This window comes from Labeo rohita, chromosome 16, assembly GCF_022985175.1.
Source record: "Labeo rohita strain BAU-BD-2019 chromosome 16, IGBB_LRoh.1.0, whole genome shotgun sequence".
NCBI classification, from domain to species: domain Eukaryota; kingdom Metazoa; phylum Chordata; class Actinopteri; order Cypriniformes; family Cyprinidae; genus Labeo; species Labeo rohita.
The window spans coordinates 23830837-23948218 of NC_066884.1; the positions used below are offsets into that span (position 1 = coordinate 23830837).

The 117382-nt window shown below is 34.4% G+C and overlaps 7 protein-coding genes and 1 long non-coding RNA gene across 10 annotated transcripts; 5 read left to right on the plus strand and 3 right to left on the minus strand.

Moving 5' to 3' along the window:
• The first annotated feature begins 767 nt into the window (after window positions 1-767).
• Window positions 768-3663, plus strand: atg12 (ATG12 autophagy related 12 homolog (S. cerevisiae)). The gene is made up of 4 exons (XM_051132134.1): window positions 768-898; window positions 1535-1671; window positions 3117-3179; window positions 3442-3663. The coding sequence occupies exons 1-4, from the start codon at window positions 796-798 to the stop codon at window positions 3499-3501; spliced, it is 363 nt and encodes a 120-aa protein (XP_050988091.1). The 5' UTR covers window positions 768-795; the 3' UTR covers window positions 3502-3663.
• A 182-nt stretch (window positions 3664-3845) lies between these two features.
• Window positions 3846-12840, plus strand: si:ch211-149k23.9 (germ cell-specific gene 1-like protein). Its single transcript, XM_051132132.1, has 7 exons — window positions 3846-4288; window positions 6205-6597; window positions 8010-8198; window positions 10484-10531; window positions 10688-10840; window positions 10950-11061; window positions 11861-12840. Exons 2-7 carry the CDS (start codon window positions 6402-6404, stop codon window positions 12231-12233), a joined length of 1071 nt encoding a protein of 356 aa, XP_050988089.1. The 5' UTR covers window positions 3846-4288; window positions 6205-6401; the 3' UTR covers window positions 12234-12840.
• A 3722-nt stretch (window positions 12841-16562) lies between these two features.
• Window positions 16563-21772, minus strand: rcvrn2 (recoverin 2). The gene is made up of 3 exons (XM_051132133.1): window positions 21101-21772; window positions 18242-18353; window positions 16563-17224 (listed from the first exon to the last, which is right to left on the minus strand). The coding sequence occupies exons 1-3, from the start codon at window positions 21479-21481 to the stop codon at window positions 17139-17141; spliced, it is 579 nt and encodes a 192-aa protein (XP_050988090.1). The 5' UTR covers window positions 21482-21772; the 3' UTR covers window positions 16563-17138.
• Window positions 21773-26868: 5096 nt separating this feature from the next.
• LOC127178797 (transmembrane protein 100-like) lies at window positions 26869-29769 on the plus strand. The gene is made up of 2 exons (XM_051131924.1): window positions 26869-27037; window positions 28546-29769. Exon 2 carries the CDS (start codon window positions 28730-28732, stop codon window positions 29162-29164), a length of 435 nt encoding a protein of 144 aa, XP_050987881.1. The 5' UTR covers window positions 26869-27037; window positions 28546-28729; the 3' UTR covers window positions 29165-29769.
• Window positions 29770-29960: 191 nt separating this feature from the next.
• si:dkey-85k15.4 (uncharacterized protein LOC100004563 homolog) lies at window positions 29961-49364 on the minus strand. The gene is made up of 4 exons (XM_051130562.1): window positions 49257-49364; window positions 32737-32772; window positions 32145-32629; window positions 29961-32040 (listed from the first exon to the last, which is right to left on the minus strand). The coding sequence occupies exons 2-4, from the start codon at window positions 32769-32771 to the stop codon at window positions 31529-31531; spliced, it is 1032 nt and encodes a 343-aa protein (XP_050986519.1). The 5' UTR covers window position 32772; window positions 49257-49364; the 3' UTR covers window positions 29961-31528.
• Window positions 49365-49558: 194 nt separating this feature from the next.
• On the plus strand, window positions 49559-61336 carry LOC127178439 (uncharacterized). The gene is made up of 2 exons (XM_051131318.1): window positions 49559-49628; window positions 58554-61336. The coding sequence occupies exon 2, from the start codon at window positions 58567-58569 to the stop codon at window positions 60643-60645; it is 2079 nt and encodes a 692-aa protein (XP_050987275.1). The 5' UTR covers window positions 49559-49628; window positions 58554-58566; the 3' UTR covers window positions 60646-61336.
• LOC127178440 (RIIa domain-containing protein 1-like) lies at window positions 53016-72063 on the minus strand. Of its 2 annotated transcripts, XM_051131321.1 has the most exons (5): window positions 71843-72063; window positions 71541-71723; window positions 71298-71374; window positions 71175-71221; window positions 70817-70938 (listed from the first exon to the last, which is right to left on the minus strand). In XM_051131321.1, the coding sequence occupies exons 2-5, from the start codon at window positions 71619-71621 to the stop codon at window positions 70874-70876; spliced, it is 270 nt and encodes an 89-aa protein (XP_050987278.1). In that variant the 5' UTR covers window positions 71622-71723; window positions 71843-72063; the 3' UTR covers window positions 70817-70873. The 2 variants fall into 2 exon arrangements, with proteins under 2 accessions (XP_050987277.1, XP_050987278.1); XM_051131320.1 differs by lacking the exons at window positions 70817-70938; window positions 71175-71221 and adding an exon at window positions 53016-53154.
• Window positions 72064-76634: 4571 nt separating this feature from the next.
• LOC127178441 (uncharacterized) lies at window positions 76635-86204 on the plus strand. 2 transcript variants are annotated; one of them, XR_007829394.1, is made up of 4 exons: window positions 76635-77025; window positions 79235-79332; window positions 84833-85034; window positions 86053-86204. It is a non-coding gene; the product is annotated as an uncharacterized LOC127178441 (long non-coding RNA). The 2 variants fall into 2 exon arrangements; XR_007829393.1 differs by lacking the exon at window positions 79235-79332 and having other exon boundaries at window positions 76654-77025; window positions 86053-86195.
• Window positions 86205-117382: the final 31178 nt, after the last annotated feature.

The window sequence follows — 117382 nt, forward strand, 5'->3', positions numbered from 1 at the left end:
TACTCAAAGAATGTTTTTTTACTGGATTAGAGAAGCCGTTTACATAAATGAGTCACTAAATCAATCTAATTTTATTTTTGCAGTGCCAAAATAAGTCGGTTAACAGTATTTAAACGGATCTACATTTGCTCCCTTGTAAACTTCCCAGATTTCAAAAGAAATAATTGGCCTTATTGTTGTATTTAGGGGGTTAAAAAGCTTTTGAGCTAAGAAGTATATCAAAGTAAATAGTGTACTAACATTTTAAGTGTAATAAATGCAAAGTAGATTTGTTAAATATCAGAAAGCATAAATATCTATTCAACACTTATCTGACCAAGACACAATAAGCTTTCCAGAACAAGTTTTTATCTTATGTAAACATTTTGATGAAAATGTTGCCACCCAGTGGTGTATCCTTAAAATAGTTTGGTCTTAAATTAAAACGAATTGAATTAAATAAACGGAATTAACTATACTATACAAATTTATTAAAAATAAACAATAAATAAATCTATAATAAATCTGTTATTTTTTTCGTTATTTTTTATGGTAGCCTGTTAATAAAATAAAACGTAATCGGACTTTTAATTTGAAAAATTAAGCTAATGTTATTTACTAAATTGAGTTAAAATTAATATAAGCTATATACATATACAATTAAAAAAAAAGATAAATCAATCTATCAAAAAAGTTTCTTTTTACGGTAGACTGTTTAAAATAAATAAAACACAATCAGCGACTTTTAATTTGAAAATCAGCTCGGCGGCTGTACGCCTGTGCTGTGTAGTGTTGCTGCTTGTTGTGTGTCGGAGAATGTCTGACAACGCAGAGTCTCCTACAGAAAATCAAAAAGATGAATCTTCGATACAACACACTGCCACTGAACACAGTGGGTCGTCGGATGAGAAGAAAAAGAGTATGGTTTTAGAATTACATACATGATTTGAGAAACGGTTATACATTAATTTCTAAACGCTGTTGCAGTGTTTATTTCGCGCAGCTTATTAGCAAGCTACTTCCGCGATTTCGCAAAGATTGACTGTTTTGCCAGCCAATGAAGTTGCGGTTTGTTTATCGGCAGCCAATGGCTGGCCAAGTAGGCAGTTGCTTTTTTTACCATGACAGGGATTGTTAGAGTTGTAGTTTTTCATTAGTTTAAAGAAAGTTAGGCGTAAACGCTAGTTTGATTACTTTAATGGTTTAAACTATTCTTATAGTGGGGCTTTTGGTAATATCTTATCACCTATTCAACCATAGGAATATTATTTCACATTTAATTGCTTCGGTGTAAACCTCTTTGTGGAGTCAGATACTTGTACATTTTTACTTAACTTCCTTTCAGTTTTCAACATTTCAGCATCAAACAATAATTAGCAGACCCTTGTGAGAAAGTCTGAATGTGCACTTGTAGCATACTTCAAATTTTAAAAAATATATTTAAAACTGTACTTACAGATAATATAATATGAATTAATTAAAAGGCCAATGTTTTGATGGTCTACAAATTGTCCAAATATGTTGTACTTGACTTTATTCTTATTGTATGTTTCAGTTGATGTGCTCTTGAAGGCGGTCGGGGATACGCCCATCATGAAGACCAAAAAATGGTCCGTGGAAAGAGGGAGGACAGTACAGTCACTCTCTCAGTTTATCGCACGCTTTCTCAAACTGGATGCTAGTGAACAACTGGTATGTTATTTATCTCCACTATGGCACCTCATTACATTAAATAGCAGTGTAAGGCCGGGTGGGTTGTGCCTCCTCTGCCAGACCAGACCAATGCTAGATCACAACCACTCATTTTAGCAGTATTATATGTGACCAAGGACCTCAAAGTATATGTGATCAGTCATAAGGGTCAAAGCTGAATAAATAAGGTTTCCATTGATGTATGGTTTGTTAGGATTGGGCAATATTTCACTGAGATACAACTATTTAAACTATTTATATGAAATCTGAAATCTGAGGGTGCAAAAACAAAATCAAAATATTGAGAAAATTTTTAGTTAATAGGTAGTATATATTATATACATAAATATAATGTATATGGGTCTAAGATGAGACATCTGTTTTGGTGTCTGCATATTAAATGCAAGTGCAAGTTTTTACTTTGTTTCAGATAACTTTTGTGAAAATAAAATGTCAAAATAAATAATAAGTTAAATAATATACCACTGTTATTCAGAGTAACACATATATTTACACTCTAAAAAATGCTGGGTAAAATATGGATGTTTTAAATGTTTAACCCAACCTTTGGGGTTGTTTTATTTAACTCAACTATTGTGTAAAAATGGCTATATAGCTGGTTTAAAATGAATCCAAAATAGGTTGTAAATCAAAAATCAGACACATAATTACTAGAGGCATCAGCAATAATCAAAAGGTGAACATTTATTAATAAGCGATTTAAAAATATATATTATTTAATTATTATTTATTCAACTTATTAATAAATGTTCATTTATTGAACATAATAATAAATGTCAGTTTCCAACCTGTTTTGTGTTCATTTTAAACAATAGTTGAGTTTAGTTAAAACTACCGTTAACATAACGTAAACATTTAACCCAACTGCTGGGTCTGTCCACATTTCACTCAGCGCTGGGTTGTTTTTAACCCAGTATTTTTTAGATTTTATGTAAAAATGAAATAACTTACTCATTCTGACCTTATATACAAAAGAAACTGTGATCATACTGCATTTTATTATATTATAAATTATTAAAAACTTCTTGCTGACAAATGGGTAAAACAGTTGTTTGTAGGATGGTGGCAAAGATTTAAAATTACAATTAATTAGTTTTTAAGAGCTGCAGTGTGATCCTCAAAAAGTCTTTTAATGATTCTTGTTCATGATAGTCACTATTTTTTGCACAGAAAAATAAAATTAAACAGGACACATTTTAATGTATTGAATTAAATAATTATTACACAAAATTAATGTTCATTATAATTGTATTTCATTTTGCAATAATTATAATATAAATACAATATTATATACATAATGTATGTATGTTTACATAAAAATGTGTATTTATGAACCTAAAGTAATATTATTCATGAAATCAAACTGAATTTTTCTTCGTATTGCTCTTCTGTACTGAATGCTTTATCTTTTGCTCTTCCATCAGTTCATTTATGTCAATCAGTCATTTGCTCCATCACCAGACCAAGAAGTGGGTGTGCTTTTTGAGGTATGAGGTTTTTTTGGTTTTGTTTTTTGTTTTTGCCAAATGCGTCTCAGCCCCATCTGGCTTTATAGGAAAATTGCAAGTTGACTAAAATCTTGTCAGACTGCCATATTTAGCAAGTATTCATCTTACAGTGTTTAAAGAAGGGTTATAATAGGTTATGCCATAATAATAGCATTTTAGTTTATTCCATTTCTACGAAGAAACAGTGCGTTTCCCACAGTGTGTAACTCAATAAACCTTGTTGTTCTTCTCTGTTTTACAGTGTTTTGGAAGTGATGGTAAACTAGTTCTCCATTACTGCAAGTCTCAGGCCTGGGGATGATCATGCAACTTTTCTTTTTCTCCCCCTTTCTCCCTTTGATTTATACACCTGTATACATACAGTATCAAAAACATCACTCACACATCATGATTGTTTTTATAACTTATTGATTTTTCATGTGTTGTTTTTTGTAAATAATAAAATGTAAATAATATTGTAAAACAATGCAATATCTCATTGGATATTTTTTTAAGTAGAGTGATTGGAAGGAATCGATGCAAATCATAACGCGTTTAGCAACAAATTCTGATGGATGTTTTTCATATTTAAGCTCATGTTGAAGTGATTTACAGGGACAAGTACAATATGTGATTCTCAGGAGTACAGAGTGATTACTTTTCACTGGAGGGGTGGGTAATGTCCCAGGAGAGAACAGGTCACATGTAAGGGGGGTGGTCGAGACACACAGGGGTGTGAAGAATAGGTGGGACAGAGAGATGTTTAAAAGGGCACGGTGGAGCAATGTAAAAGAAGACAGGATAGAAAGATGGGGACGGCGCTAACAGATGGACTGAAGAGGGATTATGGATGCTCTTGGTAGAGTGTGACACCAATTTCCAAGGAAAGGCAGGAAAAGGAGGAGATTTGGGCAGGCTTGTACCAAAAAAAGAGGAAAAGCAGAAATAATCGCAAAAGGATAAGGAGGGAAACTGCATGCTGAATCAAACAGACGAGGACCTTCTGTGGCTAACAACTGCACAGAAGGTGGAAAAAGATAAAAATTAATGGATCGAAATAGGGAGAAAGTATTACGGTGGACATGATGTAAGAAGATTAATGTGCACAGGTAAAAATCAGCTTTTTTTAAAAATCCAGAATATTTGTTGGACAAATTTAATAATGTAACACGTAAAAGGTATTGCTTTCAGATCATGATGCAGTTCAAACGGAAAACATTAAATAAACGGTAGATTCAAGATTTATTGCTTACAATTACAAAATGATTTTAAATTTAGGCTCTTGATTCCAGTTGATCTAACCCTTGTAAATTAATTTTTTGATGTAACCTACAGTAATCTATCCAGTTTTATTCAAATATATTAAACTGTATATTTGAGCTATTTTTAATTAAATGTTTATAAAACTCCATATTTTATGTAAAATGTAAAAATGTAAATGTAGCCTTGAAAGAGTTTAAAAAAAAAAAAAAAAAGCATGCACACCTACAAAGCCCAAACAGATTAAAACAGATTATTAGAGGATTACAAGTAAAGTTAGACTTAATGCAAGAGCTTAACTAATAATTTCATCACGTAACTTCAAACGTAATCCTTCTAATTCCCTCTTTTTCCTTTTCTCATTTTTAATCCTATTCAGGGCTGTACTGGATGATGCGTTAGAGAAAATAAATAATAGTTTCACATCATTTATTCAGCATTACATAAACATGTTTTTATCTCTAGATTATACAGTTTGGCTCATAAGTTTACACACCCCTTACAGAATATGCAAGATAATAATAATTTTAAAAAAAAAAAATAAGGGATAAAAAAAATATTGCATGTTATTTTATATTTTAGTACTGTCCTGAACAACATAACAGATGTTTGTCCTGAGCAGTTTGAGAAATATTGTCCAGGTCCTGCATATTATTTGGTTTTCTAGCATCTTCTGCACATCTAAACCTGTTCCAACAGTGACTATATGATTTTGACATCCAAAACTTTATGCATATGTAAATGTGATTGTAAACTTTTGACTTGGGTGGTGAAATTTATTGTGTTTTAGGAAACAAGTAAATATCATATGTAGCTTTTGAAGGGCAGTACCAAATACTAAATATTAAATATAGTGCTTAAAATATGATCTTTAAACAAACCAAGAAAATTTGCACATCATCCTATTCAAAAGTTTACATCCCCAGTTCTTAATGCACAATGTTTTGAGCATCAGTGAATGTTTTCATGTTTTGTAATAGTTGTATATAATTTCCTCAGTTGTTGTCAGTGTAAAAAGATGGAGCTCAAAATTATACAGTCGCTGTTGGAAAGTGTTTAAAATATGCAGAAGATGCTAGAAAACCGAAGAATGTGTAGGACCTGAAATATTTTTTAAAATAACTACATACAAACAACATAACATACAAAAAGTATGTCATCCATCATCCAGGTAATAACGCACATTAAGATAACTAAAAAACAACAATGCCTCTTAATATTTTCCCTATTGTTTTGTTATAATTTTTAAAAACTTGAATATTCAACAATGGGAATGTAAATCTGTGAGTGGAACTGAATATGACTGATGTGAGAAGAAGCAATAGTAAATAACCATAAGGCTTTTTAGTTCGATAACGTAAAGGAAGTTTTGGGTATTTATTAACCTCTGATTTGCCTATGGTTTTCAAAGCTGCATAAATCAAAAATATAAAGTACTCGGATAATATCTAATAAAGCAATTTAATGGGATTAAGTGATGAATTCTATTACAGCATAAGTAATCGACTTCATAAAATATATATACAACAAACAAACAAACAAAAAAACAAATATTAAAATAATAATCTATATAATGATATACTAGCACCAGGAAGCATTAATGCTAGTCTAGTGATAGTATGTGTTTATGTGGTTATATGTCTTTTAGAACTCTTAAAGGATATTTTAATTTTCTTTAAGTTGTTTTGGATAATAATCATCTGCCCAGAACAAAGTGTAATGTATAAGCTTGTGACATATGTTGTTCTTTCCTCTCTTACTAAAGGTTCTTCCCTGATCTGACCCTCTCCTTTAATAACTCCACATCTTCATTTATCCTACCATCTGTCACAGGGATCTCTTATTTATTTCTGCTTTATATAATTTTCTCATTTTCATTCTCATCCCCAAAGATTTCTTGTGCTTGGTTACTGATCCCTGTTTGCCCTTTATAAAACCTGCTCTGCCTTCCCTTTGGGTAGCATGTTGGACCACATGTCCAGGCGTTCTCGCTCCCTGCTCTCTCTTTTCCTGACCTCCCTTGCCCTCGCTTTATCTGTGCTGGCTTTCTGTACGTCTTACTGGTGTGAAGGAACGCACAAGGTGGTCAAACCTCTCTGCCTGTCACCTGTCAAGATGAAGAACTGTGGCCAGAACAACAGTGAACCTTACACTACAGGTACGATGTAGTCTTCTGGTTTTATGTTACCTGTGTGATAAATTACAATCAAGCTGATATTCAGACCAACGATTCAACGATCATGACTGCAAGTATGACATTAAAGGAATAGTTCACCTAATAATTAACATTTGCTGAGATTGCACTCACCCACATCTTGGATGGATTGAGGTCAGGGTCAGAAATGAACTTTTCCATTAATTAATTGATTTCAAGAGGTATTTTTTTATTTTTTACATTTGTGAGGGCAATTTATATAATGACCTTATTATTATAAAAACCATACTATGTTACTTTAATCAATATTTTAAACTGATGTTTAATAATAGTAGACTGTTTAAAATTGTATCTAAATTATACATGAAAAACAGGAGTTCATATAGGATTGCAATATTATGCCAAAAATCAGTATTGTAGATTATTGCTCTTTATATTGTAATAATGATTATTAATATCGATACAGAACACAATATTAAACATTTTTGTTTCGTTTTGGGCGCTTCACATTCCAGCTTCATAGACAAACATGCTGGTCTAATGGCGTTAGCCAGGTCTAGCGCGAGTTATGCAAAAACTCCTGTTATAATCACTGAAGGTACTACATTCATCTTTTATTTACATCGTACCTACTCTGTGTTGTTTACAATGACGGAATTCGCTAACGTGCACAATCAATAGCAGCTCCGGCCAGGGTTGCCATGTTTTTGCTGCTCAAAACTAGCCCAGAAGTGTTTCGAGGGGGTCCTCAGTAAAAAAGTCGCGTTCTGGGGGATAAAATACACATTTTTTTCAGGGTTCCCTTGGTAAATTCGTATTTCAGGGGCTAAATATGCCGTTATTGGCGTCGCTTCAACCCGCGAACATCAAAAACTACCTGCAGCAACAGTGTTAAAGTAGCCCAATTGGCAACACTGGCTCCGGCGTTTTGAGCGCTGACTAATCTAAGGACATCTGATTGGCTAATCCATTCCTAAGTTCAACAGAAACGCGTTTGATTGGTTATAAGGCTCAACGCTAAATAGCATTCGATGCAGTGTGAGCAGGTCTAACATGTTGTTTAATTTTGCAGGGGCATTTTGTGACTCTTTGTCTTGAATTTATGGGGCTTTTTTGTTCGTTTTGGTGGCATTTTTGCCACCACCCCTTGATAATTTCCATCCCTGCCTGAGGGGTGAGTAAATGTTCAAAAATTTTTAATTGTTGGGGGGTGAACTATTCCTTTATGGATTGGACAGCTTAAAATTTAAGTCTATATTGCCATTTGTTTTGGCTAATGATCTGCCAACAGAAATAGTTCCAAATGAGAGCCCAATTAACTTTTGCACATTTTAAGCAGTGCTACTAATGCTACAAACAGTGGTTCTCATTCAGGTTACTGTCAGGCTAATTAGTTGTCCTCTTTTTTTGTTCAGAAAGCCCCACCCCGGATCCACGGAACCCATTACCAACTTTATCATCAAAGCGAAGGGAGGAACTGGCCAGGATTCGACAAAGACAACTGGCCAATGCAGTGCACTACATTTGGGAGACGGGAGAAGACAAGTATACCTTCAGATATTTCCACACAGGATTTTGGGAGTCCTGTGAAAAACATGCTGATGGTAAGAAAACGTCCCATCAAGAGACATTAAAAAGAGTTCACCCAAAAATAAAAAATGTACTCACCCTGTTGTTGTTCCAACCTATAAACCACAAAAGGAAATGTTAGGCTGGACCTTCATGCTGCTCTTTCCCATGTAATGAAACTGAAAGTTGTCCATTTTCATTCCACAAAATTAATTGTCAAATTTGCTGAATCGGTCACACTAAACAGGAATTCTCAATTCTGGCTCCTGAGATTCACTTTTCTGCAGAGTTTAGCTTTACCCTTTAGCAAACTCACCTGCCTGTAACTTTCTAGTAATCCTGAAGATTTTGATTGCCTTGTTCAGGTGTATTTGATTAGCTGGAACGTGGAGCTTCGAGTCCAGAGTTGAGAACCCCTTCTTACTGATGTCAAAACTGGTGTGGCAAATCTTTAATGCGCTATATTTCAATATAAGCAAATGTGGACAAAATTTCAGAAATGCAACAGATGATTTAAAAACAATTTATTATTTGTCTTATCCTTTCACAAATCTATCAGAAGTCTTTAGAGGACTTATGGGCCATTCTACAGAATTGGTTCAAAGTCAAAGTTGGAAACATCTTGGAAAAAAAAATGTCTTTTTCCACAAATTTTGTATGTATGCAAATTGTATAATATCCAAGGTACACATTTCTATTAATTGTGCGGTTAATTCTCATATTGTATTTTCAGAAAGTTTTGAAATATCTGTCCTCTCATCAAATTTGTCACTACCAAAAAACAGTAATGTATAATTTCATAAGAAGGGGTTTTGCTTACAACTTCCTTGTAAATACATTTTTTTTCTATTTTATTACAATTTTTTTTCAGAGGTAAAGCAATAATAATTACAATTTTAATAATATTTCAAGTGTGATTTTAATAATATTTCAAGTGTGTTTTACCCGATTTCTGACATGCCTAAAACAATTTACCTCAAAAATCTACTCACACCTTGTAACTATGAGAGAGAGGGACACATGAATATTTCCTGATCATAAATGTATGGGGTGTTGTTAAAATTAGTCTCAGCCAATGGACTAAAACATGCACTGTTTCGGTAGTGACATGAAAAAGCAGGACACGTTTTTTTTACGTAAAGTTTCATAATTTACAAAGAAAATATAAAATAAATATACATATTTTTAAACTTCTTTAAAAAAAAAAAAAAAAAAGCAACAATGGATTTTTAAATGTTCAATATTGTTTTCAAAAGTTGAAATGTAAAGGTTAGGGCTCGGGACAGCCACCTCCCAGCTGAAAGTACCCAATAAATTATGACTTTATATGTATTAAACTTACTGATATTTTAAATATTATTGTGACTTTCAATAGATAATACAAGGATCTTTGTAAACATCTTAGATTTGAATTTTTAAATGCTTTTTAAATGTGTTTTTTTGGTTGTTGGGACATCAGTTTGCACAGTTTTGCAATTTTATAGTGCCTTTGACATTTTAATTGACAGTCCCTGCTTAACTTCACTTTTATTTCTTGGAAAAGAGCTGCATGAACACTCAGTCAAATTTATCCTTTTGTATTTCATAGAGGAAAAAAAGTCATAAATTTGAACCATGATGGTAAATGACACACATTTCATATTTGAGCAAACTATTACTATCAGTTTCATTAAATTGCAGTTTTTACGATCATTTTGGCTCTAATTTTAGAATCCTAATGCATTTTTAAAAACTTCAAGTTTGAACAATGTCGATAACCAAACAGTTAACGGTAGCCATTGATGTCAATCGTATTGTTTTTTACATTCTATGGAAGTCATTGGCTACCATCAACCAACAAAATATCTTCTTTTGTGCTGAAGAAACTCATACAGGTTTAGAACAAGTGAAGGATGAGTGAAAAATGTCAGAATTTACATTTTTGTGTGAACTACCCCTTTAAGAGTAATAAACGTTATTTATCATTTAAAGCAGTTTTTGTAAATTGATATTTAGATTATTGTACTGAAATGAATAAGACAGTAATCTCAGATGCAGTGTGTGAATTGCTTTTTAAAACAGGAATACTTCATGTTATGGTGGTAATGAACATGTAAAAGGTGATGAACAAATGAACTCCATCTTGGAGGTTTATGTGTATTGTATCTACACAACTGCTACCAAAGTAATTGTAAAAAAAAAAAAAAAAATGATAATCATAATAAATCATCAAAATCACACACCAATTTTAAAATGCTTCTGATCTGTCATATAATTATATTGTTGAGTGTGTCAGACATTGGATTTCATTGGAATTCTTGTTTATTCTGTTACCTTACAGGAGAACGATGTCGCCGGTTCTTGGATCTTACTCCTGGAGAGACTCATGGTGAGAGTGCAGTGTGTGTTTGTGAAATGATCTCTGCAGAATGATATAACCAATGATGTGTGTAGGTGTATCTCTACCTTCAAGTCTTTCTGTGTTTGTACAAGATGTGCTTATATAAGTGAACTGTGTGCATGTGTTCCTCTCTGCCTGCTGCAGGTGTTCTGTGGTTGTCAATGATTGCTGAGTTCATGTACATCAGTTTGTTGGGCATGGGCTTTCTACTCATGTGGGTGGAAGTGTTGTGTGCTCATAAAGAAATGCATGCACTCAAAATCAACGCTTTCGCAGCCATATGTACAGTGCTCTCAGGTAAGCCAGCTGTCCTTGGTTCTCTCTTGTGGCACATTTTGGTATTGCAGTCTTTGGTAATTATTGCTAATGTATAATATTTTGGCTTCCCCCTACTTTTTTCTTTCAGGGCTGTTAGGGATGGTGGCTCATATGATGTACACTACTGTATTTCAGCTAACTGTGATTGTCGGGCCCAAAGACTGGAGACCTCAGACGTGGGACTACGGCTGGTCATTTGCGTGAGTACACTTACATGTTAAAGGAGAAGTCCACTTCCAGAATAACAATTTACAAATAATGTACTCACCCCCTTGTCATCCAAGATGTTCATGTCTTTCTTTCTTCAGTCGTAAAGAAATTATGTTTTTTGAGGAAAACATTTCAGCATTTTTTTCCATATAATGAACTGATATGGTGCCCTGATTTTGAACTTCCAAAGATGCAGTTTAAATGTGGCTTCAAACGATCTCAAATGCGGTTATAAACGATCCCAGCCAAGGAAGAAGAGTCTTATCTAGCAAAATGATCGGTTATTTTCATAAAAATAGTAAAATGTATATACTTTTTAATGCCAAACCCTCTTCTTGTCTTACTCTGCCTGGACTGTTTTTGTTCCTGTTCATAACAGTTAGGGTATGTTAAAAAACTCCCATCTCATGTTCTCCCTCAACCTCGAAATTGTCCTAGATCGCTGTTTTACCTTTTTTGTTAAGGGTGTTTGATCTTCTATGCATGTTCACTTTTCAGTAGCAAAGACTGGGTCAGTACTTCTGCAGTGATGTAGGATGATTTCAAAATGATTTTTGAAGTTGAGGGAGAAAATACAATAGGAGTTTTTCGACATACCCTAACTGCCTTGAGTCAGAATACACACAATATATTTTCATCCAGTTTATGTATAGTAAAGTTTGGCTTGATTGTGATTAGATTAATAATAGAGTTTATTTATATAAGCTTTATAGATTATTATAGAAATGCTAATAAACACTAATTTTCCTTTCTTTTACATGCTCCTTTTAATCGGTTCTCAACTCCAAGGCTGGCATGGGTGTCTTTCAGCTGCTGCATGGGTGCTGCAGTTATGACCCTTAATTCTTACACAAAAACAGTCATTGAGTTGCGTCACCGCCAGAGGCTTCGATTAGAGGAAGCCCGCGCTACAAGCCACGCTCCGTCCTATGATGAAGTGGTTCCTGGAGGTGGGCTGTACTCTGTTAGTGGCCTATTACAGTGTCCAAATGGGATGATAGACTCTATGTGGGCATCTGATAGGAGCATGGGACTGGTGCAAGAGAGGGATGTGCCCACCCTGGTTTTGGTTGGAGGATGTGGACAGGATTCGTGTGAGGACTGCGAGAGAGAGATGGATGAGATGAAAGAGGCCATGAATGGAATAGATTCTCCTTGTTAAACATGGATGATGTGAGTTGAAGGGATAGTTCATGCAAAAATGAAAATTTTGTCATTGTTTAGTCACCATCATGTTATTTCAAACCTGTATGATGGAGCCCAGTGGATGGAGAAGAAAAAAATCTTAAAATATCCACAGAAGAAGCTCATACAGATTTGGAATGACCTGAGAGTGGGTAAATGATGAGTTTTCATTTTTGGGTGGAATTTCATTGTAATTAGTTTTTACAACAAAGGCCTTGTATGTTTTGTTTGCCTGATTAACTGACTGACTAGCAAAAACTGTCTATGCAAAATGTCTGTATAGATGATTTTTTCAGGTATGTCTGTGGCTGAAATTCAGTCAGTATGAGATACTGTACTGTGTGTAGACACACAGTAGGTGTGAGGATGTTATCATCTTCTGTGTGTGAGTAGATTTACAAGTGTGAGGATTCTGGGAAATGTCATTTATATATTGAAAGGTATGAGATTTTTGAGTGGATTACACTGAGATTACACTGAGACAAAGCCTGTGTTATTTTCTTGTTTTATTTTAACCAGAAAGGTTTTCTGTTACATTTCAGATTTCTGCTGTATCGTATAAAAAACTAATAAACAATCTAACAAGCAAGTAAATACTGAAATAAATTCAATACCATATATATATATTCGTACACACACACACACACACACACATACACACACATGTCTGGTTTATTATCTTTGTGGGGACTCTCCATAGGCACAATGGTTTGTATACTGTCCACACTGTATTTTCTATCCCTACCCCTAAACCTAACCCTTACAGAAAACTTTCTGCATTTTTACTTTCTCAAAAAATCTCATTCTGTATGATTTATAAGCTTTTGTACCCATGGGGACCACAAGCCGGTCCCCACAATGTCAAAAATTTCAGGTTTTACTATCCTTGTGGGGACATTTGGTCCCCACAATGTAGCAAGAACAAGTACACACACACACACACACGTTTGTTTTTGTGAATTGTGGGGACTACATAGACTTCTATAGTTTTTATACTGACCAAACAATACTGTTTATCCCCTCACCCAACCCTAAACCTACCCCTTACAGAAAACATGTTTGCATCGTTACATTTTCAGATAAACATCATTTACTATTTTTAATAATTTATTTACATTGTGGGGACCGCAGTATCCTTGTGGGGACATTTGGTCCCCACGATGTAGCAAAAACAAGTACACACACACACACTACCAGTAAGATTTTAAATGTTTTTTTTTTAAAGAAGTCTCTTCTACTCACCAAGTCAGCATTTATTTAATCAAAAGTACAGCATAAACAGTAAAATTTTAAAATATTTTTACTATTTAAAATAACTGTTTTTTATTTGAATGTATTTTAAAATGTAATTTATTGCTGTGATAAAAGCTAAATTTTTAGCATCACAACTCCAGTCTTCAGTGTCACATAATCCTTCAGAAATCAGTCTAATATTCTGATTTGCTGTTCGAGAAACATTTTTTGTTAGTAGTATCAATATTTAAAACAGTTGAGCAATTTTTTTTTCAAGATTCTTTAATGAAAGATCCACAGATCAGCATTTATCTGAAATAAAAAGCTTTTTGGGGGGAAAGAAATTACATATATTTAATACTTTTATTTAGCAAGGATGCTTTAAATTGATCAAAAGTGATGATAAAGACATTTATAATGTTACAAAAGATTTCTATTTCAGATAAATGCTGTTCTTCTGGACGTTCTATTCATCAAAGGAACCTGAAAAAAATTCTACTCAGCTGTTTTCAACACAATAATAAACGTTTTGTGAGCAACAAATCTGAATATTAGAATGATTTCTGAAGGATCATGTGACTGGAGTAATGATGTTAAAAAAATTCAGCTTTGAAATCACAGGAATAAATTACATTTTAAAATATATTCAGACAGAAAGCAGTTATTTTAAATAGTAAAAATGTTTCAGCATTTTACTGTTTTGTTGTACTTTGGAGCAAACAAATGCAGGCTTGGTAAGCAGAAGAGACTTCTTTTAAAACATTAAAAATCTTAGTGTTCAACTTTTGACTGGTAGTGTGTATACAATAATGTAAAACTGTAAAAAATATTTTATTAAAAAGCTGTTCACCTGGTATATTCGCCATTTAATCTTATATAATATCTCTAATACTTGTGAAAAAATGTCTGTTACCTTATCGGATGTACAGATTTGTTTAAAAACATTATTTTTTATCTTCTGTTCTTGCAAGATGTTCACATTAGGTAATAAACGTACCTGTAAAAATAACAGACTAAAACACATGAAATATCTACTAAATGTGGAGTTGTTGCAACCATAATATGATGTTATTATTTGTGTTATGGTTTTTACACACCTCTAAGATTGTTGGATAACACATTGGTCCAACTTTATGTTAGGTGTATTTACCTTTATCTTCACTTTGTACGTAAAAAAACACCTAGGTACAGTGTTACTTTTGTGTTCATATAGAATTGCAAAACAGTTTTGTTGCTGCTGAGGTGGGATGGGTGTGGTTAGGGTATAGTTCACCAAAAAATGAAAATGTCTGTCTGTCATTAATTACTCACCTTCATGTCATTCCAAACATGTAAGACCTTTGTTCATCTTTAGAACACAAATCTAAGAGCTTTCTGACCCTGCACAGACAGCAACGCAACTACCACAGCTATTTACTACCCAGAAAGGTAGTAAGGATATTGTTAAAATAGTCCATGTGACATCAGTGGTTCAACAATAATTTTATGAAGCTGCAAATATACTTTTTGTGTGCAAAACAAAAATAACATCTTTATTCAACAATTTTATCGATGTCCTTACTACCATTATAATGTAAGTTCATAGTTAAAGAAGTCTAATTCCAGAACAACAATTTACAGATAATTCACCCCGTTGTCATTCAAGATGTTCATGTCTTTCTTTCTTCAGTTGTAAAGAAATTTATCTCCATATAATGGACTGATATGGTGCCCCGAGTTTGAACTTCCAAAATGTAGTTTAAATGTGGCTTCAAACGATCCCAAATGCATTTGTAAACGATCCCAGCCGAGGAAGAAGGGTTTTATCTAGCGAAACGATCAGTTATTTTCATTAAAAAATACAATTTAAATACTTTTTAATCTCAAACACTCATCTTGTCTTGCTCTCCATGAACTCTGTGTATTCTGGCTCAAGACAGTTAGGGTATGTCGAAAAACTCTGAGCGTATTTTCTCCCTCAACTTCAAAAATCATTTCAAAATCATCTACATCACTGCAGAAGTACTGACCCAGTCTTTGCAAAGTGAACATGCAAAGAAGATCAAACACCCTTAACAAAAAAGGTAAAACATATAGGACGATTTTGCAGATGAGGGAGAACATGAGATGGGAGTTTTTCGACATACCCTAACTGTCATGAACCAGAAAAAACATAGTTCAGGGAGACAAGACGAGTGTTTGACATTAAAAAGTATATAAATTGTATTATTTTGATGAAAATAACTGATCGTTACGCTAGATAAGACCCTTCTTCCTCGGCTGTGATCATGTGAAGCCTCATTTAAACTATATTTTGGAAGTTCAAACTCGGGGCACCATATCAGTCCATTATATGGAGAAAAAACCTGAAATGTTTTCCTCAAAAAAAAAACACAATTTCTTTGTGACTAAAGAAAGAAAGACACAAACCTCTTGGATGACAAGGGGTTGAGTAAATTATCTCTAAATTGTTGTTTTGGAAGTGGACTTCTCCTTTAAAGACTTAATATAAAGTGGGTCCCTTACAATCACTGTTGTCCAATGTAATATTCCTAGTGTTCCTTCAATTTTCAGACACTGTAATTTAAGTTAATTATGACAAATATGGCAAAACAAAGGAAGAGATGACATATTAAAGAGATCCAAAATGAGAAATGGAGAGAGAAAGAGGCTACACTAGGAAGATGGAGATTTTGAAAGTCTTCTTTGCGATGTTGGACAGGCGATTATGTCAGTAATCCTAACTTGGACTAAGACAGCGAGGGAATTGACGGTTAGTAAACAGTGTTATGAAGATCTTTTAGAGATCCTTACCAAGTCTCTTCAACAAAATATTGCAAACGTACTCATATACAGACTCACATTTACCTGTGTGCTTAAAGTATATATCTGGCCCAACTTTGCCATGCACTGACACACACAAAGATAATCCAGGATTATGGGTAAATTTGCCACGGGCATGTTAAACCTCGGCCTCTAGTGGACCGCTTGAGATTAATGTGCTGCCCATTCCAGCGGTTCACTTGAACTCTTCACCTCACCTAATCAATTACACACAAATTCACACATACAGACACAGAATTAAAACTCTTAATAGCTTTACAGATTTGGTTTTATTCCACAATAGTTGACATCAAAAAACAAATTTGCATATTAGAAATGACAAACATTATTGTACTATCATCCAGGATGCTAAGTCTGAATGAAATTATCTTATTTGTTTCCCCACACAGCCTAGTGGCTTTGTCTGCCTTCATATGTATTTTTCTTATTTTACAAGAAAAATATGAATTATCTTGTTCTCACTTTAATTCATAAAGAAAAAAATGTTTGCTTACAGCTCAAGAGTATCATAATTTCATCTGCCAGAAACTTTTCCTCAGTCTACATACAGTATTTCACACATTTCAACATTATTATGTTCCCAGATGCGACACTTTGCTATCACTTTGCGCTATGCTCATTCTGTCTATCACGACTCACTTGAAACATATTGAAGTTAATGGGCTTTCAAATATTTACAGAATGATTTATGTTGCACTAATACAAGAAACAGGACTGATGTGCCCAGATTAAAAGGGTAAAAACAAACAAAATGGGAAAAAAGAAAATAAGGGGAAGCTTATTATATGACAGCAAAATATAGTGCACTATTGTTCTCGTTTTGTTATTACTTTTTGCCCTCATATTGAATAAGGTGGATCGCTTCTTCATTTTCAAGAATGCCTTGAATAAACTCACCCTCAGCCAATCGCTCTGAAAAAACAAACAAACAAACAGAAAGAGAGACAACACTCAGTGTTACTGAACAAATTTGCACATTAAATCTTTTAACAGCAGCCTTTTGAGATTACTTTACACTGGCATCATATTTGCTTTGTAATTATGGTGGGAAATTAAAAAATATATTCAAACATATATTTAAAAATTTATATTAAAACACACTAGAATCTTTTATCATGTGCCCACAGATGGCAGACATTATATATAAAACTACATTTTTAGCATCATTACTCCAGTCACATGATCCTTCAGAAATCATTCTAATATTCTGACTTGCTGCTCAAAAAACATTTATTACTATTATTATGTTGAAAACAGCTAAGTAAAATATTTCAGGTTTCTTTGATGAATAAAAAGTTCAGAAGAACAGCATTTATCTGAAATAGAAATCTTTTGTAACATTATAAATGTCTTTATCCTCACTTTTGATCAATTTAAAGCATCCATGCTAAATAAAAGTATTGATTTCTATCATTTCTTTCCCCAAAAAATGATGCTGACTCCAAGCTTTTGAATGGTATGGTGTATATTGTTACAAAAGCGTTTTATTTCAGATAAATGCTGATCTTTGGATCTTTATATTCATCAAAGAATCCTGAAAAAAATATTCAGCTGTTTCAAATTATGCTATTAATAATAACAATAATAAAAAATGTTTCTAGAACAGCAAATCAACATATTAGAGTGATTTCTGAAGGGTCATGTGACACTGAAGACTGGGGTCATGATGCTGAAAATTAAATAGCTTTGATCACAGAAATAAATTACATTTTAAAAGATATTCAAATAGAAAGCAGTTATTTAAAATAGTAAAAATATTTCACAATATTACTACTTTTGCTGTATTTTGGATCAAATAAATGCAGTCTTGGCGAGCAGAAGACACTTCTTAAAAAAAAAAATCAAAAAATCTTACTGTTCAAAATATTTTGACTGGTGGTATATATATATATATATATATATATTATATATATATAAACATGATATTACCATTATCTTTTTTATCAAAGAATGACCACAGTTTGTCTGCTCTCTTCTCAGGCGTGTTCTCATCTGCTGGAAGATTTTCCTGTTCATCCTTGGGAATCAGCTTAAAGATAGCCTGAGGATCAACAAGATGGAAGAAAAGAGGAGGTAAAGAGTGAGGAAAGAAATAGCACACTAATTCTAAGATAACACTATAATATTAGATAATAATATTATCTAAAATTATTATATTATATTATATTATATTTTCACATTGTGGCATTATTATTTATTTATTTATTTATTTATTTGTCTCAGTGAGGAAAACAGCTTTTAAATCATACAGAATGATCCTGCTAATCCTGCTAAAATAGCAGGAGGTTTTGTGTGAGGGGTAGCTTTAGTGGTAAGGTTAGGGTAAAGGGATAGAAAATACAGTCTGTACAGTATAAAACTTATTATGCCTATGGAACATCCCCATAAAACATGAAAACCAGTGTGTGTGTGTGATTATTTTATACTAATAATACAGTCTAGCAACCTTTTTTAATTCACCTCATCAATACAGCCAACCTGTTTTACCCAAACAGTATTAATTTTCAGACCGAATCTAGTTGGCAGTGAAACTCTCTGTGACAACCGCATTCATTAGTTTATTGGAGTGTCAAATGAATAACCATCTGCGCGTCTAATAATGCTTGTCTGGAGGTAATTATCATAGATTAGGAGCACTAATGCCAAGGGTCAAGGGTCATTATACATAGACTTTAGTTTTACCTGACCACAGCTGACCTGGATCTGAGTGGTCCAGTGAGCCGACGAGATGTTTATCTCTGACACGTAAGACACGTACGAATAATGCAGATTAGAGGTCGTGCCAAAGCTCCTGCCAAAACCAAACACTGCATGGCCTCAGTACAGCTCAGTCTGTAATGCTCTTTTGCATTCAGTCACTGACACGATAGCAGTGACATTTACACTTATAAACCAACAAACTAGTAATCACAAATCCTGAGTATAAGGTCAAATGCTAATGGTGTAGCGAGGATAACCGGTTTAAAAATACATCCACAAATGCCTAGTAAACAATGCATCAAAAAGGGAACGGTATAACTTTTCATCCTGATGCATGACTCTTTTCCTGCTCAGTAAAAAACAAGATTTTTTTCTTGTGTTTGTCTACCTGTGTATGTACTGTGTAATTTAAGCCGCATGTTTGCTGCGACTCCTGCAACCCACTTATCGAGCATTTTCCTAAAAAAAGTATCGTAAACTGTAATCCCCCCACCCACCTGTCTAACGGGTGTCTGCGTTTGAAAAAGCCTTTATTGTTCAAGCTAAACCATTTATCGGATGAATTATTCTGGGATTGGCCGATTGCATTAGCCATGCTCCAAGGCGACGGCTTGTTAGGTCAAAGATCATAAGACGTTTGGCTTCTTTCTTTTTACTAAGGCCTTGTGTGTCTGTTCAGTACTGCTGACTGAACAAAACTCAGAGAGAGAATAGCATAGATTCATTGATTGAATACAGATTATGTAATGCGTGAAATTTTGTCGTTATTTACTCAACCTTTATGAGTTTCTTTCTTACGTTGAACACAAAAGAAGATATTTTGAAGAGCCAAACTGTTGTTGGTCCCCATTGACTTCCATAGGGAAAGAAACACTGTGGAAGTCAATGGGGACCATCAGCTGTTCAAAATATCTTCTCTTATGTTCAAAATAAGAAAGAAACTTATAGAGGTTTGGAACGACATCAGGGTGAGTAAATGATGACAAATTTTTCATGTACTCATACTAATGTTTCAATGCATTAGTATGAGTACCATATCGGGGCAAGTTGGGGTGTATTTCAGTAACTATAAAGATTTGCATCAAATGTCCATTTACACAGATGTATGTTTTCAGTTTGGTTTCAAACATCTTAAATCAGAAAGATTTGGTCAGTTTTGTCTTCTAAAATGTAAAGATTAAACAAGTGACCACAATAAAACCACACTGGGATACATTCAGATTAGAATCAACTATATAATGAAGGCAATTTTTAGTCAAAATGTTGAACTGTGATTTCAGGTGTAGGGCAACATATGTTTTTAACTGATGATATTTTTTGTCATTTCATGCTGGTTAATGGCAGGTTCTATTGTGATAAGTTACCCCTGTTTGACAGCATATAGTGTGACAGCATATTTCACATATAGGGGCATGTTGTCACAAAAAGTCAATGTGCATTTAATAATCTTTTTTCTAGAATAGAAAAAAGGTACAAAATTGTAACTGGGGCAGTACAAAAGGTAGTAATATGTACTTTTAAAGTACACTACAAGGGGAAAAAATGTGTATGATGTCCAGGCAGAAAATTACCGGTACATTTTTGGTTAAATGGTTTTTGTCAAAATTGAGTTATTCACATATTCTTATTTTGTAACAACTTATTTACATTATGTGAGAGCTCTGTAAATGTATAGAATTCCTTAGAATTCCAAGGCGGCGAAATACAGACATTTTCTTCAACACTAGAACACAACACAATGTAATGTGTAATTCAAAACATTAGTAAAGCACCTGCAAAAATCAATACAAAAAAAATCCTTAATTTTAGCACTGTACATTGGGATATATTTTTACTGTTTTTTTTTTTTTTTTTTTAAGACTATACTAATATGTACTTTTAAACTACTAATATGTACAGTTCCTGCCTTTTAGGTGCCTTTTAGTTTTTATACCTCAAGGTATCACCCCAGTGACTGCTTTGTACCTTTTTTCTTTGAGTGTGGAGAATAACGGTGGAAGTGTCGAAATCGGTTCACTTAATGCTATGATTTTGAAGCCAACAGTGCCACAAATGCTATATATTTGTGAAGGTCGACTTTTGACCTACCTGACAGATTTCTGCCACTTCTGACTTGGTGATGTAGCCGTTCTTGTCGACATCGAAGAGCGAGAAGGCCCACTCCAGCTTCCGCTCCGTCTTTCCAGTTGATGTCATATGCAGAGCAATAATGTATTCCTTGAAATCCAACGTTCCATCGTCGTTCTGATCGAAGGAACGGAAGACGTGCTGGGCGTACGACGTGGCATCGCTTTCTGGGAAGAAGCGTTCGTAGATCTTTTTAAACTCGTCTGGTGTGATACGGCCAGAAGGACACTGCTTCTGGAAGTTCTCGTACCACTGTGACAGTTCATTCTCTGAGAATTTGGTATTGAGCTTGAGATCCTCCAGGATCTCCTTTGACATAGCACTGCTTTTGGCATTCCCCATTTTTGGCTGCTGGTGGAGAGCACAGACAGGGATTCAGAAGTGTTGTTCCTTTTCCAGTCAGAGATACACTATATTATGTAGCTGCTCTTGCTGAGACGCTCCCGGGGAACCTCTCTGTAGTTAGTGTCCCATAAAATCTTGGTTCTCCTTGTGAGAAATGATGGACTGATAGATGTTACACCCAAGTGTTGACAGAGGAAGAGCAGTGTCCGTTGTAATGAAGCTCTCAAATGTAAAGGGAAGAATGAGCGCTGATCGATGATGCTGGCTGGTGATGGGTGGGTGAGTGAGTGGGGGTGGGGCAGGTGAACTTAGGCTGTTACCTTTGAATGCAGGTTTAAGTCGTTAAAGAGGGATTTGACATGGCTGAGCCTCTGAGCCCCAAATCAACAGCTTGGGACTGTCCCCTTCCATAAATGATTACAATAATAATCCAGAACATAGAACATCTTACAAATGAATCGCACGATCTAGCTTTACGCAAATACCCAGTTCTCATTACATCTTCAGCTTGTTGATCATGTTATGTGACATATCAAGCATTATTTTGAATATTTATAACTTAATATGTAATAATTGTAACATTAGTGAATCTAGCTAACTAACGTGTTTATTTAATATTTTAGGTTTTGTTGAAATTGCAAAATGGACTTGAGATGATCAAGAAAACATTGCACAAAACAGTAAGGTTTTGCACTATATACTATTGCTATTTTATTTTTTATTTTTCCAGCAAAAAGTGTGTTTGTGAATTTATATACTGCATGGAGTTACATAGTAGTGTAATTTCCACCTATTGTTACAAATAGCATATTTTTAAAATGGTCAATTTATTAATGTCATAATGGTGTTTTTCCCCCAGTAACCTTTTAGCATAAATCCAGAGATCCTCTCTTTGAGTGGTCTTCTTGGTGGCCTACATTATCACACAGCTGACTGATATCACCAATTATTATAAGCATAACAGACATGCTTAAATGTATGAAAAGCGGAGTAAAGTCAATAACAATAAGTCCTGAAAATACAGTCATGTCCTCAACTGACAGTCTTAGGCCTCTTACTGAGACATCAGAGCATTTTGGCACAGAGAGCGGCATCCAGACAACCAAACTGACCTTTTGCGACATTTAAAATAAGGCCATGTTGTAGAGACGCTCTTATTTTTCCTCAGCTTGATATCTTGTGTCTTACTAAATTGTATAACTGATCAGTTAGGTTGTGTGGATGGCTAAATTAAAAAAGGTTTATTTTATTTATCTTCTGTTAAATTCATCTCACAAACTCAACACTCAGTGTCACTAAGTGTGAGACTGATGTCTGTATCAAGTTCATTGAGGTTAATTTGAGACACCTCTTGGTTTTTGTTTGATTTTATTTCAATTGCCTGTGGTAATCAGGGGATGGTTAAGCCTGGACCTGACATCTGCTGTACCCTCTTTTCCAGGAAGCTTCCCTCTTTTAATCTTATTGCTTTTCACCTCTCTACAACTTTTCATGCCACCTGTCGTTTATTAGGTCTATTGCCCCTCTCTCTCTCTGGTGCATGTTTTCTAATTTACTATATTATGCATCATTTTCAGTTCAGTGTCAAACTTAAGCAAACAAGACTTTATCTTACTTACTGAGTGGATATTGCCCATAATGGTTTTGTGTCTGGATTTTAGGCCTTAACTTTGACACTTACACATAAACTGTAGTGGGTACTCCAAAATTTATTCGGTTTGGTTCAGTGAATAATGGCAGTTACTAGTCTGAGAGCATTTAAAAGATCATAAAAACTTACATTTATGCAAACATCAAGTGAAAAACAGTAGCTGGCAGCCATTTGTAATGACGTGTAGGCAATGACATTTTTCTTGCTGGATTTAGGGCCAGATTTACTAAACAGGGTAAATTAGAGCGCAATTCCATAAAAGCGCAGAAGGGAGGGGGAAATTCAGCGGGTGATTGACTGACTGATTATTTCCATGATGACCAGTGCAATCTACCTACAGCAGATTCTAACTTTCAAATGAATGCTCTCATGTTCTGGTCTCCATATAAATCCATGTTGAAACGGTAAAAAAAAAAAGAAAAAAAAAAAAAGAAGGTTGACTGAATTAATTAATTTTAAACTTTTCAAGTGTAACTAATAAAAATGTGCGCAGGGTTAAGCTGCTTAAAGGAGAAGTCCACTTCCAGAACAACAATTTACAGATAATGTACTCACCCCCTTGTCATCCAAGATGTTCATGTCTTTCTTTCTTCAGTTGTAAAGAAATTGTGTTTTTTGAGGAAAACAGTTTTCTCCATATAATGGACTGCTATAGTGCCCCGATTTTTAACTTCCAAAATGCAGTTTAAATGCGGCTTCAGATGATCCCAAATGCGGTTGTAAACGAGCCCAGCCAAGGAAGAAGGGTCTTATCTAGCGAAACAATCGTTTATTTTCATTAAAAAAATACAATTGAAATACTTTTTAATTTCAAATGCTCATCCTGTCTTGCTCTCCCTGAACTGTGTATTCTGGCTCAAGACAGTTAGGGTATGTCGAAATGATGTTGATCGTATTTTCTTCCTCAACTTTTAAAATCATTTAAAAATCATCCTACATCGCTGCAGAAGTACTGACCCAGTCTTTGCAAAGTGAACATGCAAAGAAGATCAAACAGCCTCAACAAAAATGGTAAAACAGCGATATATGATGATTTTGAAGTTGAGGGAGAACATCAGACAGAAGTTTTTCGACATACCCTAACTGTCATGAACCGTAAAAAAACAGAGGTCGTGAAGAGCAAGACAAGATGAGTGTTTAACATTAAAAAGCATTACAACTGCATTTGGGATCGTTTGAAGCCATATTTAAACTGCGTTTTGGAAGTATAAACTCGGGGCACCATATCAGTCCATTATATGGAGAAAAATGCAGAAATGTTTTCCTCAAAAAACATAATTTCTTTACGACTGAAGAAAGAAAGACATGAACATCTTTGATGATAAGTGGGTGAGTACATTATCTGTAAATTGTTGTTCTGGAAGTGGACTTCTCCTTTAAGCTTAAAGGGAACCCCAGGCATTAAAACTTGTATGGCTTAATGTAACATGAATGATGTCTTTTACTGAAATATGTAGTAGAAAACCCATAAAATATTTATTATTTTAAAAAATCCACATTGTTTTATACATATTTTGGACTATGGGCCATCATTTCGATGACGTCAAATGGTTGCACTCGGTGAGCTACTGGTGCTACCTGTTACTATATTTACCCTAACACAACTCAGAATATAAAAAACTGATATGATGACCATAGCTACTGAAAGAGCTTACGTGTGGTGATGGATAAAAGCACAGGCTTAAACCAATTTTTTTTGGAATTAATCTAAACACCCACGTATATTGAGTGAAATCCGCATTAAGAAACTCCTTCATTGACCGTGGCTGCATTTACAACATACAGACATTTAAACTGTGCTGAGGACTCATCATCTGTTTAATAGAAAAAAGAGGTAAACAATCACATGGAGATGTTTCCCCTGTCCCTATAAATTTCTTCTCATTAGGTCACACATTCATACCTCAAGCTGCATTTGAAACTTTCCAAAACATTCACTTGATACAGGTCTGCCCTACCTTTAATCACCCTGCATTTATTTAACTCCCTTGGAGACACCAGACATACCTCACTCTTTCCTCTTTTAGCACAGGGATTTTCTCTGTGCTATTCCAGGAATTCCAAAAGCACATTTATTGGATTACCTGTCAGAGCTAATTACAATGCACCCACCTTGACAGCAAATTGTGACATGAGGTGTACAAGGATTGCTGGGACTAGCGTAGAGATTTAGCCTAGTTGTTGTTGTGGTTGTGTGAGTGTGGGTGTATGTCAGTGGAGTCAATCTGGGCAAATTGCAAATGACAACTTAAAATACAGTTTGTCAAAAAATACTTCTAAAAGTGGATAACATCAAACAGGCTGACTCGTCAGGCATTTGACACAACAATCGTGCAACAAGATTTGAAAGGAAACGCCCTCTTATGCAAGTGTTTACTGACGTCATGCTGTTTTCAAAAGTGTAATGGACATCTTATGCCTTTCAGGCTTGAACAGATCAACTTGTGCTTTGAATGAGTAGATCTTTAGGAATAACTAAACAGATTTTGCCAATAAAGAAATTAAACGAAACCTATTATGCCCTTTTTTACAATATGTAATATAAGTCTCAGGTGTCCCCAGAAAGTGTCCATGACGTTTCATCTTAAAATACCCCACAGATCATGTATTATATCATTTTGAAAATGGCTATTTTGAGTGGAAACAGAAATGCACTGTTTTCGTGCATGTCTCTTTAAATGCAAATAAGCTGCTGTTCCCTGCCCCCTTTTCTAGAATAGGGCTGTGCCTTTACAGCTGGGATCTCAAATACTCAGCCAAAAACATCTGTTTGGTTTTGATTATCATGTCTATGGCGCTGAAATCATCTGTTTTAAAACATATTAGTTTAAACTTCTGATATAGGGTTTTCTGAGCACACATAACCGATGCACATGCAGAGAAAGCAGTTGTCACACGGCATGTGAGTGGGTAAGTAGTCCTCTTTCATGTCTTATTGTGCCTAAACTGTCAAATACACACAAGTTTATGCTAAAAATGTACAGGATTTACAAAAACAAATCTGTGTGGCAGCTGTGTAATAAAGTTTAAAAAAATCAATAAATCAATTGCTCTCTTGTCTCCTCTAAGGTTGGGACTCTAGATAGTGTTCTGTGCTCATTTGTGCAGCCAAATGACAGAACGGTTAACATGTTCAGATTAACATGCAGATTAAGGGGCAGTGATATTAAAATAAGATCCCCTTTCTAAATCACAGGGGGGGAGCAAAATCTGATGCGTTATTTTTGTTTACAAGGTTGCAGAGAAAGGCTTACCAAAACAAAGTGGTTGGTAGATGCACTGGGGACCTAATTATAGCTTCTAAACATGGAAAAAGTCATGATACATCACCTTCATCTCTCAAAAGACTCAACTGGCATCCGATAATTCTTGAGCTTGGAAATGATTCTGAGAAACAACCAAGTAGCGATTCAACAAAATCAACCAAAATGAGGCATGTAGACAGGATAGCGATTGAAATGCCAAAAGGGCAGGGGAGACCAAAGAGGAAATTTCTTTCAAAAGAAAAACCAAACTTTCTGCTTAGAAAACAATACCTCTTTTAAAAATCCAGCCGATTCTTAAGAAAAGGCAACAGTGAGGGTGGGAGCAGGGGAAGGGAGGGAGTCTTAGATAAATACAAGTTAATGGGTCATAATGAAGTCTAATGACAGACATCGCTTTCCTTTGGGACACAAAGGGCGATGGAAACAAACAAATGATAAGGAAAATAGAAACAACAGTCCAACGGCTCTGTGGTGGGTACAGGCTGGTCTGCAAGTAGTGCTACACTATCTAAGTAGTTGCAGAGCACTGCGCTGGCATTCAACATGCTCTTGCATAAGAGAAAACATGTCTTTGGAGAACATTTTTCTTCATGTTTTGGAATGAAAACTTATTGGTCTGACAAGCAGGAAAAAAAGGTGAGAAATTCATGCATTTAACTAAATATTCATTTATGCAGTTTATATGATTTATACATTTGTGTGATTAACACATAGGCCTAGCTATATACAGATGAAGTCAAAAGTTTACATACACCTTGTAGAATCTGCAAAATGTTAATTATTTTAACAAAATAAAAGGGATCATACCAAATGCATGTTGTTTTTTATTTAGTACTGACCTGAATAAGATATCTCACATTAAGGATGTTTCCATATAGCCCATAAGAGAAAATAATAGTTAATAGTTAATACCCTGGTAAAATTTTACCACAGCTAAAAATTTTACATACACTTGATTCTTAATACTGTGTTGTTACCTGAATGATCCACAGCTGTTTTTTTTTTTTTTTTTTTTTAGATGGTTTAGATAGATGTTCATGAGTCCCTTGTTTGTCCTGAACTGTTAAACTGCCCACTAGAGAATTCTTCATGTCTCACAAATTCTCTGATTTTGAACCCTTTCCAACAAAGACTGTATGATTTTGAGATCCATCTTTTCACACTGAGGAAAACCGAGGGACTCATATGCAACTATTACAGAAGATTCAAACGCTCACTGATGCTTCAGAAAGAAACACAATGCATTGAAACCAGGGGGTTAAAACTTTTTGAATTTGAAGATCAGGGTACTCATTGAACTCATTTTGTCAGCAAAATAAGAAAAAAAGTACACATCTTCATTCTGTTCAAAAGTTTACACAGTCCCTCAGTTGTCCTCAATGTGAAAAGATGGATCTCAAAATCATACAGTCATTGGTAGAAAGGGTTCAAATACACAAAAATGCTAAAAAAAAAATACCCACAGAATTTGTGGGACCTGAAGGATTTTTCTGAAGAACAGCAGGCAGTTTAACTGTTCAGGACAAACAAGGGACTCATGAACTATCACTACACCAAAAAATCAAACAACACATTCAGGTAACAATACAGTATAAAAAAAAATCAAGTGTATGTAAACTTTTGAACAGGGTCATTTTTATAAATTCAGCTATTCTTGTGGACTATATGTAAATGTCTTTTATGTGAAATATCTTATTCAGGTCAGTACTAAATAAAAAAATAACTTGCATTCTGTATGATCCCTCTTATTTTGCTAAAATAATTAACATTTCACAGATTCTGCAAGAGGTATTTAACTTTTCAACTGAGGTAATTTTGATGGCACTTAAAAGAATAAAAGTCACACAGGTTTGGAATGACATGAGGGTGAGTAAATAATGACAGAATTTAAATTTTTGGGTGTGAGCTATCCCATATTAATGACCACAAAATTAATCAACTGTTCAAGATACTGATAGATAATAATAATTTTGACAATTAACAACATCAAAAAACATCATAATTATTTTTATCAACATCACCCATATTTTCTTTCATGGATACATGGTCTTTCTATAATTCCTAACACAATTTGTTATCACCACAGTGGCATTTAATATTCATAATGTGCTGATGTATATTCTGTGCTTTTGTATAACTGATAGGAGTATAGAAATGACTGACACATCCCTATGAGAAGAGATGAGAAGGACAGCTACTGAAGAAGCACAGCCTGGAAGGACAACTGCTTTCTAAAATCTTAATTTTGTTAAAATCAATATTTAAGGAGTTCAAAACAATTGTACATCAACAGGACAGACAGGCAGCTTACTTCTGTGAAGCTCATTAATGATGGCAACAACTGTGGACCCTTCAGCTGATTCGAACCCCACCCAAACAGTGAAATATGATCCAAAGTCTGAAACTGTGACTTTACCAAATGGATTGGTTTCTGTGGCAGGTGTCACAGTGGTGACGGGGGGAGCAGAGCTGTCCTGTGGCTCCTGTATGTTGGCCTTTGGGGTTTGGGGCACTCTGGTTGGTTTGAGTGTTGTGTTGGTGGGTTTGTGGGATCATCTGGAGTACAAGAACAGTGGTCTGTCACACCTTCTGGCCCTTGGATTGGTACTGCTACTCAGCAGTTTGGGTCTGATGGCTGTGACCTTCACCATCCGTTTCTTAATGAAAAAGAGAAGAATGAAGGCCAGGAGAGAGAGGGCAGAAGCAAATCTAGTGTTAGTTAATGAGTATGCAGACGTTATTTTAAAAAGAGTCACAGTGTAATAGAGCAGTGACGTGAACTCCCTCTCTACTTTTTGCCTGATCGTGGAGGAATATCACAGAAAATTCATTGGATTCAACGTGTTTGCTATTTCCTTTGTGTTTTCAGAACACAGAAGAGGCATATTTGCTTCTGCATTCATGTCTTTATTAAACTTATACTGATTATCTAACTTTCAATGAATATTATTCCAGAGGTTTTTAGCTTTTAAACTGATGCAGTGGCTCTAAATTGCATTTCTTTTTGAATATGTGTACTGTATCACTGTGTAATTTTTTCTAATCTGAGTGCATCTCTATTTTTGTAGCTATGTATTTTACTATATACAATATATACAATATACACATAAATGCTATTTTCTCCATTGCCATATACTATCATTTAGGGGAGAAAAACATGAACACCTGACAACAGAACCAATGACAATTGCATCTGCATAATTGAGGAAATATAAGTATAGGCTGTAAAAAATGGTTGAAGCTTGTGTGCTTAAGAAAACCCACTGCAGCTTGATATGTGCTCATTTCTTTGTTACTGAATGTGTTATCTGAAAACCAAAAAACAAAACAAAAATATATGGAAATATACTAATAAATACAATTTGATATATCAAATAATACATTTGTGTGAAAATATAATGCTTAATATTTTTTTTTTTTTTTTTAAATATATTGCAATATAGTCATGCTGCAATATACTCATACTGTATATACATATGCAAAATACATATATAGTAAATCAAGACAAAAACTGTAGCTTTATTGAAACACTCAATTAATATAACAGTTAGTGCTTGGGCATATATAATGCTGAACACATACTATCTCACTTTATTGTTTGCATATTTACACACTTGATAGATGAAAATATGTGTGCTTGTATATTAGAAAAATACCTGAAAATTTTACTAAAAACAAATATTAAAAGTTGGACAATTGGATATCTTGTTAACATCATGGCAACATGGTGGGTGAAACATTTATAACTTAATTGACTTAGTACTTTATGTAATGTGTACAAATACAAATACATAGATATATATCACAATGTATATTTTCCTCATAATATACTGAATGGACATGTTCCCATAAGATGTGATCTCTCTCTCTCTCTCTCTCTCTCTCTCTCTCTCTATATATATACATTTATGTTCAAATATATTTAACATATAGTATATTACATAGTACAGTATATTAATATAGGCTATATTAATTATGTATTAATAAATCATATTTTTGTCACATATGTTTCAATATATTAACACAACATTACATAGTAACACAAAATATCATTCAGCATATTTTCAATATATAATAAATGATTTCATAATCAAAATAAATAATTTATTAATACATTTGTTAATCTATATAAATATGTATTCTTTGCACGAGGGTGGGTAACTTATCAGTGCCTTTTTGATGGGTGGAACCCAAGGTGGATTTATTAAGTAATGATCGAGACCCAAATAGGCATTGCAGCCTTTTTCAAACCTGTTTAGCAATCTTATTCTACTAATCAATTTTACTGAAATCCATGTATGGTACAGTGTGCTATTTTAAATTATTTCGTTGTAACACTGGTTAAACTTACACTGAGTGTTCAAACATCATCTACTGAAATAAAAAAGAAAGAAAGAATTGTTCTGTGTAAAAAACGTAATGTCTGTCTCCATCTGCTGGTTACTTTTATTATTCTTTGTAAGTGATTTACTTGCTAAAAAGTTACTCTGTCTGTCTTGAAAATAATACTTGAAATAATCATCAACTTACTTAATCACTGTTCTTACTTTATCATGGTGATTGTGAAATTGCTTATTAATAGTAGTGTAAATGAATTATTACTGATTATAATAATATTGGCATTATTATGTTTTATGTATATGTTTTACTAATACTAATTATACTGATTTGAATATAATAACGGTGTAAGTTATTATAAGTAGCATGTTTGTCAGGAACACATATACTGTACAATGTGGAGAAAAACAGAAGAACATAATGCAAATGATTAAATGTTAAATGTTAAAAGGTGTCATTCGTATATATATATTCGCACATTAGTTTGTGCATTTAGGATAAAGACAGAAATTACCCGCTCTAAAAAACTGAAAAGATGATCAACTTAATTATGGTTGCTGGTGACAAAGCACAAATTGCAGTTATGCAGCAAAATTACAAAAGCACATTTGTCACCAAGTATTTGTCACCTACTTGTGTAATGTGCAGCCACTAGTGGACAATCACCAAACCACAAATAAAACCAAAATTTAAGTGTCATATACATTTCCAATATATGTATGTACAAGATATGTATTTGTTAAAAGTAAAATACAAATTAAAACTGTGAACAACTAAACATTTGTTTCTTCAGTAATAGCTGTCATATTCAGAATTACTGGGTGAGTTGCATAAAGCCTGTAGTTCTCCAACGTTCTCCCTCAAAGTATTTATGAGGACTGATGCACCCTGACTGTAGAGGAACTGATTCTCTGCAACATTTCCTGCCGCCTTCAACACATCTTCCATGACGTTTATCACAGGCTGCCAGAGGATGAAACGTTGTGTGTGTTTCTCCAGTACAGTGACTCTTCCAGTAAGAACACTCAGTAGGTTCACAGCTTTCCTGACCATTTCTTGAAATGCAGCTGTGACCTCTAGGTGCTGCTTCAACTCTTCAGTCTGCCTCTGAATTTTATTCAGCACCTTATCAGTCTCTTTAATCTCTCTCTCTATATTACAGATCGTTGATTGGTAATTAGACACCCTTTTTCTGTTCTTCATAACTTTGGAGTAATTTTCTTCAAGCTCGTTTTCAGCATCCCTGATAGCCTGTGAAGCATCCACTATTGTATTTACTCCATTAAAGAAAATTGCTGGACCTAAAGGAAAGCAAGAAATCACATCAGCCACAACAGATGATTAGTTGTCCTCTTTAGGATGATTTTAAATTTGTAGTAGTGATTAGAAGTACAGGATTTCTCACCAGCAATCCATCCAGCAATTGGTATCATTGAAACACCTACTCCTGCAACTGCTACCAATGCACCTGTCTCCTTCCTGTCTTCCTGTTTTCTTAATGCACGTTTTGTTGATTTTACATTGTTTTGGGCCTGCTTCAATGCTGCTTCAGAAGACTGTAATGATTCTTTAGCAGATTTCTTCTCAATATGTAATTTATCCTTGGCCATACATTTTTCCTTTTTTTGCTGCTCAACATTTCCCTTTTCTTTAATAAGTCGCTCCATCCGTTCATTGAAATATCTCAGTTTCGTTTTAATTCTTGTCTCTGATTTTTTCAGGTACCACTCAGCTTTCTTAATATGTCTCCTGATTTGTTTAGAATTGGAGCATATGTCAGTGGTGGGATCAGCTTGTGCATCCAAGAAAGACTTGCAGATGTTAGAGATGGAGACAATTCCCTCATTTAGAGGCTCAACAACTTCCTCCATGGACTGCACATCCTTAACACTGTGAAGATACAGTGTGAAAATATAGAGTAAGACAAATAATAATAAAAAATATGAAATAAATAAAAGCAATATGTTGTGAACAGAGACTAGTTAAAAAAAACTTACTCAGATAACTGGAACAGTCTCGTTTCAGCCGTCATACTGAAACAAAAAAGGAATAAAATGAATGATATTATGTGTCATTAAACAGTGCTGTTGACTTCTTTAGCAAAACATTTTGGAGTTATTGTAAGTATTACTGTTTAAAACAAATGCAAAGAAACCAAACCAAACAAAAAGTTGTATAACTGGTCTAGGTAATGCAATTGGTAAAGGATTAATTAGAAAAATTCACACAAAAGTGCCTTTTTCTCAATTTCAGCACACAATGGCCGTGCTTTTGTTTTGTGATTCTTTGTTAGTTCTACCTTGAGCTTTGTGTTGCTGTTTCCTTTCCCTCCCTGCCTTATTGTTCTCAACTTTTTTTTTGTTTGTTTGATGAAAGCCATGATGCTTTAAGCTTGAAGTCGACTTGTTGCTGTGACCATGTTGGAGATACTTGGTTGTAAACAGCAAATTATGCCAACTCTACCAAAGCTAAAATAATTGCCGCTGGAACGAATGACGGCTGTTAGTGACATTAACCCCTTCGGCCAAAGGCCTGAGTGACATTATCTCCTTCGGCCAAAGGCCTGAGCTGCATACTGGAAGACTTACCTGAAAGGGGTCAAAAATGCTGGACCCAGAGTAGAGCTCAAAGTCTTGAAATCAGAAAGGAGATTCCTTTAAGGGCATACGGCTTAGGAAGTGCCTAGGATAGTAACTAAGCCTGGCCTGTCACCCAGGGGCTACCGCTGGCTCTGCATGGGTTTGCTCAGGAACTGTCTCACAGAACATAGGTAGCAACACCCGGTTGGCGAGTTACAGAAGGCCCATCCAACAGATCAAGACGGATATGCTGACTCACTTTGATGAAAAATCTGACTCTCTTCATAGTAGTTTGAGCAGCATTCAGAACTCTTTAAGTACTTTGGGAGATCAAGTTAATTTGTTAGAGCAGCGTGTTGGCGCTAATGAGGACAACGTGCAAGTGTGTGTTACTCAGATTCAACAACTGGAGAAGGATAACTCTTACTTGATCCACAAAGTGGACGATCTGGAGAATTGAAGCCGGCGTAATAACCTTCGCTTTGTTGGAGTACAGGATTTGTCGAAAGGCAATGATATCACTGGTTTTATGTTCCGGTTGATTCCACAACTTCTAGGACGAGACAACTTTCCCACTCCACCGATCATTGAATGGGCTCATCGATCTCCAAAGCTAGTCCGAGGCCTGTTATGGTTAAGCTCCTTAACTTTCAGGATAAGGTGAAGATTCTCCGCATTGCAAGAGAAAGGAAACTGTATAACGGGACACGCATATATATCTATCCGGACTTCAGTGCTGACTTGATGAAGAGGCCATGGATCGCGGAAGCGGGGGGGCCGCCCGGGCCTGGGCCCGGGTAACTTTTGAGGTCGGGTACAAATTATGACATAGTCTATAGACGCATATGGATTATTCAAACACATACAATCTTATTGCTATGATGATGACTTCGCCATGTCTATTAAACATTTGAAATTGCAATCACATCGGAATATTTAAACCTGCTTTCCCGCAACCGCTGATCCAGAGAGAGCTCTGGTGATGTAAGTTAAGCTTTATGTTTAAACAAGCTTCACGAGCAGGATACACGGTATAGGCTACATTTCTTTGTTGCAAACATTAAATAATAACTTAAGTATTGGGATAAATGTTCATTATAGCCCAGCACGGCCCTCATATATATGCCCTAGCCCGGCCTTTGTCAGACAGCTTGTCAGAATTCTCGGCCCGAGCCCGTCTTCACCCAAAACACCTTACACTACTGTTTCATCTATTGAAATAGTTCAGTTTTAATGGCAAAGTGATTATATTTCGTTTCATTCTTTTGTTAAGTTAATTTAGAAAAACATTTGGAGCATTTTTGTTCATTAAATATAGGCTAAGTTTCTGTTTTTAAAGTAATGACCAAGTGGTCAGCGAAAGACTGATCCGACACATTGATCAAACACGCACAGTCTGTTTGAACAATTTTGCCTTCTCAAATCACGACTTGCCTAAAATAAGATCTATAGATATAGGCCTAAAAGAGTTCAAGTATAAAACAATGTTAGTTTCAACGTTAAACAGATAAATGTGCGCTATTAGAGGCGTACCCAATCCTTTGTGCGGAGAGTGGAAGCTAAAGCCGAATTGCAGGAAATGGAGGCGCCAGCGCGATTACTTGCATTTTTTGTTTCAGTGGAAACAATTTAAAATGTTCCGTCATTTTTGCTCGTAAAGGTAAGAGTAATACATCATTCGGAACTGTTAAGGGTCTTTTGTTTGTGTGCACTCACAATATCAACAAAACGTTGCAAACGGTGCTTTTATTAAACAAAGAAAACATGATGCGCTTTCTGTTGCCTCAACAGGAGCGCTTCACAAAAATTAACGGAAACTCAGCGAATACATACCTCACAGACATGATACATATATCTATAGAAAGCTTGAAATTATTACTTAACGAAACAAAACTAATACTCTTTCACAAATACAAAAAACTCTTTCAATATGTAACCTGTAAAGATGCATTTCTCTCTAAAGGCGCGTCCAAAGAGGAGATGGTGAGTCAGGATCCGCAACTTAATCCTTGGGACACTGACTCAGAAAACACTGGTTTGTTGATAAATAATTAAAATATTTCCTTTCTATTTCCCCCGACACATTCATTGTAATTACGTTTGCCGGAGCTGTGTGGGAAGTTTCAGCACATTGCTTGCGCTTGAACGCGGATCTTCCAGCTGCGCTGATTTGCTGCTGCTGGCGGAGACATTAAACGCTTTCGGAGTCGGTCTCGAAAGTGAAAGCGAAAGTGAAGTCTCGTGTTGTTTCCACCAGCGCAGAAATTTGTTTTCATCACCATAATTGGTGTATGTATAAAATATAAAAATAAGGATAAACCTAGAACAGGCCCGAAGCCCAGCCGCCTCTGAACTATGACCTGAAAATTGTCCCGAAGCCCGGACTTATTCATAACATTTTAGACACTGTATAAATTGACTCATTTATAAAGTTAAATAAAAAAAAATTAACTAATAACTATACTATTAATATTGTTTTTAATATTAAAATGTAGACTAAAATGTAGACCCCCCCCACCACACACACACACACCTTCCCGGGCCTCCCCTTCTTTTGATACGTTCCGCGATCCATGGAAGAGGCGCAGGAGTTTTGATCCTGTTAAACGTAAGCTTCGGGAACTTAATATCAAATACTTTCTTCGTTATCCTAGCACGTTATGTGTTGTTGTTGATGGCAAACAGCAAAGTTTCAACTGTTATAAAGAAGCTGAAGCTGTTTTTATGTCATCTTAGATTTCCTTAGGATAATGACAATGAATTGATGCTGCTACTTGATGATTTTTGGGCTAAATGAAGTCTGCTGAAATACAATCGCATATTAATATTATTATTGGTTGTTGCTGAGGTATAGAAATGATATATATTCCTTTTTTTTTTTTTTTTTTTTTTTTTGGCAGTGTTTGGCAGTGAAGTTGTTGTTTGTTTAGTATACATTTTGACCCTATTATTAAAGCTACATTTTGTTGCTATTTTCAATAATGTAGCTTGAGCTGAGAATTCTTTTTATTTTTATTTTTGACGGTTTTGTATTTGGTTTGCTCACTGGAATACCTTGGGTTATGGAATCTGGGGTAGCTGGGTCGCTCTTGAGCGGTGCTGTGGTATTATTTGTTTTTTTGTATTTATGTGTGTCGTTTGTTTGTCTTGTTGTGATTTATCTTTTTTGTTATTTTTGCACCTTTGTAATATTTTTTTGGATTCAGTTGTTTTTTGATTTCATACCTGATCAGTGTCATTAATATTATACTATATTTTCAGGTTGGATGAGGTTAAAGGGTTAAAAATAATTCATTTGAATATTAGAAGCCTTGTCAGCAAAATTGATTTACTTCGTGTGTGGATTGATTTAAATAAACCTGATATTGTCACGCTTTCTGAGACATGGCTAAGTAGAGGTGTTTCAGACAGTGAGATAAATTTATCCAACTATGTTCTTTATAGATATGATAGGTGCTCCAGGGGTGGAGGTCTGGCTATATATGTTTCTATTGGTCTTGTATCTGAGTTGATTATACCTTCAGTTGATCCTTTATATTGTGAATGTATTTTTGTTAAGGTAATTTTTCATTCAAATAGAAGTATAACTATTGGAAGCATATACAGACCACCCTCTTCACTAGTGGAGTCATTTAATTGTCTGTTATCTACTATTAATTCTATTTTTGATAAAAATGAAATAATATTGCTTGGTGATTTCAACAAGAATTGGTTGGATAAATCATCTGATAAAGAAAAAATATATATTTAATAGTTTAAATCTTACACAGTTGATTACTCAGCCTACTAGAGTTACTGCTCGATCACAGTCTCTTCTTGATTGGATACTTGTTTCACATCCTAATAGATTTTTAAGGGCAGGTGTGATGTCTGACTGCTTTAGTGATCACTCTATTATATTTTGTGTATGGAAAATTAAATTACCTAAATCCCCTTCTAGATTAATTAAAATCAGACAATATAAAAATTTTAATTTAAATGTATTTATTAATGATGTGATTTCTATACATTGGGATAGATATTATTTAATTCCTGATGTACAAGATGCTTGGGATTTTTTTTATACAGAATTTATTAATGTTGTGGACAAGCATGCTCCCTGGAAAACTATTAGGGTTAGGGGTAGTCATCTCCCTTGGATCAATTCTGAACTTCTTAGTCTCTTTAGGCAAAGGGATAAAGCATGGTCAGTATTTCGTCAGATAAGAAGTAATGCTGATTGGGAAGTTTATAGACAGTTGAGAAACTTGACTAAGACAAAAGTACGAAATGCAAAATCTACTGATTATAAAGATGGTCTTTCTCAGCATTTTAAGAACTCTAAATATTTTTGGAATAAAATAAAAAACTTATTCAGTACTTCAGATAAACATTCAATTAATCAAATTAGAGATAACAATACAGTATTGCATGATTTTTTATCGATTGCTCAGTCATTTAATCAGTATTTTTCATCAGCTTGTTCTACTTTAGTATCTGACTCTTATTTGAATACTGGTACTATTTATGATAATTTATCTTGTAGTAGTTTTTTTAATTGTAGGTTGATTTCACCTATCGAAGTTCAGGATGCTATGAATTAAGTGGGACTAGTGGTGTTGGATTGGATGGTATTGAAAATGAGCTTCTTAAATTATCCTCTCATATTCTTATGTATCCACTTGCTGAGTTATTTAATTTGTCTTTGTCCACATGTGAGTTGCCTGCTATTTGGAAATGTGCACATATTACTCCATTGTACAAGGGAGGTAATGTACTTGAACTTAATAATTACAGACCTATATCTATAATATGTTCAATATCTAAAGTTTTTGAAAAACTAATATATAAACAACTTTCAGATTATTTAAGTATTAATAATATTTTATCACCATATCAGTCTGGCTTTAGGTCCAATCATACTACAACTACTGCACTGCTTAAGTTTACTAATGATGTGTTTTCAGGTGCTGATGATGGTAAACTCACAGGTGCGATTTTTCTTGATTTATCCAAAGCCTTTGATTTAGTTGATCGATATTTACTTTTAGACAAACTTCATGCGATTGGTTTATCCGAAAATGCAACTAAGTGGTTTAATTCATATTTGCATAATAGAAAACAGTGTGTAGTGTTAAATGGGAGTAAGTCAGACTTTTAGGTTCAACAAAGAGGCGTGCCCCAAGGTTCAATACTAGGACCACTTCTTTTTTCTATTTATGTTAATAATTTACCGTTAATTTCCAATTGTAAAGTTCAACTTTATGCCGATGACACCGTCATATATGTATCTAACTCTGATATTTTTATATAATTCAGTTATCTCTTCAGTATGATTTTAATATTTTACAAGACTGGCTTTTGGACAATAAATTAGTACTTAATAAAACTAAGTCTTATGTTATGATTTTTGGTTCTAAACAGAAACTTAAATCTAAAAGTAATTCTTGTGTTATATCATGTAAAGACGGTACTTCTTTGCATAAAGTTGATACTATCAAATACCTTGGAGTATGGCTTGATTCTGAACTTTCATTTAAATCACATATTAATCATATTGTACATAAAATAAATTTTGGAATTAGTACATGACATCGATCCAGATATTGTTTTTCATATAGTGTTTGTAAGAAACTTGCTTCTCAACTTATACTTGATTACTGTGATGTTTGATGTTTATCAATCTGCATAAAAATTATATCTTGTGCCACTTAACACAGTATATAATAGACTTTGCAGATTTGTTTTGGGATGTTATTTTTATACTCATCATTGTATAATGTATGATACACTCCAGTGGCCATCTTTGCATACAAGACGACATATTCATTGGCTTCTATTTTTTTTCAAATGTATTTATTTTAACTATCCTAGTTATTTACAACAATATTTTGTATCTTTTTCTTCAAATTATCAAGTTAGACATTCTGTTCAGACCTATTTCTTTGTTCCTCGTGTTAAAAAACAATTGGTAAAAAAGCTTTTATGTTTAAAGCCCCTATTGATTGGATCAGTTTACTTGCGTATATTCAAACTATTACATCATTTAAGATGTTTAAGCAAACTTTGTTTTCACAGTTTGCTTTGGTTTGTACATGTTATTATTGAAAATGGTACTGTTTTTTTTTGTGTGTGTGTATTGGATCCACTGATCAGTGTATAGTGTATTTTGTATTAGGTTTTGTTGTATCATTTTGTGGTGCTTTTTTTATTATCATTTGTGTTTAGTGTTGTTTAAAGATGTATCGTTAATGTGTCTTTTGTTTTGTTTTATGTTGCAATTGTATTGCATTGTGTTCTGGGACCCCCTCGAAAACGAGATGGTACATCTCAAGGGGTTAATCCTAATAATAAAAATCAAACACCCTGTTCCAAGGATACATGGGTAGGTGACTGGGGCCTGAACCAACTCAGAGAATGGGAATGAGGTTGAGCGCATAACCCATACCATACAGGATTTTAGAAAAGTGTGCAGGGTGCCTAGCGTGCACACTTACCACTATGTGGATTTTAAGAAAGTGCCCAGAGACTAGCGTGTGCACTTACAGTAAACATGGGTTTTAGAAAATGTTACTTAGGAGAGCTTAGCCTAGGAGATGCCGCAACAGGTCCTAGGTAGCAGATGCCCAAGAGGTATCAGCGAAGATACATAAGTAGTGCCCAAGGTGATAGGGGCTTGGAGCCCAAGGTGATTGGAGCTGTTTTTGTTGTGAGTCGTGGAACGAGGTCAAGCGCGTAACCCATACCATACAGGATTTTAGAAAAGTGTGCAAGGTGCCTAGTGTATGCACTAGTACAGCGTATGCACCTACCATAACATAGATTTTAGATTTTAGAAACACAGTTCTTAAGGTAACCAAGGCTGATACCCGGACAGGCCTAGAAAACCTGCCGGACAGGCTCCAGAGCGTGTGATCATATGTAACCAGTGGGCGTAGAGTGTGGCTCTCAGACCGAGAGGGGACCGGCTCAAATTGGAAGCAGTGTGCTCATAGATAGCCCTCTAGCTTGAGGGGAGCACAACATGCTGACTCACAAGTGCAGCATATCAGGGAGGCAGAAAAGACCTTACGACCTGGAATTGAGTCCCGGCGTGGAGAACTCGACTCTCAGGCAGAGAGGAAACTCTGACGCCCCTCAGGGTGAGGGGAGCACTGCTGGCTCATCAAGAGAGCAGCCTACAGGGGGAGGTGAAGCTCTTAGCCTGGCTGTCCGGAGAAGCCTACCGCTTTTAAGTGAAGCATTAACATTAGAAGGAGAGGAATGTACAGAAGCTCAGGAGGGAGCGGCATGCTAACAGGTGACCCTCTATGGAGAGGGGAGCACTGCTAGCTTGACCACAACTCAGTCTGTCAGGGAGGCAGAGAGAACCCCTCAACCTGACATTGGAGCTCAATAGAGTGGAGGCCCAACTCTGTTACTCGATGGGGCTCAAGGAGCAGAGGACCTGGTAAGAGGTGATCTCAATACTCAATCGGGAGCGGCATGCTCAAAGGAAACCCCCTAAGGTGAGGGAAGCACTGCTTAAGCTCGACCAACAAGTAGACAAGTAGAGTAGCCTAACAGGGAGGCAGAAAGAGGCCTAACGACCTGAGGCTGCTGCTCAGCAGAGCTCAAAGAGTGAAGGATCCAATAAGCGATGGTCTTAAATGCTCAATCGGGAGCAGCATGCTCAGAAATAACACTTCGAAAGTAAGGGAAGCGCTGGGAGAGCAAGGAGAGAAAGAGGCCTAACAACCTGCAGCTGCTGCTCAATGAAGCTCCAAGAGCGGAGGACCTAAGAGTAATCCAAGAAAAGTAATCTTTACTGTGCTTCTGTATCTGATTTAGAACGAGCAGAAATCTGAGAAATATAATGACCCAAAGACAAATGAACTGATAAAAATGAGTAGTTATTGGAGCAATAGCCATGTGGGCAGCGCTGTGCCATAAGCCCATGCCACAGTGGTGCACAAAGTGTTCAAATCTTAACTCAAAGTTCAGATTTATTTGTTAAATAAACTGAAATCGTTCTGTTAGTAGAACGATCTATTAAGATCCGGAACCGGAGCGACAGAGGACTGAGGTGGAGCAGGAGGGAAGGAGGAGCCCAGCGGAGCCGGGGGGATGAAGGGATGAGGCGCAACCGGAGAAGTACAGTCCCAAAGTGGAGGTAGTGGGATGACTGACCAAGGCGGAGCCGGAGGGATGAGGGAGCCCAGTGGAGCTGGTGGACTGATGGGCTCCGGTGGAGACGAGGGAGTTGGAAGCCATGGCGGAGCCGCTGGGTCGCAGGACTGAGGCGGAGTCGGGGCCTCAGAGTCTGATGCTGGAGGTGTATCTCTAAGTGAAAGTCAATTAAATCTCCAAGGTCCAAATTGTGCTCACCCCCAGCAGTGGCACCATGGACGGGGCTTTCCATTGCTCCCGAGATCTCCACAGCTGTATCCACCGTCGCTTGTGCTGTCGGCTCTCATACCTAATCAGACATTTGGGGCTCTGGCTATGGGGCGATGGCTCAACGACCGCGGCAGGCTCTGGCTCTACATCTGAGAGAGTGGTCCCCCTGCTCCAGAATGAGGACAGGGGAATCATTCATAACAAAAAATAAAAACTGAGAAAAACGGAAAACAAAAAAGGGGAAGACGCCACTTTCTTTCTGTTTTCAAGGTCTGGTATTCTGTCATGGTTTGTGTGTGGGATTGAGCAGGCTGATGAAGAATTCCAAATCACACTTATAATAATGTAATAATTACACAAAGACAGCAGGTACACACACACACACACACACATGTTTGTTTTTGTGAATTGTGGGGACTTTCCATAGACTTCTATAGATTTTATACTGACCAAACGATATTGTCTATCCCCTGACCCAACCCTAACCCTAAACCTAGCCCTCACAGAAAACATGTTTGCATCATTACACTTTCAGATAAACATCATTTACTATTTTTAATAATTTTTTTAACATTGTGGGGACTGCAGGCCGGTTTTACTAATTTCAGGTTTTACTATCCTTGTGGGGACATTTGGTCCCCACTATGTAGCAAAAACAAGTACACACACACAAGGTAACATCAACAATACCGGACGAAGAAACACTGAACTGAATGCAACTTAGACAAGGTAAATGAGGAACAGACCGGTGAGAACAATCTACTAATCAAGACACGTGTGAAAAGAGGTTAACTAATAATGACATAACAAGGACAGGAACAGAACCAACTAAATATGGGCACATAAGGGAGAAATCAACACAAACAGTCCTGGGGTGTGACACACCCATCTATATCCAAACATATTCCTTCTGACTTTCAATTACCTTTTTTAATACCTAAATATCCAGTAGCCAGTAGCTACATCCAGTATTCAGAGATTACATAAAAATGCAAATTCTCCTCTTGTCTAACAGATTGTCAGGTTTCTAACAACAGCTCCTTAGTACTTTAGTAAATAAATCATTTTTTGTCTACATTGTAAAAACAAAAAACTAATCAAATGATCATGGTGCTAATTAACCCCCAAAACATTACAAGTAAACTAAACTAAACAGGAAACTGTTTTAAAAATATAACCTAAAACCCGAAGTAGTGTGGTTTTGTCCAACGTACTGTGACAGTGTTACATAACAGTTTAGCATAGTGAAGTGTAAGGCCGACGGAGTGTGGCCATGTTTGAAAAAGTGAAAATTTGGTTTAGACGCCTGATGTAGTGTGGCTGTTTTATTCATTTGCATCACAAGCTGTGAATAATTAGAATAACGGGTATCTTAAAGTACCTAGATAATGCAACAAATTTTATTCTTTGGGATAAACCCCTTGAGATGCATCATCTCGTTTTCAAGGGTCCTATTACACAAGAATCAAACACATAACACAAAAACAAACAACTACAACAACAACAATTACAATGATCAAAACCACACACCCCACTACAATATTATCACATAAATTATTAATAATTATATTAATATTATTTATATTCACCTAGCACATATAAATAAATATAAACATATATCATCTAAAGCAATTACAAGAAGTTTTAAAACAGGACAGTAAACCATTTTTGAACATATAAAAATGAAGTCAAAGATTGTACATTTGAAGGTAAATTATTCGAATCTGCTGGAGCCTTATATCTAAATGTCTTTTCCCCGAACACTTTCTTAACTAAAGGAGTAAGAAAAAAAATAATTTACAGAGTGTCTTAAATGATATGAAGAGGAATATAATATCAAATGCTGACACAAATAATTAGGATAATTAAAATGTATACATTTAAAAATGAATTGCGACCAATGAATATGCCTTCTGATATTAAGTGGAAATCATTTAAGTAAATCATACATAATACAATGGTGTGTATCATATGAACATCCTTTAACAAATCTGCACAATTTATTATAGTAAGAGGCAAAAGATTAGTTTTAGTTGTAGTCTGATAAATTACATCAGCATAGTCAAAGAATGGTAATATAAGTTGCAAAGCAAGTTTTTTGCGAACATTAAAAGAAAAACAATTTTTGATCGATACAATACACTGGTTCCAAAATTAATCTTATGAAGAATATAATCAATGTGAGGTTTTCAGTGAAGTTCAGGATCCAGCCATAAGCCAAGATATTTAATTTGATCCACTCTGTGCAAGTATGTACCATCAATACTCATTATTTTTATATCATTACATTTTTGTTTAAACATACGCTTTGTACCAAGGACCATAGTATTAGATTTAGCTTTGTTAAGTAATAAGTGGAAGCATATTTTGAATTTGAGTTAAATAAGGATTTGAAATATAAATAACAGTATCATCTGCATACAGATATACAATATTTCCAATATTGTTCCAATATTCAATACTTCCAATAGTTAAATATTTATTCTGATGAGAAGTTATTTTAACAAACACAGATTCAAAATATCTAGGTTCAACTGAGGGTATAAATAACTCATGAAATTAGAAGAAATAAGATATCAAATTAGAAGAAACATATATCGCCCCACCCCTGGAATCTCTATCAGCTCTATCCACCTTATTTTTCCCATAAAAAGGTGGGTGCAGCCATTTGTAAAATTTTGTGTCTGGCTTCCGGTCTCATCTACTTCCAGCTATTTTTAGCTGCACAAAAAGTTTGTTTTGCTGCTTGATATTGCAAAGTGGTGTGTCTTAACATATTATTTTAATGTATTATCTTAATTATGAACACACTGGTTTGTAGTGCAAACTGTTTTACCGTTTACTGCACTTCGATATTTTTCTCGTTATTTCCCTGTGGTGGATTATGAACCGGACATTGCCAGAAAACAGCTTACTTCCGCATTGAAAAATAAGGTGAATAAAGAACATAATTTACAAGTTTAATTTCCCTGTCAGGAATCTTACTACTCAACCATGCAACCATGTCTCTGACAGTGTAATAATTTTTGGATTATATTGTGCTACCCATGCACGTAGTGAATCCATTTTAGGCAGAAGACTTCTTATGTTCAAAAATCACACTCAATGTACACAATACTGGAGAGAATATTTGAAGTTCAGTTCACGATCTGATCTTGTTTACTCAATGCCATTATTCCTCTGCTCGATATTATCCAGTCTAAAGGAATAATGCCTATTGAATTGCTGAAGACAGTTGTGAAAGATTGGAAGAATGGAGGAGCTGATAGTAAAATACATTGCTAAGCACGGCTCAGTAGGAATGTTTGATGGGATAGAGAAGGCAGATGATCCCTACGAGTGGGCTATGTGTCAATTTAAAAATTGTCCCAAAATGCCTAAAAACAAAGAGGGAAAGTTGCTAATGCACTTCAAGCTCTTTTTGCCTCATACAAAATAACTAAGAAAAGATTAGAAGAAATGAAAACAGAAAACAAGTTGTTAAATTCTCAAGTCAGTGGTTATGCCATGTCATTGAGAAACTGCGAGGCTGAAGAGATCATTTTGAAGGAACAGATAGTGATACTGACAAAAGAAATGTCAAAGTCCGAAACAGAGAGGGAAACATTTAGATGTTTGTATAAAGAGACAGTTAGACAGTTGCTACATGCCCAATCCAATTCTGAATATGATGAGAATAATTGCAAGGAAGCCTTTAGTCAACAACATAATTCTTCAGATGATTCTGTGAGATTCCCAATAGCACCAGTGCAGACAAGACAGAATGGAAAATGAGAGGGTTCTTGATCAAAGAATTGAAAATGGCCAAGGTGTTAGACAGCTGTCTTTTATGGACTTTCAAAGTCTTGTTACAGCAGTGGGTACTTTTGACCCTGATAACATGGATCCTGTAGAGTGGTAGTGGATGTTTATTGTGTGTCAGACGAAGATGCTTGTAGACTTATCACAATCTGCATTCCTCGCTCATTAACTAGTGCTCTGTCACAGGAAGTTTGCGACAAGAGCAGACAGAGGGGCAAGGAGAGAAGCTCTACTTAGACTTGTTGAAACTGATTTGGTTAACTTGAAAAAGACAACTGAGGTGACAGTGGAACCTGGAGAGCATCCTCTAACATTTGCAGTTTGTGAGAAATGTTTACTTCATGTTACTCTCTGTTATGCATGTGGAAAAGCTGGTCACATTGCTAGACATTGTTTGGTGAAAGGAAAGATCGGGAAGTTGTTTGTTTTGCTTGTTTCCTGTTTAGTTACACCCAGCATCACTACACCCTCCTACCCTGCGAATTTCACAACAAAGCGATAAAGTAAAACCTTTTCCCTGCGCTGTGCTGGGGCGGCTCATGGGAGAGCTCGTGGGTGATTCCCGTTTATATCATTAAGCAGAGGTTAAAACTCCAGTCCGAACACCACTGGCCACGAGCTTTGGGGCTCTGTTCTCACTGAGCATATTTATTTTTATTTTATTTTATTTTAGATCAGCTAGAAACAATGCTGAATTTATAAAGTTTTATTTTGAAATGTAAGTAAACAACGATTGGCTGAAGCCTATAGCCAATGGTCAAAGTCTTTGCGCAACGAGACCCCGCCCCATTTTGGAGGTTTCGCCCACTTTTGGAGTTCACGCCCCATTTTGGAGATCTCCGGTCTGCAGTTATGCATACTTGGAAAATCGGACCAATGGTCTTTTTATTAAATGTCTCTTGACCACTAGATGGCACTGCGCCAAACACTGCAGCCTCAGGTAGCCTCAGGTCTTGCTTGTTATATCACACACCAAGTTTGGTCTCAATACACCAAACCATTATAGCCACAAATCTGTTTTTTTTTTTTCGTTTGCGCGTTATTCAAGAACAGTTTGACTAATCAACTTGAATTCCATAACTTGGTCTGAAGATGATCTGAGCCAATTTTGGTGACAATCAGACAAACCATCTAGGACGAGTTCAAAAAACTAACTATTAAAAAACTAAACCTTACATGTCCATTTGACTCAGCATGAGCCAAGGAATCAGAGTAAAAAACAATTTTCCTTTTGTGGCTTATGGTTCAAAAGTTATTAGCATAAAATGAGTGAAAATTTGTTGGTGCTAGAGAGTTTGAGTTAGAGACTTCAAACTTGCTATGGATAATGTTGAGACTGTCCTCTATTATCTGTGTGCCAAATTACCAGAGATGGCAAAAGTACACACATACCTCACTCAAGTAGAAATACAGATACTCGTGGTAAAAGTAGAAGTACTGACTACACTTTTTTATTTAAATTAAAGTAAAGAAGTATGGGCTCTGACATGTAAGTAAAAAGTACCCATTACTGCTACCTGTTTTAGTGTCACGCTGGTAACTGGACCTCACACTATACTGACACATTAATACAAAACTTAAATTTAAAATGTGTTAGCTAATGAATGTATCAAGGTTAAACAACCACCATGTAGAACAGAGCTGGACTGGGCCAGGAAATCTCACACTCATCCAGGCCATCCCATACACCCGCAACAAATTCTGAAACCGTGGACAACCCTATTTTTTGGCCATCACATTTAAATAAATGTTAAAAACCTTAGGCTGGGGCCATGCAAAATAAGAAAAAGGTTCTCTCTTGAAGTGCACCTTCATTTTCCTTTTCAGTCTCTTCATTTTCCATGATATCTCTCTGCATCTCACTTTGTGTGTGTTTGCTTTTTTCTACAATTTTCTTGTACCTGTCACTTTTCCTATCAGCCATTTACTATTATGAGCAGAACTGCCTCCACCTTGTTGCAAAACAACCACTGCATTATATTCTATTTGCAGTAACAATTTTAAGTTCAATTAAAAGTATCACATTATGACCAGGTGTTGTTGTTTTATCTTAAAATGGCTTAAATACTATAGATTTAACAAAACTATCCTTTCTAAATTGCCTAAATGTCAAAATTAGTACAATAATGATTACATCATAACATTATCTTTACAGAAAAATCCTAATACTGAACATGTTATTGCATTATCATGAGTCATATATTTTTCTCTTACCAAAATTAACCATGATTTATTACAGTAAAAGTACAGTAACCATGTTTTGGTTTGTTTCTTTGTTTGTTTTTGGCAGATTGATTATAATCTGTTTTCATTTAACTACAACCATAGTTTTACTACACATCTCATGGTTAGACTATGGTTAGTGTAGCAAAACCATGGTTCATTTGCGGTTACCATGGTTTAACTATAGTAACCATGGATTTTGGTTTTAATTTTTCTAAGGCTTGTGTTATTATCTGCCCTAGGTGCCTCTGAAGGTATTACAAAACAATGTTTTATAACATTTGTTTGCTAAATTACTACTGTAACTTTACAGTAGATAATAATGATGTCCTTTAGCAGAGAGTATTTTGAGTGATGATAGTAATTTAGTTTCCTTTGTAGTACTGCTGCTGTAGTTTTGTATTTGTTTACTTAGTTGAGCATTAAACTGCTAGCAACTCTTAGCAGCCTGTTCACAGATGAAACTGACCTGCACTGAAGTCCTGAACAGGGGTGCGTTTCCCAAAAGCATCGTTAGCTAACGATTGTGGTTAGGTCCATTGAACTCTATTAGTAACGACGGAACTTGCGACCATAGCTGGTTTTGGGAAACGCGCCCCAGGTCTCTATGATCCACCAGGGCGCTTCCACTCGAGTCACTCGCACTGATCATTCTGATAGAAACCGTTTGGCGGAGACGCGGAGCGCGCGCGAGCCGAATCGCGTTGCCAGTCAAGACTAACCGATTCATGATTTATTAGAGATTTGTTATCGAATGGTGATCAAATGCTGATTAAAACTAAAGTAACGACTCTGGTTTGAAAATGTAAGAATTAGAAAGTACAGATATTTGTGTAAAAATGTAAAGAGTAAAAGTAAAAAGTAGTCAGAAAAATACATAGTGAAGTAAAGTACTGATACCAGAAAAAGCTACTTAAGTACAGTAACGCAGTATTTGTACTTCGTTACTTCCCATCTCTGCAAATCACACAACTTTCCCGCAAGCAGTTCTATGGGCTGCCATAAGCTCAAGAGCGGAAGAAGAACGCCAGCGGATACAATATGTGCCTTTGCACCTTCGCTGCTTGGCCCCTAAAAATAACGTTCTGGGAACCAAAAATTGCTAGCTATGTTATTTCCTGTCCTACAACAAAAATAGTTCCAAAAGAAGTCAAAGCATCAAGTTTTACATGTCACCAACCAATCTTGGCATACTGCCCATCCAATATATCCAAACATATTTTTTTTCTGACTCTCAATTACCTTTTTTTAATACCTAAATATCCAGTAGCCTGTAGCTATACCTAAAAATGCAAATCCCCCTCGTCTAATAGATCGTCAGGTTTCTAACATCAACTCCTTAGTACTTTAGTAAACAAATCATTCTTTGTCTACACCGTAAAAAAAAAACAAAACAAACAACAACAACAAAAACAACAACAACAAAAAACAACAACAACAACAACAACAACAGAAAAACGAATCAAATTATTACGGAGCTAATTAACCCAAAACATAACAAACATACATTTTACATGCATATAAACACAGATACATTTTTACAATTGCAAACGTACCTGAAAGTGACAAGCTTTATCTCGCTGTTTCTTTCTTTTCTTTTCTTTTCTTTTCTTTTCTTTTTTTTTTCAAACGTAGACTATGCACTGTCTTGTGTGAGGATATAGTGTATGTGTGACAGATGCATTTATAGCTAACCAGCGGGCAGAAATCCCCTACAACTGTATTTGGGGGGAGGAACATTTGAATTCCTCTTACTGTAAACCACGTGTTTTGCTACTATTTGGATATTCTTTAGGGGAGTAAATACCATCCCACCCAGTACCAGGGAGGTTAGGTCTCCATGTGCGGCTATAAAAGCATTCATATCTTCATCCATTCCATCAGACCTTCAACGGACCTGAACGTAAATCATCTGCCATTTCAACAAGGTAAGGCAACAACTTTGTTTTTTTTGCCATTTTCTAATGAATTATAATTAAATGGATTTTAACGAAAGCAGTTAAGATGAAGTGCATCTTTAAACAGGAGTGATTTGTTATAATCTTATTTAAAAAGATTATAATTATTATAACCTATTACTTTGAGTGGAAAAGCAAATAGTTAAACCCAAAACTAATTTGGAAATCCATTTTCCATTTTAAAAGTTTACCCGCACTCTCATGATTGTAATAACAACAATAACATTTTAATGCGTTCATTTTCTGCATCTATTTTTTCTTTTTCTTGTCTTAGCTAATAATCAGACCCTACAGATTCAACTGATTTACTGTAGTTTATCTTTTATAAATAAATAAGACTTATTTTACATTTCATTTCTCTCTATATATTTACCCTTACCAGGCGTTTAAAAAAAGTTTTTTCAAATATATATAGAGAGAGACTTATGTACAATTAAGTAAACAAAAGCCTCTCTGTAGAGCCGACTTATTTGTATCAAAACACTCTTTACTACTCATTTGTTTTTGAATCATAAGCATCTAAATCTCTTACATTAAGTAGGCTATACTGTAAAAACAACAACAAAAAAATGAACATAAAAAAAACATTAAAAAAACTCTCCGTTTAATTACGTAACAATGCGCGAGTGCGAATCTCTCCTCTCGCACACAGATTTTCTTTGCTCTAGCACAAAACCGGACGCGCGCTCCCAGATTCACGCTGCTCTCACCCAGAGACATTGCGCGCACTTAAAACGTGTCTCTCCTCTCTTTCAAAGTGTGCGTGTGCGCGCACAAACAGTGTCCTATGCACTCGCAAATCTCTCCGTGCTCATTCGCTAGAAAATAATTATTTTCGTACCTGGATTAAACGTTTTTAAATAATTATCATTATGCACTTAAAAACAAACAAACAACAACAACAAAACATCTCAAAACAGATTTTTAGGGCTCATGCGCTAGAAAATAATTCTTTTAAACGTTGTCAAAAGTTATCAACCAATCTGATTTTTTCTATGACTGAGAGATAAAAACTCTATATGAGATCTTATTAGCTATATAGGGAAATGAACCTGGAATTTTTTCCACAATCAAAGATGGATCTGTAATTTCCTGATCTAAAAAAGTTCTGACTTAAATCAGAAGATTATATATAAATCAGAAGACTATATAGGTCAGATACCCTATTTCCTAAATACTTAAGATGTGGAGACCAAATATTACGCTAATGAATTTCTCATATTTGTCATAACATCAGTACATAATATTCTGTAGGTAGGTTTAATGCAATGCAATTACCTTTAACTGTCATATAACTGTATATTCACTGTTTTAGAGAAGAGTTTAGTGGGTTTTCATGAAGAAAAAAAAGCTAAAATCAGAACTGAAAACAAAAATAAATAAATAAATAAATAACATTACAAAAATACCAATAAATGTCCACAGAGTGATTCTATGAGAGCATTTATTGTGTTATGATGATATCGTTCATCATTTACATCTATGTTTACATTTGATGTTGATTTGATATAGTTACTTATTATTGCCAGCATACCAACTGAGAATTTATTGCAATTATTTTCATAAATCTGAGATTTTTAGATAAATCGCTCAGAGGGGGTTGAAAAAACAAACAAACACAAAAATACAACAATAATAATAAAAATAATAATAAAGAAAAACGCCCTAAAAATTTGTTTTGAGATGTTTGTTTTTTTAAAGTGCATAATGATAACTATTGAAAAACATTTAATCTAGGTGCGAAAGAGTCATTTTCTAGCGAATGAGCACGGAGAGATTTGCAAGTGCATAAGACACAGTTTGAGCGCGCACACGCACACTTTGAGAGAGAGGAGAGACACGTTTTAAGTGCGCGCAATGTCTCTGGGTGAAAGCAGCGTGAATCTGGGAGCGCGCGTCCGGTTTTGTGCTAGAGCAAAGACAATCCGCTTGCGAGCGGAGACATTCGCGCTCGCGCATTGTATTAATCTACTTTCGCGCTACAATAATGCGCTCCCGGCATTTGTCATTAAAATAACGCCATACCAACAATTCTTCACAGTCGTGTACGCGCGCCAGACAAACGGAAGCAGAGAGAGAGATCAGTGACGGCGCTACACCGGGGCCAGGGGTGGCTATAACCCCGTCAGAATTTTGAATAGCCCCGGTTTAGCCCCCCACCAGGAGCGCTTCAGAATGACGAATACCCACCCAGCAAAAACTCGTCGAAAAGACGACAATGCCAGACGTCTAAACAACGTGAAAATTTGGTTGAAAAGACGTCTATAGGACGTCCAAATTACGTCTAAATGTGGTTGTAAAGTGAAAGTTAAAAAGACGTCTTTTTCAATTTCAACGTAAATTCATGATTATATTTATCTCAAATTCAAAATAAGACAATTCACAAGAGTACTAAAACATTTATTGACACATTAAATACATCTTTCAAGTAAAAAACACTTTCCGATCACAAATTAAGCCTGCATTTGATTAAACATACCGTAAACACATATTTTTTATAAAATTATAAAATATAACTATATGTTTTTCATATGAATATATTGTGAAAGGTACTTTATTCATGTGAACTACATTTTCATCATAATTACTCCAGTATTCAGTGTCACATGACCCTTCAGAAAACATTTTTAATATGATTTGCTGCTCAAGAAACATTTCAGATTATTATCAATGTGGAAAACAGTTATGCTGCCCAATATTTTTTGTGGAAAACATATTTCCAGTATTCTTTAAATAGAACTTTCAAAGGAGCAGTATTTATTTGAAACTGATTTTTCAAAACAGTAATCTCTGAAATACTGAAAATGTTTATAAAACAGGACAATGACCAATTCTAACCACATTAGAACATATTTCACCCAAAAAAACGCTAATTTTGCCATTAATTGCTTATGTCACTCCAAACCCATAAGAAACTTTTGTGCAGAATGCAAAAAGATATTGTTAACAGATGTCTTGTGTATGCAAAAAACAGCAACAACAAAATTACGTCTTTATTCATAAATTAGGTATTTCCAACGCATTTTCACAAAAGCACCATAAGATTTTTTTTTTTAATGTGTGAATAAAAATGCAATGTTTTTTTGTGCATATAAACCATTCACATCACTTCATAAAATTAAGGTTAAACAACTGGAGTCACATAGATTACTTTAATGCTGTCTTTACTACCTTTCTGAGGCTCAAAAATGTTAGTTGCATAAACTGTGAAATAGAGGGACAGAAATTTCTCAGATTTCATTAAAAATATCTACATTTATGTTTCAAAGATGACCAAAAGTTTTACAGGTTTGAAAAGACATGAAGGTGAGTGCTGAAAATTTTTGGTTTAACTAACACATTAGTTAAACAGTTCCCTCAGGGGTATCAGTAGATCTCTGCCTGATCTCTGATCTTCTGCTTCTTCTGCTCCTTCCACCATCCCAATCCTGGATTTTTGAGCCACGACAAAGTTCCCACTTTAAATGCTTTAGCCTGGCTGCTTTTTCTCCAGCATCTGAAATGAGAAAGAGAACAAAAGAAGCACCAAAATGTAAATGTTAAAAACAAACAAACAAATATACAAAAGAGTGGGAACTGACTTACAGCATGAGAACAATTTTCTAGAATTTTCAACACAGTTTTATGTCACTTCCTATATATGCATCGCAAATGTGGTACAATTAAAATTACTATGCAAGTACTGAAAGAATTCAGCTGCTGAAATGTTAAATAGACAGTACATAAGAACTGTACTGAAACAGTGATCCCTAAAATGGTCATAAAAGCCGAAACACATATAAATACTGAGAACGTGTTTGACATTTAAAAAAAAAAAAAAAAAAGACTTACACAGCAAAAGATGCAGTGACCTGTGGCTCAATGGCCTTTGGTTTTATTTAGCTGTGATTGACACACAAACAAAAGGGAATAGAAAATAACAGCACTAAATATGAGACAAATATTGCATATTTCTGTTCAAATGAAAGTGTACTCATTCTTCATGAGTGATTATTAACTAATTAGTGTGTCAGGGGTTCTTCTCAACTCTGGCCCTCAAGGTCCACTGCCATACAGAGGGTGCGTCTCAATGACCTTAATAGTTTGCTAGGTTGTGAATTGATATATTGTTCACAAATTCAGACATTGATAAGGAGAGAGACTCACTACACACTGGTGACTATTTCCATCCTCGCTGTACAGCATCACTACTGATATTCATTTTAATGCTGTGTTTAAATATCTCTTTTAATGCTATTTACAGTACATTATGATAAATACTTTGTTACATGAATGTGCAAGATTTCAGCCATAAATAAATTGTAAATGTTTGCTAGATTAGATATTACCTGTCTAGTGATGTATGTTTATGCTGAAATATGATATTGGTTTGTGTTTTAAAATCAGTCACATGTCATTTTGTAGTGAATTATCTCTTAAGTTTTGAGCTTCAAAACTTCCTATAAGGGAACGTAGTGAGCATCGATGCTTCCTGGTTTTCACAGCATTTATTTAGGGAGCACACATTTCAGTGCACAGTAAAAATTTTGTGATTAAGGCATCCCTTAAAGGAGAAGTCCACTTCCAAAACAAAGATTCACAGATAATGTACTCACCCCCTTGTCATCCAAGATGTTCATGTCTTTCTTTCTTCAGTCATTATGTTTGTTGAGGAAAACATTTCAGCATTTTTCTCTATATAATATAATATAATATATATAATATAATATATAATATATATATAATATATATAATGGACTGATGTGGTGCCCCGAGTTTTAAATTCCATAATGCAGTTTAAATGTGGCTTCAAACGATCCCAAATGCGGTTGTACATGATTCCAGCCGAGGAAGAAGGGTCTTATCTAGCGAAATGATCGGTTATTTTCATTAAAAAAACACAATTTAAATACTTTTTAATCTCAAACGCTCGTCTTGTCTTGCTCTGCCTGAACTCTGTGTATTCTGGGTCAAGACAGTTAGGGTATGCTGAAAAACTCCAATCGTATTTTCTCCCTCAACTTCAAAAATCATTTCAAAATCATCCTACATCACTGCAGAAGTACCAACCCAGTCAAAGTGAACATGCAAAGAAGAGCAAAAACACTCTTAACAAAAAAAGGTAAAACAGCGATATAGGACGATATTGAAGTTGAGGGAGATTATGAGAGTTTTTTTGACATACTGTAATGGTCATGAACCTGAAAAAGTCCAGGCAGAGTAAGACAAGACGAGCATTTGACATTAAAAAGTATATAAATTGTATGATTTTTATGAAAATAACCGATCATTTCACTGGATAAGACCCCTCTTCCTCAGCTGGGATGGTTTACAACCGCATTTGGGATCGTTTGAAGCCGCATTTGAACTGTATTTTGGAAGTTCAAACTTGGGGCACCACAGAAGTCCACTATATGGAGAAAAATCCTGAAATGTTTTCCTCAAAAAATATAATTTCTTTACGACTCAAGAAAGAAAGACATGAACATCTTCAGTGACAAGGGGGTGAGTACATTATATGCAAATCTTTGTTTTGGAAGTGGACTTCTCCTTTAATTTCATAAGGTTTTAGTCAACTAAATCTACAGTTCACGAGTTTGCGTGCCCATCCAGTCCTAATGGGCAATGGTAAACAAACACAAACTTGGCTTGCTGTCCTTAATGGAGGCTCGGCTTGAGTGCAGAGTTCGACTTGTCTGACTTGTCTGTCTACAAGACAGTAAAATCATTCTACAACTGTGAAGCGGTTACGTACCTAAGGTGCTGTCAGCTCTGTTCAGAGCCCATGTTATTTCCCTGTTAGCTCTCCCTACGGTGGATCGTGAGCAGGGTCCCAACTTACTGTGTCTTGTTAGGGCACTCAGAGTGTACGCTGAGCACTCTGGATTGTTCAGACAATCAGAGCAGCTCAAAAGGGCTGTCAGACACACAGCAGAGACTCGTTGGATAGTAGATGCTATGCTGCGATTGGCTTGCAATGCCCTCTAGGTGTAAAGGCACATTCTACCAGAGGAATAGCCTTCTCCTGAGTGTGGTCCAGAGGGATCTCTATCAGGGAGATTTGTGCGGCCACCGGCTGGTTTGTCGCTGTCTACCTTTGTTAGATTCCCTACAGGCACGGATATTTTCTGCTTAAACTACCTGTTCCCCCTTGGGTGGAAGAGCTATTTTAAGTAGACCTCAGATTATCTCTCGGGTCTCTTCTGTAGCTCAGGCTTACAAGGCCCACAAGTGAGTGCTCCTGAGTTGCGCTTGTAGAGCAGGCTTAGTTCTGCATCTGCTCATTGCACAGTGCTGCTGAATGCATTCCCCATAAGCGTCAAAACTGATGTAAAAGGAGTCCCTTTTAGTTAGGGAACGTTCCGGTTACTAACCTCGGTTCCTTGAGATAAGGGAATGAGTGTTACATGACATGCTGTGCTATAAGCTGCACCAGAATCAATGGCTGTCACTTAAGTCGAATGGTTCTGATGAGATGGTGCTCCAGGCCAACTTACATAGCAGTTGGCTCTGCCCCTTCTGGCAGGCTTGTACAGCTACACAAACATTAACAAATCAGGCTTCAGTATCAAAGTAAACAGGAGTTTTACCATAAGTGTCAAAGCTGACACAATGCTCGTTCCCTTATCTCAGAGAATCAAGGATATATTAATAACTGAAGTGTTTCTTGTATTCTCCTGGACTGAAGCACAGGCTCTGCTCTTCAGCACGATGGTAACCCACAAAACTCAGACAACAGAAACCCTTTAAATACCAAAAGATCATTAAATACTAACATATCTCTCAAGATCTCAGAAACAAGTTTACTTTATTTATTTCATACTAAACTTCTTATTGAGAATTAACAGAAGTTTCTTTTCAGATATTTAGAAGTTAACATATTATTAAAATAATAAAGTTTGCACTCACTGTTGTGGAAATAAACATTTGCTTATAGTTGATTTTTGACCCCAGATCAACTCTGAATGTCACAAAACATACTTCTAACTTCACTGAAAAGCTTTTTGGTGATTGTCACCATTATTGAGATTCATGTGCGGATTCATGATGTTTGTGTGAGTCAAAAAGCCACAGCTCAACCAATTTCTATATAAGGGTAAATCCAGCATTATTGATGTAACACATAAATGCTTAGAGAATGTATGTTACCAATACACCCAACCATTTGTTTATATTTTAATAAATCCTTGTTGATAGAGTCTAAACATCAGAAAAATATCAGTCTATGCACAAGTTTTCGATGTTAAAGGAAAATAATCATGCGTCATGGATGTGACAAAAAATGACACAGTTTTTGAGAAACTACATACTTTGTAGGATTTCTGTAAATTAAAATGCACAGACCAGACGCAATAATACCCAACAAATAGAGAAGTGATGGCGCTTCACAGAACATATAATTGTTACTTTATTTTCATTTTGATGTCTATTTATGAGGAATATGTGCTGTTATGGATGCGACAAGCCTGAAAATAACACTTACCAGACTATGGAAAATCATGCACTAAAAATAAATATAAATGATTTAAAAACTTTAAGAGAGAGCTCACATGGGTATTTGAACCATCAAATGTTGACATCTGTGCTATCAGTATAGTAAAAACCTCTGGTAAAAACTTATGAATATATGACTGTCACAACAGCACAAGACTGCTGTAAATACTAAACGACGCTGATATGTTGTAATGTTAATGCTAATGTTAAAGCAGACATACTTAGAAGTAAGACTCCTGTTGAGATCAGCCATCATTGATAAATACCCAACATCATCTGATCAGACTTCCGCTGCTATTTTTACTATAATAAATGTACTTAAACACATAGTTACAGCAACCAAAGAAAAACTGATGGTAAAAAGTCAAGGTTCAAGAGCCCAACTAAAGCAAACACTTATTTCCACAACGGTGACTTTATTTTCAATAAAACATCAACATCTAACCCTCTGTTAATTCTTAAGAAGTTTTGTACAAAATAAAGTCAGACTGCATTGTAATGAGTGAAGATGTTGAGATCTTAAGAGATCTGTTAGTGATTACTGTTCTGTTGCTGTCATTCATGAGATGTTTAATTTAGTTTTTAAAGTGAAGGTGTTTGATCATAATAATTCAGGAAATAAAATAACAGTGTCTTCAGCTTAATTTAAATACAGAAACTGTACTTTAAATTTATGGTTTTTGTTTGCCAGCTGTTGCTGCCAGTCATTTAACCATTTTTTTATCTAACAGTTTTGTTATTGTATTAATTACAGATTGTTTTTGTAATTTTATATACATTTGTATGTAATTTAAGAAAACAGAAAAAGTTTTTTTTCTGTGTAAATAATGTGAATTACTGTAATATGTCATTAATGTCATAATGCTTAAATTATTAGCCGGGTAGTTAACTTAGAGATAATTTTACAGAGTTCTGACTACAATTTAAAATAAAAGAAACAAATCTGAAAAAAAAAAAAAAAAAAAAAAAATCTGTTATTTTTATACACAGTTATACACAGTTATTTTCTGTAAAATTTTCTGTGAATCTGTATCAGTTATGGATTTAGGTGAGCACTGTTGTGCCTACACTCTGTGAATCGTTATTGTTGTTCTACTTTCTCGTTGGTTTGTTGGCCTGTGGTTGTGGGCAAGGGCGTAGATTTGCTCTGGACATTGGTGGGGTGATTTTACATGCAATGAAAGCAGTCCTTGAATTGCTCAACCAGGTGGAAAAATGTGCTGTTGGTGTCAGATCTGTGTAACTGAACATTTTCGTGCTTTCTCAAACAATGCAAGTTAGACATAGACAAAGTAGGCCTGTTTTGAAAGTACACATTATTTGGCAACATGCTTGAGCAAACTGATCAAATTCAGGTTTTATAAATGAGAAAATAGTGATATTTGTATAATTCTTTTTTAATTTTGTCTTGATTTTGAGCAGGAACAGGAAAGCCATGGACTCTACAATTTCAAAATCTACTCAAAGCCTTACCACTGCTGAGGACATGAGGAACCAAACTAAACTTATGATGCAGCCCTATGCCAACTGGGAAGAGTATTTGACTCCTGCGCCGTTATCTATAGCCATCCTTGGAGAGCTGGTTTTCATCTCGTCCTCAACAGATTTCTCTATCAATAAAAATTCTCCTAAAGATGGCTATAAATTCATCAAATACTCTGATTCCTTTCGTGCTTGCCTCATGCAAGTGTGTAACTCTGGTTGGAGGGCATTTAATGAGGCCCATACGAGCATGGATCAGATTCGCCTCCATACTGCCCAAGTTCCAGATTACATGAAAACTGCAGTGAAGATTCTGTTCCAAGGTGATGATGAAGTTGTCAAAGCACATCTTCCTGATCAGCTGGAAAATATCAGAGTCATTGCAGATGAATGTTTGAGATTGTCTGATGCAACTGAAAAACGTTTTACTGATGTCATCTATATCATCCAAGAGCTGCTAGAAGCATGTGTGAATGCAAAGCACTTCTATGGGGAAGAGATGGAAGCAATCAAGAAGAAGTTGGAAGAGAGCAAACTGAGGGAGCAGTCAGCTCTAGAGATCAAGAAAAAGACTGAGAAGGCAGTGAGTGCCCTGGAGAAAGAACTGGATCAGGCTCATAAGAACTACAAGCAAGCAACAGATTCTCTCCCTACAGGTTGGAACATGATTGCAATGGATGTTGTTGGTGGAGTATTGCAGGGTGTAACAGGCCTCATTACTGGACTGACATCTATGGTAGCTAATCCAGTGATAAAGGCATGCGCAGCATCAGAAAAGATTGCTGATACCTGGAGCCACATTAGAGGTCGGGAAAACGTAAATGTGGTTGATGAAATAAACTTATATAGTAAGTCTGCTGAAATTCTTAGCTGTGCACAGATTATTATGGAAAAAATGGAAGTGAGTGAATTGGATAATGACATTAACTGGACAAATCTTTATGACCAGAAGGAGAAGTATACAAAAACTGATTTTGTAAAACAACAGTTCGAAAGAATTAAAGATGATCTTAAAGAAATTCCAGAGTGCCGACCAAATACACAGGCTCAGTCATTATGTGAAAAGGGCATTGAGATATGCAAACAACTGGAAGAATATGCACCTAAAGGGAAATGTGACCGAGTCAAAAGCAATGAGATAATAGATAAGGTTTTGAATTTGATCAAATCATCCCAAATTTTTGATAGCAAAAGTAAAGACATCACAAAATCTCCAGCAATTTCTTCAAATCCACCAATGCTGAATAAACAACAAAACATGTCAGAGAAAATGAACCCTGCACAGAGAGCAACCGAAAATGCACGATTCGCCATAGAGCAGTCCCGAGCTCAGTTGAACCAAACAAGAGAGAACTATGACAAGTGTGTGGAGAACTTTCAGAAGAACCAGAAGGAACTAACTGAAATCCTGGTCACCATGAGAAATTGTGAACTGAAAGAGATTGACTTTAAAACTACCATAGAGATGTTGGTCAAAGGAATGGATGCCATGGGCAGAGTGAAGGAGCAGTGGGAGAAGATGGTTCACTTCTTTCAGATGGTTTCCAACATTGTAAAAACCAGCCTGAGCAAAACTCTCAAAAACTTTGTCTCAACATCAGAGAAAACACAAGCTCTCTCCTACAATGCAAAGCTCTTCTCAAAAGATCTTCTCTACACTCAAGCCTTCCAAGCCTGTAACATTGCTAGTCTGGTTCATATGATCTCTGGAACATACACAGATGTTTCCAACAAGTACCTGATGGATCGTGTCAGTTCACTGGGCAGACTGATGGTCATGGATACAAGTAAACCAGAATTTGATCATGAGCGACTAAAGCTCCAGAATGGCTGTGACGAGGCACAAAGTGGCATCTTAATGCTTGTCCTGAAGAACAAAAAGGAGTTTGACAGGAAAAGCACCGCAAGACAAGATAAGATTGACCAAGAGTTGCTCGCCATTCTGCCCGCTGCTCCTCCAGAACAAATCAAGAGAATTCAAGAGGTTGTTCAAACTGGATTCAGTGAGGAAGAAGCATCAGCATACTACTGAGGGAATCCACCAAATATATACTTTACAAACTTGCTGTGAACAAGATAATACTACCATAGTTAGATTAAAGCTTTGCTGTCCAGTAACATGTAACAGTTGAGTTCAGTTTAGATTATAATATTATAGGTATCCAAATATATGTCTGTATAACAGTACAACTTTTATTATTCTTTTAATCAACAAACAAAGCAGGTCCATTGAAACAAACAACTGGAAACAAACAATCTCCCATATGAATAAAGGCAGTGTTTGATGATTCAGAAATCCTTAATGTCCATTCTGTCTTAGCAATTCAAGAAAAAAAGCCAAATAAAATAAAAAACAGGACTGAGAAAGAAAACACCAATTTGCAATGTCAAGCAGCAAAATGAGCTGGATGCAGATGAGACCGGAAGCCAGACCCATAAAATTTACAAATGGCTGCACCTGATCTTACAGGGGAAAAAAAGGTGGATAGGTCCTAAAAGTTAAAGGAAACAGTTTTCTGTTTTCATCATACTATAATATTGTAATGATACCATAATATCAGCTTGCAAATGTTTCAGATATAATGTACAATGCATGCTTATTTTTTTCTGACAGGAAATATTTGTTTTTGATAAATCTGTTTTATTCTTTAAATCTTTAAAATTTAAATCTTTGATTTATTAAAAAGTGAAATACAACTTATTAGTCGGAAGAAAAAATTGTTTATTGTTTGCTGTTGCTATGTTATATCTAAAGTATATCTCTGTACTGTGACTGTTATTATTATGTAAAATGAGTGTTTGGAATTAATAAACATACATGTTATTCCTAAATCCCTAATAGATATTTTCATTCTTTCAAAAAACAAGATTGCAACAAGTATTGAGAACATTATTTTTAATCACCAAGACACAACTGTATGATCTTTCAGTAGCAAACAATGCAAGAAAAAAGTTTCAAATCACCCCTGTTGATGAATGAAAGATGTTACAGTAATAGAGGCTACAGCTGCCACATTAGCAAATAAACTTACATTTAGCGTTCTGACACAAATGACATAAGCATGAGTTGTTGTTTTTTTTTTTAAAGAACAGGAGTTTGTGCCAACACAGTAAATATGCTCACTGCACCATATGACTGAATCCATAATATAAGTTACCTTTTCAAATGAAGGGTTACTAATAGTAACTTGGCTGTCTTTACCATAGTGAGTCCTTGTGGCATACTGTAATGTAAAATTTTTAAAATATTTATATGATACAACAGTTACCTGCCATCTGTCTCCCTTCTTCTGATGCATCTCTGATTAAACTGACTAATGGGTGCAGTCATTGATTGTTTATTTACAGGCAGAAATTCCTTTACGCTACTGTTCGGAGCAGGATGTGATGACACACAGACTGTGATAAAGGTCTGTTCCACCACTGATATTGACAGATGTAGCTGTAAGAATTTTACCTTTCTTGAAGCATGCGCTCATCTGTCCAAAAAATATTTACAAGGAAATGTAAATATTAATTACTAACAATGTAAAGCAAAAAAAAAAATTTGTTCTGAATAAGGTTTACACAGACGCACACAAATGTATGGTTGGTATGTGCTCATCTGTCCAAAAAATATTTACAAGGAAATGTAAATATTAATTACTAACAATGTAAAGCAAAAAAATAAATTTGTTCTGAATAAGGTTTACACAGACGCACACAAATGTATGGTTTGACTGGTGAGCAATGCTAAAATCAACTGATTACAAATGAGTTCATATGACCCTGGACCGCAAAACCAGTCTTAAGTAGTACAGGCATATTTGTAGCAATATCCAGTATACATTGTATGCCAAAAATCATTAGGAAATTAAGTAAAGATCATGTGCCATGAAGATATTTTGTAAATTTCCTACCATAAATATATTAAAACTTAATTTTTGATTAATAATATGCATTGCTAAGACCTTCATTTGGACAACTTTAAAGGCAATATTTTATTTATTTATTTTCAATATATATATATTTTCAAATAGTTGCATCTCAAAATTTTTAGCCACATTTTGTCCTATTCTAACAAACCATACATCAGTGAAAAGTTATTTCAGCTTTGAGATGATATATAAATCTCAGTTTTAAAAAAAATGACCCCAATGACTGGTTTTGTGTATTGAAGTCATGAGGTTATATATATTTAGTAAACATTTTAACATAATTATGTTACTTTGAATATGATCATCCACAATGATACTACAATAAGAGTCTATTCCTGTTTAAATTCACAAGGTTTAGTCTAAAAAATATAAAAAGGCGTATAAATATTATTAGATTTTAGGGCTCACCAATATTAATATAAACAAGTTGATTAATTATATTTTAATATTATAGTAAAAATAAAAATAAAGCAATTAGCTAGCAACCAGGACTTGTACATACACCAGTATACTGAAGCAGCTGACAGTTTGCTCAACAAGTGCACACTGGGTTCATTTTAACATGGTTTTCCTGTCTCATGTCATCTCAACCCTGCCCAGCACAGAATATGGGAGACCGTTTGTGCAGTTGTGTCAGCTATATGAAACTAATGTGTGGTTTTGTGGGAACAAGACTTGACTTTTCATCTTGCATTTTTAAAAAGTGATTTACGACATAAAGCCACAGACTTTTTTATAGCAGGTAAGATGATTATTTAAAATAACACACTAGACTGAACATATTTTACTGCTTTTCAAGTACATGCTAAATTATAGGGGGTTAATGAGTTTGATGTACTGCACTTTGCTGTACTAAAGTCAGATGTTACATTAAGAGGACAATTAGATGTTTCTATGAGAATGAGCAGTAACTTATTAACTTATAATTAAAAAGCTTAAAATGTTCTACCAAGCCTGGAAATATTTAAAGTGCTCCTATTATGCCTTTTAAAGAATGATCTTTCATGCAGTGTGTCATGTAGCTGTATGTGAACATAAAATCTGCAAAGGTGTGAAGCTGACAGTGCACGATACATAAAGTTATTGTCTATCAAAAAAAAAAAAAAAGAGTCGGTTCAAATTCAAATCTTTTTCTTTACGGCCATACGTCACAAAGTAAGACATTTGCATAATGTCTGCCCAAGTTCTACGTTGCGAACAACTTGCCCACCCACAAACACAGTAAAATTTCCATGTGGTTTACATCATGTCGAGAAGATGCTGTATCCTAAGTACAATGCGGGATTCACCAAAGTCTTGCTCTTAAAAGATGGGTCAGTGACCAGTTTATTTGGACGGCGGTATGGCCACGGTCGGTGGATGATCGGCGGGAAACTTCAAAATGGCGGAAGGGAGAGCAGCGTGGGGAGATACCTCGGATGGTGATAATGATTAAGATATGGAGTATCTGGAAGTAAGATACAATAAAAGGGAAAAAACAATCAGCTTGGGTGATGGATCTGATTGTGAGCAAACAATCAATAAAACAAGACATATGAGAAATGAAGTTAAAGAGGTGGTAGAAAGAGAAATCAAAGTGATAATTACTTTTGCTAAGCAGTCAGAACAGTAAGTACATCCTGTTAAATTATCGAAAATAATCGAGAAGGAGATAGGAGTAGTGAAAGCTGTATCTTGTCTTAGCAATGGAAGAATAATGATTAAATGCAAGGATCAAAAGCAGAAGGAAAAAATTATGAAAATGAAAACACTAGCAGGAGTACAGGTAGTATGCACAGAAATAGGCAATAAAGTTTGAGGTGTTATTTCAGTCATTTCCTCTTAAGAGTATGGATGATGGAAAGGTAGTCAAAGTGGAGGAACAGTCATTTGAGCATGATGAGGGAATTTGAAGGGAATAATCTGCCTGTAAGAGTGAAGCAAGAATTAGTAAGTGTGAGAGTATGTGCCTCCACCTTTAAGATGTTTCAAATGCCAACGCATGGGACATACTGGTAGTATCTGTAAAGGGAAAATGTGTTGTGCAAAATGCGGGGGAGAACACGAATATGGCAAGTGTAATGAGGGCGTGTTTTAATTGTGGGGGAGGACATAGTGCAGCATATGCGGGATGCCTGGTACAACAAGAAGCCCGTGAAGTACAAAAAATAAAAACAGTACAACATTTAACATATGCAGAAGCTACTCGTAAGCTAAAAGATACAGCTGAAACAAAGAGAACTAGTGTACAAGGAACCAGGATGGAATCCTATACTCAGAAAGAAGTAGATTCTCTGAGGAATAAATCAGATCAACATATTGTAATGAATAAAATTGATTTTGTGGCTTTTATCTGTGTGGTGGTTAATGGTACCTCACAAATGGAAAGGAAATCAGACAAGTTAAGGATTATTGTAGGGTGTGCTAATAAATTTCTGAAATTAACAGGAGTTACAGTGGAGGAGGTCCATGGGATTTTGAAAGCTAAGGAGGGAAATGCTGCTTTGGATATGTAGGTATTCAGTCTTTGAGTTTAATACAAATGGTTTTTAAACAGAAATGGGACAGATGCCAGACATCATGTGTATTCAGGAGACATGGTTAAATAGCTCCTTGGATTTTAAGATCAATGGATATGTAGTAGAAAGGAAAGACAGAGAAGTTGGAAGAGGTGGAGGGTGTGCAACATTTATTAAAGAGGACATAGCATATAAAAGAATAAACAGAAATAATAATTTAGAATGTGTAAGCATAGAAATATTGGGAATACATTGAGGAATCAGAATTACAAATCTTTATAATCCATGTAAAGAAATAAGTAATAATATATTAGAAGAAGTGACAGGTAATGTACTGGTCAAAATTGTTATATGCAGGGATTTTAATGCACATAATGGCCTGTGGGGTAGTAAAAATACAGACAACAATGGGATAATCATAGAAGAATTTATGGAAGAACACTCACTTGTGTGCTTCAATGATGGGAAACCAACAAGAATGGATAAAGTAAAAGGTGGCATGTCATGTTTGGATCTCACAATGATATCACCTGCTTTAGCCGGTAAGTGTACCTCGGTTGTACTTGAAGATAATTTGGGCAGCGATCACTGGCCCGTAGTATGTGAGATTCAGAGTGCAGTTCAAAAGCAAAACGTTAGTCAATGTGCAAGATGGGGTTTAGGCAGACAAAATGGGAGCAATTTTATATGTTGTGTGAAGAAAATTTTAAAAATATTAAGCTGGATGGAAATATTGAAGAGAAAGATAGTAAGTGGAATAATTTCTGCAGCAAACCAAACTATACCATTAATAAGAGGTAATGGAAAGAAAAAGAAAAGTGTACCATGGTGGTCTGAAGAGTGCTCAGTGGCAGTTAGAGAGAGGAATAAGGCATTCCAGATTTTAAAAAGATTATTAATAACTCAAGACACCATTATAGAATATCAGAAAAAAAAGGGCTGAAAAAAATCGAATGATCTGCGTCAGAGGAGAGGAGCGGTGCTGTAAAAGATGTTTCATGTCTGAAGACTAAATAAAACTGGACAATCTAGATACTGTCACCAGCAACTAAATGTTTATATAGGAAAGAAATGACACATTAATGCTGCTGCTGTTGTCTGCTACTACTAAGATGTTTTCACTTGAGATGTTTTAGCACTATATAAACTTATAAGCTATAACATATTCCGATTATCTGATAAATGTATATCTTATTTTTATTCTTATTACTAGTTCCTGTAATTACCCTATAATGTCAGAGATCTACAGTTTGTTCCTTACAAATGCTTATGAGTGTAGAGTGTAGTCGGGTCACTGAATCTAACAAGATTCATATTAAAAACCACTCTCTCACTAACTATAATTGTTTAACAAAGTGTGATATTGAGCTACTCTTCTTTTTATTTTATAAAGCATATTGATAAGCTGACATATTGACATAGTATGGTCTGACAGATCAAAATTATATGTATACCACAATATTACCCATTTTTACTGTAAGTCTATTAGTCTATGTTCTTCAAACTCATTCCTGTCTATCTCAAGTGATGTAAAGATTGCTCCTTTTTCAATTGGTTTATTCTTGATGTCTTTTTGTCATTACCAGAAAGAAATGCTTTTTAGGTTCTCATTCAGAAGGTTTGTTATTGCACCTCTGTTGACATTTCTCCACTGTAAGTACAGTCATCTTAGCTGTATAGGTAATTTTCAACTTAAATTTCATTAAACTGATTTAAAAACATGAGCTTTACCTAAAAGTTGAGAATTGCTTAACTTATTTTGATGAGTTACAGTAAAGTAAAAACATGTTTTCATGACTTCTTTATCATACTATTTTTATTTTACATGTAGATTTGCATATTACTAAGAATTTGTAACTTAAAACAATATTTTACTGAGATTGACTCATAAGGGTTTTTTTTGTTTTGTTTGTTTTTCTACCTTCTAGAGTATTCCTCAAAATATATATATATATATATATATATATGTTACCAGGAGTGAAAGACGAGAGGCGAGCGGATCCATATGCGAGCTTTTATTGATATTTCCAAACAAAGACATGGTCGTACAGGCAGGGTCGAGACGGGAGCAGACAGGTATATCACAGGCAGTCGAAGAGAGTAATCCAATAAACAAGCACCATAGTCCAAAAGGCAGGCGGCTAGACAGTCAAAATGAGAAAACCAGGTGGGAAAGACAAAACACTGGGGACTAGGAACTCGGAACCAGAAACTAGGAAAACGCTAACAATACAACAACAATCCGTGAAGTGCACTGGGATGGACCGGGGCTTTTATAGAACGCCTGATTGGTCACGGGGCTGACGCAATCAGTGCGGTGGAGGATGGGAGATGCAGTCCGGAGTGTGGTGCAACAGTCAGAGTGTGTAGGTGAGGTGAGAGTGACATCTGGTGGTGAGCGGACAACGGGACACCGACCAGATTCGTGACAATATATATATATATATTAATACTTTTATTCACCAAGGATGTATTAAGTTAATAATTAAAAGTTTATTAAAAGTTAATAATAAATAATTTACATTGTTTAATTTACAAATATTTATATTTTGAATAAACACTGTACTTTTTAAACTTGTTATTCATGAAAGAATCCTGAAAAAAAAAATCACAGGTTCCAAAAAATATTTGGCAGCACAACTGTTGATATTATCCAACATTGATCATTCTAATAATAAATCCGCATATTAGAATGATTTCTGAAGGATCATGTGACACTTAAGACTGGAGTAATAGCTGTTAAAAATTTAGCTTTTCATCACAGGAATAAATTCTATTTTAAAGTATGTTAAAATAAAAAACATTATTTTATATTGTAAAAACATTTTGCAATATTACTGTTTTTTTTTTTCTATATTTTTAATCAAATAAATGCAGCCTTGATGAGCATAAGAGACTTCTTTTTCTTACTGACCCCAAACTTTTGAACGGTATATAAACTGTTAAATGTTCACAGTCCCACATGACTTTTATGGATTATTTATTTATTTATTTTTCACAATTAAATAGTAATTAAATTTTGATAAAATACATACAATTTGAAAGGTTTAAGTTTTTCAACCTTAACAGTAACAAGATAAATGCATGTTAAGGAATTTCTTCACATTGAATTTGTACAAGAAAATCAGGGGGGAAATCCTGTAGGCCACAAAAAAGGCATATAAATGTTTTAATTTCAATTCTGTTTTTTCTCTTGATGCCACATAATACCTTCACATATTACCATATTTTTAAATATTTTTTATGAAGTGCAGATTTTGATATGAATAACAAAAAGCTCATATGAAAACAAGCTTAATAGTTCTTTCTTTTTGTAAATGATTAAGCCAATTAATGGTGGGTACAGAACAACTTTTGCTTAAATTAGATAAATAGGAGAAGCTGCCACATCACACAAGTCACTTTATTAAGCATTATAGTCACATGTATTAAATAAAGAGAGGTAACATTTTAGTAGCTTTAAATATAATCTGTCAGACCCTACTGTATCCATAAATATACCAATAGCTGATCATATCTGATCATGCTTTATTTATGTAAGATAGAAAGAAGAGGAAGTTACACATCACATGAGTCACTTTAATAAACATTTTTAGTCAGCTGTTATGAAATAGTGAACTATATGAAATTTTACTTGTCAGATTGAGTGACCCTGGCCAACTGCAACCATAAGCATTTGTAAGAAACAAACTGTAGATCTCCAACATTGTAAGGTAATTACAGAAACTAGTTATAAGAATAAAGATAAGATATACGTTTATCAGATAAGTGGAATACGTTAAAACATCTCAAGCTGAAGATATTCTTAGTAGTAGCAGACAACAGCAGAAGCATTAATGTTTTCATTTCTTTCCTATATAAACATTTAGATGCTGGTGGCAGTAGATTGTCCAGTTTTCTTTAGTCTTAAGACATTAAATCTCTTTTTTAGCACCGCTCGTTTACTCTGACGCAGATCATTCCCCCAATAGTATGTTCTTGCACAACCGGAGGCTGCACTTTCAGGACCGCAGTTCCAGGACCTCATTGCTAGGACCCTATTTTTTTGTGTGACAGCGCCATCTAGAGGAGATCTGATTTAAGCATAAAACAAAAACTATTCATTTTTAATCTTTCCATCTTTTTTAATGTTCGAGGCGTGTCAGCGATCTCCATTTACCATATTTGGCTGTGCAAAACAGATCATTGTTCTGCTGAATGTTATAAACTAACATTTGTATTCAAATAAAATTACATTTATTAATGTACTAATAAACAGTAATTTGTAGCGCAATTGTTTTACCGTTTATTGCACTTTATGTGTGTCACACGTCAGACGTGAATCGCTGTGCTGCGGCTAATAAACTGAAGTCTTGCAAAAATACAAGTCTTTCTTTACAAGAAAATGGAATTTAACACCAGAATATATATAGAATATATTGAAATAAATTAGGTTAAATATTTCAAACAGGTTACCATTGGGTATGTCAAGGGTTAGGACAATAATTAAGTGTATACAATTAAACAACTACATATTTCTTTAAAAAATAATAATATACAGAATTGAATAGCAAGCGCTATTAAATAGTATAAGACGCTAACACATACATATATACAATAAATACATAAAATAAAATAATACAAAAAACTATAGAGTCCTAGAAATTCGGTCCTGAAACTGCAGCCTCCGGCTGTGCAGGAACACCCTTCTCGATCATTCGGCTTCAGCGTCTGATCTAAAGTGTGCGCGCTCCCGCGCGAACATTTGCTGAACAGCGACACCTAGTCACACTTTTCTAAAGTCACCGATTTCAGCACAACACCGACTTGCTCCTCTGAACCTCTACCTGTAAGTGTGATTAATAATTGATGGTTGTATTTTCTAGCGGTCGTTCAAAATACGTAGTTGTGTGTTATGTGGTGTAACATTATGTCGTGTACGACATGGGGGTGAGTAAATTATCAGGGCATTTTTATTCTGAAAGTGTAGAAATCCTTTAAAACGTGTTGCTCTCATGTAACGTTACTCTGTATCATGCAAAATACGTATTTAGTTGTGTGTGTGTGTGTGTGTGTGTGTGTGTGTGTGTGTGTGTGTGTGTGTGTGTGTGTGTGTGTGTGTTGTGTTTGCTCCGCGCAGCTCGTAGGTCTCTGACTAACCAGCTGACTTTCTGTTCACTCGATATTGTCTGGAAATGTGTTGATGAATAGTGAATGTTTGTCATTGTTATTACTTGAAGTTGAAGAATAGAACAATACGTTGGTGTACAAGCTGTAGTGCTTTATCAATACGTTTCTGCGTTGGGTTGACGCATATATTATGGCTGTTCCGGTGTTGTTGTTTACCAGTTGTGGGCTAGAATAACGGTGATGGGCGGTCCGTGTTTGAAATTCGCTGCACGCAGTAACGTTAAACCAATCACAAAAGACTGGGTCATCGGACCAATCACCGCAGATTAATGTGACAAAAGGCGTGGTTTGGACAAATGATTCGTTTGAACGAACCGTTTGGGAGTCGTTGAGCAAATAAGGTAAAAATAAATGCTTATTATAAGACAACAAAAGTGTTTTATGGCCTTGCATGCATGTCAGCTTGTTGTTGGGGACTCCCAAAACCAAAATATGAACGTTTTTAATCCATAATAGGGGCACTTTAAAGAACAGAATAACCTGTTCAATGCAGCTTGTTTCGACTTGTTGTCTTTGTGGACTCGTTTAGCATTGGACTTGGACTGTCCTCTCCCATGGTACTCACACACACTAATTGTTGTGATAATAAATAGGAACAACAAAGATGCTTTTAGGCATGTGGAGGGATCATGACAGTCACGCTCTTTTATTAGAAAACACCACAAATCCACATTTTTCACGTATTATGGATATTCATTTGCGCATGGATTTTCTTCGGCAGTCCTGGGTCACTGAAATGATCTGGAAAAAACAGATGGCTTTAATTTAAGAGTATAATTTCACACATGCAAGTACAAATTATTATTATAAAATCAAATAAAAAGACTGAGCTCAAGACAAACTGCTCTCGTAACATTTGAAGAACATATTCAATCTTTAAAGTAGAATATTAACATTCTAAATGTAAAGCATGTTATCAGAAGATTCTACCAAGCGACTTGCAAGAAAGTGTGCAAATGTGTCCAATAAAAATTTACCTGCTGCAAATTCACGAATATCTGTAGGCCTTTTCAGAAACACACCCCTGTTAAAAAGAGTAAGTATGGACGAATAAAAAATGGTTGTGTGATCTTGATGGGACATAAAACACAAAGACTGACCTTAAGAAGTCACTTAGTAACATTTCCACCTCTGGATGAGACCTTAAATATTTTTCATTAGCTACCCGGGTCTTGACCTATATGTGAAAACATATGCAATTTGGGTTTTGCTTTCAAAAACGAATGCAGTTTATTTAATAAATGTGTATACTGTTCTTTAAAGCTACGAGGTTGATTAGCAGAACTTCATCCAGCAACAATAAAATCTGTGGATTCGTTAATAACTCCCAGCAGAAGAAATACCTTGAAGTGATGCAGCTTTTCTTGCTGCTCGGGACTTAAAGCGCTGAAATCGAGTTTTTGCAGTGTGTTTCTCTCCGCCATCACAGCTGTTGTCCCCAAGCGCCTGATGTTGACGTGCCTTAAGCGTTCTGTCGCTAGGCAACATACACTTCCGTATGCTTTTTTCAGAGCGATCCACCGACTCTTAGCAGTTTAAAATACATAAAAAATACATCTTTTTTATTGTAATCTACAGTTTTCCTATTATTAGAAATTCTGCTCATTTTTGCCAACAGTAGAGTTGTATGCACATAAATAAATACCGTTTGTGGGCTCTGTGGACTCAATTCTCTGTGAGCTCCGTTGGATGATATAATTTATGATGAAATGATATCATTTACTCCATTTAGCAACGCGTCATGGCAATAAATAAGCCAACAACAATAACACAAAGTGGTGACTTGGTTAACTCCCCGAATTAGTTAGCTGTGTCATTAGATCTATCAGCTAATGTCTGAGAAAGATGGCATGTAAGGCTGTTAAACACCGGTAAGTGAGATTTTATTGGTTTTCAACGCTATATTTCTTAGCTCATTTTTAGTAACCTTTTCTAAATGTTTCTTCACTTCACGTAGGTTATAGCTTGGTTATAGCTAACCGTACAATCAACCTAACGGCGAAATTAAACATTTAAAAATAATTTTGCGCTTGTTGACTCGCATTCAGAGAAAGTCAGTTCAAAGAAATGTTCTTGAATCTTGAAAGCACTCCTTGTTCAAACATATTGATCATAAATCCAAGCGTTAATGCATTACAGTTTTGACTTGATTATGACTCGACAGATTCAAAGACGATAAGTTAACCCTCTGGGGTTCGTCACTTCTGACCGGAATTTTTTAAATAAAAAAAAATTAAAAATCGTAGCTTCATCGGAATGGTACGAAACTTAGTGACTTTTATGGTACTTGCATGAACACACAAAAAAATTGGGGACAGGATTTGAAAAGTCTAAGTGGTCGTAAAAAAAATAGTCACACTCAGGGCCTTCGGGTCAAAATGACCGGCCATAGGAAATGAATGGGAAATTGGCAAAAATATGAAAATACAGAGTTTTTTTGTGCATACAATCTACAAATCAGCCACAATCCAGAAAAAAAGCACACAACAGTGAAGGGGTGACTCTCTAAAACATCAGTAGTGCAAAACACTACAATACACTCTCACACACACACACTTACACACACACACACACACACACACAAATGAAGGTGTGACATTTCAAAAGCTAATTTTGGGAAATGTGTGAAATAGAAGCAATCAATGTAAGAAATAAAGTGCACAGCAATGAAAGCATGAGACTGTAAGCCATCAAGGTTGCAAAATAGACACACACACACGCACACACACACACACACATAGGGAAATATGAGACTGGTGAGACTGTAACAGAGAAATGTGAGAATATGTGAAACAAAATCAATGAATCAAATAAAAGGGAGACATTGGATCCAAAATGCAAAAGTCACACACCATGTCTCTCTCTTGAACACACACACACACACACACACAGGGAAATATGAGACTGTAACAGAAGAGTTATTGTTCATTGAATTTTACAAAAAATAATTTTAATGAAATGTTCAAAATAAAAAAATTGTTATGACTGAAAGAATTGCATTTTTATTAAGTTAGAATTAAAACAATGGGTAACAAAATGCTTTCCATTGGTTCTCTTTCTAATGCAATGTTCAGGTTTGACTGTATTATAAAGTAAAACTGGCGCTTCAAATTACCAGTTAAACCAATCAAACAATCAAAAAACTTGGCAAATAATAAAAAAAAATAGTCTTTGATAATCTCATATGATATATTAAAATCCACAACCTGAAAAGGCAAAGGCAAATATGTGCAAAAACAACTAGAATTCACAAGCCCTTCTACAGAGAGCAGTACATTCATCTAGTGGTTAAAATATGATATTGCTTGATTAATTATGCTCACTACACCACCAGATAGCACCAATCTGACTTCAAAAAATTGTTTTCTATAGGCCAGGTCTCTACTTTAAACTGAAATACAGCATTAATTAAAAAATAATAAAAATTATATATATATATATATATATATATATAAATGTTCTATTATATTCAAAGGGAAAAAATAGATCATAATTATTGCATAAATATTAATTATTATCATATAATTCTCTCAAAACACCACAGAAAAAAAGAAAAAATATTATTGAACAAAAATACATTTGATTGATTTTACTGAAAAAAAAAAAAAAAATAATGATTTCAGGGGTCCGGTCACTTTTGACCGTGAAGGTCCTGAGTGTGACTGGAAAACGAAGAACCCCAGAGGGTTAATAGTCATTCGCAAAGTTTAATGGCAGTTTCAGAATTCCCCAAAACACAAAGATTAAATAAAAGGTAAGGATGGATCTGAAATAAGTAAAAAAAAAAAAAAAGCCCTATAAGAGTGTCCAGAGCTACAAGCAAACAAGATTTACAGTCATGAACAAAAGTACTTCAGAAGGCTAACAGATAAACACATGCAACATTATGTAACCTTGTAGACAGAACCCTCTTATGGTAAGTTATAAAACACAACAGAGACAGGGAACTATTATATATATTCAAGGAGAAAATACAAAGATATAAACATTATATTAGCCTTAATAATATATAATATAATATAATATAATATAATATAATATAATATAATATAATATAATATAATATAATAGTATAGTATATAATATGACCCTGGACCACAAAACCAGTCTTAAGTAGCATGGGTATATTTGTAGCAATAGCAAAACATACACTGTATGGGTCAAAATTATCGTTCTTTCTTTTATGCCACAAATCATTAGGATATTAAGTATTTATTCAGCTTTCAGATGATGTATAAATCTCAAAAAAAAAAAAAAAAAAAAAAAAATGAACCTAAAAGGGTCACATATAATATAATATAATATAATATAATATAATATAATATAATAGTACAACAGTGATTATATTCTGTAAAACTCTTTGATATTTCACTGTTTGTGTCACTTTGTGTGTCTGTGTTTCTCTAACCAGAGAGAATCTGTAGTGGAAGTGAAGCAACATTGCAGAAGTTATTGAGCAATGTGAGAAATTTGTTGTTCCACTTCCACATACTCTGTTGTGAGTTCTGTGGCATCCAAAAGCATATTATTAAATTGGTTTTATACAATATTGATTAAACTGAACTGTAATATTAAGTAACTAAAGTAAATGAATAAAGGATTCAGTACCTTGCTTATAAAAAGACATTCAAAACAAAACCCTCACTTCTCATCACCTATTAGCCGAGAATCAATAAAAATTCTGCCCAGTAATGCAACTTACAAATACAGACAAGCAGAGTGATACAAACACTGAAAAATCCCAGTTTTGGACTATATAATATAATTAAATATTACATTAAAAATATAATATAATATAATATAATATAATATAAATATAATATAATATAATATAATATAATATAAATGCATGTTTTTGTTTTTTAGTGCCTGACCTGAATAAGATATTTCACATAAAAGATATTTACATATAGTCCACAAGAGAAAATAATAGATGAATTTATTAAAATTACCCAATTCAGAAGTTTACATCCCCTTGATTCTTAATACTGTTATCTTGTTGTTACCTTGTTACCTGAATGATCCACAGCTGTGTTTTTTTTTTCTTTTGTTTTGTTTTTTTTATTTAGTCATAATTGTTCATGAGTCCCTTGTTTGTTCTGAACAGTCAAATTGCCTGCTGTTTTTCAGAAAAAAATCCTTCAGGTCCTACAAATTCTTTGGTTTTCCAGCATTTTTGTGTATTTGAACCCTTTCCAACAATGACTATAATTTTGAGATCCAATTTTTCCACACTGAGGACAACTGAGGGACTCATATGCAACAATTACAGAAGGTTCAAACACTCTCTGATGCTCCAGAAGGAAAAACTATGCATTAAGAGATGTTAGAGACTTTTAGACAGAATGGAGATGTGTACATTTTTCTTATTTTGCCTAAAAATCATATTTTTTTTTATTTAGTACCGCCCCTTCAGAGGGTACAGAAGATACTCACATGTTTCCCAGAAGACAAAATAAGTAAAACTGACCCTGATCTATAAATTCAAAAGTTTTACTCACCCTTAATGTATCGTTTTTCCTTCTGGAGCATCAGTAAGCATAAAAAACACAGCTGTGGATCATTCAGGTAACGATACAGTATTAAGAATGAAGGGGATGTAAACATTTGAACCGGGTCATTTTTATAAATTCAGCTATTATTATCTCTTGTGGACTATATGTAAACATCTTTTATGTGAAAGATCTTCTTCAGGTCAATACTAAAAAAAAATAACATGCATTTTCTTTGAATCATTTTTTTTGGTAAAATAATTAGCACTTTGCAGATTCTGAAAGGGGGATGTAAACTTTAGACCTCAACTGTATAATAGAATTTAAATTTAAAATAATAATAATAATAATAATAATAATATTTATATATATATATATATATATATATATATATATACATATTCTTATATATAATATAAGAAAATATAACATAATAATAATCTTACAATATACAATCATGTGTTTTTATGACTCCACGCCATGGGTTATTGTTTCAAGGGCAATTACAGTTGCCTCCTCAGGATTATTCTACTAAACCAGGCTGCTTTTGTTCATCTGGAGCATTTTTTGCAGTGCTAGAAAATTGAAAATAGTGTTTTAGTTTTTGTGCATAAAGCACAAAAAAACATAAATGGCATATAAAACAATAATGTCTTAAATACCTGTTTGTTCTGCAGATATGGAAAGCCAAAATGATAAGGGCTAGGGCAAAAGTGCCAGCAACAGCAAAGGCAAAATCTGTAGAAAACAACATTTCACCAAAATGTCAATGTATACAACAAAAAATACACAAGTGTCATGACACTTATGAAAAATACATACACTTATATACAAGGTACAAATGTTCTAATAGTCACATGTCAAAATAATAGTTTTCATAATGTGTTCTCCCTTTTAATACATTTTTACATGGTAAAATATACTTATAGTAGTAAACTCTCTGTTGTAAACTCTCTGTTGTAACACCACAATAATGTTTTCCTTTCTCTGTTTGGCTTCCTCATTTCCTCATTTCCTGTTTATATATTTTTAAAAGCTTCCAAAGAGAATTCTCTGAGTTTGCAGTTTGCTCTTTTTGAGATTGCGCAACAGAGTTACGACACTGAACTCAACCGTTGAATTTGTTTTTTACGAGTGGCTTGCAAAACAGGAATTTCAGGGTGGTGATTATAACAACATTTAGAAAATCTAGAGAGAGAAAATGTTTTGCAGTTTTTGCAGTCTGTGGTTCCATACCCTCGACCAACAACAAAATGAGGATAATTATTACTGCTGTTACTCTTCTGGTTTGTGTGGAATTTTAGAACTGCAACCATAACAAAGACAGTGAAGTCCGGTAAGAAACACTGTGCATGTGATTTGCATTAAGCTTGTTATGAAGGTATACTTCAATGCTAAAATGATGTTCATACTGATTTTGCAATGTCTATAAAATTTTGTCCCTACACTGCCATCTATCATACTGTATTTTAACCAGTCAGACGGTAGTAAAGTAGTAAAATGTTATTGTCTGATCACTTTTTGCAAATGCTGGGTATTTGGTCATTCATCAGTGTTTTACAGACTATACTTACAGTGTTGTCTCACTGATGAATCAGTCTTGATGGCATCTGTAAATCCAGTTATATTAAAAACATTCAGAACATGCATTTACAAAATCTCCATGTAATACTATATCCCTAAAACTATTTTCTTAAGACATAAATGCTGTGCACTCTAAGGAAATTTGTGTGTTCTGCTCCAGTGCTGGACTAAACATTTTAGGTTATTTTATTCCAATGCAAAAGTAAACACAATGTAGTAAGATTTAAAGGTTTACCTCCTCCAGATGGCAGAGTTGTGCTAAAAACTGTATGGATGCTGGTTGAATTGATGCCTAAAATGAGAGACAGAATTGGATGCCATTTTCTATCTTTTTGTAATAATATTTTTGTATAGCTTTTTGTTAATGCGGAGAACAACAAGCGAAACGAAACAAAGTGAAAAAGTACTCACAAGAACACAGGAGTTGCCTCACATATTTCTACAAGAGAATCAAAAAGCATTCAATTTGTACAACAGATACAATCCTTAAAATAAAGAGTGGTAAAACTATTGTAAGAAGATGAATGATGGTGAGTGAACTCACAGGACAAGAGACGTGGAATTTGACTAAAAATGGGCAGTAAGACACACTGATTCCATGAGGGGTTACATTTTTGAAGGGATGAGAATAGTGTGCTGACTTTCCATCCAGGACTGCTGTGATTTGCTAGTGGAGAATTGTGAGACATATAGTAAACATGGTGAAACTTTTACAGGTTGAATATTACTAAAGCCTCTAATACAAGACATGGCAAAACTATTTTTTTGTTTTAACAATCAGTGATAGTCTCCGAAAAAGAGCAGAAATTAGAGCACTAATCCACTAGGGGGTGTTACAGTGACATAATCTAAATAAAATCTAGATAGCAGTTATATAATAAGGCACATTTTCGATGTACTGTATAATAACATGAAACCTTATGCCATTTTGAACACAGGGAGTCTTTTCATGGACTTTTAGCCTTATTATGGGTGATTTTACCCTTATTATGGGTGATTTTACCCCAAATACTATGCATTCTCATAAAACAGGAAACAGGAAAAAAAAAAAAAAGTTTTGTTTAGCGTTTTGGGAGCAAAGAAGTGCCTTTCCAGGGTACACTAAGTGGTGTCATTTAATTTCTCTATTAATTATTCAATAGATTTATGGTTAAAATGAAATAAAACGCTGAATTGCCTGTCAGAGGAGAACCGGTTTTGATATTTACATCAATAGTCCACTCTGCATCACAATTGACGTCTTGCACGTTCTCGACCACAGCGTCGGGCAGGTGGAAGTCATAGGAGGAATCTTCTCTCCGAATTCCAACACACGGTTCACCTGCTGCGAGAAATTCATCAAATTAGTCTTCAAATGAAGTCTGTCGTAATCCCAGCATTAAAACTGGGCTGAAGTTTTTATTTAGCTGTACTCTCTAGCGGCACGTTGAAACGACAGGTTGTCTTTCATTCTTTCGCGGCATTTATCGGTGCACATCATCAAAGTTATAGAATGCATTTTCGTTAACATCAATATGGAATTAAAATGGCAAATATACAATCTTACCTTCGAGTGTCTCGATTAAAGAAAAGCACGTGAGCAAAACAAGAAACAACAGAGCGGTTTCCATGATAAATATAGCGATATGTGAGGTTGTGTCTGAATGAACGGATGTGGGTCAGACCGGGTCTTATACCAGGTCTTCCGGGTCTTCAAGAGTTATAATTTTCCAGTCTTGGTTGCGAACACATCCAAGAATTATCAACTCAAATGAGGTAGCTCACTATAAAGGGAATATCTGCAGCATATGTGGGTAAATATAAAAGTACAGACGCTGATCACAGTCAGCCGAACAGATCTGGTGTGAATGGCTGGTGACAAAGTGCACAAACTGAGATAGAATAACTAACTGTTCTTGGTTATTTTATGTCAGTCAGATTGCCTTTTTAGTAGACTAATTAATTTATGATTGTTTATTCAGCTGTTTGATCAGGATTGCCTTAGACACGAACACCTGATCCAGGGGCGTTTCTAGGATTTGAAAACATCTGGGGCTGGTGGCAAAACATCTGGGGCTACGTACGTATCACACTCCAACGTTTTGTTAGACACAGGTGGGTGAACCTGGATCCTTCTATACCCCAAGCCCCCAGGAGAAAATCTGATATATTTTAAAGTTAAAGTCACTAATCTGGTGTACTTTGAGAGTTCAAAAATAAGAGCTCCAAGTTAACCCATGTTCATTGTGCAAATTAAACAAATTAAAAAGGTTTATGGCCTGACTCATCCCTCTTCTGATACTATTAAAATATCGGATCATGAACTCATCGTGTGAGCAAAGTCATATTGTGCTTTCGGTCTTAGTTCACAGATACTTCACCTTAGCACAAAACAACATTACAAAAAAAAAAATAGTAAATCGTAATCACTGCAAATAGCAAACTTATCAATGTATTTTTATTTATTTATTTATTTACCAAATTCCATTTTATTTTTTTGACTCCTTTTTAATGGTTAAATTTAATTTTATTAATCAAAAAAGATGTCTAATTAATTAAAAGAATGAAACTTATACAATTTAAAGTCAATTTATCAATAATTAAGTTATGTTTAGGGCCCTATGAAATGTTTTGTTTTTTTCTCACCTTATGTTTATACATATGTTTAAAATACACCTTATTGTTACCAAATTTGTTTTAGCATGTTTATTTAAATGCATAAAACAACTTTCATTTATTTCTACAACAGCCTTGTAAAATTCTGCGTTGTGCATTTAATTTTTTTCTGGTTATGAAATAAATAATTAATTATTTCATATTGAAAATAATATTCATTCGAAATTATATTCTAATACTATTTTGAATGAAAATATTAATTTATTTTTTAATTAGTGAAAAAATTTTATTTTTGGCAAATAAAGGGGATGTACTATTAAAATTTAAAAGATGGAAGAAATATTAAAGTTTTATTCATTTTTCAACAGTATAGTAGTAGTAGTACTGTAGGTACGCACATTCTACTGAATGATAGTGATGTATTTCTGGTACTGAACTTGTATTTTGACGGGTTTCCGTGAATACCTTTAAATTTCTGTAAGTATATGACCCTGGTTTACTCAAATGAAACGGTGAAGTGGTCACAAAATACTCTCAGAGCACTTCTGGAGATGTTGTTAATGCATTTTCTATGGCAGACGCTGAAATTATGAAATCACCGCGAGCGTCACGCGCGCTTGTGCAGTAAAGGAAACCGAGCCTGTTTCTGCACCATTCATTCATAAAGAGACACGCAGAACATGCAGGATTCATATTTAAATGGTATTTTGACAAACTTTGGCCCAATATTTACAGATAGTCCATATCGCGAATTTGATTGAAGTGTAATGACCGGCTTTTGATTCATTCATTCAAACTTTGACAAGTTGTTCTTATCATTGGTTGTGAAAAACTGCACTGCTGGGTTAAAGTAAATATTTAGTTGTATGGAAATTATTTGTAGTTATTTATAAAGTTTATCATTTTATTTGAAGTTAATTAAAACATAAAACATTAGGAGGTGTCAGCAATATAATCAGATTTAGTGTGCTTCTGGCATCTGCAGGGCCCTATGAAATCCATCTTATTTTTCCCCCTCAAATTCCATTTATTTATTTATTTATTTATTTATTTTTTTTCCCCAAATTTTTTTTTCTGTTTTAAGTTTCCTAGACTCTGTTTTAATGGTTAAATTAAAAAAAATAATAATAATAATCAAAAGCATGTCTAATTGAATTTATGACACACAATATAAAAGCAAATTAACAATTAAGTTTAACAAAAAATTAAAACTAAGGCCCAATGAAATCTGTTTTCCTTTTTTTTCTTTCTCAAATCTAGTTTGTTTTATTTTTACCAAATTCAGTTTATTCCACTCATTTTCTGGATTCCATTTTAATGGTTTCATTAAATTTTATGTATATATTATTATTTCTAAAGCCAAATATAGGCCCAATTAAACATGAACACTCAAAAAAGTGTACAGTATAATAATAAATAATACTGTGTTGTTTAATTACATTTACATTCTAGTAAACAAATTCTGGTCAATAATTTTTCTGGTAAACATCCTTAAAAATATTTTAATGATAATTTTATTAGAAGTAGTACTATCATGGCATTAAGTAATATATTTCTGTCACAGTTAAAACCACAAGTTGCTGTAAAGACACAAGTTTCTGTTTATATAAATGAGTTTTTCTCAAATGTGGGAATGCAGGATTCATATTTAAGTAGTCTTTTGTTGCTTAATATTCACAGATACTAATTCATATTGCGTTTTTGATTTAAGTGTACTGACCTACAGTGTGGGGACAAAAGTACCATTTTTCAGAAAAACATAATTTAAAAAGATAAAGTTGTAGACAGATATATATTGTTGCTGTTGCCTGTAACTCAGAAGTGTGGTCTATTAATGCCAGGTGGTATTTTGTAGAAAGACTTCAGTAAAATTTCAGTTTGAACAGAAGTTGCACATTGTTACTTTCGCCCCTGCTGGTTGGGACAAAAGTAAAATGATTTTTTGTGTTACTCTTGTTTTTATTAAATAAACATGACTATGACCTTGTTAATATGTAACTGCAAACATATTTTGTCCTTAATCTTAGCAAAGAAAATAGAAAATAAGAAAATATTACAAGAAAATATTACATTTTCCTTTTAAATGTAAGTTTCATCAAATGTTTCAAAATCTGAGTGTACAAACTTGGATTGTTTAAATAATTTATTTATTTATTCAACTTATTTTTGTAATGAACAATATGAAAATTAAATTAAATTAGCATAATATAAATTGTCAACATAGTGTAACAGTAGGCCTATTCATGTTTCCATCCAGTTATTTGTATGCATAAATTCAAAATGTGCATAAAAATATCTGAAAACACTGTAAATTCAAACTGAAAAAAACACTGGCAAATTGACTAATGTAAATGCAATGTGGCAACAGCCCTGACTGGGGATATTCCTGACAGATAGGCCTATGTCCAGAAATGCCCTCTCCTGAACATGTGGCTGAATCAGACCTCTGTCTGTCTTTCTGACCCTCACAATATTGGCATATTCTTTTGGTATAATACACCATAAACATTTATAATAAACATTTTAAAAAATTATGCAAGACACAGAAAGTCACCAAATTAGCATGCTGCGGGACAAAAGAAACGCTTGTTGTCACTGTAGGGGGACAAAAGTAACAAGAGGAACTCCTGACATTTAAATCTGATTTACTTCTATACTGAAAAACTCTGAAAAGCCAAACTTCAGGATGTATTACAGCACTAAATTTCTTGTAGATTGATCATTACTGTGACACATGAAATTAGAAACACAACAAATTTGAAAAAAATTACCACTTCAATAATTTACTTATTGTACTTGAAAACTGCTTTCCGGACCTAACCACAGGAAACAATGATGAAATCACGTGATATTTCTCAGCTCCATCAAGGGTTGCGTGCTGAATGTGCTGTCATAGCTTGGAATGCAAATATAGTCTAGGCTCTGAGAAAATAGCTTTGTTACTTTCGCCCCGCATTACTTTCATCCCTGCTCTCCCCTACTTTTGGTTTTTTTCATCCACAATTTTTCAAATTCTGTGACATTTTGCATTAAATGTAACTTTTATGACTGTATTCAGCGATTCTGCCTGTGTTTTCTGCATCACGAAAATCATAGGGCCCATCATCTTAAGACTTTATATATAGGAAGACTGTGCACTCCTATTACTTATGGGAGAAAGTGCAATGCCCAATATGGCGAATAAGCCCTGCCTTCTAAACAAAAGATGCAATCGTTGATTAGTAAAGTCATCGCCTCACTGCAGCTGCTGTTAGATGCTTCACTTCCTCATGTTCATGACTGTGCATTGGGTAGTCTAGCATCAAAAAGAAATGCCATTTAACAGTTTTTAAACATAAGAAACAAGTTTTATGAGCCTGTTGTTGTCAAATCTTCAAATATGAAATTTATCCGTGAGCTAATTGAACAGTTTTGGAAAAGTTGAATGTTTCCCCATTCAAAGAGATAGAAGCTGCACTTGCATGCCCAAAGATGGCTGCCAAGTAAAATTACTTGTCTTATAGGGACTTTGCTGACATCTGTGGGAAGAAGAAAACTGTTATCAGTACACTATGAATTCCATTACAGTTCAAAAAAATTACAGTTTTCACATTTGCTAAGGTGATGCTAAAGAAAAACAGCTTGGATTGCATAAAAATTTAAGACTAGTCTTAAAAGTTAGTCAGCTAATTTTTTTTCCTTTAAAACTGGTCATAATTTTTTTAATCCAGTTACATTCAAAATTGAATCCAATAAATTTGGCTTATTAGTCCTTGGCTAACTGCTAGTTGTTTAGACACTGTCTTAACTTAGAGCCTAAGTTTATGCAACTGGCCTTCCTATTTTGGACATTAATCTCACCTTTTCATGTCAAAACCTGCCTGCCGCTATGGTTGTTGTGACACTCCAGCAGTTAGTTAGTTACTTAAAGTAGCTGGCTTTGTAGTTTATAAGGAGGTGCATCATTTCTGCTGTCAGTGAAACTTAACCCTGAAGTTCTGAAAGACACTGTTGTGTTATATTACTCATTCATGTTACTAATTCATCTCTGATGTTAATCAGTCTGCTTTTTTACATCCTTATATTACTTATTCACACTGTCACACTCAGAATTACTCATATATTATGCAATTACAAAGTATTGCCTTATTTGTTGCACTATCTTGTATAATTAGATAAAGTAATCAGTGAAGTGTTAGTCCTGCGGTAGAATTTAAATATTGTGATTTGTTCTCAGTCCCCAGGGCTTGAAGGGAAATTCAAACTGGTGATTGAAACTTTAATTTGCTATTTACAAAACTCTAATTAACTATAAAAGCAGTTCATAACATCCTAATATGACAGGAGAATATAAAAATCAATAGAAGCCAAATGTAAAAACACCCATTTCCAAAATAACTTGCTGTTAGGTTAATTGAAAAATACAAAATGTCCTTAGTCATGTTTTTTTGTGTGCATCTTTAAAGGCAACTGGAAAGTACCTTCCTATGGCGGGGGGGGGGGAAGGTAAGAAAACAGAGAAGGTTTAGCAAGTTTATATGACACATCTGTCCTGCTAAAGAAGAATATTAAAGAGGAAGGAAACAGAGGCATGCAGTCACAAAACTGCAAAATTACTGTACATCTTTTGTCTATGTCATGCTGAAAAGCACTTATCTATATTAGACCTCAGTAAAACAAGGCAGAAACATTTAGGCAAAGGTTTATTTGTTGCTTTTGGATGCAATCAAGAAAGAACTAAAGTTGCATATGCTAAAACCACTGTTTTGCCTTGACTCTCTAACTGCTGTGTGAACATGGCCTAAAAGTCACCACAGACAAAACTAAATCAAAAACAAATGATAGTTGAAACAAAAACTGTCATTATATACCCACCTTCATGTCATTCAAAATGTTAATTTTTTTCTATGTATTTATTTATTTATTTTATTTTATCCTTATCCTTTGCTGTAGTCTAATACTGTTTAATAATGTTTAATTTTCAGGAACGCAGCTGGTGGTTTAGGGTTGGACTTGGAACCCTTTCAGCAGTTTCAGTAATGTTATGCAGCTCAGTTGTAACAGAGCTGCAAACACACAAAAAGTAAAGCAGAACATCTATATTTTTTTTTCTGAACTGTGGATTACCATGCTGATTGGATGAAGAAAACTGTGGCCTGCACTTTTCTGAAAATGGACACCAGCTCGGTAAGACATATTTAATATTTGACTTGACAAACTTTGGTGTATCCAAGTATTCAACATCCTGTTATTGTATGGCTGTCTGTTTTACCAGGTCAGTAGATATACATTATTTGTTAGCTTGTAAACACTTGCAGGATGCACTGTAAATAATTAGGAGTTGAGGAAACTCAAAAAATTAAAACAACCTGCTTCAGGATTTTTTTTTAATGAAATGAGTAAATGGTTTATGAAATATTACAAAAGCGTGTATGTGTATAATGCTTGCAACTTAGCTGACACTGCATCAATAAATAAATCCAAATGGCTTCACGTTATATGACATATTTAGAATAGAATAGGTATACATGATGAATTTATAAGCTTTTATATTCAGTAGTGACCGGTGGAAGGGACCATCTGACATTTGAGGTATATTTCAGCAGCGTCTAGTTTTGGCTGATATTGCACATGTTGCAGAAAAAAAGTGTTAGCATTCACATTTACTATTGCAACATTTGCAGTATCAGCCAGAATTAGGTTCCATTAGAGGAAGCATGATTGCTGGTAATGCAATAATCACAGACATTTAAAACTTTACTTATTCTAGGACTGTTAACTGTAACCTAAATAAAGTGTGGAATTATCAAGAAAATGAAAACAAGTGCTTTAAGTCATTTAAATGCCAATTCTGCTTAATTATTTGATGTCCTAACTTATCAGTTATCATCAGCACATAAAAACAAGAAAATTGACATAAATTATACTATGCCTGTACAAATGACATCATATTAAAGGTGACATATCATTAAAATATGACTTCTTCCATGTTTAAGTGCTATTATTGGGTCTCCGGTGCATTTACCAACCCAGAAAATGTGAAAAAGAACAACCCAGTACAATGTTTTTGTAAGCTTTTTTTCTTCCAAGGTTGTGAAACAATGAGCCACTCAGATTTTGCTCCCCCATGACATAGAAAAATATATCTAAAATATTAAAAAGGGACATAGAAAGAATTATGCTATTGTTGTAAACTTTTTCTTAGAAACCAGGAGACGTTTTGGATATGTTGAAGCAGAAGTGATACTGGCTGTGCGTCGCTGCAGTCATCAAAAGTCATCTGCCTAAGGCAGTGATGCATTGTAGTTTATATACATTTAGTAGATGGGCCTTAGAGATACTGACACTCTGTCAGAGCAAGAACAGAGGATGCAGGACGTTACCCAGATAGCACACGGACGTCTGCAAGATGTCTGTTAAAGATCTCTTGATCTGGAAAGCATCCCTGTGTACAAATAATCTGGCAGACATCTGTAAGATGTCAGTTTTACATACATTCTATATCATAAACATCTTAAAGACATCTAATAGATGTCTATTTGACATCTAATAGTTAAACGCCCAATACAGTGTGCAGATGAGCAAAGATTCTTGCAGATGTCTTACAGATGTAAATGCAGATGTCAAATAGACGTCTCTGAGATGTACGTGTGCTATCAGGGTACCCTTCCCCCAAATGTAACACCACAGCAGACCTATCCAAATACTCATAATGACATCACCAAATGGTTTGAGCACCATATTTGCACTATCAGCATCACAAGGATAAGTCACAAGAACTAAAACTTTGCAGACAGATGTTTACATTAAATGCCCAATACAATGTAGATCACCTTAGATTTTTATATGATGTTATGTTAGCATTTTGGATCTGCAGATATTAAACGGATCCTTAAATTTGTAATCCCACACTATTAACATGTTATCAACATGTAAATAACTTGCTAATCATGCTAGCAACATATTATTAACATGCTAATCATGCTAGAATCATGCTAGTAACTTACTAATCATGCTAGAATCATGCTAGTAACTTGTTAATCATGCTAGAATCATGCTAGTAACTTGCTAAATGTGCTAGAATCATGCTAATAACATGCTAGTAACTGCTAATCGTGCTAGAAACATGTTGGCAACTGCTAATCGTGCTAGAAACATGCTAGTAACCTGCTAATCATGGCAGAAACATGCTAGCTACTTGCTAATTATACTGTATTCATGCTAGAAAGATGATAGCACCTGTTAATCATGCTAACAACTTGCTAATCATGCTAGAAACAAGCTAGCACCTGCTAATAATGCTAACAAAATGCTAACAACTTGTTAATCGTGCTAGAAACATGCTAGCAACTTGCTAATCATGCTAGAAACATGCTAGCAACCAGTTAATCATGCTAGAAAAATGCTAGTAACCTTCTAATCATGCCAGTAACATGCTAGCACAAGTTTGTCTTCACAGACGTTTTTTATCTAGTTATAATAGTGCCATCCCATAATCCACCTGCTCTGGGTGTGTGCACTCAGAAAACTGTATATCATAAGTTTAAACTAAAATGGCTTTAAAACACATGATTTCAGTACGATAGACATGATGTTTTTAGCAGAATATCTGAGGTGTGAGCTGTAAAGGCACAGTCCTATTCTTGAAAAGGCATGGGGAGCAGCAGCTCATTTGCATTTAAAGAGACATGCACCAAAATGATAAATTGTCTGTGGGGTATTTTGATCTGAAACTTCACAGACACATTCTGGGGACACCTGAGACTTTTATTACATATTTATTTTTATTTATCACATTTTTCACAAGTGTTTTTGCTTTGAGTGTTGCATGTTGCTGAAGAGAGTCACAAATTGAATAATATTTTCCTTACTTATCAAGTCTTATCTTAAAATGCAAACTTGTTTATTACTTTTCTAGATGATATGCAAGTATACACTCACATATCATCTAGAAAAGTAATAAAGCTTATCTGTAGGGAAACATTAACACTAATGTAGAGTGTGTTAATGTACTGGTTTGTTTCACAAAATGTTCTCAAGCTGTCTAATGAAAACTTTCTTGTCTTCCTCTATGACTCACAAGCCTGGGGTGCAGCTATTATACAAACAGAAAAACACAGGGAGAAAATATCTTCATTTTTGTACAGAAAAATAAGTCATTCAAAGTTGTAACACAAAAAAGACATTTATTTTAGCTATATGATTTAAGGTGCAGTGCTTTCCTACTCAGGTCCTCTCAGGGTATTTTTTTGGCTATGACATATAAAGTGTCCTTTTAATATGCAAATAGTTTTCAGAACTAATTTCGAATTGAATAGAAATGTGATAAACAAAACTATGAAATCTTATTATCATACTAGTTTCACACTGTAGAGAGGTGTTGTTTTATAACATGAATGTAATAAATATTTAGGTCAGCGTCATTGTACACAAAGTTGAGTGGGTTTCCTCTGGTAAAGTGTTTGCTTGTTAGAAATGTAGCATAAGGAGAAGGCAGAAAGTGGGGTGATTATTTGTCTTGCACAGAAGTGTCTAAATCAAAAAGGAGTCTGACAGGGTTATCACAGTTCATTACAGTCAGCATTGTTTTGCTCTTGTGTGATCTTAGGTGGTACATGATTGGCTACACCAGCAGTTGAGCAACATTTAATTCTGATGTTAACATGGCAACAGCTGTAACCACTGAGATGAGCTGAAAACTCTGGTGCATTGGAAATTCCCAGTACTCCTTTTTAGTTTAGTGACATTTGTCATCTGCTGTTTTACCTACAACATATGAGATGTTTCTAGTCACTATAGTCACTAAATTATAGGGAAGAAATTATAGAAATGAATTGTTTAATTTATGCTTAAAACTGATCAAAAGTGTGATAAAGACATTTATAATGTTACAAAAGATTTCTATTTCAGATACATACTGTTCTTCTAAACCTATTCATCAAAGAAACCTGTAAAAATCTACTCAGCTGTTTACACCATAATAATATTTATAATAATAAATGTTTTTGAGCAGCAAATATTAAAATCATTTCTGAAAGAGTTTTGATGCTAAAAATCCAGCATTGAAATCACATGAATAAATTACATTTTTAAATAAATTTAGTTAGTAAAATATTTCAAAATTGTACTGTTTTTACTGTACTTTGGATCAAATAAATACAGGCTTGGTGAGCAGAAGAGACTTCTTTAAAAACTTTATGCCTGGTTTCACAGACAGGGCTTAGCCAGGATTAGGTCTTAGCTCTGTTAGGACATTTAAGTAATTTTAATAAACCTGCCTTAGGAAAAAAGACACTGATATATTTTAAGATCAGTCAGCACAAGTTTCTTTCAGTTGAAACAGCTCAGACTTACATTTTAGTCTAGGACTAGGCTTAAAGGAGAAGTCCAGAACAACAATTTACAAATAATGTACCCACCCCCTTGTCATCCAAGATGTTCATTTCTTTCTTTCTTCAGTTGTAAAGAAATGATGTTTTTGAGGAAAACATTTCAGCCTTTTTCTCCATATAATGAACTGATATGGTGCCCCGATTTTGAACTTCCAAAATGCAGTTTAAATGCGGTTTCAAATGATCCCAAATGTGCTTGTAAACAATCCCAGCAGAGGAAGAAGGTTCTTATCTAGCGTAAAAAATGGTTATTTTAATAAAAATAAGAAAATTTATATACTTTTAAATGCCAAATGCTCATCTTGTCTTACTCTGCTTGGACTGTTTGTTCTGGTTCATGACAGTTAGGGTATATCAAAAAACGAATGTTCTCCCTCCACTTCGAAATCACCCTAAATATCACTGTTTTACCTTTTTTGTTAAGGGTGTTTGATCTTCTTTGCATGTTCACTTTGCAAAAACTGGGTCAGTACTTCTGCAGTGATGTAGGATGATTTTGAAATGATTTTTGAACTTGAGGGAGAAAATACAGTGAGAATTTTTGACATACCCTAACTATCTTGAGACACAATACACAGAGTTCAACGAGAGCAAGACAAGACGAGCGTTTGGCATTAAAAAGTATATAGATTATATAATTTTTATTAAAATAACCAAAACTCTTCAGCTAGATAAGACCATTCTTTCTCGGCTGGGATCATTTACAACTGCATTTGGGATCATTTGAAGCCACATTTAAACTGCATTTTGGAAGTTCAAAATCAGGGCACCATATCAGTCCATTATGGAGAAAAATGCTGAAAAGTTTTCCTTTAAAAAAACAATTTCTTTACGACTAAAGAAAGAAAGACATAAACATCTTGGATGACAAGGGGGTGAGTACATTACCTGTAAATCTTTGTTTTGGAAGTGGACTTCTCCTTTAAGCCTTGTCTGTGAAACCAGGGGTATAAATCGTACTGTTCAAAAACTTTTTGGTGGTGTATATATATGTACATGTGTGTGTGTGTGTGTGTGTGTAGACACTTGCTAGCAACCTGCCAAAATAAAAGATGTATAAAAATGATGAAAATTAATTAAAAAAAAAAGAATATTTAAATGTTAGTGTTGTATTTTTTAATGTAGTATAAAATAAATAATTTTATTTTTATTCAATGCTCTCTTTTTATTTAAAAATATAATAGGATTATCACACTCTTCTTATTAATTTGATTGTAAATAATAAACTGCAACAAAAGTATTATCACTATTATTAATTATTTTATTATATATTTATAAATATTTATTTATAGTTATACACACGTTTTGTGATGTAAATTTAACTTTATATATTCAGTTTGAAATTAGCATTTGAGATCAAATTCACTGTTTAGATATGATTAACAGGGTTTCGTGTTGACAGTGTTGAATGAACTAAAAAACTTCAAAGACCAGCTTAGAGTCAGACAGTGCCACTGTGACTGTATATGTGAGCAGAGCTGTCTGTCAGATGACATAATGAGTTACAGTCTTGGTCAGTGGTAAAGGTTAGTGATCAGTCAGCACTTCCAGAGAATTGCTTTTGTCCGCTCTGCTGTTTATTTAAAAATGATCTGAGGTGTAGAAAAACAAATCAGACACACACTTGAAATGTTGTTTTAGCATTTTATTGAAAGAAATCCCCATAAATATTTTGCACCTACACAGAATGGGCTTAAGTGCTTAAAAGAAAGTAGCGATTACAATGAGTATAGTTATTTTGCACAATATAATAGCTAAGCAAATATTATTAAACATCATTCATGACATGTATAATTATTTAAACAAACATTTAATACAAATATGATCAAACCTAGCAGTGCCCATTTACTTTGCCACAAAGTAATACTGGACACTGTATAAATATAAATCAATGGCTACAGTACAAGGAGGAAAGAACTTTATCAGCAGATTTTATCAGGGATAAACAAATACATATCATTGTGTTTTTTTTAACACAGACATCAAATCTGAAGCCAAATTTTAAAGCTGTAGCAGGTGCTGAGTGGATTTAACTAGTGTATTAGATGTGTGAACTCACTGGCACAGCATTTCATTTTGCTTCCACAGCAGGAGTTTACAGGAAATACTTGACCTGGACCTGTTTACTTAAGACTTTTATGTTCACACACATTTATGGTCACAATGGTGCCATGAAATCTACCAAGTTCTTTCCTACAAACCGACTGGACCACTGATAAATATATCAATAATTATACTATAAGTTACATATATTAAGTTACATTATAAATTATTTATATTTTAAATAAATATTTATAATTTATTTATAGTTTCACTTGCAAATATATGTATAATTTAATATATAATGTATAATTTAATATAATGTAAAATTCTAAATGTGCCTGTTTGCTTAACAGACACAAAAATATAATATAAATAAATATAAATGTATAGTTCTATAATATATAATAAAATAATATCATTATTTCATTGTATATCTTCATTTTGGTTAGTTAGAGTCATGATCAGTTTAATTAAAAAGACAATCAAAAGCTGCTAAATGTAACATGAATAAATTCTACTTATTTTAATTATTTGTTTGATCCCTTTAAACCCTTTAATTATGTAATTCCTTTAAAATTCCTTAAACTAAAAATTAGCCTAGCCACCTATCTAATGTTTAAGACCTTGTTATATAAAAGATTTAAGCACAATGAATGATTGAAGACTGAAGAACCCCCAGGTGCCATGCAGTTTCTCCTGTGGTTAAATAAAAAGGAAAAGGAAGTTTTTTTTTTAGCTGTGCCACTGCCGTTTGTACTGCAATTCACTGCCTAATATGGTAATGTGGTTAACAAAGATTCAGATGGGAAATTTTTTTTACATATAATGTACTCACCCCCTTGTCATCTAATATGTTCATGTCTTTCTTTTATGTTTTTTTGTGGAAAACATTTCAGCATTTTTCTCCATATAATGGACTGATATGGTGCCCCGATTTTGAATTTCCAAAATGCAGTTTCAATGTGGCTTCAAACGATCCCAAATGTGGTTGTAAACGAAGAAGGGTCTTATCTAGTAAAACAATTGATTATTTTCATAAAAATAATACAGTTTATATACTTTTTAATGTCAAATGCTCGTCTTGTCTTACTCTGTTGGGACTGTTTTTGTTCCGGTTCATGACAGTTAGGGTATGTCGAAAAACTCCCATCTCATGTTCTCCCTCAACTTCAAAATCGTCCTATATCGTTTTTTACCTTTTTGTTTAAGGGTGTTGATTTTTTCTTTGCATGTTCACTTTCCAAAGACTGAGTCGGTACTTTTGCAGCGAAATGATTTTGAAATGATTTTTGAAGTTGAGGAGAAAATGCGATTAGAGTTTTTCAGCATACCCTAACTGCCTTAAACCAGAATACACAGAGTTCAGGGAGAGCAAGACGAGATGAGTGTTTGAGATTAAAAAGTATTTAAATTGTATTTTTATTTAATGAAAATAACCAATTGTTTCGCTAGATAAGACCCTTCTTCCTCTGCTGGGATTGTTTACAGCTGAAACGTTTTCCTCAAAAAACAATTTCTTTACGACTGAAAAAGAAAGACATGAACATCTTGGATGACATGGGGGTGAGTACATTATATGTGAATTGGTGTTTTGGAAGTGGACTTTTTGTGGACTTAATTTAAAAAGGTAAGATCAAAGATACTGGTTTGAACTGTTTCACATCATCAGCAGTATTTTATAAAATGGCAGTGATGCTACATACCACAATCAAACAATCTCGTTAGCAGGACCTGGAGCATATCCACACCTATAAACACAGAATTATACAGATATTAAAAGATATGTTATACAAAGCCATTTATTTTGTTTGTTTGTTGCAGTTTTTAATGAGGACCTCACCTTTGTCTTTTCTGATAAACCACAATGATGCCAGTGACAATCATCGACACCACAAACACACTGCCTCCAATCCAAATATAAACACTCCAGTTAGGAAAACCCACTATGAAACAAACAAACAAACAAAATCAGAATATGTGAGAATATAAAAACACAATGGTGCATATAAACAGCATCATGAACAATACAAAATTATAGCATATAGGTTTCTTCAGTCGAAAAAAATTAAGCTTTTTGAGGAAAACATTACAGGGTTTTTCAATGAAGATTCAAAGGCCTCTGCACGATCCCAGTCAAGGAACAGTTTAGCAAAACGATCTGTCATTTAAAAAATAAATAAATAAATAAATAAAGTATATACTTTTAACCATAAGTGCTCACCTTGCACTAGCTTGTATGCACACATTACGTAGGTCACGCATTACCTAGGCCCCACGCATGACCTAGGGCCCAGTGTTTACAAAGCGAACGTGCAAAGAAAGTCAAACACCCTGGTTAAAAAGTATAAAAATTTTTTATTATTATTTTTAGAAAATGACAGACACTAGATAAGACCTTTATTCCTTGGCTGGAACTGTGTAGAGTCCTTTAAAGCCGTATTGAATCTGCAATTTGGACATTCCCGTTGTTCACCATTGTCCACTATATGAAGAAAAATCCTTGTTTTACTGAAAAACCTTAATTTCTTTTCAACTGAAGAAAGAAAGACATGAACATCTTGAATGACATGGGGGTGAGTAAATTATCAGGAGGAACATTAGAATCCAAACAACATTAGATCCTCCTGCCTTTCATTCTATGGACAAAAAAAAAAAAGATATTGTTGAAAATATCTTATTGAAATATCAGATTTGGAATGTTTGGCAGGGAGACAATGTTGACAATTTTCAATTGTGGGTGTACTATTATATCAAGATATTTAAATTTGTACCATCTATTGGAATGTTTACACAAATATATGCAAATTTACTTTTAATAAAACAACCTCTGAAATCTCTGTGGAGAAACTGTATAGCTGTCAGATCCAGAAGTAAAAATCCCATTCATTTTCCATATAGAGAAACTGATAATAATATATCTGAGATTGTAAAGTAATGATATATATACTTCTGTAGAGGAGAATGGTTTTAGAGTGTGATTCAGCAAAGACAAAGTCTACAGAGCTGAATTTCCAGTGAAAACCACATTGCCCACAAGTTGGAAGAAAGCATGTGCCAGAAGAGTACAGAAGTGACAGTCCATTTCTATGAATCATTGTAAGCCATGTAATCAAGTGAGTGTATCTACACTCCTAACCTATTTATAGATTTGAATATTTAGCCACCTTTCCATTTTTGCAGATTTTTCTGCATGATGAGAATTCCTGTGATGAGAATGAATAGGAAAATGCAGGTGGTCACTATTGCATTCCATTATGCTTGAAATATTGTGTTTGATAGTGCCATGTTCAAATTGTTGCTAAACTCAATATGTTGCTATTAGAGCTTGCAAAAAGCCTACTTTTGAAAGTGTGTGAGTGTAGAGTGGCAACACTTTATTTGAGCATTCAGCTTGATACAAATTAGCACTATAGTATAAGCAGCTGACCTTACCTTTAGGAAGTGTAATCGGAGGAGAGGCATCACCTACAACACAAAAATTTCACTCAGTGTACATACTAATGAAATAAAAGAGTGTTTTGTTCTTAATCAATTGATATTACTATGCCCTAAACTGGTTGTATTGAAGATACACCTGCTTCATTTACAGGTAATAAAAAGCCTGTAGCAAAGAAGCAGTAAAATATCTAATGGAAAGAATGAGCTGAAAGTCAATTTATTAGTTTTGGGAAACTAATGAGAAAGAGAAACTCTTTCAATTACTAATAGCACATTTAACTGAGTAATAAGTATTCGATTGTCAAGATATGCTTGTATGCTTATAAAGATTATCATCAGTCAAATAAGTGTATGGTAGTAAATGAATTACTTACAAGAGCACTGGTGCTTTTCATTGATCTGCACACACACAAAAAAATCTATGTCAGTTAGGTTATGCTATTAAATTATGTAAATAGCAGTACATAAACAATAAAACAGCTATACAATATTATACTTACATTGGTGGTGGGGCACATGAGGAGGAATTCAAGCCTTTCAGGGCATGTCTCTAAAATGGCTGTTTTTTCTGTCATCTTTACAATTGGCAATATGAACTCAACTTTTCCTTCAACATCATAAATGCCTGCCACCTTTCCCTGATCAGGAGAGGGAGAGAGAAGGAAAATGAATGAAATCAGAATGGAAGGGCTAAGAATAAACATATGTATACATTTACTTTTACTTTTTTATTGATGCTATGTGCTATGTATTGTTTATAGTACTTTTTTACATTTGCAGTGAGAAGAATAAGTTTGCAAACCCTTTTGAAAATATCTGAATTTCTGTTTGATTACTAATAAAATATAATTTGATCTTAAAGGGATATTTCACCAAAAATGAAAATACTGTCATTACTTATTCACCCTCATTTTGTTCCAAACCTGTACATTTTCAGAGCACAAATTAAGATATTTTTGATGAAATCCGAAAGCATTCTGACCCTGCATAGACAGCAATGCAACTGACATGTTCAAGGCCCAGAAAGGTAGTAAGGAGATTGTTAAAATAGTCCATGTGACATTAGTGGTTGAACCTTAATTTTATGATGCTACAATAATACTTTTTGTGCAACAAGAAAACAAAAAATAACAACTTGATTCAACAATTTCTTTTTGTGTCTCTCTTCTCTTCTGTGTAAGAGACTTAAGTTTTAGACACCATATTTCCTGTTATAGCAACATGACTGTTTCGTTCCTGAATGAATCAACAGTTTAAATGATTCAGTTCAATCAACTCACTTATTAACAGTGACTTGCTGCCACCTACTAAATCATTTTAAATATCAGTATTCAACATTATCCAAACATTATTTATATATTTGTACTGCAGGTTAAAACATTCCATGTTCCTCAGAGCTGCATAAAACAGTGTGTAAATGTATCTAAATGCCACTTCAGATGCAGTTTCTGTGTTTCCTCTGTATTGCAAAGATGAATTTTGTTGATACTAATAACATTTGGTTGGTAACAGCCCAAATGTAAGAATTTGACTCAAAAATGGTGCACACTTTTAGAAAAAATGTCTTTATAAAGGTAAAAATGCCCATAAAAGATAAAAATCAATTTATCACGGGTGTGAACTGACCAAAAAATTCAGGAGTCACCTGTCCACTGTAGTCCTTAAGATGCCAGTACAATAACAATATAGTCTAATTATCATTATTGATTAAAATCCCAGAAAAAATACAGAGATATCTCTTTTTTTTTCTTCTTTTTTTTGTCAATATCACGTATTTATTAAAAATATCTTAATTTGAAGATGAAGATGAAAAAAGGTCTTGCGGGTTTGAAGGACATAAGGGTGAGGAATTAATGACAGTTTAATTATTTTTGGGTGAACTATCTCTTTAAATTTAACTCAGTTCAAGTCAAACCAAAAATTATTCTAACACCAGATATAATTTTTTTTTTTTTTTTTTTTTTTTTTTTACTTGTGGGTGCAGGACACTATTAATTTATGTAAGTGAGGATAGCAAAATAAAGTAAACTGTAAAGTAAAATGTATACAAAAATTGGGACCAAAAATTTGATTTGACACTTTGCCCTGACCATGTTTTGTTACATACATTTCTATCAAAGTATCTGACATTTTTATGATGCATTTGTTCTGACTCTGAGTTCTTGTCATATTTTATTACCATTTTCTAAAGCATAGTGAATAAACTGTGATAATGTTGCATCACCCAACCTCTCTAAAGGTCATAAACTGTAATCTTGTGGAAAAATTATGAAATAGAGATTTACAACTGGCCTTTTTCATTGATCACTCTTTGTCTTCAATAAAATGTTGAAATGTATGTACATGTACAGTTGTTTGTGTGTTACTAGTTAAGCCAGACTTTGTTTGTTTTCAATTGTGACATAGTAATCAATGCAGAAGTCCAGATATTTTCTAAGGGTTCACAAAATGATTCGTATCACTGTATGTTTACTTAAGATATAAAATATTTACATCAGCAAGCCATTGGGTCTCACAGTCTTGGATGTTCTCCTTGACGTCATACGACATGTTAAAGAAGAACTGTCCTTCACTCAGTTTCTCCCCTTTGCACTGCAGCACATCAGATGCTTCTGATGACAATACGATACATAACAGCATGGCCACAACTGAAAGAGACATGCAAAAACAATCAGTATACTAGATTTATTTGAACAGTCAAACTTTTTTGATGCCAAAACAAAACAAAAATGACAGAATTTTTGCAAACTTGTTGTAACTATTTATTTTTTAAAGTGATTATGCTACAAAAGCAAAATGCAAAGTATAATTTTGAATTAAGAAACTGATCAAATGTTTATATGTTTTTTTATACTGATGAATTTATTTTATATCTATATTTAGACATTTGCTCTGAATCTGAGCATTGTCAAACCCACCTGTCACAGGACAGATCTAAAACGTGCGTTTTCAAACTTTTTTGATGCCAACGACCTCCAATGACATGGATCTTTTTCTAAAAAATGTAAGGTAACTATATATTTTAATAATGTTTAATGTTTTCTTTTTCTAGACTTGAATTAATTTAATTTCTAAGTTTTAATTTTTCTAGACTCTGTTTTAATGTTTAAATTAAAAATATGAATCAAAAAGCATGTCTAATTAATTGAAATCATGAAACTTACACAATTAAACAGCAGGTTATTAAAAGTTTAACAAAAACTTTAAAGCCCTGTGAAATATTGAATTAAATTTAATATTTAAAAAAAAATATTATTTATTTAATTTTTCAGAAATACTGTGTTCTATATTTACATTTTTTTTCTGGTAAATATTCCTTAGAATGTTTTAATACTTTTTTATTAGTAGTACTAGTATTACATTAAGTAATATATTGCTGTCACTGTCTCTTCAAGTTATACTTTTATTTTATATTTTATACTGGAATGGATTCCATGTTTTTATAGGGCCCTAAAAATGTGCAAATACACACAGACACACACATTCATGTTTTAGCAGCAGTTATTAAGAGCTAAGTTACAGTGCAAGTGTTTACACAAGTTAAGCACAGGTCTTTAATATAGAGTAGGTCAATTAGCTACATTGTCAACAATTTAGCTGCTTTGTCAACAGTGGCTTAATACTAATCTTATTTTAACATCCTTTAATCCAGTGGTTCCCAACCACATTTTTCATAATCTGCCTGTAAATGTTTGATTCCCCCAACATAACTAAAATGAGCTTGGCAATGCACGTTTTAGACAGTGTTTTTTTTTTTTTTTTCATCTATTCTCTCAGAACTTCTCTTAAAAATCTCTTAAACAGTAAGTATAATGCCTATTTATGAATATATGAGCATACTGTATGTATAGGGCCAATAAATTATTCATATGACCAAAACTGAAAAACCTCAAGTAGACAATCTGCTTCATGCCTTCTGTCCTCTGATAGTTGATAGTTTATACTTTTTAAACTGCTTCCGATGGTCAGACAACAGCAACTATAATTACTGACCAGGGAACACTCAGGGAATTTCCACCCACGGTCTATAAAAAATGATTTCTCTAGATCTCATAAGTGACATGTTGCATCATAATATTACTGCAGCAAAACGCGTCATAACTCACGCCACTCGCCAAAAAATAGCACAGAACATAAACACAGGACATTATCATAACAACATACACATAAACCGTGGACATAAAATAAAATAAAATAAAATAAATAAAAATTATGCAGTAAGTGATTTTTTTTTTTCCTGATAGGAAATAGAAAACTCAACACAGTCAGCGAATAAAAAGTAAACACTTCCTAAAAGTGAAACTACTTTCCAAACACGAACATTGTGGAAAGTGCAAATAAAACAATAATAAAACACCAAGTAAAAATGTGTTTGACGGATCTGAAGCTAAATCTGTTATCTTTTTTAACATTAAGATAAAGATAACGACTCATTTCAGATCAAACGATGACCTAAACCACAACAGAACACCGTTCCTCTTAATAAAACGTATTGTAGCAACGAGAAAAAAAAAATAGCAGTGCCTATGAATTAATATATTATTATTATTCAAAAAGCTTACCAAGAAAAGTGAGAGCAGCTTTCATTTTGAACTGAATAACAGGTCCTACTAGTCTTATACTACTGAACTTTCTGCCTGAGACTTCCCTCTTGTCAAAACTGAAACGGACCTAGCGGCTTCAGACAGTAGAATGGGAGTGGCCAACACGTGTCCTTCCTCCTACACTTTCTATTTCTAATTAAAACCCCAATTTAAACCCCAGTGAATTTTTTTCAAGAAACGTTAAAAAGTATATGCTGAAATAAACAAAGAATTAATGCAGTATTGGTAGTTCAGTTATTCCTTACAGAACGTTAATACACAATAATATGTTATGTTATTAGGCTGTGTTTCTTTGGCTACTGATTTCTGTTTAGGTGAACAAATTCATTATTTGCCTGACACTTTTGTAATATACCATCCCTCTGTGTCAGGCCATGCCACAATAATAAATCTAGAAATGTTAACGAGCTCGGTGTAGGAGTCTCTTACTTTTCCCATATATCGGACTACAGATATACACTACTGTTCAAAAGTTTGGGGTCAGTACATTTTTATTGTTTCTGTTTTTTTTTTTTTTTTGTTTTGTTTTTTTTAAGAAATTAATACTTTTGTTCACCAAGGATGTATTAAGTTAATAATTAAAAGTTTATTAAAAGTTAATAATAAATAATTTACATTGTTATAAAATATTTATATTTTGAATAAACACTGTACTTTTTAAACTTATTTATGAAAGAATCCTGAAAAAAATTTACAGGTTCCAAAAAATATTTGGCAGCACAACTGTTGATATTATCCAACATTGATCATTCTAATAATAAATCCGCATATTAGAATGATTTCTGAAGGATCATGTGACACTTAAGACTGGAGTAACAGCTGATAAAAATTCAGCTTTTCATCACAGGAATAAATTCTATTTTAAAGTATGTTAAAATAAAAAAACATTATTTTATATTGTAAAAACATTTTGCAATATTACTGTTTTTTTTTCTATATTTTTAATCAAATAAATGCAGCCTTGATGAGCATAAGAGTCTTCTTTAAAGACTATTACAAGTCTTACTGACCCCAAACTTTTGAAGGTTAGTGTAAGTGCAAAATATTATGTTTACAAGTAAACCACAATCTTTGATTAGACTTGCTGATTAGAATTTCAAAGTCAAAATGCAGAACTGTTTTTTTACTGGTCATCTCAAAGTTCTGTCTATATTAGCTGACAATAGACACCACATAAGAAATACTGTAGATGCAGAAAACATGTACATGCAGACAGATACAGATAACTAGAAAGGAATAGAAATGTAATCACTGTAAATGTACAGCTACATTAGTATAGCCATACTGTGTATATATTGTGTATAATTCCATATTAAAATGCAGAGTCAGTAGTAATGGCTTCTTATTAACAAGCTGCCTAAGGTTATTTTACCACACCTTTGTCATCCAAGTTGGTATTACTGCTTGCATTAAGTTTACAAATATCAGATCAAATCAGATATATTGTAACTAAGATCCAACACCCAAAGGTCAAAGGTCATTGATAATGATATAATGATGATATGTTTAGCTCACATGCCATAGTAACCAAGAATAACATCAGATACTTCCTCATTGCTTATTCAAAATACTGGTGATAAACAACAGCTAAAGATGTGATTTCCCTTCTGTTTTCTTTTCATTCATTGCATTTCCAGGAAAATAGGTGTGGCTCTGACAAGTTTGTTGTCTAGAGTTCTTTTTTTCCAGAGTTCAGACCGCTACACCTGTCAACACTTTCTTTTTTTTTTTTTTTTTTTTTTTTTTTTTTTTTTTTTTTTTAGCTCTAACAGTCTGTGTAGAATCTAATAGTTTTATTATTATTATTCAAATACAGTTCCATTTAAAACTAGAAAGGAACATTTTCTGCAACTTGAGTTTGACAAATTCACCACTCTTCTTCTAGCTCTTTTTTTATAGTATTGTCCTTTTATATTTCATCCATTTCCACCACCTTTGGCTCCTAACATTGAATAGGTAGGATTGTATCTTTGGATCAGAATGTCATAGACATTTTGTGTTAGGCTTACTTGGCCTGGCTAGCAAGCAGCCTTTCAAGATGCATAGACAAAATGTCTGTAGTCCAGTCTTCCAGATGTTCAGGGTGCAGTCAGGCTGCAGACTTCTCTCTTTGTGTGTGTTTTTTTAAGTGAAATTGGATATGCAATTTATGATTTCATGGAATAATAGAATAAGAATGGAGCTTGCTGGCAGTCAGTTAGTGGCTCCAAACAGGGGGGAATAATTTGGCAGGGAGTTTAAATTTGGCACAACACCAGGACCAAATAATACAGATGTAACTTTGTCACAAAATTCAGTCATTTTTATAGTAAATTTGAACTGACAGCTCTTCTATCTGTTGTGAAACCAGAACATAAACGCCAATACAGCAAACAGGATAATTTAGATTTTTGATTTGACAGTTGTTTTTATGTAAATAATTATAGATATCTTTTAAATAACTGAATAAGCTAGAAGAAAGATATGGATGTACATTGCCCTCCAAAAGTTTGGAAACGCCCTAGAAAAGTGGGGTTTTGGACAATATTGGCATGAATCCTTTTTAATTTGTGATATTTTTGCATTGATAAAGGACAACACAAACTACGAAACCATATTTTATTACATAAGCAGTTTATACATAGAAACAAACTTACATTTTCAATTCATCAAAATATTGACCATTAGCAGCTATTACAGCTCTGCATAATCTGAATCTAAAATGACAGAAATTACATATTTATATTTATAGTTATCTACAATATGTGTTAATTTCATCTCAATAACACAGTGCCAGTGTTGGGGAAAGTTACTTTTAAAAGTAATGCATTACAATATTGAGTTACTTCATAAAAAAGTAACTAGTTGCATTACTTAGGCTGCATTTAGCCTACACTGCAAGTCTTAATGCACAGATCTGATCTTCTGACCATATCCGATTTTTTTTTTAGGCTGCCTGTTTACATTCATTTTAGACACGAGTGGTAGCCTATCTGATATTTGTGTTTACATTCATTCCTGGCCCGAATTATTGTCAGAACCTTGGGTTTTGAATGGCCGTGCTATTAAAATGATATATATATATAATTCACGTAGAGGCATTATTATTTCCTAGCATGGACAACAGCTGTCATGAATGTTTTGCAGCACAAAATCTGACTGAACAGATAAAGACAGCAAAATAATGATACTTTGCATTTGTTATTTTATCTACAGCTCGTAAAATTCTTTAGTGAAATAAAGTAGTGCCAAGATGATATGTATTAAAGTAAATTTGAATGAATTCAACGGAATTAACGACAGAGAGAAGGCGCGAGCGAGTGTGAAACATGCAAATAAGTGAGGCTTGCTGGTTTAATTATCCCAGATAGCACACATACGTCTGCAAGATGTCTGTTAAAGATCACTTGATCTGGAAAGAATCTGCTGTGTACAAACATCTGACAGATGTTTGTAAGATGTCAGTGTTACATGCATTCTAAATCATAAACATCTTAAAGACATCTAATAGACGTCTGTTTGACATCTGATAGGACAGACATATTGCAGATGAGCAAACAATCTAAAAAAATACATCTTGCAGATGTAAACGCAGACATCTCTGAGATGTATGAGTGCTATTAGTGATACAAAAACTTGCTGAGAAATACAATGTAGCTTTTAGTAGTGAATGTACAATTTCTTACCTATGTGAAGTCTTCATCTCAATAAAATGTGACACATTTGCACACCAGCATTAAAACTTTATCTTTATAGGCAAATGTGTCGCCTTCGCACTAGGGGTTCTGAGTGGAATCGGATATGTAAGTTTAGACGTAGGTCTGATGTCCAGATATCGGATATGTATCTGATTAAAATCCACATTTGGAAGTGGCTCAGAATGGATATGGAAAAAATGGATTTTGTGTGGATTTTTGTGTTTACACATGTGCAACAAATTCCGATCTGTGTCAGATGCGAGTAAAAAATCAGATTTTTTTTTTTTTTGTGCCAGTGTAAATGCAGCCTTACTTTTTATGGAAAGTAATGTGCTAATGTACTTTTTTGTTACTGATTAATTTAATATGATGCAATTTTTTGTAGTGGCAGTGCCCTTAGTTCTTTACCAGGTTTAATGATACATTTGGAATAAAAGACAAACACAAAGTTGTACAATCTATAAAAATGAGATGCTAAAGGCTAGTAAACAATAGAATGCTAAAAATGTTGAAAAAAAAAAACATTTTCAAAAACAATGAAAAAAAAAAGAAAAATTAATGGAAAGAAATTGCAGGGACAGTCTCTGGAGCAACCTAGGGTAGTCTGTCAGAGTAGGCCGATTGTTTTAGATCCTAAACACTAAACACTGAATTTGTCCTGTGGTAGGAAATAAGATGAAAATCATTGCAAAAACCACTTTCTTTAAAACAGCGTTTGTACATTGTCAAGAAAATCTTCAAAAATTGTGCAGATTGAAATGAAATGGTCAACAGCAATGTCAAAAGCAATCTTACCTACTAAATGCAACTTCTTGATTCCACCTGTTTCCAGATTTTCGACAACAATACCAAACATATGCAAAAATGGTCCCAATTACAGCCACAATCCCAGTCACAATCACAGCAATCCCCCAGTTAGGTAAACACACTGAAATATAGAGGTAAAAAGATATAAAACAGCAAAATCATAGCTGAAATTTAGAATATTAAATTTAAACCACATAATTTACCATTGTCATCTGGTTTGTGCTGGTTTGTGTTCAAAACTGTAACTTTAGACAAATACGCACAATCAGACTTTATACACTGAAACAACACTGTTTCTAGTCAATGTATTTAGGATGCTTTTTGATGCTTACCTGTATAATTGATTATGCAGTTATACTGTAAAAGAAGAACATGAAACAGACATATTCATTGCTAGTACCTTGACACAGTAAAGTTGCCATTACAGGTTCTCACAGGTGCTAACAGTCAGGTTCTCAGGAGTTACATCAACTACAATTTTTAACTTGTTTTTACTGCCATCCAGAGCTGAATCGACAAGAAATGTCCCATTCTATGCAAAGAACAGAAAACTGAAGACTTACTAAAACATTACTTTTTTAAAATTATAATAACAATGAAATCCCGAAATTCGCCCACCATAAAATACCATCCATGTTCGCAGTCCGTTGTAGTCAAGTCTGTCATGTTCTGCGGCACCGGGTACGTGTAACCCACTGATGTTCTGAGACTCTCGCAGGACATTTCCTTTTCTGCATAACATTCTGGCAAAGACAAAAACGCAAAGTATGACGACTTTTATTTTTATATTTATTTTCTAACTCTTTATGTGCTAGTAGTCACTACATTAAACAAATACTTTATCCCCAGGTTTCACAGACAAGGCTTAAGGCTAGTCACAGACTAAAATGTATGTTTCAGCTGCCTAATGAAAATATCTTGCTCTGACATATCTTAAAAAAAAAATGCACATTTATAAGTCATTTTTTTTAAACTTACTATAAGTCTTTTAAACTTAAAAAAAAAATCTTACCATCTGAAAACATGCTATATCCCACAGACCTACAGGTCTCAAGAATAAGAAGAAATGTTGCTAGACTTGCCATAACGCCGGCCAGTGATGAGTCGCTGCTGCAACAACTGTGTGATGTATTAGAGTGGTCTTCTCACATGGACTATTCATACTGCATCTGTCTGCATCTATAGCAACCTGCTGGAGCTGGCAGCTGAGGGAGACAGCTGTGAGCTACAAGTACTGTAGGCGTGTAGCAAAGTCTGAACAAATAGTGTCTGCAGATATGAAATAGTCATTGTCAGGTCACATGTTGAGCAAAAACTTTTTGTATCTGATCAAAACACATGGGTGCGTGAAGTCTTCTGATTATGATTCATTGATGTTTCTCATTTATTAGAATTTATTTTTCATTGATTTTTTTTTTTATTAAAACAAATAGATTTTTCAACATCAAAAATCAATTTAAAATCATCCTACATCGCTGCAGAAGTACCGACCCAGTCTTTGCAAAGTGAACATGCAAATAAGATCAAACACTCTTAACAAAAAAGGTAAAACGGCGATATAGGATGATTTTGAAGTTGAGGGAGAAAATGAGATGAAGAGATGGAGTTTTTCGACATACCCTAACTGTCATGAACCGGAACAAAACAGTCCAGACAGAGTAAGACAAGTGTTTGGCTTTAAAAAGTATATAAATTGCATAATTTTTATGACAATAACCGATTGTTACACAAGATAAGACCCTTCTTTCTCGGCTGGGATCGTTTACAACCGCATTTGGGATCATTTGAAGCTGCTTTTAAACTACATTTTGGAAGTTTTACATTGGGGCACCATATCAGTCCATTATATGGAGAAAAATGCTGAAATGTTTTCCTCAAAAAATATAATTTCTTTACGACTGAAGAAAGAAAGACATGAACGTCTTGGATGACAAGGGGGTGAGTACATTTTTTGTAAATTGTTGTTCTGGAAGTTGAGTTCTGCTTTAACATCATCCATCACCACTTAACACACATCAGCTCAGTAAAAGGACTTCCATTGCTGCCTTCCGTGTCTTTGTATACTTTTTTTTTCTTCCAAAAACTTCACGTGTAACCCACGTGTTACACGTAAAGTGTAACCCACTGATGGGTACGTGTAACCCACTGATGTAATTAAAAAAAAAAACCTTTATAAGTCTTTTTAAACTTATTAAAAAAAAAAAAAAAATCTTACCATCTGAAAACATGCTAGATCCCACAAACCTACAGGTCTCAAGAATAAGAAGAAATGTTGCTAGTCTTGCCATAACGCCGGCCAGTGATGAGTCGCTGCTGCAACAACTGTGTGATGTATTAGAGTGGTCTTCTCACATGGACTATTCATACTGCATCTGTCTGCATCTATAGCAACCTGCTGGAGCTGGCAGCTGAGGGAGACAGCTGTGAGCTACAAGTACTGTAGGTGTGTAGCAAAGTCTGAACAAGTAGTGTCTGCAGATATGAAATAGTCATTGTCAGGTCACATGTTGAGCAAAAACTTTTTGTATCTGATCAAAAAACATGGGTGCGTGAAGTCTTCTGATTATGATTCATTGATGTTTCTCATTTATTAGAATTTATTTTTCATTGATTTTTTTTTTTATTAAAACAAAGCAGATTTTTGCCTCATTCATCTCTCATCTACCTGATTAATAACCTCAAAGAGTTGGCATCTGACAATCCTCATGAAGACTTTGCCCTGAGCTTTTAGTAAATAGACAATCTGTTGGCTGTTTTGTGGTTAGGCCATTTTCTGCCAAAAGAAGGCTGAGTACTGGAAATGTCGCATGAGGTGAATCCCTTACGAAGTTAAACAGGCAGCCTTCAACAGCTTTTAAATGACGTAATATCCTGTTTATCTTCCTTTTTCATAAAGCTTAAAGGAGAAGTCCACTTCCAAAACAAAGATTTACATCTAATGTACTCACCCCCTTGCCATCCAAGATGTTCATGTCTTTCTTTCTTCAGTCATAAAGAAATTGTATTTGAGGAAAACATTTCAGCATTTTTTCTCCATATAATGGACGGATATGGTGCCCTGATTTTGAACTTTCAAAATGCAGTTTAAATGCAGTTTCAAACGATCCCAGATGAGGTTGTAAATGATGCCAGCCAAGGAAGAAGGGTCTTGTCTAGCGAAACGATCAGAATTTCTCATTAAAAAAAAAAAATACAATTTAAATATTTTTTAATCTCAAACACTCATCTTGCCTTTCTCTCCCTGAACTCTGTGTATTCTGGCTCAAGACCGTTAGGGTATGTCGAAAAAAAAACTCCAATCGTATTTTCTCCTTCAACATCAAAAATCAATTTAAAATCATCCTACATCGCTGCAGAAGTACCGACCCAGTCTTTGCAAAGTGAACATGCAAATAAGATCAAACACTCTTAACAAAAAAGGTAAAACAGCAATATAGGATGGTTTTGAAGTTGAGGGAGAACATGAGATGAAGAGATGGAGTTTTTGACATACCCTAACTGTCACGAACCGGAACAAAAACAGTCCAGACAGAGTAAGACAAGTGTTTGGCTTTAAAAAGTATATAAATTGCATAATTTTTATGACAATAACCGATTGTATGCAAGATAAGACCCTTCTTTCTCAGCTGGGATCGTTTACAACCGCATTTGGGATCATTTGAAGCTGCATTTAAACCACATTTTGAACGTTTTACATTGGGGCACCATATCAGTCTATTATATGGAGAAAAATGCTGAAATGTTTTCCTCAAAAAATATAATTTCTTTACGACTGAAGAAAGAAAGACATGAACATCTTGGATGACAAGGGGGTGAGTACATTTTTGTAAATTGTTGTTCTGGAAGTTGAGTTCTGCTTTAACATCATCCATCACCACTTAACACACATCAGCTCAGTAAAAGGACTTCCATTGCTGCCTTCCGTGTCTTTGTATACTTTGTCTTTTCTCCAAAAACTTTGACTCATAACACTGATGAGGTGTCATTGTAATGCTATCTCTAGAGACTTGAGGGTTTTATTCACTTTAGTCTGACTATCTGTTTTCTTTGGAAAAGCCACAGCTCTGACGAGTTTAGATTCAATCCTAATTAAATACACCTGATTCCGCTAATCACATCCTTCAGGCTTATTTGAAAACTACATGGTATATGTGTTGACAACTGTAAAGTAGGAGTTCAGTTTGCTGGTAATGACAAATAATTGTTTGTTAAGAGATGTGTGGAACAACACCCACTGCAAGCAAAAAGACAAACTGACATGTTGGGTTATTTATAGTATTGTCTTGCTGGTGTTGTGCAAAATTTTCACTTCCTCTATCTATTGACTTGCTGATTACCTTTTCCATGACAACCTGATATTTATGTGTTACAAATTACAACCCTGCTCACTTCTGCACTGTATACTCAGTCAACATTCAGGAGGATGAGCTCAAAGCAGCATTGTTCAATATGAAATGTATAATAGAAACAGATGACAAAGGAGTGTTTCAGAGTGTTAAGTAGCAAAGCTACCCTAAAAGCTGTTTTTATATATATATATATATATATAAAACATATATTATATATATAAATGTAGCATGGCACATGGTTCCTGAAATAGTGGATAAAATGTATGTGAGGAAGAAAGCAAACAATTCTCCAGACTGTGGCTACTGGCTATAGGGCTTTGTACAGTGGTAAATTTTACTGTAAAACCAGAGCAGATATCTGAATTGCTATAACAAAACAAAAAAAAATGCTGTGCCAGATTACAAACAAACTCGGCATGTGAAGCTTTTATAGAGAATGTAAGGATATGATAAAGGCATCTAACTTAAACTACTCTTACATAAATAAAAACACTCAAATTTAGTTTTAGTATACATTGAAATAACTGAATTGGTGTGTTGCTGTGTGCAATGATATCTAAGGCCATGTTTAGGCTACATGCATAAGATGCATTTAAGTCAATCTGATCACAAGTAGACAATGATAAATGCAGGTGTGAACTGGGTGTAAAAGTTTCGGGCTTGTCCGTTTCAACCACTACCAGGGGTAGCTGCAAAAACGCCAGACTGCTCTCAACACAATCACTATTTGTCCATATTTCACCCAGCACTGGGTTGTTTTTAGGCCAGCATATTTTAGAGAGTATATATAAGTCTACTACAGTTCTATAGTCACTCTGATTTTGATCTTATTCCGTTCTAAACACAGGTAACATTTAAAGGATTTGCTGACATTTTATAGGTGACTAATGTTTTAATTATTTTTTTTCCTCACTCAGCATAATTTTGACTAATATCAGATTTGTTATCCATGCTGTAAAAAGTTTAAAAATAGCTTTGAAAAAACAAACAAACAAACAAACACCACAGCCTTTAGCATATATGTAAATTTTGCAAGCATATTTCACAAAATTAGATCGAAAGATCAGAAAAAGCCCACATGCACTGGCCCGTACTCCCTCCCCTTAAAAGAAATCAAGACAGAAGTGTTTGAAAGTGGACAGAAGAGGTGGATTAAAACACCAGGTGTGAATGGTAATTTATGTCCCTTGTCGGATCAACCAAAACTTGATCTTGATACCAGTGTAAACAGGGCCCTAGTATTTTTAATTCATTGATACTGAATAACATAGATAATTTAATGATATTAGCATTTTAAATAATATTATATTATGTGTAGTAATATGATCATGATAAGGTCAGATTAAATCGTTTTAAGCATTTTTATAAGCTGTTCTCTTGTAAAGCTTTCCATTGTAACATTTTCTATATAACCTCTTTTAATTATTTCTGCCTTGATTTTCACCACCGAAAGCCTTTGCTATCTGTTTGTCATCTTTGAGGGATTTCTGTCAATACAATCTGACAAACAGATGAAGTGAAGTGGTTTTCCATGGGTTTACGCTTTAACAAAAAGAAATGCAATAAATAAATAAATAAATAATATACACTTGCACTTTTCTTTTCACCCCTTAATATGGTTCATTTAAATATATTCTGTTAAAATAAATAGTTTGGCTGAAAACAACTAGGTCTTAATTTGAAAGTTGTTAATAAATATCACACACAGGTGTTGTTTTTCCACTTCAAAGAAAACAATGGATCATCTCCAGATAAAAGTTGCAGATGATTCATTTTGTGACCATATATGGATGAACCAAGAGTTACAAGACCAGTTTAACCATGTCCTCATACATGATCCTTGCCATCCTCCCCGAAAACACAGTAGAAGCTTTAAGTCTCTGTGTACAAAAACTGAATAAAGGATTTAAAAGACAAAAATAATTTTGAGGTAGAAATGTCCAGATTGAAATAAACATATAAGCTTTTCCTTAGTCTTATTTTGTCTTATATTGAGGAAGAGGTTAATGTTAGTTGTTGGAATAAATATAATATGTAACAAAGCAAATAACTCATCCAGGCAATGGGGTTGTAGCTAAAACATTTTAGACTTGTAGTAATGTTGTTGTCTCTACTTGTCTTGTCACAGTCCATGTTGTTGGATAGGGGCTGGGTGTGACTCCAGGAGTGAGGGGAGTTGGCAGTAAAGCAGACAATCACACATATCATTATCTATCAGAAGACTCCTCCTGTTTGACCTGATTTATTCTTCCTTTTTTGGTGAAAGTACACCAGCTGTGGAAAAATGTCCTGCCCACTGTTCTTGTAATTGTGAAAACACAGCAGCTTTCATTTCTAATCTCTCACAAAATATTAAAAAATATTTGGTTCTTGGTTTCTACCTTAACTGTAATCCTCAATCTCTTAGCCTTGAAACCATAAATGTATGAGCTTGCATACTAAAATAAAATGGCATAAAGCTCACAGAAGGTCTGATTATGACCAAAGCATGCTGAGTGAAATGTTTGTACAATTACGGTCTACTGTAGTCTTCTGATAAGGCAGACTGAATATCTCAGGTTTGGCTTAGTTACGTCATCAAGGAAGTTTTAAAAGTAATAGTCCACATACATACTGAATACAGTACATTTATTACAATCATTTAACCATTCAAAATACAGGTTCCATTGACTGCCAGGTTAATACCACTGTCAAATGGCGCTACGGTGATGCAGATGAGACGAATTGTTGAATAAAGTTTTTTTTTCTTTGCATACAAAAAGTATTCATAAAATTCAGATTGAACCACTGATAGCAGATGGACTATTTTGATGCCTTTCATACTTTTTTGAGTCTTTACAGTGGTATTTACCTGACAGTCAATGGAACAGATATTTGTTCATCCTAAACATCCTTAAATTGTGTTCCGAAGATGACCAAGCCTTTTACGGGTTTGGATCGACACAGGGGTAAGTGATTACTGACAAAATTTTCATTTTGGGGTGGAGTAACCCTTTAATTTGTATTACAGTATATGATGACATTTCTGTCCTATCATTTTAAAAAATGATGTTATACAGAATTCTCTGTAAACCCATCTGAATGGAAGAAAACACTTGGTTATGTGACTCATGTTGGCTGCAGATACTATAGTGTATATTAATGGGACAGTGTTTTTCAGAGTCTCTGTAAATGCCTTTAGCATTAGTGTGTTTTATTGTGTGTTTAGAGAGTGAGAGAGTGTTAATTTAGGCAAGTCATAACTTGTAAGCCAAGTGGAGATTACAGCTATCAAATTTGTCACCTATAACCATCCTCAAAAAAATTGTTGACACTCTCCATAAAGTCGTCGATGCAACAACAGATTTTATATGTTATAAACTTGTTTGAAAAATGGTTTGATAGTGATCAAGTGAAAGAGACACAATAAGCAACAGTTAATAAAACTGAAATTTATTTTTCCATGTTCCCTGCAAATCAGCAGAAAAATGACCACAAGAGCTTTTTAACATTTCCAGAAGTTGTGATTGTTGGGTAAACTTATATAGTAATTTTTTTTTTTTTTTTCTTTTAAAAAATTACTTACAATGCTGATTACCATTAATATGTTGTTTTCATGTTGTAGTAGCTAGTGTGGGGAACATGCTCTTTACCATTAAAAGTGTTGAGGTCATAAGGAACTTGTGGTTTTTCCACATGATCTTGATTCATACTGTATAATGTTTTCATGATGTTACATAGTATTTAACCTTTACTCCTCGTTTCACAGACAAGCCTTAAGCCCACACTGTAAAAAATAAAAATTAAATTTAAGTTCAGTCAACTAAAATAAGTTTAGTCAATTTGAAATGTTAATTTGTACTAAGCAACAACTTAGATATTTGTGTTTGCTAAACTTAACAGATGGGTAAGTAACCTTGCTGCCTTAAAATTTTAAGTTGATTCAACTCAAATATCTAAGTTGTCACTTAGTATAATTTAACATTTCAAGCTGAGTAAACTTTTTTTTTTTAAGGCAGCCAGGTTACAAATTATTTTAAGTTGACTCAACAAATTGTTTTTTACAGTGCAGTCCTAGACTAAATTGTAAGTCTGAGCTGTTTTAACTGAAAGAAACTTGCACTGACTGATCTTAAAATATATCTGTGCCTTTGGTTTTGCCTCAAGATGCACACCAGTAATGGTTTTTTTTTATTTATTTTTTTTTTTTTCCCCTAAGCATGTTTATAAAAATTGCTTAAATGTCCTAATTGAACAATGACCTAATCCTGGTTTAGTCTAAGCCCTGTCTGTGAAACCGGACCTTAGTCTTTTAGACATAGTCTTTAACTTTATTTTTTTCAGTTTGCCTGGTGGACTTCCCCTAAACTCAGTTTAGGACTGGATGAGAGTGAGGCTGTGAGTGACTAGGAAATAAGATGAAATGCAGGCTAAATGTGAGTCTCAGATTATTGCTTATGGTTGTTTGGCATGGACTGTTTTTGTGTTTTTCATCAGCCACAGTTACTATGTTAAATACATTTGCAATGTTAGCTGAGACCCATCTTTTTCATCATTTGTCATTTTTTCCTATATGGTAATAATGTAAAGGTCCTAACAGCAAACGAAAGAAATGCAATATCCAGCATAACATGTGCTCAACTGTGGTATTTGGGCCAATAGGAGGAAATTAAGTTGTTAATACATTTGCAAAGCAGATATTGTAGTAAACTTTGGCAGTTGTGGTAACTGAAAGAAAGGCTGGTTACAGACATTAACAAGAAAATAATTATTCACTCAGTTTTCCAGTGACAACTGAGATAATTTCCTCACAGTTCTCTTCCAGTCTAACCTAAAACTAGGCCTACTGTCATCACAGTCCAACATTCATTACGTTTATATATTCAGAGTTGCATTTATATGTAAACTGTATATACAGTTGAAGTCAAACGTTTACATACACTTTGCAAGATCTGCAAAATGTTATTTGTAACAAAATAAAAGATATCACACAAAAAGCATGTTTTTTTTTTAGTACTGACCTGAATAAGACATTTCACATAAAATATGTTTACACATAGTCCACAAGAGAAAATAGGCTAATAGTTGAATTTATAAAAATGACCCTGAGAAGACATCAGTTTCCACTTACTTCCAAACAAACATTGAGTGAATATTCATTCAAAAACAATGCATTACTTCTGCAGGCAGTGAGTCATTGTTTTAATAGGCAGAAGCAGTGGAAACAACCCTGTTCACAGACACACTTGCACATTCCTTTTAAAATGATAAACTCAGTCTGTGATGCAAGATTGAGTGATGATATTCTGAACTGCTATCCTGTTCTAAATCCTGCTGTCTTGTCTGGGGCAGACATGAAGTTGTCATTGCAGATACTGTTTGATTCAGTTTGAAGATGTGAAAGTGTCATAGTAGATGATGCCCAAACAATTATTTATTGTTTAGTTAGCGGTTTGGTTATGCACCTCAAGATGTCACTATGGTAGAGCTGTTTCATGATTAAAGTGTGTGGGGAAAGGATAAGGGGAAAACCAAATCCCCAGACATAATGAGAAAAGACTGTAAACGTACAAAGGTAATTAGCTTGTGTACCTTAATGTCATAGTGATGATGCCAAAAACAGATTTTCTGTTCAGTTTTAAACAACATAGACAGGGCACACTCATGGGATTGTTGCTACATACATGGGATTATAATGTAGCTATCCTTCAATGTAAACAGTGTATGATAAATAAACACTTAATGACTATTAGCCTGTATATCCTAAAGTAGCTGTAAATTTGATGCTTTGTAATCATGCTAACTTTAAACCCACATGCTAAATCCGTTGTATAAAATGTTATGGCTGCTTGGATGGGAATAGTTGTAACAGTTTGTTAAAAATGTTACATGTAATTGAAGCAAAGTCACGTGGGGTTTTGTTCTGCATCAAGGGTTTATGCGTGTCTTCTTATTGTATTTGAAAATATTTCTGCCTCAGTTGAGCACACATGATTTTTGTGTGTATTATTAAAATTTAAATGCATCTATTCAGCAGTTTTTATGTGATATCTCAAAATATCCTTTATACAGTTTGTCAAAAGTTTACATACACCTTGCAGAATCTGCAAAATGTTAATTATTTTACCAAAATAAGTGGGATCATACAAATTGCATTTTTTTTTTTTTTTTTATTTAGTACTGACCTGAATAAGTTATTTCACATAAACAACATTTCCATATAATCCACAAGAGAAAATAATAGTTGAATTTATAAAAATTACCCCATTCAAAGGTTTACATACACTTGATTTTTAATACTGTGTTGCTACCTGAATGATTCACAGCTGTTTTTTTTTTTTTTTTTTGTTTTTTAAGCAATAGTAGTTCATGAGTCCCTTGTTTGTCCTGAACAGTTGAACTGCCCACTGTTCTTCAGAAAAATCCTTCAGGTCCCACAAATTCAAGGGTTCACAAATTTGAACCCTTTCCAACAATGACTGTATGATTTTAAGATCCATCTTTTCACACTGAGGACAATATGGGCCAATATGAGGGACTCATATGCAACTATTACTGATCACGCATTTGAACCTTCTGTAATAGTTGCATATTAATCCTCAGTGTGAAAAGATGGATCTCAAAATCATACAGTCATTGTTGGAAAGGGTTCAAATACCCTCCTAAAAAAAAAACTGTGGACCTGAAGGATTTTTCTGAGGAACAGCGGGCAGTTTAGGACAAACAAGGGACTCATGAACAAATCACTAAACAAAAACACACAGCTGTGGATCATTCAGGTAACAACACAGTATTAAGAATCAAGCATATGTAAACGGGGTCATTTTTATAAATTCAACTATTTTTTTCTCTTGTGGACTATATGAAAATGTCTTTTATGTGAAATATCTTATTCAGGTCTAAAAAAAATAACATGCAATTTTTATAATCCGTCTTATTTTGGTAAAAAAAAAAAAAAAAAAATCATTTTGCAGATTCTGCAAGGTGTATGTAAACTTTTGACTTCAACTATATGTAACAGTGAAGGTCATTTAGGTGATAAGTACTATGTTGTCAAAAAGTTAATTATTGTTAGTAAATATGGTGCTGTAGTTATTCCCTATTTCCCTTTTACAAGTCTCTGAAGTAACCATAAATATATGTTTGCTACAGCTCTGCAGCAACCTGTGCAATTTCTGTGCAAAACTAGCTTACTGCTGGAAGTAGTTTTAATCCGGCCAGCATGGGGTGCTCATTCGGGGCCAAAAGTCCTAGTGTGACGATGCAGACTTTGGATTGTAAAAAGGACCGACATTTGGATTAAGCATTAATCTGGCCCCTGTAAAAAGGAGCATCCTTCAGATGAGGCACAAGAACCAGCACCATCATGGTGGAAACAGGATAACAAATGATTACTTTTAAATGTTTCATTTTTGCTTCTAATATTAGTTAAATGAGTTTGAATATAGACTATATGGCCTATGGATAAAAATGATATAAAATATGCTATTTTATAAATATAATATAAATAAAGGAAGTTCTGTTATGACAACTCTAGTGATGGCATAGTAATGTACATGACAATGTTAAAGGAGAAGTCCACTTCCAGAACAAAAATTTACAAATAATTTACAAGATGTTCATGTCTTTCTGTCTTCAGTCGTAAATAAATTATTTTTTAAATTTGAATACATATAATGGACTTCATTGGTGCTTTTTAAGCAAAAATGTAGTTTAAAAGCTCATGTAACACAGGCTCGAAAGGTCATTTGTTTTCGAAAAATATAAATTTATATACTTTTTAAGCACAAAAGCTCATGTAGCACAGGCTCTGGGGTGCACTTCCACGTTGCTACAATGGGTCGTTCTTAAACGTGAATGTGACTCGGGAGGAAGAGAGTCGTCTCAGGAGTGATTTGTTCAGTCGCGCAACATCCTATTAGGTTCTGTGCTGGAATTAGCTCACCTCACCTCTTATCTGACAAGTTTTCGGGTTTGAGTCATTCGTTCATCAGGTGACAACCCAATAAGATGAACGAACGACTCAAACCCGAAAACTTGTCTGATAAGAGGTGAGGTGAGCTAAACAATGAATTAGTCTTTTCTTTTTCTTATATCATTATAGTTTTGTCTTTAGTTTTGTTTGTAGTGTGATCAGTGTTTCAATGTAACAAGAACGAGACTCAAAGGTCCGAGTTGGTAAAATGATCCGAACTTCCCATCACTACTACGAATCATGTGTAAGTTCATAGTCTGTATACTCCGGCTCAAAAAGGTAGAGTATGGCGAAAAACTCCATCTTATTTTCTCCTACAACTTGAGGAGGACATCATTGTACCTTTTTGTTTGTAAACAGCGTTTGACTTGCACTTTCTTAGTCTTTGTGCGATTGCTTTGTAAACACTGGGTCTGCAGTTCCACCTATGTTCCGAGTGACCTTTTAACTTGATTCAATAGTACGTAGTGTCGTGAACGCACATCTCAGAGCCTGTGCTACACAAGCTTTTGTTCTTAAAAAGTATAAAAAAATATTTTCCGAAAAAATTGACTGATCGTTTTACTAGATAAGATCCTTCTTCTTCGGCTGGGATCATTTAGAGCCCTTTGAAGCTGCATTTAAACATTACATTTACATTTTAGAAGTTCAAAATCAGGGCACCAATGAAATCCATTATATAGAGAAAAATTCTGAGGTGTTTTCCTTAGAAACCATAATTTCTTCACGACTGAAGACAGAAAGACATGAACATCTTGGATGACAAGGGGGTGAGTAAATTATTTTTGAATTGTTGTTCTGGAAGTGGACTTCTCCTTTAATGTATTTGGTCTTGGTGGAATAGATCTGCTACGCTGCTGCAGCAGAGCAAGTACCGAGACTTGCTACTGCCAATACATCCAGAACATGCTGCTGTGAGTATGTAAGAAAACCTAATGTGTTTTGTTCTATAAATTTTACCCAGCCTTTGGGTTAAAAATAACACAGCTTGGGTTGTTATTCTCTGTCTTTAGAATGTAGATGCAAAAGAAAAGAGTGGCTTCTCTGACTTCCTTTCAGACTTCCTCTAACTTATCTGTAGCATAAGAAAAAAGCATTACAGTAGAATCAATAAACGCAAACGGATGTGTAGCTGACGCTGATAGGTCAGTTATGGGTCATGAATGATATATTTGTTATTTCAGGGATTTTATTTTTTTTTTTTTTTGTATTTTCATGACTTTACAATTCAAATATGTATTTCTGTGTATGTGGGCCAATTTAATAATTTT

What these genes read in the sequence shown, in the direction of transcription:
- atg12 (XM_051132134.1), top strand. Translation starts at nt 796, where the DNA reads ATGTCTGACAACGCAGAGTCTCCTACAGAAAATCAAAAAGATGAATCT. An exon ending in GTCGGATGAGAAGAAAAAGA is followed by an intron (nt 899 to 1,534) that starts GTATGGTTTTAG and finishes TGTATGTTTCAG; the next exon opens with TTGATGTGCTCTTGAAGGCG. An exon ending in TGGATGCTAGTGAACAACTG is followed by an intron (nt 1,672 to 3,116) that starts GTATGTTATTTA and finishes CTCTTCCATCAG; the next exon opens with TTCATTTATGTCAATCAGTC.
- si:ch211-149k23.9 (XM_051132132.1), top strand. Translation starts at nt 6,402, where the DNA reads ATGTTGGACCACATGTCCAGGCGTTCTCGCTCCCTGCTCTCTCTTTTC. An exon ending in CAGTGAACCTTACACTACAG is followed by an intron (nt 6,598 to 8,009) that starts GTACGATGTAGT and finishes TTTTTTGTTCAG; the next exon opens with AAAGCCCCACCCCGGATCCA. An exon ending in TACTCCTGGAGAGACTCATG is followed by an intron (nt 10,532 to 10,687) that starts GTGAGAGTGCAG and finishes TGCCTGCTGCAG; the next exon opens with GTGTTCTGTGGTTGTCAATG.
- rcvrn2 (XM_051132133.1), bottom strand. Translation starts at nt 21,481, where the DNA reads ATGGGGAATGCCAAAAGCAGTGCTATGTCAAAGGAGATCCTGGAGGAT. An exon ending in AAGTGGCAGAAATCTGTCAG is followed by an intron (nt 18,354 to 21,100) that starts GTAGGTCAAAAG and finishes GTTGATCCTCAG; the next exon opens with GCTATCTTTAAGCTGATTCC. An exon ending in CTTTGATAAAAAAGATAATG is followed by an intron (nt 17,225 to 18,241) that starts GTAATATCATGT and finishes TTGTTTTTTCAG; the next exon opens with AGCGATTGGCTGAGGGTGAG.
- LOC127178797 (XM_051131924.1), top strand. Translation starts at nt 28,730, where the DNA reads ATGATGGCAACAACTGTGGACCCTTCAGCTGATTCGAACCCCACCCAA.
- si:dkey-85k15.4 (XM_051130562.1), bottom strand. Translation starts at nt 32,771, where the DNA reads ATGACGGCTGAAACGAGACTGTTCCAGTTATCTGA. An exon ending in AGACTGTTCCAGTTATCTGA is followed by an intron (nt 32,630 to 32,736) that starts GTAAGTTTTTTT and finishes GTATCTTCACAG; the next exon opens with TGTTAAGGATGTGCAGTCCA. An exon ending in AATTGCTGGATGGATTGCTG is followed by an intron (nt 32,041 to 32,144) that starts GTGAGAAATCCT and finishes GCTTTCCTTTAG; the next exon opens with GTCCAGCAATTTTCTTTAAT.
- LOC127178439 (XM_051131318.1), top strand. Translation starts at nt 58,567, where the DNA reads ATGGACTCTACAATTTCAAAATCTACTCAAAGCCTTACCACTGCTGAG.
- LOC127178440 (XM_051131320.1), bottom strand. Translation starts at nt 71,621, where the DNA reads ATGGCGGAGAGAAACACACTGCAAAAACTCGATTTCAGCGCTTTAAGT. An exon ending in AAAAGCTGCATCACTTCAAG is followed by an intron (nt 71,375 to 71,540) that starts GTATTTCTTCTG and finishes TTTCACATATAG; the next exon opens with GTCAAGACCCGGGTAGCTAA. An exon ending in TTACTAAGTGACTTCTTAAG is followed by an intron (nt 53,155 to 71,297) that starts GTCAGTCTTTGT and finishes TTCTCATTTCAG; the next exon opens with ATGCTGGAGAAAAAGCAGCC.